This window comes from Haematobia irritans, chromosome 3, assembly GCF_050003625.1.
Source record: "Haematobia irritans isolate KBUSLIRL chromosome 3, ASM5000362v1, whole genome shotgun sequence".
Lineage (NCBI taxonomy): Eukaryota > Metazoa > Arthropoda > Insecta > Diptera > Muscidae > Haematobia > Haematobia irritans.
Window position 1 is genome coordinate 154666774 of NC_134399.1, and position 144179 is coordinate 154810952.

Below are 144179 nucleotides of genomic sequence, written 5' to 3' on the forward strand. Positions count from 1 at the left end.
CAACTATCAACCAATTATGAGAATAAATTCGGGTAGTTCACTAAACCCAAAGTGAACCACACTTGTACCTTCCGAAAAAAGGTTTATGATAATCGGCTTTTGCCGAAATAAATCTTTGTACAAACATCTCTCTTTTCTTTTGCCAATGTCAAATCATCGACTTGAGTGCAGTTGGCACTCTATTTGAGTGCAGTTGCAGTCTATAGGGCTTTGTCCAAATAAATTTGACAAACATTATTTTTTTCGGTTGGTTAAGCTACTCTTGTAGTTTAGTCAACGCAATGGTTTTACGCTGAGATCAAAACAACAAATATGAAATAAAATTTTGACAAAATTTGTATAGAAATAAAAATTTGACAAAATTTTTTATAGAAATAAAATTTTGACAAAATTTTCTACAGAAATGAAATTTTGACGAAATTACATATAGAAATAAAATTTATACAAAATTTTCTACAGAAATAAAATTTTGGCAATATTTTCTACAGAAATAAAATTTTGACAGAATTTTCTATAAAAATAAAATTTTGACAAAATTTTCTGTAGAAATGAAATTTTGATAACATTTTCTATATAAATCAAATTTTGATAAAATTTTCTATTGAAATAACATTTTGACAAAATTTTCTATAGAAATAAAATTTTGACAAAATTTTTCTATTTAAACAAATTTTGACAAAATTTTCTATCGATATACATTTTTGACAAAATTGAGTATAGATATAAAATTTTGATAAAATTTTCTATAGAAATAAAATTTTGATAAAATTTTCTATAGAAATAAATTTTTGACAAAACTTTCCATAGAAATCAAATTTTGACAAAATTTTCTATATAAATCAAATTTTGATAAAATTTTCTATAGAAATAAAATTTTGACAAAATTTTCTATAGAAATAAAATTTTGACAAAATTTTCTATATAAATAAATTTTTTTACAAAATTTTCTATATTAATCAAATGTTGACAAAATTTTCTATCGATATAAATTGTTGACAAAATTTGTTATAGAAATAAAATTTTGATAAAATTTTCAATAGAAATAAAATGTTGACAAAACTTTCTATAGAAATAAAATTTTGACAAAATTTTCTATAGAAATAAAATTTTGACAAAATTTTCTATAGAAATAAAAATTTGCAAAATAAGTTTTTTTTGGTTGCTAGTTTTTTGGTAAAATGATCTTTATATTTTGGTAGATTTTTTTTTGTGGCTCGAGGTGCAACCCTGATCAGGAAACACATCCTGTCTTGAGGAAAAGGAACACACGAGGTGATGAAGAACGCCATCATATATCCCTAAAGACTGAAGAGTACAAAAAAAAAACAAGTATATACGGCCGTAAGTTCGGCCAGGCCGAAGCTTATGTACCCTCCATCATGGATTGCGTAGAAACTTCTTCTAAACACTGACATCCACAATCGAATTACTTAAGTTGCGGTAACGCTTGCCGATGGCAAGGTATCTTAAAACCTCCTAACACCATCTTCTAAATTGGATGAAAAAATTTTCTATAGAAAGAAAATTTTGACAAAAATTTCTACAGAAATAAAATTTTAACAAAATTTTCTATAGAAATAAAATCTTGGTAGATTATTTTTGGCTCGAGTGGCAACCATGATTACGAACCGAATAAAATTTGAACAAAATTTTCTATAGAAATAAAATTTTGACAAAATTTTCTATAGAAATAAAATTTTGACAATGATAAAAATTTTATTATGAACCGAATAATATTTTAACAAAATTTTCTCTAGAAATAAAATTTTGACAAAATTTTCTATAGACATAAAATTTTGGTAGAATATTTTTGGCTCTAGTGGCAACCATGATTATGGACCGATATGGACCAATTTTTGTGTGATGGGACCAATTTTGGTATGGTTGTTAGCGACCATATACTAACACCACGTTCCTAATTTGAACCGGATCGAATGAATTTTGCTCCTCCAAGAGGCTCCGGAGGTCAAATCTGGAGAACGCTTTATATGGGGGCTATATATAATTATGGACCGATATGGACCAATTCTGGCACGGTTGTTAAAGATCATATACTAACACCATGTTCCAAATTACAACCGGATTGGATTAAATTTGCTTCTCTTGGAGACTTCGCAAGCCAAATCTGGGGATCGTTATATGGGGGCTATATATAATTATGAACCGATGTGGACCAATTTTTGCATGGTTGTTAGAGACCATATACCAATATCATGTACCAAATTTCAGGCGGATCGGATGAAATTTGCTTCTCTTTGAGGCTCCGCAACCCAAATCTGGGGATCGGTTTATATGGGCGCTTTATATAATTATGGACCGATGTGGACCAATTTTTGCATGGTTGTTAAAGACCATATACCAATAGCATGTACCAAATTTCAGCCGGATCGGATGCAATTTGCTTCTCTTTGAGGCTTTGCAAGCCAAATCTGGAGATCGGTTTATAAGGGGGCTATATACAATTATGGACCGATGTGGACCACTTTTTGCATGGTTGTTAGAGACCATATACCAACACCATGTATCAAATTTCAGCCGGATCGGATGAAATATGCTTCTCTTAGAGGCTCCACAAGCCAAATCTGGGGATCGGTTTATATGGGGGCTATATATAATTATGGACCGAAATGGACCAATTTTTGCATGGTTGTTAGAGACCATATACCAACATCATGTCCAAATTTCAGCCGGATTGGATGAAATTTGCTTCTCTTTTAGGCTCCGCAAGCCAAATCTGGGGATCGGTTTATATGGGGGCTATATATAATTATGGACCGATGTGGACCAATTTTTGCATGGTTGGTAGAGACCATATACTAACAGCATGTACCAAATTTCAGCCGGATCGGATGAAATTTGCTTCTCTTAGAGCAATCGCAAGCCAAATTTGGGGGTCCGTTTATATGGGGGCTATACGTAAAAGTGGACCGATATGGACCAATTTTTGCATGGTTTTTAGAGACCATATACCAACACCATGTACCAAATTTCAGTCTTATCGGATGAAATTTGCTTCTTTTAGACCAATCGCAAGCCAAATTTGGGGGTCCGTTAATATGGGGGCTATACGTAACAGTGGACCGATATGGACCAATTTTTGCATGGTTGTTAGAGACCATATATCAACACCATATACCAAATTTCAGCCGGATCGGATGAAATATGCTTCTGTTAGAGGCTCTACAAGCCAAATCTGAGGGTCCCTTTATATGGGGGCTATACGTAAAAGTGGACCGAAATGGCCCATTTTCAATACCATCCGACCTACATCGATAGCAACTACTTGTGCCAAGTTTCAAGTCGATAGCTTGTTTCGTTCGGAAGTTAGCGTGATTTCAACAGACGGACGGACGGACGGACGGACGGACGGACGGACATGCTTAGATCGACTCAGAATTTCACCACGACCCAGAATATATATACTTTATGGGGTCTTGGAGCAATATTTCGATGTGTTACAAACGGAATGACAAAGTTAATATACCCCCATCCTATGATGGAGGGTATAAAAATTACCAAATATTACCGCTTCCCCCTTTTTTTGGTATAATTTGGCTTCAATCAAATTCACCCCATACATATAATGGTCATTTATTCGTTTCATTCTTTCGTTCTTGCCAATCAAAGCGGAATTTTGTTTGTTTTCTGACCATTTTAAATTAACTCACAATGGTGACTGCATCTTCTGTGACATGTGTTCCGATTAGTTATGCTACTACGACGACTACTACTACAACTGACCCTTTTTGTCTTGTGCCCCTCTTTGGGGTCATCAGCCGATTCCCACTAATTGTTGGTGCGACCATGGTAATTTTATTGCTGGCCAGATAATATGGTTGATTCTGTTGGAGCTATGTGGTTGGTTGGTTTTTGTTTTTGACCCCGTGTGTATGCTCTATGCTGCTGTCCAGTGATGTTGATAAGTAGCAAAACATGAGGTCATTTGTAATTATAGCAAAGTTGCAAGTTAATTGCAATTGTGTGCAAATGACGGTCGTAAGATTAATTAAATTCATCCATGTATCAAACACAAATGCACACATAGAAACACACACACAGCATACACAAAGCTCCCTTCACCATTGCAGGCTGGCAGGCAGACATACATTAACACACACATTTTCCTCTCATATGACACAGAATTTTGGTCATCCAAGCGTTGTTAGATAAACAAAATGAATGCATGTTTCTCAATAAATTGGTGGTAGTGGTGGTGGTTGTTGCTGATGACCAAAACGATTCCAATGCAACATCCTTTATGGGCAACAAACCAGTAGACACACAGTCGAACAAACAAACTCCCATAAAATGCGAATAGAGTTCACAAAATTGAGTACACCAAGAAGGATGAAATTCAAAAATTTCTACAAATCATGATGTTGCCATATTTATGCGTTAATGTTTCTTATTAATGTGAATTAAAAGATAAACAAAGAAGCATAAAGGCACAGCTACCATTTTCTGGTACTGAAAGATGATTATTTAAGGGGGAAATCTTTTTTTAGGCCTTTACGAGTATAATGGATAATGAATGCACCAAATTAGGCCTACAGACAGTCATCTTAGTTCTAAGCTTCCATATTACATTCGCAAATAAATATCACCACGTATTCAATGGAAAATTAATTGAAAAAAAAAAAAAAATAATAATAAAATTGGGCGATACATATATATGGGAACTATATCTTAATTTGATCCGATTTCTTCCAAATTCAATAGCGTTTGTCCCTGTGCCCAAAAAACACTCTGTACCAAATTTCATCAAAATCGGTTTATAACTGCGACCGGAATCCAGCGAACAAAAAATACATGGACAGACGGACGGATGGACGGACACCAAGGGCTAGATCGACTCAGGCGGTGATTCTGAGTCGATCGGTATATATAAAAATCAATATTTATGGAAGGCACATTTGTTTACAGATCAAAATTATTATACCCTGACCACCATGTGGTATAGGGTACAAAAAATGGACTTAAATCGTAAACACTTTCGTGCTATTATTTTTACCACTTTCGATGTAGAGTAATTCAACAACAATGCATCAATGAATTAGATACATTTTGGCGATGAAGTTCCAGAAATTAAATCTGGGGATTGGTTTATATGGGATATATATCGAAACAGGGACCAATATAATGCAAATTGATGACTTGTTCATTTCCAATTTAAAACATATCGGATGAAAATTTCCGTTTCCGGACCCAAAAGAAAACAAATCGGGATATAGGACTCCCTACATACAATCATATATTGATATAAACAACATTTGGCACAAATCCTTATGGTCCTAAGATATTTTTAGATTTCCTGTTTCAGGTCGGTTGATATATGGATTATACCCGTCTTGATTTTTGAATCGGACCTGCTTGTAGATGAAAAACGAGTCTGTACAAAATTTCAATATGATAGTTTCTTTATTGAAGGCTGTTAAGATTTTGTTAAAATTTCATTTCTATAGAAAATTGTACCTCCTAATTTGAGAGTCAATCAACAAGAGTTTGTGATCAAATTATCGAAGATCGTTTTCCGATTATACACGTAAATATTAAAGATCTTTTGTAAAAAAAAAAAAACTTAAATCATAAAAGTGTTTTTATTATGTTATTTTTATACAAAACTGAGTTCATTATGCTTTTTTTGATGCAATGCATAGTTATGTAAGTTAATTTTCTGTTCTTTATATGAAATTAATACTTTTATTTTTAAGCAAAAAATTAGTTTGTTTTAATATTTTTGCATTAGAGATTTTTTGACGATTTTTAAAATAGAAGTGACGATTATGACGATTTTTTCGGAAAAGGAGACGAATTTTCTTGAAATTTTATTGGCAGCCTTGCCTATAACTCGCTCTTTTATATTTTTAGTGGGAAATTTATTTTATTTTTGTTTCAAATACGTTGAAAACAGATTAAGAATTAATAAAATGATTCAAATTATTTAAATTTTGCCGGAAAACGGCTAAATCCTTTCTAGAAAAATTGCGAATTTTTGAAAATATTTGATGAAAACAATCCAGACAAGCGTTATAATGCATTAAAAAGTCATAAAAAATTATAAAAATTATTTATTTGTCAAAATATCACAAAAATTCTTCATTCGCATCCAAAACACTGAATTCGCCTCTCACCTTAAGAAGTGATGCAAATTCATTGCAGCGGCTGTTGAAATGGTGGACACCCGTCCTATGACAAGCTCATGTAAAATTCATCGTCAATTTGGCATCACTTCGGATCGAAAAAGAACATTTTCACTACTTTTTTGGTGACGCTTTTTTGCTGGGATATTAAAACATACCCCATAGTATAGACACGAAATTTTCTTTATAGATTGGGAAATGGTCTAAAAGTTCAACGATTTGTCTTCAACGTCCATTTTGACATTCTCAAATATCCTTACAAGCTTGGAGAATGAGTGGCACAAAAAAAATTATGACTTCCTTTAGTCAAGATGGAATAGAGCATCACTGCATATCAAACAAAAATATGTTAAGATTTTCCAGACCTTCGGTGCGTATTGATAATTAAATTTTTTCACCATCTGCAAAATTTATACGCATCAGGGTCCTATTAAATACCCAGCAAAAAATATTTCAGCAGTTAAATTAAGTTGCGCCTACAATAAAGTAGGCAGTGCCTCCACACTGCATGTATCGGGGGCAATAACGTAAACGAGTAATGAAACAAGTTTATGATCATTCGTTTACGTTATTGCAACCAATTCATGCAGTATAGATTCGCGAAATGTAGTGCTGTTTTCTTTCATACCAATAACAATATTGCTCAGAAGAGCAATTATATCAGCGCTATGTTGAACCTGCTATAAATCGGGACATCGCCCACAAAAATCAGCGCTTATTCGGTCGTTTTGTAAGCAGTTGTTACTGCCTCTCTCCCTTAGAATCATGCTGAAATAGTGCTAATTGTATTGGGTTGTTTTAGAGAAGATATGAATTACGAATGACACACATGTTGAGGTTTTAAAAAACCCAGTACGACATTTTTGAAGTTTTGGTCATCTGTATCATTTTGGATCACCCAGATAAATTGGCAGTCAGAATCATGCTCGAGAAGGTAATTGATGGTGAATGACCGACAAGTGAAATGCAATCCTTTCGGGGACACGAAATCAATGTAACTCCATCTAAACTTCAATGACCTGAAATGTCTACACAGAAAAAATTAAAATACATTATGGGAAAAATTAACTATCTCGTACGAAAATTGAACTAAGTTGTATTCCAAATTTTGATATTCTTTAAATAGACGAACATTTTCAGACATTTTTGGATATTTAATTACCGAAATACAGTAAAACTTCTTAAACTTTGACACTCTGAAAACCGGACACCTCTCAAACGTGGACAGTTGTTGGACGTTTGCTATATTAACACATTAAAATTAACCTCTCATAATTGAACACTTCCCAAATGTGGACAAAACTTAGGCGACCGTGAGGGTCCACTTTCAGAGGTTTCACTGTACATCTGTTGCTCACTCTTACTATTTTTAAGAAGTGTACGAAAAACTTCTTCTGTTTTAGTAAGAATTGAACTAATTTGTATGTTATTGAAATTTTACTACCATTTAGTTCAGACATACTTAGACTAAATGAAAAATCGTTGGGTTGGGAAAAATTTCTTACAACATTTTAAAAACAAGTATATACGGCCGTACGTTCGGCCAGGCCGAATCTTATGTACCCTCCACCATGGATTGCGTGGAAACTTCTACGAAAGACTGTCATCCACAATCGAATTACTTGGGTTGTGGTAATACTTTCCGATGGCAAGGTACGAGTATCATACAACTTCTTAACATCGTCTTCGGTTTATCTGAGGGCTATATATAAATATAGACTGATATGGACTAAATTAGGCATGTTTGTTAACGTCCATATAATAGCACAATGATGAAGTTTACTCCTCAAGAAGTTCCCAAACCAAATCTGGGGATCGGTTTATATGTAGAGGTGTGCATGTGAGTAATATTTTACTCACGCTCACGCACACTCACGACGGAAAAATCTTACTCACGCACACTCACGCACGATATTGTTTGGTAGGACTCACGCTCACGCACACTCACGAAAAGAAAATTTGTACTCACGCATACTCACGCACGAAAATGTCGTGACTCACGAAAAATACCGTGACTCACGAAAAATATCGTGACTCATGAGCAATTTTTTTAGCAATTTACCTTAGTGACGTGTCTGAAAACATGAGCATTATTAAAATCGAGAGCATTATTACACTCTTAACATCCCAGGTGTTAAGACTCACGCGTGAGTCACGAATATTTTCGTGAGTCACGACAATTTCGTGTCACGTGCACACCTCTATTTATATGGGGGTTATATATGATTATGGACCGATATGGACCAATTTTAGCATGTTTGCTAAAGACCATATACTAACACCACGTACCAAATTTCAACCGGTTCGGATGAATTTTGCTCCTCCAAGAGCTCCGGAGGTCAAATCTGGGGATGGGTTTATATGGGGGCTATATATAATTATGAACCGATATGAACCAATTTTTACATGGTTCTTGGAGACCATATACCAACACCACGTATCATATTTCAACCGGATTAGATGAAATTCTCTTCTCTAAGAGGCTCCGCAAGTCACATCTGGGGGTCGGTTTATATTGCGGATTGTTAGAGACTATATACTAACACCATGCACAAAATTTCAGCCGGATCGGATGAAATTTGCTTCTCCTAGGGGCTCCCCAAGCCAAATCTGGGGATCGGTTTATATGGGGGCTATATATAATTATGGACCGATATGGACAAATTTTTGCATGGTTGTTAACGGCCATATACCAGCACAATGTACCAAATTTCAACTTAATCGGATGAAGTTTGCTCCTCAAGAGGTTCCCAAACCAAATCTGGAGATCGGTTTATATGGGGCTATATATAATTAAGAACCGATATGAACCAATTTGTGCATGGTTGTTGGAAACCATATATCAACACCACGTACCATATTTCAGCCGGATCGGATGAAATTTTCTTCTCTAAGAGGTTTCGCAAGCCAAATCTGGAGTCGGTTTATATGGGGGCTATATATAAATAGGACCGATGTGGAGCAATTTTTGCATTGTTGTTAGCGACCATTTACTAACACCGTGTACCAAATTTCAGCCGGAGCGGGTGAAATTTGCATCTCTTAGAGGCTCCGCAAGCCAATTCTGGGGATCGGTTTATATTTGGGCTATATATAATTATAGACCGATATGGACCAATTTTTGCATGATTGTTAACGGCCATATACTAGCATAGTGCACCAAATCTCAACTTAATCGGATGAAGTTTGCTTCTCTTAGAGCCTCTGCTAACCAACTCTGGAGATCGGTTTATATGGGGCCTATATATGATTACGGACCGATGTGGACCAATTTTTGCATGATTATTAGAGACCATATACTAACACCACGTACCAAATTTCAGCTGGAGCGGATGAAATTTGCTTTTCTTAGAGGCTCCGCAAGCCAATTCTGGGGATCGGTTTACATGGGGGCTATACGTAAAAGTGGACCGATATGGCCCATTTGCAATACCAAGATTCAAGTCGATAGCTTGTTTCATTTGGAAGTTAGCGTGATTTCAACAGACGGACGGATGAACGGACATGCTTAGATCGACTCAGAATTTCCCCACGACCTAGAATAATTCCAGCAAAAAGTACTTCAGCAGTTAAATTTAGTTGCGCTTTTTGGTATACAATAAAGTAGGCAGTGCATCCACACTGCATGAATCGGTGGCAATAACGTAAACGAGTAATGAAACTCGTTTATGATCATTCGTTTACGTTATTGTAACCAATTCATGCAGTATAGATACATGAAAGGTAGTGCTGTTTTCCTTCACGCCAACAATACTATACTCAAGATTATATATCACTTCTGAGTAACATTTCGATTAAAATGAGCAATTATATCAGCGCTATGTAGAAGCTGCTCCAAATCGGGACATCGCCCACAAAAATCAGCGCTGATTCGGTTGGTTTGTAAGAAGTTGGTACTGCCTCTCTCCCTTACAATCCTGCTGAAATAGTGCTCCATTTTTTACTGGAATACTTTATGGGGTCTTAGAGCAATATTTCGATGTGTTACAAACGGAATGACAAAGTTAAAATACCCCCCATCCTATGGCAGAGGGTATAATAAACTAAAACAAAATAAATTTTTTACAATAAATATTAGTTCATTTTAGCATCAGTCTTCAAAACGAATTTTTTCTGTGTATGTGAGTCTAAAACAACCGTTTTGCCAAAAAGCCTATAGATTATTTGCCTGGTATCCTTTCGCTAGTGGAGATATAAAAAGGCCTTGCAGAGCATTTGCTACCTTATTGTCATCCAGCTTAATTACAAGAACACATAGCTATGCATGATAATTAACTAACCACAAATACCCACAGAATACCAAAGAATACCTCGTTTCATGCTCTCTGAGCATGAATAAACTAAGGAATTTTTCAATTTCTCGCAAAATATGATTCTTTTGTGGAATTTCGGTTTCATCATCACCATCATCATTGTTATGATTATCACTGTTATGATTGTCATTTGCAGGGATATTGTGAAAATGTGGCATGTTATCATCATTAGGTTTGAGTTTGGTTGCAAACTCAGCAATCAACCGTGGATGCCCGATGCATTCTATGCGCGAGTGGGATACATGATACACAAGCTTTGGCATTTAGTTGAAGTGATTTATTGTTATAAAATTGCTATTATATTAGAAATTAATTATGTCATAATTAAGTGCTGAATTTCACACTATCTGTGGATAGCGTAACAGAGACATATTTTAATTGTTATACTCAATTAGTTGAGTAATTAATTAAGTCTGATGTTTGTATTTTTTTGTGTTTAGTTTTTAAATTGTTGTCAATTTTTAACGTTATGAGTTTTGAGAATCTGTCAATAACAATTATATTTTATTGCAATTCATGGAAAAAAGCTAGCGCTGTTTCAAATTTCTTACACTAAAGAGTTTGTTATTGATTCCGAGCCAAAGAAGTGGATAATCGTTTAGGGCTAGTGTTGCTATTTGCCAACTTACAGCTCGCAAAGTTTAAAATTTCTGTGATTATATCGATGTCTTCATTCCAAAGTACGCTAAGTCTAAACAGTCAAAATCCCATTATGTTAAGAAAGCGTGTCCTTGGCTCGTAATAAATAAAAAATCCTTGAATAAAGGTGCACTGAAAAAAAGCATGCGCGGTTCCAAAGATTTTGTCTTTACTTTAACAATTTTGGTATTGATTCCGAGCCAACGAAGCGTAGAATACAAGTAAGGATACTTTTAAGACATAATTCTCTTTTAAATTTAGGTTTTGTGTACTTGCTTCCAGAAAGCAAATTTTGATTTTTTGATTTTTCAGAATTTTTTTTCTTCATATGCTATCAAAGTCCTTTAAAAACGAGTTAACGACAACTTTATTTTCCAAATTCAGGATCGACTTCCAGTAGAAATTAAGCTATAATTCAAGTAAAAAACACCTTTAAAATAAAGTGTTGAAAAACATGTCCTATTTATACCCTGCTCCACACTGTGGAACTGGGTATTATAAGTTAGTACATATGTTTGCAACACCCAGAAGGAGACGAGATAGACACATGGTGTCTTTGGCAAAAATACTCAGGGTGGGCTCCTGAGTCGATATAGCCATGTCCGTCTGTCCGTGAACACATTTTTGTAATCAAAGTCTAGGTCGCAGTTTTAGTCCAATCGACTTCAAATTTGGCACAAGTATGTGTTTTGGCTCAGAATAGAACCCTATTGATTTTGGAAGAAATCGGTTCAGATTTGGATATAGCTCCCATTAGAGGTGTGCACGTGACACGAAATTGTCGTGACTCACGAAAATGTTCGTGATTCGTGCGTGAGTCACGCTCATGACAACAGCGTGAGTGTGTGTGATTAACAAACCAAAATGTCGTGCGTGAGCGTGAGTCACGAAAATAATATCTTCGTGAGCGTGCGTGAGTAACGAATTACACTCACGAAAATATTCCTGCTCACATACAAGTTAGTGCATATGTTTGCAACACCCAGAAGGAGACGAGATAGACACATGGTGTCTTTGGCAATAATGCTCAGGGTGGGTCCCTGAGTCCGTCCGTCCGTCTGTCTGTGAACACATTTTTGTGATCAAAGTCTAGGTCGCAATTTAAGTCCAATCGCCTTCAAATTTGGTACATGTTCCTAGTTTGGGTCAGAATAGAACCCTATTGATTTTGGAAGAAATCGGGTCAGATTTAGATATAGCTCCCATATATATATTTCGCGCGATATGGACTTATATGGCCCCAGAAGCCAGAGTTTTACCCCAATTTGCTTAACATTTTGCACAAGAAGTACAATTAGTACTATAATCAAGTGTGCCACATTTTATTGAAATCGGTTTAGATTAAGATATAGCTCTCATATATATAGTTCGCCCGATTTACACTCATATGACCACAGTGGCCATTATTTTACTCCGATTTAATTGAAATTTTGCACAGGGAGTAGAATTAGCATTGTAGCTATGCGTGCCAAATTTGGTTGAAATCGGTTCAGATTTAGATATAGCGTTGTCTTTGGCAATAATGCTCAGGGTGGGTCCCTGAGTCGATATAACCATGTCCGTCTGTCCGTCCGTCTGTCTGTGAACACATTTTTGTGATCAAAGTCTAGGTCGAAATTTAAGTCCAATCGCTTTCAAATTTGGCACATGTTCCTAATTTGGGTCAGAATGGAACCCTATTGATTTTGGAAGAAATCGGTTCAGATTTAGATATAGCTCCCATATATATCTTTCGCCCGATATGCATTAATATGGACCCAGCAGCCAGAGTTTTATCCCGATTAGCTTGAAATTTTACACAAGGAGTACAATTGGTAGTATAGTCATGTGTGCCAAATTTGATTGAAATCGGTTCAGATTTAGATATAGCTTCCATATATATTTTTCGCCCGATATGCACTAATATGGACCCAGCCGCCAGAGTTTTATCCCGATTAGCTTGAAATTTTGCACAAGGAGTACAATTAGTAATACAGTCATGTGTGCCAAATTTGATTGATTTCGGTTCAGATTTAGATATAGATCCCATATATATGTTTTTCTGATTTCGAAAAAAATGATCAAAATATCCACATTTTCCTTGTTAAATCGCCACTGCTTAGTCGAAAAGTTGTAAAAATGACTCTAATTTTCCTAAACTTCTAATACATATATATCGAGCGATAAATCATAAATAAACTTTTGCGAAGTTTCCTTAAAATTGCTTCAAATTTAAATGTTTCCCATATTTTTTTTTTACTAAAATTGTGTTCCACCCTAGTGCATTAACCAACTTAAATTTTGAGTCTATAGTTTTGTAAAAGTCTATCAAATTCTGTCCAGATCGAGTGATATTTAAATGTATGTATTTGGGACAAACCTTTCTATATAGCCTCCAACACATTTGACGGATGTGATATGGTATCGAAAATTTAGATCTACAAGGTGGTGCAGGGTATAATACAGTTGGCCTCGCCCGACTTTATACTTTCATTACTTGTTTTTTAGCGAGTTTTTGCTTTGTAGTCAAGTTGCAAAAGGGAGCCACCGTGGTGCAATGGTTAGCATGCCCGCCTTGCATACACAAGGTCGTGGGTTTGATTCCTGCTTCGACCGAACACCAAAAAGTTTTTCAGCGGTGGAATATCCCACCTTAGTAATCCTGGTGACATTTCTGAGGGTTTCAAAATGTTCATTTGTATTTTAAGGACATGAAATCTTTGGCCTCACGACAATATTTTTTTCTGTGTGGGATCCAACTTAACTTTTATATGAGTATGGGACAAATTTAAATGTAATATTTTTTATGAATGGAAATACACGCCCATAGAATTTTAGCATAAATGTCGTTAAGAAAAATGTACATTACCAATTTTTGCAATACAATACTCTATTCTTAATTATTTAAATTATTTATACTATTTTTTATATGTATACATTTAATGCTAATCATTCTTAAATTTAAATACTCTTGCTAATTTTTTTTTAATATTTTCTTACCAAATATAGACTCTTCTTAGACATTGTGGTTTTGTTTCTATACTTATACTTATATAAATTAATTGTATTATTTGTAGTGGAAGCTCCTGTTACACGCTGTTTATTATTATTCTTATTTTGCAAACTTATTTGAATCATCTTCTCCTTTGGTTTTTTTGGTTTGTATCCTTTGATTGCTGCTTTCCTGTGGGTTCGTATATGTAAAAAACACGCACACACACATCCGTTTTCTTTACAACTTTTAATGTTGTTTCCAACTTGTAGCTGTAAATAAAAAAGAAATAAGAATAAAATTATAAATAAAGATAAACGGTCGTAAGTTCGACCAGGCCGAATCTTATTTATCCTCCACCATGGATTGCGTAGAATCTTCTACTAAAGGCTGTAATCCACAATTAAATTACATGGGTTGTCGTAACACTTGCCGATGGCAAGGTACCTTTAGGTTTCTTGAAAATAAGTTAGTTCATATGGTTTATACGTTAGACAAAAACAAGTATATACGGACTTAAGTTCGGCCGTGTCGAATCTTAAATACCCCCCACCATGAATAAAGATTCCTTTAAAAACTATTCGTCGTGGCGGGTTACTTGATAATATACAGAATTTCAGCGGGGTTTGGTCAAAGATATTTTCCCAAGCAGATCAGTTGAACCAGTACACTTTCCGAACATAAATTTAATGTTTCTTCCTATGAAGACTAGATCAGATACTGGATTTATAAGAAACATTTTGAGTTTTAAAGGAATCATAAATATCTCAAAAAAAAACCAAGTATATACGGCCGTAAGTTCGGCCAGGCCGAAGCTTATGTACCCTCCACTATGGATTGTGTAGAAACTTCTACTGAAGACTGTCATCCACAATCGAATTACTTGGGTTGCGGTAACACTTGCCGATTGCAAGGTATCTTAAAACTTCCTAACACCGTAATATATACCTCATAGTCCATACGTGGTTTATAAAAAAGGCCGATTAAATACGTATATATTTAAGTTTAAAGTTTCTATAGAAATAAAATTTTGACAAAATAAAATTTTGACAACATTTTATATAGAAGTAAAATTTGGGAAAAATTGTCTATAGAAATAAAATTTGGAAAAAAAATACTGTAGAAAAAAATTGTGACAAAATTTTCTTTAGAAATAAAATTTTGACAAAATGTTCTATAGAAATAAAATGTTGACAAAATTTTCTATAGAAATAAAATTTTGACAAAATTTTTTATAGAAATAAAACATTGACAAAATTTTCTATAGAAATAAAATTTTGACTATGTTTTCTAGATTATTTCTGGCTCGAGTGGCAACCATAATTATGAACCCATATGGACCAATTTTTGTGTGATTGGGGATCGACTATATATAACTATGGACCGATATGGACCAATTTTGGCATGGTTATTAGCGGCCTTATACTAACACCACGTTGCAAACTTCAACCGGATCGGATGAATTTTGCTCCTCCAAGAGGCTCCGGAGATCAAATCTGGGAGCGGTTTATATGGGGGCTATATATAATTATGGACCGATATGGACCAATACTTGCGTGTTTGTCAGATACCCCAATCTAACACCATGTGCCAAATTTCAACCGGATCGGATGAATTTTGCTCCTCCAAGAGGCTCCGGACGACAAATCTGGGGATCGATTTATATGGGGGCTATATATAATTAAGGACCGATATGGACCAATTCTAACATGGTTGTTAGAGACAATATACTAACACCACGTACCAAATTTCAATCAGATCGGATGACTTTTGCTCCTCTCAGAGCCTCCGGAGGTCAATTCTGGGGATCGGTTTATATGGGGGCTATATATAATTATGGGCCGATGCAATTTTTGCATGGTCATTAGAGAACATATACCAACACCATGTAGCAAATTTCAGCCGGATCGGATGAAATTTGGTTCTTTTAGAGGCTCCGGAGCTCAAATCTGGGGATCGCTTTATATGGGGGCTATTTGTATTTATGGACCGATATGGACCAATTTTTGCATGGTTGTTAGAGACCATATACTAACACCATGTACCAAATTTCAGCCGGATTGGATGAAATTTGCTTCTCTTAGAGCAATCGCAAACCAAATTTGGGGGTCCGTTTATATGGGGGCTATACGTAAAAGTGGACCGATATGGCCCATTTGCAATATCATCTGACCTACATCAATAACAACTACTTGTGCCAAGTTTTAAGTCGATGTTTCATTCGGAAGTTAGCGTGATTTCAACAGACGGACGGACATGCTCAGATCGACTCAGAATTTCACCACGACCCAGAATATACTTTATGGGGTCTTAGAGCAATATTTCGATTTGTTATAAACGGAATGACAAAGTTAATATACCCCCATCCTATGGTGGATGGTATAAAAAAAACAATGATGAAATACCGCCTTGATTTGGATTCTAAAATCTGTAAATTTTTACCGCCATTCTTTTATATTTCAAATTCATTTCAAACTGAATACGAGAAGTAAAATCTGAAAATTTTACTTTCATTCTAAAGTTATTTTCCTGATCTGTGCACCTGCTATACCATCAAGAAGTGAGATCGGTTTATATGGAGGCCTTACCAAATGGATCGATAAAAAGTAAATTTGATACAGGTTTTTGTGGGTGTAAATACAAGTATATTAAATTTTAGGAAAATTTGATAAATACTACGGTGTCTAGAAACCTAAGGAGTAAACTCGGGAGAAGCCCAAGAAGTAACATCGGGAGATCGGTATATATGGCGCCTATACCAAAACATGGACCAATAATAACTCGTTTCGGCACACCTTTTTCTGGTCCTAAAACACCTCTATATTTTCAATTTCATACAAATTGGGTAAAAACTACTGTCCAAGACCTGAAATCGGGAGGTCGGTTTATATGGGGACTATATCAAACTTGGACCCAACGAATCTGTGCAAAATTTCATGACGACAGCGCTATTATTGAAGGCGGTAGCTTCATTACAACAGGCAGACAGACAGACGGACATGGTTATGTCGGCTTAGAATTTCTCCCTGATCAATAATATATATACTTTATATAGACGGAAATCGATATTTCAATGTGTTAAAAACTGAATGACGCAGATCAAATCTCACCAGCTGTGAATTTTTTTTAAATATTTTTCTAAAAAAAATTTTTATTATACTTTTTTCATTAAAAATCAACAAAAAATTTAAAATTCTCGCAATTTGCAAAACCTTCTCAAAAGAACTCCTTGGATGTTAAAAAAATCAACTGACACATTTTCAAATCCCCGGAAGTGAAATGTTTAATTTTATTTTCACTGTTTTTTTTTTTACTTTTTGGTGATTTTCTATTCCATTTTGCGACATTTAATTGTCCAAAATTTACATTTTTACTTTAAATGGGTAAAAAGCGCATTTTCTAAAATTGATCCAAAATAACTTCATCGGATGTGGAAACATTTATGGGGGATCCCGGGATGTTCGTAAAAAGAAATGTGTATGAAATGACTTTCATAGATTCATTGCTATGGGTATTTAAGATTCGACCCGGCTGAACTTAAGACTGTTTGCCCTTGCTTCTAAAATTAAATTCTAAGGTATTTGGTTCCCATTTAACATTCTTAAATTATTTTTTAATTTTACCTTTATAATAAACTTCTCTATACATGGTGGGACAGGCTGCTTTTCCATTGGCTTTGGTCGTTTTGAAATCTATATTCGTGCGTATAGGTCGGTGCAATAAAGGTTGAGGCGGTCTATAGTTATTGCCCAAAGGAGCCTTCGGGTGATCTGGACTGCCTTGCATAAGGCGTCGTAAAGCGTGTAACTGTAATGGAAAACAAATGTTTTTGTTATTAACAATAAGACATATACAAATTATTTATAGATAAAATAGATTTTTTTTAATCACTACTAAACGAGTCGAATAGCAAAGATAACAAAAGTAAAGACAGAAACACATTAAAAACGGATTATCTTTTTCCCAACGCACAATGAACCTCGCAACTTTCGCTTCATGAATAAAGAGAAGTTGATGTATATTTTACAACAATAACTTTGAAGTTTTTTTAAACCCTTCGCCATAAGACGCGGGGTACATTAACTTTGTCATTCCATTTGTAACACATCGACTTCATAAAGTATATAAAATAAGCTGTCGACTTGAATCTTGACACAAGCAGTTGTTATTGATGTAGGTCGAATGGTATTGCAAATGGGCCATATCGGACCCCTTTTACGTATAGCCCCCATGTAAACCGATCCTTAGATATGGCTTGCGAAGCCTCTTAGAGAAGCAAATTTCATCCGATCCGGTGAAATTTGGTACATGGTGTTGGTATATGGACTCTAACAACCAAGCAAAAATTGGTCCACATCGGTCCATAATTATATATAGCCCCCATATAAACCGATCCCCAGATTTGGCTTGCGGAGTTTCTTAGAGAAGCAAATTTCATCCGATCCGGCTGAAATTTAGTACATGGTGTTAGTATATGGTCTCTAACAACCATGCAAAAATTGGTCCACATCGGTCCATAATTATATATTGCCCCCATATAAACCGATCCCCCGATTTGGCTTGCGAGGCCTCTAAGAGAAGCAGATTTCATCCGATCCGGCTGAAATTTGGTACAGAGTGTTAGTATATGGTCTCTAACAACCATGCAAAAATTGGTCCACATCGGTCTATAATTATATATAGCCCCCATATAAACCGATCCCCAGATTTGATTTGCGGAGTTTCTTAGTGAAGCAAATTTCATCCGATCCGGCTGAAATTTAGTACATGGTGTTAGTATATGGTCTCTAACAACCATGCAAAAATTGGTCCACATCGGTCCATAATTATATATTGTCCCCATATAAACCGATCCCCCGATTTGGCTTGCGAGGCTTCTAAGAGAAGCAAATTTCATCCGATCCGGCTGAAATTTGGTACATGGTGGTGGTATATGGTCTCTAACAATCATGCAAAAATTGGTCCACATCGGTCCATAATTATATATAGCCCCCATATAAACCGATCCCCAGGATTTGGCTTACGGACCCTCAAAGGAAAGCAAATTTTATCCGATCGGCTGAAATTGGGTACATGGTGTTGGTATATGGTCTCTAATAACCATACAAAAATTGGTCCTCATCGGTCCATAATAATATAGCCCCCATATAAACCGATCTCCAGGATTTGGCTTGCGGAGCCCCAAAGGGAAGCACATTTTATCCGATCCGGCTGAAATTGGGTACATGGTGTTGGTATATTGTCCATATCGGTCTATGGTTATATGTAGCCGATCCCCAATCACACAAAAATTGGTTCCTATCGGTTCATAAAAATTTTATTTCTATAGAAAAATTTGTCAAAATTTTATTTCTATGGAAAATTTTGTAAAAATTTTATTTCTATAGAAAATTTTGGTAAAATGTTATTTCTATAGGAAATTTTTTAATATTTCATTTCTATAGAAAATTTGTCAAAACTTTATATCTATAGAAAATTTTGTCAAAATTTTATTTCTATAGAAAATGTGTCAAAATTTAATTTCTAGAAAATTTTGTCAAACTGAATTATATACGTATTTAATCGGTCTTTTTTAATTTAATATATACCACTATGGACTTACTTACAATTAAGAAGACGATGTTAAGATGTTTTAAGATACCTTGCCAAGCTTTACCGCAACCCAAGTAATTCGGTTGTTGACGGCAGTGTTTAGAAGAAGTTTCTACGCAATCCATGGTGGAGGGTACATAAGCTTCGGCCTTGCCGAATTTACGGTCGTATATACTTTTTTTGTCTAATATCTACCACTTATGGACTATTTTACAATTTAGAAGCCGTTTGCTCGTTCGCGTTCGTGTTGGTCTCACGTTAATATTTTTTCAGTGTATTAATAGACAATTTTGTAATTCAATGTCTTCTAGGTTTCTTAATTTAATTTATATCATTACCTTAGGCAATAACGCCTCTACAGACATTAATAGTAAAGATAATGTAAAGGTTAGGGCTCAATCAAAATATTTAATACCTCCAAATTTAACCATTATGTAAATAAAAACGTTAATTACTGTGGCATATGAGTAGTTAAACCTTAATTCCAACATAGTTGCATTCCACAAAGGTAATATACAAATTTTCCTAGGTGTGTTGCGTATCCTGGATACCGCTAGCAAACACTTCATTGCACTTGGAATTCGCCAAACTGTGCATTTGCCAAAATACCAACGTTAACATCAACAAGCCACAAAAACCATCATCAAATTCCCCGTAAAGTTTACTAAGCTCACTTAATGAGTTCAATGATATCTCACTGCCACTGTCATCATCATTTCATGCTAAGAGAATGCCACAAGACGACCTCCACGGAAAATAAAATGCATATCTACTGCTGCACTTGAGCAGACTCGTCGTCAGGCCCAAGAGTTTTTAATTTCAGATCCTTGGTTTCACAAGTGTCTAGTACTTGTAACTCTTTTTCACTCACTCTCATTCTCACTTCCTCAAACACACAGATACAACTCAGTTTTCTATAGCAACACTTTTCAAAACAAAATAAAAGGTGATGAAATGAATATCTATATGAAGCATAAGTGTATAGGTAAGGTTGTTTATATATTTTGGTATGTACTAAGGACCAAAACATTGACTTATTAGATGTTCTACTCAATATATCGGAAAGTTAACTTTAATATTTACAGTCATAGAAAAGCTTGCCTACGAAAGTGCACTTTCTTGAAAGATGTACATATGCCTCTTATACCCACCTACAAAGAATGGTAATGTTTCTTTTTGAAATAAATCGAAATTTCGATTTCCGACTATAGAAAGTACATAGGGGAATTTTTAAGACGATGTAACAATGTCCATCTGCCTGCCTGTTGTAAGCACGCTACAGCCTTCAATAATGCCGCTATCGTACAAAAATTTGGTACACATTGGTTGTTTGTTCGAGAATGGGTGATATCGGTCCAGGTTTTGATATATGTTAGCCGCCGATTTGGCATCTTGGGCTTCTACATGCAGAGAAAACAACTAAAAATGTGTAACGAAAATGTTGTTCTTTTGTTACAGTTTTTTGAATATCTTCGAAAATTTCAAACTTTTATCAAAAACAAAAAAACAAGTATATACAGCACTAAGTTCGGCCGGGCCGAATCTTAAATACCCACCACTATGAACCAAATATTAGGGTTTCCTTTGAAATTTCAGGAGGGCTTGAGGACACTTCCCGAAGATAAATTTAAAGATTTCACCTATGAGGACTATATCAAATTCTGGATTTATAAGAACCATTTTTGTTTGAGTTTTAGAGGAGTCATTAACATCTCTTGTAAGTGTGCAAGAAAATTATAAAATAACGCCTTGATTTGAAATCTTAAATCTGTAGAAGTAAAATCAGGAAATTTTACATTGAGTTTCAAGCAATTTTCATAATCAATGCGCCTTCTACACCCTCAAGAAGTGAAGTCGTTATATATGGAGGCATTACCAAATGGACCGATAAAAACTTAATCCGATACACGTTTTTGTAAACCTACACACAAAGAAAATTTCATTAAAATTGGGCCAACGATTTTTTTTCATTGATATAACGAAAAATTTTCATTAATAGAATGAAATAAATCGTTAATAGTACGAAACGTTACGTTAATTAACGGAAAATTCGTTATAATAACGAAAAATTTCATTGTATTAACGAACTTGTTTCATTGGCTCACTTTTAATGAAATATTTCGTTAATATAACGAAACTTTTTCTATCAATGTAAAATACCAGAATATTTACAATTTCAGGCAAATCAGATAAAAAACTACGGTTTCTAGAAACCCAAGGAGTTAAATCGGGAGATCGTCCTTATGGGGACTATACTAAAATATGGAACGATATTCACCGTTTTCGGCACACCTCTTTATGACCCGAAAATACCCTTAGATTTCCAATTTCAGGCAAATAGGATAAAAACTTCGGATTCTAGAAGCCCAAGAAGTAAAATCGGGAAATCGGTCTATAAGGGTGCTATACCAAAATATGGACTGATACTCACCATTTTCGGCACACCTCTTTATGGTCCTAAAATACCTCTAGATATCCAATTTCAGACAAATTGGATAAAAACTAAGGTTTCTATAAGCCAAAGACCCCATATCGGGAGGTCGTTTTGGGGACCATACCAAAACATAGACCGATACTCACAATTTTTGGCACACGTATTTGTGGTCCTACAATACCTCTAGATTTCCAATTTCAGGTAAATTGAGTAAAAACTGCGGTTTCTATAAGCCCAAGAAGTAAAATCGGGAGATCGGTCTATGTGAGGGCTATACCAAAACATGGACCGATACTCACAATTTTTAACACACGTATTTTTGGTCCTACAATACCTCTAGATTTTCAATTTCAGGTAAATTGAATAAAAACTGCGGTTTCTATAAGCCCAAGAAGTAAAATCGGGAGATCGGTCTATATGGGTGCTATACCAAAACATGGACCGATACTCACCATTTTCGGCACACCCCTTTATGGTCATAAAATACCTCTAGATTTCAAATTTCAGGCAATTTGGATAAAAACTTCGATTTCTATAAGCCCAAGACCCCAAATCTGGAGGTCTGTTTCTATGGGGACTATATCAAAATCTGGACCGATATAGCCCATCTTCGAACTTGACCTGCCTGCAGACAAAAGACGAGTTTGTGCAAAATTTCAGTACGATTTCTTCATTATTGAAGACTGTAGCGTGATTACAACAGACAGACAGACAGACGGACAGACGGACATCGTTATATCGTCTTAGAATTTCTCCCTGATCAAGAATATATATACTTTATATAGTCGGAAATCGATATTTCGATGTGTTACAAACGGAATGACAAACTTATTATACCCCCGTCACCATTCTATGGTGGTGGGTATAAAAATATTTTGGTTACAAAATTTTTATTTCTACAATAAAAGAAATATTTTTTGTTCCAAAAGCAAAGACCATTTCCCTTGTATCAGCACAGTTATTTTCTGACTTCTAATCTTTAATAAGACACATTTTGAAGCTTTATAGTAAAATTTTAATATAATAGTATGTAATGGCGAACATCTTTTCGAGATCTTGCCAACATTTTTGGAATATATGTAAAATTATATTATTTCCATTTTCACAAGTTGTATATTTAAGAAAGTTGCCATATAAGGGATTGTTTCTGTTACATGAAGTTTCTTTACATCGGCTCGTGGGCGCGAAGCGATTAGTCAAAAAATTAAAAAAAATGGGTTAGTTTTTACATAATGGAAAAGAATCAACGTTTACCACAGAAAAAAATATACACTTTTCTTCCAAACACACTTCCTTTCAGCGAGAAGCAAATGAGAAACGATATTTGTTTGTCTAAAATTTCGTTTGGAAGGAAAGAATTATTTTTTGCGTATACACAACGCAATTTGCCAGAAATTGGAAATCGAAAGGTAACAGGTTGGCTGATAAGTCCCCGGTCTGACACATAGATGGCGTCGCTAGTATTAAATGCATATTATTTTTATATAGTACCAACCTTCAAATGATTCGTGTCAAAATTTGACGTCTGTAAGTCAATTAATTTGTGAGATAGAGCGTCTTTTGTGAAGCCCCAGGGAAATCAACAATAATTGATTGGTATGCAAAATTCAAGCGTGGTGAAATGAGCACGGAGGACGGTGAACGCAGTGGACGCCCGAAAGAGGTGGTTACCGACGAAAACATCAAAAAATCCACAAAATGATTTTGAATGACCGTAAAATGAAGTTGATCGAGATAGCAGAGGCCCTAGAGATATCAAAGGAACGTGTTGGTCATATCATTCATCAATATTTGGATATGCGGAAGCTCTATGCAAAATGGGTGCTGCGCGAGCTCACATTTGACCAACGTGTTGATGATTCTGAGCGGTGTTTGCAGCTGTTAACTCGTAATACACACGAGTCGATATGTCCGTCGATATGTGAAAATGGATGAAACATGGCTCCATCACAACACTCCTGAGTCCAATCGACAGTCGGCTGAGTGGACAGCGACCGGTGAACCGTCTCCGAAGCGTGGAAAGACTCAAAAGTCCGCTGGCAAAGTAATGGCCTCTGTTTTTTGGGATGTGCATTGAATAATTTTTATCGATTATCTTGAGAAGGGAAAAACCGTCAACAGTGACTATTATATGGCGTTATTGGAGTGTGTGAAGGTCGAAATCGCGGCAAACCCCATATGAAGAAGAAAAATGTGTTGTTCCACCAAGACAACGCACCGTGCCACAAGTCATTGAGAACTATGGCAAAAATTCATGAATTGGGCTTCGAATTGCTCCCCCACCCACCGTATTCTCCAGATCTGGCCCCCAGCGACTTTTTCTTGATCTCAGCCCTCAAAATGATGCTCGCAGGGGAAAAAATTTGGCTGCAATGAAGAGGTGATCGCCGAAACTGAGGCCTATTTTGAGGCAAAACCGAAGGAGTACTACAAAAATGGTATCAAAAAATTGGAAGGTCGTTATAATCGTTGTATCGCTCTTGAAGGGAACTATGTTGAATAATAACAAGTATGTACGGCCGTAAGTTCGGCCAGGCCGAAGCTTATGTACCCTCCACCATGGATTGCGTAGGAACTTCTTCTAAACACTGCCATCAACAATCAAATAAAATTTTAACAAAATTTTCTATAGAAATAATTTGTTGACTAAATTTTCTATGGAAATAAAATTTTGACAAGATTTTCTATAGAAATAATATTTTAACAAAAATTTTCTATAAAAATAAAATTTTGACAACATTTTCTATAGAAGTAAAATTTGGAGAAAAAAAATCTATAGAAATAAAATTTGGAAAAAATTTTCTATAGAAATAAAATTTGGAAAAAATTTTCTATAGAAATAAAATTTGGAAAAAATTTCCTATAGAAATAAAATTTTGACTAAATTTTCTATAGAAATAAAATTCTGACAAGATTTTCTATAGAAATAAAATTTTAACAAAAATTTTCTATAGAAATAAAATTTTAACAAACTTTTCTATAGAAATAAAAGTTTGATGGATTATTTTGGGCTCGAGTGGCAACCATGATTATGAACCGATATCATATGCTGACACCACGTACCAAATTTCAACCGGATCGGACGAAATTTGCTTCTCTTAGAGGCTCCGCAAGCCAAATCTGGGGATCGATTTATATGGGGGCTATATATAATTATGGACCAATATGGACCAATTCCTGCATGGTTGTTGGATACCATATGCTAACACCACGTACCAAATTTCAAACGGATCGGATGAATTTTGGTCCTCTAAGAGGCTCCGGAGGTCAAATCTGGGGATCGGCTTATATGGGGGCTATATATAATTATATATCGATATGGACCAATTTTGGCAATGTTGTTAGAGACAATATACTAACACCGCGTACCAAATTTCAATCGGATCGGATGACTTTTGCTCCTCTAAGAGGCTCCGGAGGTCAAATCTGGGGATCGGTTTATATGGGGGCTATATATAATTATGGGCCGATGTGGACCAATTTTTGCATGGTCATTAGAGAACATATACCAACACCATGTACCAAATTTCAGCGGGATCGGATGAAATTTGCTTCTCTTAAAAGCTCCGCAAGCCAAATCGGGGGATCGGTTTATATGGAGGCTATATATAATTATGGACCGATATGGACCAATTTTTGCATGGTTGTTAGAGACCATATACTTACACCATGTGCCAAATTTCACTCGGATCGGATGAAATTTGCTTCTCTTAGAGCAATCGCAAGCCAAATTTGGGGGTCCGTTTATATGGGGGCTATACGTAAAAGTGGACCGATATGGCCCATTTGCAATACCATCCGACCTACATCAATAACAACTACTTGTGCCAAGTTTCAAGTCGATAGCTTGTTTCGTTCGGAAGTTAGCGTGATTTCAACAGACGGACGGACGGACGGACGGACAGACATGCTCAGATCGACTCAGAATTTCACCACGACCCAGAATATATATACTTTATGTGGTCTTAGAGCAATATTTCGATGTGTTACAAACGGAATGACAAAGTTAATATACCCCCATCCTATGGTGGAGGGTATAAAAACGAATTTTGACAAAAAAATGTGTTTTTCTTTGTTAGACCGGGGACTTATCAGCCAACCTGTTATGCATCGGTCCGTGTTTTGGTGTAGCCTCCATATACACCAAACTTTCGATTCGACACACCACAATTATTATCCTGTTTGCTTATAATGCAAATCTGGAAGTATTTTAGGTTCGTACATATTTTTGCCGAATATGGTGTGTATATAACTGTTTTGGGATATATTCCGTTTTGATTCTTCCGCATCTAGACCAGTGGCAGCCCGATGTATCAGGCTCACTTAGACTCTTCAGCCCATTGTGATACCACAGTGGTGAACTTCTCTCTTATCACTGAGTGCGGCCCGATTCTATGTTAAACTCAATGACAAGAGACCTCCTTTTTATAGCCGAGTCCAAACGGCGTTCCACATTGCAGTGAAACAATTTAGAGAAGCTTTGAAACACTCAGAAATGCATTAATGAGGTGGGATAATTGACCGTTGAAAAATTTGTATTGTTTGGTCGAAACTGGGTTCGAAGCCACGACCTTGTGTATGCAAGGCGGGCATGCTAACCATTGCACCACGGTGGCTCCCTGTTACCGCAGTTTGTAGAATTCTACTACAAATAGTAGAAGTTGTACTTTTGAGTAGCATGATATAATTTTTGACGTTACGGCTATTTTCATGTAGCTCCGTTAGACTTTAACTGCCAGTTAACAGAAAGAAAAATGGAAATATTTTTTCTCCGGTTAACTTTAATTGAAAAATTTTCAGCAGTTGAGATTTTAACTGGCATATGGAATATATACGCAAGATGACAGATATGTAGATATCATGGTTTAAAAGTTCGTTAGCTAACGTAGCACTAACGGAGCTTCATGAAAATTGGGGTAAAAGTTACTTTAATTTTATATACAAATAAAATTTTAAATTTCATTAAAATTTTATTTCTATATAAATATAAATAAAATTCTATAGAAATAAAATTTAAAATCAATATATTTAAAAATTTCGATTTACGTGTTCTCGTTTTTATTGAAATAGTAACTTTCCTTTGTTCGTGCAAGCGTTTTGTTTTTTTTTACTAACCACAAAAATTTGATCAAATACTTCAAGATAAGGGCGTTTTCGTTTCGCAAAAAATATGTTGCCTTGGTGTTACACAACATTTTCCCTCATTGCATTTTCGCCCAAATTATAGTGCCATTCCAAAGTTTTTGTTAATTCATAATAATGTGAGGGATGCAGGATCCAAAATCTATGACAGTATCCTTCATATTTAGCAATAAATTTCGAGAATGATGCACCTTTTTTCCCAATCGAAATCGCCATAAGATTATTGTTTTAAGTTTGTTAAATTTTTGGTAAAATTTTTTATTCAATGTCCTGAAATTGGAAACCTAGAGATATTTTAAATCCATAGGGGATATGTCTATCACAATGGACTGAATAGTCTAAGTGAGTCCTGAAACTTAATCGGGCTGCCACTTTAACCTATAGGGGATATGTCAAATTTGATATAGACCTTATATTCCCAATCAACAAAGAGACATTTAAATCATTCTTTACAAACTGATACGATGGTTGCATTTTATATTTGCAAGTTCACAAGATAAATTTCGTGATGATCGTCCAAAATCAGTTGTTGTTCCGGGAATCATTGAGTCTGTGCGCCAACTGATATTGCCAAATCGTCATGTGACTAGTTCAACAAATTTGTTCGCGTCAAACTCTCAAAAAAGGTTTGTGGCGATTGGTCGAAAGAAACGCTCCAAAAATACGATCGTGGTGTTTGCAAAGACGTTTACAACAAAGGTGTTGAATCCTGGATTTACGCGTACCAGCCCGAAAGTAAATAACAGTCGACCTTATGGTTGTTTCAAGATGAGCCAAATGCAACAATCACAATCATGCCATTAGAACAACGTAGAACAGTTGATTCTGAGTAGTACGCAACCGCCGAAGACGAAGCACTCTCACACATGAGCTCAAACAAATGTATTTTTGAATACTCAATCCATCGATGTGATGGGTCATGCGCCCAATAGTCCTGACTTGGCACCGAATGAATGAAGTAGATTGTGCGTTCAGAATGCATATTTTAAAGACACCTAGCTTCGTCTGAATTCGGCGCCATTTATTATTGTTCATGGCTTTTTATACCCTAAACCACATAGTGGTCAGGGTATAATAAGTTTGATCGGCCAAAAAATGTGCCTACCAGAAATATTGATTTTAGACCCCATAAAATATATACCGATCGACTCACAATAACCTCCTGAGTCGATCTAGCGCTTGGTGTCCGTCCGTCCGTCCGCCTGTCCATGTATTTGTTGTTCACAGGATTCCGGTCGCAATTATTAACCGATTTTGATGAAATTTGGTACAGGCAGGTTTTTGGGCACAGGGACGAACGCTATTGAATTTGGAAGAAATCGGATCAAATTTAGATATAGCTCCCATATATATGTATCGCCCGATTTCGACAAATGGGGTCACGTTGCGCGTTTTTTCAAACGGATCGTCACCATATTTAGCAAAAGATAATCTTTTCTATCGCCCTTCAAGTCTGCAAAATTTCATCCAAATCGGTTCAGATTTAGATATAGCTCTCATATATATGTATCGCCCGATTTTCCCAAATTTGGCCACAAAACCTTTATTTATCAACCGATCTTACTCAAAGTTAGCTAAATATAATCTTCTATAGCACTAACTATATGTGCAAAAAATCATCGAAATCGGTTCAAATTTAGCTATAGCTCCCATATATATGTACCGCCCGATTTTTCTAAATTTGGCCATAAAACCCTTATTTATCAACCGATCTTACCCAAATTTGGCTAAATGTAGTCTTCTATAGCACTAACTATATGTGCAAAATATCATCGAAATCGGTTCAGATTTAGATATAGCTCCCATATATATGTATAGCCCGATTTTCCCAAATTTGGCCATAGAACCCTTATTTGTTAACCGATATTACTAAAAGTTGGCTAGATCCAGTCCTCTATAGTACTAACCATATGTGCAAAAGTTCATCGAAATCGGTTCAAATTTAGATATAGCTCCCATATATGTATCGCTCGATTTTGAAAAATTCGCCCTTATAACCTTATGTTTGACCATACAGGCCTCATTTCGTAACTGATCTTACTCAAATCTTGCACAAGGTAACCTTTTGTGGTATCAATCAAACCCGCAAAATATTATGCAAATTGGTTTAGATTTAGATATAGCTTCCATATAAATACATCGCTCGATTTTCCCAAATTTGGCCATAGTACCCTTATTTATAAATTAATGTTACTCAAATTTCAAATTTTGATGTACTAGCCGATCGTACTTATACGTACTTGTAGCTCTTACATAAGAATATTGCTCGATTTTTACAAATTTTACTAATTTAACGATTTTCTCTTTTTTAATAATGGGCTCAATATTAGTGGCATATTAACTCCGTAGGCGCAATATCAACACAGCCAGTGTTGCTAGAAGTAGGGGAAATTCCCTATATGTAGGGTTTTTCTAATATTTAGCGTCTTGTAGGGCCACAATCTAGGACATTTTCACTCAACATAATTTGTAATAATTTTTACATTTTGGTGGCTCTAGAGGAGGAAATTAGAAGCCGGCAAGGCTTGATCTTTAGCAATATGTGGTAAACTTTATTTCTGTAGAGTATTTTGTCAACATTTTATTTCTATAGAACATTTTGTCAAAATTGTACTTCTATAGAATTTTTTTTTCAAAATATTATTCCTATAAAAAATTTTCTCAAAATTTTATTTCTGTGGATTTTTTTCTCAAAATTTTATTTTTGTGAAATTTTTTCTCAAAATTTTATTTCTATAGAAAAATTTCTCACAAAAATGTTTCCAAAATTTTATTTTTATAGAGATTTAACAAAAAAGATTACTAATTTGGGTAGAATTCTGCCAACTGTGGCAACCGTGGTGGTAATACAAATTTATATTCTAAGTTATATACGTTGAATGTATGGGAAAGTAGGGAACTTTTTTGTCCTTGTAGGGTAAACCGAACATTTTCCGTGGCAACATTGACTATGAGCTATAGTCAGATTGACACAAATCACCCATAGACATGTACCCCTTAATTTTCTTAAATATGCAACTGCGGTTTATCTCCCAGACCTATATGTTACCCCACAAATGCTTATGATTACTAATTCTGTAATGGTGGTTTAGGGTATGATATAGTCGGCCCCGCCCGACTTTCTACTTTACTTACTTGTTTGGAATGACAATTATACACATATGATATGATTTATTTTCAAAATCCAAATTATTGATATTTCACGGCAAATTACTTAATACAATAAATATGGTAAACTCGAATCAAATGTGTTTACACCAAATGTAAACCATAATAACCACGGAAAGAATTTCAGTTTCATAGGCTATAACAAAATTCCATTGTCACACACCTGAGTTTACACCACATGTAAGTTAGTGAGCATTGTCAGCAAGTCTTAGTCGATGCAAGTGTGGCAACACCAGAACTGGCAATTAAAGCTTAACTCCGTTGTAAGCAGGAAGTTAAATTATAACGATGGCGTCATGATACTGTCTACATGGCTGGTACCTTCAACCACTAACCCCAAAACAACACATCCATCCAACGACGAAGATAAAAGCGAAACAGGAAAACCTCCAAAATGAAATGCTATCAGGAAAAGTCCTACCATTGACTATTTGCCTTCGCCGTTGTCGTCCTCGCGGTTTGACAGTTGAGTTGGTTGCCAGCTATGGGGCCGAAACTTAAACAAACGCCTTCGTTTTAAATTTATCCATGTAGGGATTTGCATTTAGCCAACCGGAAATAAGACCGGCAATTGCTTCCTGCCCTTATAAACTGATACAAAAATGATTGCAAGGAAACGGCTGGGCCATGATATTGTAAAGTTGTAGCAGTGTATGTTCGAATACGACTAAACTCTTGAATCTAGGTGCAGAGCATCTCGAGAAATTGTTTATATGACAAAGGTTTTTGCATTTCTATGACAGTGAAATGAAAATAATTTTTTTGATCAATATTTCAGAGAAATCCAGAAGCATTCATTGAAGCAAGACACTACACACAAATGACAATTCACATTTGAGTTATTTTTAAAATGGGTGCAAGTAAAAAAAATATTAGCATTTTCGTTCCAAATGAACATTTAGACCAACGATCTCCGTTGGAAAATTTACTTTCTAGTTCTATTTTGTTGCGAAAAATATATAATGTTTTTCTAATGTAAAGTTGTTTCCTTGTCCAAAAGTCGATAAATCTTTTAATGATGTATTTTTGCCTTTATAGTTGAATGGTTCGACTTAAAACTGGGTATCTGTACATCAAAGAACATTTTATTTGACTATGGTGTAAGGTCAACTTGGCTTTAATAATATGAAACATTTTTCAAAATTAATGAAATTGACCTTAAAAGTGGTCCGATAGGGCCTATTTACAATGCCATCCAACCTACATCAATAGCAACTTGATGCAAGTTTCAAGTCGATAGTTTGTTTGCGTGATTTAAACCGAAGGACAGACGGACATTGCTAGATGGACCCAGAATTTCACCATAACGCTTTCTTGTGATGATCTACACGTTGGTATTTTGCACAGCCAACCAAGGCCGTATTCAGGGGGGGGATGAGGGGATCAAACCCCCCCCGAAATGAATGAATATTTTTATATAAATAAATATATATTTTTAGCTGCATAGAAAAATTTTATCGAAGATGTTGAAGAAAAGCTGGAGGTTTTATTTTGAAAAACGCTTACCTATAAAACTTGCACAAATCATAGAATACTGGTTGAAAAGCCCGTCAAACGACGGTCGAAAAAAAAAAAACAAATTGTTTTTGTTCTCGCACCACAAATTTCATTTTTGGAAAATGTCTTTCTGCTTTTTATTGGTGTTTGTTGTTCTTTTTGTGAACATGACTCGCTTTGTTTGGCCATAGCAACAACAACGAAACAGCCAAACACACATGTGTAAATGAAATGGCGCAAAACCTGCGAAAAGAACCCGCCTAATTCAGCGATGGAAGCACTTGGAGAGTGCAATAAAGAGATATTTCCAAACGTGCATATTCTTTTAAAAATTTTGGTCACTTTGCCACTTACTCAGGGATGGAAAATACAATTTTTAAGAAAGTACAAAAAAGGTATTTTTTGAGCGGAAAGGTACTTTTTACTAAATTTCAACAAAAATTTCACTGGAAAATTATTGTCAAGAGACTAAATTTTAAATAAAATAAAATTTTGACAAAATTTTCTATATAAATAAAATTTTGCAAAAATTTTCTATAGAAATAAAATTTTGCAAAAAAAATCTGTAGAAAAAAAAATGTTGCAAAATTTTTTCTATAGAAATAAAATTTTGCAAAAATTTCCTATAGAAATAAAATTTGTACAAAATTTTCAATTGAAATAAAATTTGTACAAAATTTTCAATTGAAATAAAATTTTGACAAAATTTCTATAAAAATAAAATTTTGCAAAAATTCTATATAGAAATAAAATTTTGACAACATTTTCTACGGAAATAAAAAATTGATAATATAGAATCGCATTCTTTTTTCGACTAAAATATTCTTGAAGTTCAATAAAATCCTGTTTTTGACTATGTCTTTTACAAAATCGAGATTTTCTTCCCACATGAACATGTCTGTTTTGCCATATTTGTAAAAGACTATTAGCAAATAAGGTTGATAAAGACTTTCTCAAAATATTAAAATATTTTGTCAAAGCTATTGTACCATAAATCTGATATCGACTCAAAAATGTCTACACAAAAGGTACTAAATTATTCGCGGGGGTACTACGGTACTGACCGGGGTGAAAAAGTATTGAAAAAAGTACTATAGTACTGCATTTTCCATCCCTACGTACTCATCCGAACTTTCATTTTCAACAATGAAGAGATTAAAGACGTATCTTAGAAATTCGGCTAGCGAGAGTAGACTCAATGGATTGGCATTAATGTCGGTTCATCGTCGAATAAATGTGTGACTGAAGAAGTAATTGATTTATTTGCTGCCCAAAAAGCCCGTCGGCTCAATTTAATATTATAAAAATATTGTATACATACCTATGCATAAATAAAATTTTCTACACATGAGATTATATGAATATTTTTCTTAAGTTGACCCCCCCGAATTAAAATCCTGGCTACGGCCTTGCAGCCAACCTTACTCTTTAAAATGTCACAGGATCAAAAATCCAACGGATTGAGATCCGAAGATTTAAGTGGCTATTGAGCTGTAGAAATTAAGCGAGTCCTGTTAGAATATTCATAGTTGTAGGCCAAAGTGTTTGCCTGCCCAGGATATCGACTGTCTCTAAGACATTTTTCGGATAATATTCGGCATTTATTTTGACCGCCCCTGTCGATGAGTACGAGAGAAACTGCCATCCGGTGGCCCACACCATTACCATCGGCGTCGGTTGAGTTCCGGTGGGCTATCGAAGGTGTATATTTTCAGCTGACCTCTTTGGCAAGTAAATCCGATCATTTTGTTTGTTCACAAACTGCTCAATTTGGAATGGCTTCTCATCGGAGAAAACCAAAGTTGGCAACTGACCACTTTCGTGCAATCAAATCCATTCCTTGGCTCTTTCCAGTCTAACTTTTTTGTGCATCGGTGAGGTCCTGAACGTTTTGGAACTTCGGAGGATGGGAAAAAAAGAGCTGGGAATAGCTCATTTTTAATATCTGCTGCATTGTTTTGGGCACTTTTTGGACGCGATTCGATACTGCCACTGTCACGGCTACTTTTTTCACAGCGCTCATGTAGCATTTTGGTCGCAAAAATATTCTTTTCTCATCAAACATAACATGCTTTCCGAAATCAGATACATAATTTCCGAGAAAAAACACAGTTTCTACAAACATGCAACTTTTTTTCCGTAAAAAAGTAACATTTTGGTCTTGGAACATGGTTGGGCAGAGAAATAATATGCTCTGCGTGTACACACAAAAAAGTAATACATTTATTTTATGAATAGTGTTCTTAAAAATTTTCCAAACACTGAATTCATAAATTGTATGAAAACGGTTCATAATTTAAAAAATACTGGTTTTGAATGAGTACGGAAGAATACATAATTTTAATGAAATTTTTATACCCTAAACCACATAGTGGTCAGGGTATAATAAGTTTTATCGGCCAAAAAATGTGCCTACCAGAAATATTGATTTTAGACCCCATAAAATATATACCAATCGACTCAGAATCACCTCCTGAGTCGATCTAGCGCTTGGTGTCCGTCCGTCCGTCTGTCCATGTATTTGTTGTTCACAGGATTCCGGTCGCAATTATTAACCGATTTTGATGAAATTTGGTACAGGGAGTTTTTTGGGCACAAGGACGAATGCTATTGAATTTGGAAGAAATCGGATCAAATTTAGATATAGCTCCAATATATATGTATCGCCCGATTTCGACAAATGGGGTCACGTTGCGCTTTTTTTCAAACGGATCGTCACCAAATTTGGCAAAAGGTAATCTTTTCCATCGCCCTTCAAGTCTGCAAAATTTCATCCAAATCGGTTCAGATTTAGCTATAGCTCCCATATATATGTACCGCCCGATTTTTCTAAATTTGGCCATAAAACCCTTATTTATCAGCCGATCTTACTCAAATTTGGCTAAATGTAGTCTTCTATAGCACTAACTATATGTGCAAAAAATCATCGAAATCGGTTCAGATTTAGCTATAGCTCCCATATATATATATGTACCGCCCGTTTTTCTAAATTTGGCCATAAAACCCTTATTTATCAACCGATCTTACTCAAATTTGGCTAAATGTAGTCTTCTATAGCGCTAACTATATGTGCAAAAAATCATCGAAATCGGTTCAGATTTAGATATAGCTCCCATATATATGTATAGCCCGATTTTTCCAAATTTGGCCATAGAACCCTTATTTATTAACCGATTTTACTAAAAGTTGGCTAGATCCAGTCCTCTATAGTACTAATTATATGTGCAAAATGTCATCGAAATCGGTTCAGATGTAGATATAGCTTCCATATATGTATCACCCGATTTTGAAAAATTCGCCCCTAATAACCTTATGTTTGACCATACAGGCCTCATTTCTTATAACTGATCTTACTCAAATCTTGCACAAGGTAACCTTTTGTGGTATTAATCAAACCAGCAAAATATTATGCAAATTGGTTCAGATTTAGATAAAGCTTCTATATATATTCATCGCTCGATTTTCCGAAATTTGGCCATAGTATCTTATTTACTAACCAATGTTACTCAAATTTCAAATTTTTATGTACTAGCCGATCGAACTTGTAGCTCTTACATAAGAATATTGCTCGATTTTTACAAATTTGTATTTATTGCCCACACTAATTTAACGATTTTCTCTTTTTTAATAATGGGCTCAATATTAGTGGCATACCAAGTTCAGCAATGTGGTATCACAATGGACTGAATAGTCTAAGTGAGCCTGATACATCGGGCTGCCACCTAACCTAACCTAACCTAACCTGGTGGCATACTAACTCCGTAGGTGCAATATCAACACAGCCAGTGTTGCTAGAAGTAAAGGAAATTCCCTATATGTTGGGTTTTTCTAATATTTGGCGTCTTGTAGGGACGTAGGGCCACAATGTAGGATATTTTCACTCAACACAATTTGTAAGGCAAGGCTTGATCTTTAACAATGTGTGGTAAACTTTATTCCTGTAGAAAATTTTGTCAACATTTTATTTCTATAGAACATTTTGTTAAAATTGTTTTTCTATAGAAATTTTTTTCAAAATATTATTTCTATAAAAAATTTTCTCAAAATTTTATTTCTGTGGAATTTTGTCTCAAAATTTTATTTCTGTGGAATTTTGTCTCAAAATTTTATTTCTATAGAATTTATTGTCAAAATTTTATTTCTATTGAAACTTTTTCCAAAATTTTATTTTTATAAAGATTTAACAAAAAAGATTACTAATTTGGGTAGAATTCTACCAACTGTGGCAACCGTGGTCGTAATACAAATTTATATTCTAAGTTATATACGTTGTACTTAGAACCATTTTTGTTTTGTAAATTTTTTTAAATTTAACGAAAAATATAGTAGGGAAAATTGTTTGGGAATGTATAGGAAAGTAGGGAACTTTTTTGTCCTTGTAGGGTAAACCGAACATTTTCCGTGGCAACATTGACTATGAGCTATAGTCAGATTGACACAAAGCACCCATAGACATGTACCCCTTAATTTTCTTAAATATGCAACTGCGGTTTATCTCCCAGACCTATATGTTACCCCACAAATGCTTATGATTACTAATTCTGTAATGGTGGTTTAGGGTATGATATAGTCGGCCCCGCCCGACTTTCTACTTTACTTACTTGTTTATATTATAAATGAATATGTTACATACTTTTCGATACTGAAAAAATATGTACTTTTACATAATAGACATTAAACGTCATACATCAAATGTAACTTTTCCTTTTTATACCTTCCACCAGAGGATGGGGGTATATTAACTTTGTCATTCCGTTTGTAACACATCGAAATATTGCTCTAAGACCCCATAAAGTATATATATTCTGGGTCGTGGAAATTCAGAGTCGATCTGAGCATGTCCGTCCGTCTGTTTAAATCACGCTAACTTCCGAACGAAAAAAGCTATCGACTTGAAACTTGGCACAAGTAGTTGTTATTGATGTAGGTCGGATAGTATTGTAAATGGGCCATATCGGTCCACTTTTACGTATAGCCCCCATATAAACGGACCCCCAAATTTGGCTTGCAGACCCTCTAAGAGAAGCAAATTTCATCCGATCCGGCTGAAATTTGGCACATGGTGTTAGTATATGGTCTCTAACAATCGAGCAAAAATTGGTCCACATCGGTTCATAATAATATATATCCCCCATATAAACCGATCCCCCGATTTGGCTTGCGGAGCCTGAAAGAGAAGCAAATTTCATCCGATCAGGCTGAAATTTTGTACATGGTGTTAGTATATGGTCTCTAATGACCATGCAAAAATTGGTCCACATCGGTGCATAAGTATATATAGCCCCCATATAAACCGATCACCAGATTTGACCTCCGGAGCCTCTTGGAAGACCAAAATTCATCTGATTCAGTTGATATTTGGTACGTGGTGTAAATATATGGCCTCAAACACCCATGCAAAAATTGGTCGAAATCGGTCAATAATTACATATATCGCCCCCATATACACCGATCCCCAGATTTGACCTCCGGAGCCCCTTGGAAGAGCCTAATTCGGCCGATTCGGTTGAAATTTGGTACGTGATGTTAGTATATGGTATCCAACAACCATGCAGGAATTGGTTCATATCAGTCCATAATTATATATATCCCCCATATAAACCGATCCCCAGATTTGACCTCCTGTGGCTTTTGGAGAAGCAAAAGTCATCCGATCTGGTTGAAAATTGGTACGTGGTGGTAGCATATGATATTTAACAACCATGCCTAAAAGTGGTCCATATCAGTCCCCATCCCGAGATTTGGTTTTGGAGCCTCTTGGAGGAGCAAATTTCATCCGAGTCAGTTGAAATTTGGTACATTGTGCTAGTATATGGCCGTTAACAACCATGCCTAACTAGGTCCATATCGGTCTATAGTTATATATAGCCCTCAGATAAATCGATCCCCAATCACACAAAAATTGGTCCATATCAAGTTCATAATTGTATAAGCGACCCCCATATTTCAATTCTGGCTCTCGTGCAAAAGTACATATCTATTCGTAATTATTTGTAGACTTACCTACACATACCTTTTTTGTCTAATATATACCACGTATGGACTAACTCAAAATTTAGAAAACGATTTAAGATACCACAACCCAAGTAATTCGATTGTGGATGACAGTCTTTCGTAGAAGTTTCTACGGTATCCATGGTGGAGGGTACATAAGATTCGGTCTGGCCGAACTTACGGCCATATATACTTGTTTTCTGTTGCTTTTCATTTGCCCTAATTGCATAAATAATAGGCCCATTTATTGAAAAAATCCGTTAAAGCCCAGCAAGCAAGAAAACATAATTTTATATTATTTTAATTTAATTATAAAAACGAGCAATTGAAGCGTGGTTAAAGTTGCTTTATTTCATCAACCTTTCCAGTAATAAATAATCTTCCGATCACGACGGCGAATCAAACTGGACTCAACAAACTAAACACAGTAAAGACACGCGTTAACTTAAAAAACGCTATGTTTGTCTGTTTTGTCACGTAATGTAGGCTTCTATTGTTTGTATGATAACATATGCTTGTATTGTATACCTATGAGAGTAACACTATATTGTGGCTCTCTCACGCTAAGAGAAAACCAGTATTTTGGATATATTATGTAAAGTTTCATGAATTGTATGAAAGAGTCCATGCCCATTATTAAAAAGAGAATAATTTATAATAACAAATAATTACGCAAAAATATATTACGTAAATGTACATCTATTTTATGAAAAAGTCCATAAATTATAAAATATTTACAAATTCATATTTTATTTTTTTGTGTGTAATGATGATGTAATGGTTTGAGAAACGAAGAAAACTTATTCAAATTGAACTACTGGAGGGTTGTAACGATAAGCACTTTATCATGCTTGAATTCTATCCCTAATAACTTTACCTCTGAATTTGGGATTGGGATTCAATTACAAAAACCGAAACCAGATAGTGAAAATATTTGTTTTTTAGGTTAACCGCGAAACCCAATTTTTGTTCATCGGCTTACCGGTTTTATGTATTTCAATGAAATTTCTATCTACTTTTACCATATGTTTCTTTCGAAGTCGAACTTTCGATATTGAAGACAAGACAAAACTGACTACTTACAACCACGGTTGCCAAAGATGGTAGAATTCTACCAAAAATGGTAGATTTTTTACTGTTTCGTAGATTGGTAGAATTCTTGAAATTTTTGCAGATTTTGCAAAATATTCCTCTCCAAATAAGAGGTAGTTCAATTTTGTACAGAAATAAAATAAAATTTCTGTAGAAATAAAATTTTGAAAAAATAAATGAACTTCTAAAATAAATTAATAAAGCATTTCTTTCGAAGAAACATTTTTTTCATACCAACTACAAAAAGGATCAAAATCTTCAAATATTTTTTTATACCCTCCACCATAGGATGGGGGTATATTAACTTTGTCATTCCGTTTGTAACACATAGAAATATTGCTCTAAGACCCCACAAAGTATATATATTCTGGGTCGTGGTGAAATTCTGAGTCGATCTGAGCATGTCTGTCTGTCCGTCCGTCCGTCTGTTGAAATCACGCTAACTTCCGAACGAAACATGCTATCGACTTGAAAGTTATCACAAGTAGTTGTTATTGATGTAGGTCGGACGGTATTGCAAATGGGACCACTTTTACGTATAGGCCCCATATAAACCGACGCTCAGATTTGGCTTGCGGAGCCTCTTGGAGGAGCAAAATTCATCCGATCCGGTTGACATTTGGTACATGGTGTTAGAATATGGTCTCTAACACAACAATGCCAGAATTGTTCCATATCGGTCCATAATTATATATAGCCCTTATATAAACCGATCGCCAGATTTGGCCTCCGGAGCCTCTTGAAGGAGCAAAATTCATCCGATCCGGTTGAAACTTAGTACGTGGTGTTAGTATATGGTCTCTAACAACCATGCAAAAATTGGTCCATATCGGTTCATAATTATATATAGCCCACATATAAACCGACTCCCGGATTTTACCAACGGAGCCTCTTGAAGGGGCAAAATGCATCCGATCCTATTGAAATTTGGAGTATTTCGCTTGTGTATGGCCGATAACAACCATGCCAAACTTATTCCGTATCGATCTTTATTATATATAGCCCCCAGTCACAGAAAAATCATGATTGCCACTGGAGCCAAAAATAATCTACCCAAATTTTATTGCCATAGAAAATTTTGTCAAAATTTTATTGCCATAGAAAATTTTGTCAAAATTTTATTATCATACAAAATTTTGTCAAAACTTTATTTCTATAGAAAATTTTGTCAACATTGTATGTCTTCAGGAAATTTTGTCAAAATATAATTTCTATACAAAATTTTGTCAAAAGGAAATTTTGTCAATATTTTTTGTATAGAAAATTTATGAAGCATTTCATAGTTGGAGAGGTTTATTTTGCAAAATCTTCCAAAACATCAAGAATTCTACCAATCTATCAAACAGTAAAAAATCCGCCATTTTTGTTAGACTCGTGTTCATATTTACATATATATATATATATATATATATATCCTCCATATAAACCGACCCCATATTTCAATTCTGTTTCTATAATTACCGCAAAAAAGTTCATATCGGTTCGATATTATTTCTTCCCTATATATACCGGTCAAGAACTGAATATATACGTATTTAATCGACCTTTCTTTAATTTACTATATATCCCGCATGGACTAACTTACAATTTAGAAGATGATGTTAAGAAGTTTTAAGATGACTTGTCATCGGCCGCAACTCAAGTCTTTAGTAGAAGTTTCTACACAATCCATGGTGGAGGGTATATAATATTCGGCCTGGCCGTACTTACGGCCGTATATACTTCTTTTGTTCAATGTATACCCCGTATGGACTAAGAAGTTGTAAGATACCTTGGCAAGTGTTACCGCAACCCAAGTAATTCGATTGTGGATGACATTCTTTAGTACAAGTTTCCATGCAATCCATGGTGGAGGGTACATAAGATTCGGCCTGGCCGAACTTACGGCCATATAACTTGTTGTTTTTTTTTTTTTTTTAATTTGGTAGATTTTTGGTAAAATGTTCTTCACATTTTTGTATAATTAATTTTTGGCACGAGTGACGGTTGTCATCACTTTTCCTCTAAGTGGCACAAAATAATCTTAGCAAATCTCTTTTTTCGACGATTTTACATTATTCGATAAAATTGAAGAGATGTATTGTGCCTTTCACCCAAAGACAAATTATTTTGGAAAGAAATTTTAATCAAACGAAATTCCACTTTGTTGTAACCGACCTTTCAAAAAACCGGTTATGTGGACACCCTATTCCACATGCAATACTTCAATTCTAATGGTATTTTTTAATCAAAATCGATACTAGTGAAGAGAAAGTGAATACAAAACTTCACATTTTGTTGCAACTTCTCCACTGTACTGTGAGTATGCTTCCTTGCGTTTCTTCCTCATTTAAAATGAAAGAAGCTTTCTTTTCTTTTTTTTTAATGCAGGTTTATGAAAGCCTGTGTAATTGTGCGTAATTTGGGATATTTGTGGCACTATATGTGTTAACGTATATGTGGTTGTTTTTGTATATACAGAGTACACAGTACGTGGTACATTTAACGATGCTTGCTTCAAAAGCCATTAACATTAATTGTGACAATGACACCTGCATCATGTCGAGATATTGAACTTTACAGCACTACAATAATATGCAGATGCATTTTCTGGTATTTAATATGTACAACATTTTCTTATTAAATGAGATAGTACTATAGATGTTGAAGTGATAAGAGCTGTACTGGAGGTCTTTGAAGGAAATGAACATGGTTAAGATGGAGAATTTATCACATAATATTTAAAATGTTGATCAGTTTGTTTTTTATTTATTTATTTATTTTTATTTTGGAACAGATTCTACTTTGTCGTTTTAAAACCCCCCTACAGACCACTATATATATAGCTTTATTAATATATCGCAAAACGATAATGAAAATTCGAAAATTAAGTCTGTATCCAACTTCAATTTTATTGTTTCTAGATTGAAAGCTAAAAAATGACTTATTTTTAAAGAAACCGCATCATTCGTGGCAATCAATACTAAAATCCTTAATAGAAGGTAAAAATCTTTGGATCCAAGTAAACTTTTTTCGTGAGTGTAGAAGAAACATAAATGAATTCTACACACATTAGAAGAGATTCAGTCAATTTTTATGGCGGGTCTATATTTGATCTTCGATTTAACCACAATATATTCCGTATGAACAAAAAACATTTTTATTAAGTTTTTTGACGATGCTTTCATACCATGAACCAGCCAGAAAGAGACGAAATGAACACATGGTGTCTCAGAGCCGACCACCGAGTCGATCTAGCCATGTGCATCTGTCCGTCCGTCCGCCTGTCTGTGAACACATTTTTGTGATCAAAGTCTAGATCGTAGTTTTAGTCCAATCAACCTCAAATATGACACAATTAGCCCCTATATATGTTATACGTTTTTTCGATGGAGGTAAATATGGGTAGAATACAAATATGTTACCTCCGAGATGTAAGGAGGTTTTAAACTAATTGACTTGATATTTCATACAGAGATTAGAACGAACATTCTCTTAAGTAGAATGAATATAAAGAATACCCATATTTTACATACAACTTCAATATACATGTACCCATATCCTATACATGGCAATTGCATACTTTCCACTGATAAAATTTTGACAAAATTTTCTGTAGAAATAAAATTTTGACAAAATTTTCTATAGAAATGAAATTTTGACAAAAATTTTTATAGAAATAAAATCTAGGCCGAATTTCCTTTAGAAATACCATTTTGACAACATTTTTAAAAGAAAACAAGTATATACGGCCGTAAATTCGGCCAGTCCGAAGCTTTTGTACACTCCACCATGGATTGCGTAGGAACTTCTATTGAAGACTGTCATCCACAATCGAATTACTTGGGTTGCGATAACACTTGCCGATGGCAAGGTATCTTAAAACTTCCTAACACCGTCTTCTAAATTGCAAGGTAGTCCATACGTGGTATATATTAAACTAAAAAAGGTCGATTAAATACATATATAATTAAGTTTGAAAAAATTTTCTAAAGAAATAAATTTTTGACAAAAGTTTGTATAGAAATAAAATTTTGACAAAACTTTCTATAGAAATAAAATTTTGACAAAATGTTCTATAGAAATAAAATTTTGACAAAATTATCTATAGAAATAAAATTTTGACAAAAATAAAATTTTGACAAAATTTTCTATAGAAATAAAATGTTGACAAAATTTTCTATAGAAATAAAATTTTGACAAAATTTTCTATAGAAATAAAATGTTGACAAATTTTTCTATAGAAATAATATTTTGACAAAATTTTCTATAGAAATAAAATTTTGACAAAATTTTCTATAGAAATAAAATTTTGACAAAATTTTCTATAGAAATAAAATTTTGACAAAATTTTCTATAGAAATAAACTTTTGACAAAAATTTTTTTTACAAAAAATTTTATAGAATTTACCGAATTTCCTTTAGAAATACTATTTTGACAACATTTTCACAAGAAAACAAGTATATACGGCCAGACCGAAGCTTATGTACACTCCACCATGGATTGCGTAGAAACTTCTACTGAAGACAGTCATCCACAATCGAATTACTTGGATTGCGGTAACACTTGCCGATGGCAAGGTATCCTAAAACTTCCTAACAGCGTCTTCTAAATTGCAAGGTAGTCCATACGTGGTATATATTAAACTAACAAACCACGATTAAATACGTATATAATTAAGTTTGAAAAATTTTCTAAAGAAATAAAATTTTGACAAAAGTTTGTATAGAAATAAAATTTTGACAAAACTTTCTATAGAAATAAAATTTTGACAAAATGTTCTATAGAAATAAATTTTGACAAAATTATCTATAGAAATAAAATTTTGACAAAATTTTCTATAGAAATAAAATTTTGACAAAATTTTCTATAGAAATAAAATTTTGACAAAATTTTCTATAGAAATAAAATTTTGACAACATTTTCTATAGAAATAAAATTTTGACAAAAATTTCTATAGACATAAAATTTTGACAAAATTTTCTATAGAAAAAAAAATTTGACAAAATTATATATAGAAATAAAATTTTGACAAAATTTTCTATAGAAATAAATAAATAAAATTTTGACAAAATTTTATATAGAAATAAAATTTTGACAAAATTTTCTATAGAAATAAAATTTTGACAAATATTTCTATAGACATAAAATGTTGACAAAATTTTCTATAGAAATAAACTTTTGACAAAATTTTCCATAGAAATAAAATTTTGCCAAAATTTTCAATAGATTTAAAATGTTGACAACATTTTCTATAGAAATAAAATTTTGCCAAAATTTTCTATAGCAATAAAATTTTGGTAGATTATTTTTGACTCGAGTGGCAACCATGATTATGAATCGATATAGACCAATTTTTGTGTGATTGGGGATCGGCTATATATAACTATAGACCGATGTGGACTAGTTTTGGCATGGTTGTTAGCGGCCATATACTAACACCACATTCCAAATTTCAACCGGATCGGATGAATTTTGCTCCTCCAAGAGGCTGCGGAGATCAAATCTGGGGAACGGTTTATATGGGGGCTATATATAATTATGGACCGATATAGATTAATTTTAGCATGGTTGTTAGAGACCATATACCAACACCCCGTACCACATTACAACCGAATGGGATGAATTTTTCTCCTTCAAGAGGTTCCGGAAGTCAAATCTGGGTATCGATTTATATGGGGGCTATATATAATTATGGACCGATATGGACCAATTCTTGGGTGTTTGTTAGAGACCATATACTAACACCTCGTACCAAATTTCAACCGGATCGGATGAATTTTGCTCCTCCAAGAGGTTCCGGAGGTCAAATCTGGAGATCGATTTATATGGGGCTATATATAATTATGGACCGATATGGACCAATTCTTGGGTGTTTGTTAGAGACCACATACTAACACCACTTTCTAATTTTCAACCAGATCGGATGAATTTTGCTCCTCCAAGAGGCTCCGGAGGTCAAATCTGGGGATCGGTTTATATGGGAGCTATATATAATTATGGACCGATATTGACCAATTTTTGTATGGTTGTTAGAGACCATATACTTACACAATGTACCAAATTTCACCCAGTTCGGATGAAATATGCTACTCTTAGAGGCTCCTCAAACCAAATCTGGGGGCTATACGTAAAAGCGGACCGATATGGCCCATTTGCAATACCATCCGACCCACATCAATAGCAACTACCTCTATCAAGTTTGAAGTCGATAGCTTGTTTCGTTCGGAAGTTAGCGTGATTTGAACAGACGGCCGGACGGACGGACATGCTTAGATCGACTCAGAATAACATATATATATATATATATATATATATATATATATATATATATATATATATATATATATATATATATATATATATATATATATATATATATATATATATATATATATATATATATATATATATATATATATATATATATATATATATATATATATATATATATATATATATATATATATATATATATATATATATATATATATATATATATATATATATATATATATATATATTATATGGGCTCTTAGAGCAATATTCCGATGTGTTAGAAACGGAATGACAATGTTAATATACCCCCTCATCCTATGGCGGAGGGTATAAACAATTTGCAAAATTTTCTATAGACATAAAATTTTGCAAAAATAATATAGAAATAAAATTTTGCAAAAATTTTCTAAAGAAATTAAATTTTGCAACAATTTTCAATACAGATAAAATTTTTGACAAAATTATCTAAAGAAATAAAATTTTTAGTACATTTCTGTATAAATAAAATGTTGCCAAAATATTCTATGTTATGTATTAAAATGTTCATTGATTCCCTTTAGAAATAAAATTTTGCAAAAATATTCTTTAGAAATAAAATTTTCTATAAAAATAAAATTTTGACAAAATTTTCTATGAAAAAAAAATTTGAAAATATGTTTTTTTTTAAATACAATTACGATTTTTTTCGTGATATTTTGTTTTATTGGCTGTTGTCCTAAGGCTATCCTTATTTTTAAAAGGCCAACTATTTACGTAACGCAATCATTACTTTTACCATTGATACTTAATTTGTCACACTGACAAATGAAGGCGTTTCTATTAACACCCGTGCTTCATGAGCACTTTTATGTAAAACCGCACATGAAAATGTAATTTAAGTAGTCTTCGCACCCGTTAGTCTCCCATATACGTGCCTGATTGAAAGTTGTTGTGGCTTAAATGTGTAAAACTTTCACTACTCAGTTAGTTGACTTCATAAAAAAAGAGAGTTTATTAAAATTGTTTCCGACATAATTAAAATGAGTTGGTGAACAATTAAGGACGACATAAAAAAAGAGGATATGCTTTCGCATTTACATAACATACATGGAAGTATTTTGGCAGAGAGCATATGAAAACTTTCATTGCAATCACGTTCAGATTACTCCAAAGCGTATTACAGTGTGAAGAATTTTTAAGGAAGATGGAAAGATGGAGATGGTCTTGATCAAATCGTTGAATTGAATCATAATTTCTCATAGAAGAAAGTTAAAGAAATTTTTCAGATTTGTTTATTCGAATGAGTACGAAAAGTAAAATCTGAAACAAAATATTAACGTTATATTAAGGATTATGCAACCTAAATTTTAGAATGCGCCATTTACAAAATTTTAAGGACAAATTTCCTTAAAGTAATGAAATTTTAATTAAAATAAACTTTATAATCTTTGCTCCAAAATTTTGTTGATTAAATTTTGAAAATTTGATTCCCTCCGTTAAAGTCATATGCCTTTGAACTAGGGCAAATTTTCTTTAAACTAAAGAAACTCATTTTTAATTTTAAAAAATCATCCTTAAATTAACTGAAATATTGAATCTTTAGATTTAAGATAAATACGTTTGATTTATAGGCTAAGACCTAGTTTGAGGATTTTACATCTTTGGTTGAAAGTTCTTTTTGAATTAAGAAAAAATCTTCGACTTCGGAGTATCTGTTATAATTTGGATTTTTATAACCTCCACCAAAGGATGGAGGGTATATTAACATTGTCATTCCGTTTGTAACATATCGCAATAGTGGTCTAAGACCCCATAAAGTATACACTAAAAAAAAGTTTACTTGGATCCAAAGATTTTGCTCTTTCCTTAAGGTTTTGGTATTGATTCCGAGCCAAAGTTGCGTCTTCTTTAAAATAAAAAAATTTTTTAGCGACCTATCTGGCTGTAAATCTAGGACCAATAAAATTAAAATTATGATACAGATCTCATTTATGAAATTTTCATTCTCTGTTCGCGGTTTATTAATAAAGGTGCTCACGTACAAACAAATGCCATTTGAAAAATCCAAAATATAACGGATACTTCAAGGTAAAAAATGTTTTCTTAATTCCAAAAAAAAAAATTAAACCAAAGACGCTTAATCCTCAAAATAAGTCTTAGCCCATATTTGAAGCGTTTTTATCTTAAATATAAAGTTTCAATATTTCAGTTAATTTAAGGACAATTTCTTCAAATCAAAAATGTGTTTCTTTACTTTAAGGAAAATTAGCCTTAGTTCACAAACATGCGACTTTAACGGAGCGACGCAAATTTATAAAATTTGTGTCCTAAATTAAATGGAAAAATTTTTGAAGAAAACATTATAAACTTTCTTCTAATTAAAATTATTTAAAGAAATTTGTCCTTATTATTTTGTAAATTTGGCATCATAAAATTTAAGTTGCGTAATCTCGTAATATCACGTAAATATTTTTTCAGTGTACATATTCTGGATCATGGTGAAATTCTGAGTCGATCTATCGATGTCCGTCCGTCCGTCCGTCTGTGGATAAATTCCGGCCGAAACAAGCTATCGATTTGAAACTTAATTCCGGCCGAAACAAGCTATCGATTTGAAACTTAGCACAAGTAGTTGTTATTGACGTAGGTCAAATGGGTCATATCGGACCACTTTTACGTATAGCCCCCATATAAACCGATCACCAGATTTGGCTTTCGGAGTCTCTTAGAGAAGCAAATTTCATCCGATCCGATCGAAATTCGGTACGTGCTGTAAGTATATGATATCTAATAATCATGGTTAGGTTAGGTGGCCGCCCGACGTATCAGGCTCACTTAGACTATTCAGTCTCACAATGGACTGAATAGTCTAAGTGAGCCTGATACATCGGGCGGCCACATTGGTGAACTTCTCTCTTATCACTGAGTGCTAGGGTAGGTCAGGTGGCAGCCCGATGTAACAGGCTCACTTACACTCACTGAGTGCTGCCCGATTCCATGTTAAGCTCAATGACAAGGGACCTCCTTTTTATAGCCGAGTCCGAACGGCGTTCCACATTGCAGTGAAACCACTTAGAGAAGCTTTGAAACCCCCAGAAATGTCACCAGCATTACTGAGGTGGGAATCTAATAACCATGCGCAAATTGATCCATATCGGCCCATTATTTTATATAGCCCCCATATAAACTGATCCCTAGATTTGTCTTGCGAATCCTCTTGGAGGAGAAAATTTCATCTGATTCGGCTGAAATTTGGTACGTTGTGTTGTATATGGTCGCTAACAACCATATCAAAATTGGTCTATGTCAGTCCATAGTTGTGCATAGCTCCCAGATAAACCGATTCCCAGATTTTACTTCTTCCTGGATAAGCAAATTTCATTTGATCATGATAAAATTTGTTACTAAAACAAAAATTGGACTATATTGGCTCATAATTGTATATAGCACCCATATAAACCGACCCCCCATATTTTACTTCTGCCTCTCCTTTTACGGTGCAAAAATTCATATCGGTTAATATTAATCTTTATAGACTCCCGTAGGTATACAGGTGAAGAACCCCCAACCTACTTTTTATATCCTGTGTCACACTGTGAAACTGGGTATTATAAGTTAGTGCATATGTTTGACACACTCAGAAGGAGACGAGATAGACACATGGGGTCTTTGGCAATATTGCTCAGGATCGGTCCCTGAGTCGATATAGCCATGTCCGTCCGTTCGTCTGTCTGTGAACACATTTTTGAATTAAAAGTCAAGGTCGCAGTTTCAGTCCAATCGACTTCAAATATGGCACAAGTTTCTGTTTTAGGTCAGAACAGAACCCTATTTTGGAAGAAATCAGATCGGATTTAGATATAGCTCCCATATATCCTTCGCCTGATATTTACGTATATGGCCCCAGAAGCCTGAATTTTACCCCAAGTTACTTGAAATTTTGTACAAGTAGTACACTTAGTAGTGTTGTCAAGTGTTGTACAATTTGATTGAAATCGGTTCAGATTTAAATATAGCTCCGATATATATCTTTTGTCCGATATGGATTTATATGGCCCAGAAGGCAGAATTTTACAGAGATTTGCTTAAAATTTTGCACGAGGAGTATCGTCAAGTGTGATATATTTGATTGAAATCGGTTCGGATTTGGATATAGCTCCCATATACTATACATATACCGACTATATTTTCTATCTATATATATAAAATTCAAATTATGTTTGTTTATTTGTTTGTTTGTTTGTTTATTTGTATGTTCCGGGTTGGCGCGAAAACGGCTGAACCTATTTACTTGAAACTTTCAGAGATCGTGGGGGGCAGTCATGTGCTGAAAATAGGGTACCTCATTTTTTGACATATGGTCGCGGAGAGGAACCTCCCCTTTGTCCGACTTTTTGAAAATTAGACCAAAGTTGACCGATTTGCTTGAAATTTTCATTGAATGTTGGGGTTGGCATCTAGGCAAAGATCCGCTACTTTATATTTCGATATTTGGTGGCGGAGGGGGACCTCCCCTTTGTTCGACTTTTTTTAAAGTACAGTGAAAAAACTAAAATTCTCTAAATTATCTGAGATTTACAGAGAACATATGGTGAGGTTATGGAATTAATATGGTGTACCTGATGATTTCATATGTGGACGGGGAGGGGGACCTCCCCCTTGCCCTACTTTTTGAAACTTGGAATAAAATTGTGCGATTTGCTTGAAATTTTCATTGAATGGGTTGGCATTTAGACAAAATTCCGCTACATTATTTTTCGATATTTGGTCGGGGAGGAGGACCACCCATTTGCCCGACTTTTTTGTTAAAGTACAGTGAAAACAAAACTAAACTCCCCCGACTGAAATTTTACGGAAAAAATGGGTGAGGTTATGAAATTTATATCAGGTTCTTAATTTTTTAATATTTGGTCGGGGAAAAATAAAAGGGCATAGGGAGACATCCGCTTCTCTTAAGTATGTTACATACAGAGAAACCATTAAACTTTACCAAATTTACAGAGGACTGGGGAGAGGTTACGATATTAATAGTTGATACCTGATTTTGTGATATTTGGACGGCTTATAATTTGCCTTTAGGCTTATAATTTGCTTGACATTTTCTGGGACTTTTACAAAAGATACGCTACATCACTTTTCGATATTTGGTCGGGGAGGAGATCCTCCTCTAAAACTGCAAAAAAAAAACAAAGATTCTTAAGTTTTCTTGAAATTTACAAAAGCAGTGGGGGAAGGTTATGAACGAAGAGGCACCTTTCTTGCCCCACACTTGAAGGAAAGTTTCACGAATTTTCAGGGAAGGTTAGGGGTGCTATTCACTACGATGTTTGTCGATATTGTATCGGGGAAAGTGAAGTCCCTTTAAAACAATAGAGCAAAATTTAAACATCTCCGATCTACTTGAAATTTACAGGGACGTGGCAGGAGGTGATTAAATTTATACATAATTTTTAAATTACTATATGATTTTTCGATATCTTGTTGGGGAAGGGGAAAATTGAAATAAACTTTGTCGATTTACTTCGATAGAATTTATAGGGACCATTGAGTAGTTGTGAAATTAATATAGGGTACGTGATAGTCCGATATCAGGTGGGAGTGGAGCGAAGGTGGTTTCCCTTTTGTCCGTTTTTTTTTTCTTAAATTGAAAGTAGAGGGTTGTCCGTAAATGGGAACTCGGTACATAATTTTATTATTTTTGCACAAGCTTCTGCCAGACTTCTTTTTAGTAAAGAACTTAAATTTACATGAAATTGGGAGCCAACATAGAGGATGCATGCATTTTCCAACATTTCAGCAAATGTTAATGTGGTAAAATTTTTTATTACTTTTGCTTTTTCCGATTTATTGGATGGGAAACAGTAATTCTTTGTATGTTATTATAATATGGTGCTTAATATTCAGATATGTTGAGGAGAAGGATACCTTTCCTTGACAAACCACTTAAATTTCACAAGAAATATAGAAGATTGTCCAACTACTTGAATACAGAACATTATTAAAAAAATTTGGAGGAAAGGATACACCCTTTCCCCGACATTTTTTAAGACGAACCGTTTTACATATGCAAGTAGTCCGATTTTACGAAAAAGTAAGTAGTCCGATTTGTTTGAAAGAATTCAAATCTTTTCGAATTTGTTTTCAGCACGAAGGATATGGTTGACTAAGTTCACGCAAAATGTTCCTACTAATACGCTTCGGAAGGCGCAGCGAAGCGGGCCGGGTTACGCTAGTAAAGTATATATTGATCAGGGAAAAATTCTAAGACGATAAAACCATGTCCGTCTGTCTGTCTGGCTGCTTGCTCTAATCACGCTACAGTCTTCAATAATGAAGCAATCGTGCTGAAACTTCGCACAAACACGTCTTTTGTCTGCAGGCAGGTCGAGTTCGAAGATGTGCTATATCAGTCCAGGTTCCCATATAAACCGACATCCCGATTTCGGGTCTTGGGCTTATAGAAACCGTAGTTTTTATCCAATTTGCCTGAAATTGAAAATCTGGAGGTACTTGAGGACCATCAAAAGGTGTGCCGAAAATGGGCCGTACCGTTCCATGTTTTGGTATAGCCCCCATATAGACCGATCTCCCGATTTTACATCTTGGGTTTGTAATCCGTAGTTTATATTGGAAATTTATAGGTATTTTGGGACCATAAAGAGGTGTGCCACAAATGGTGAATATCGGTCCAGGTTTTGGTATAGCCCCCATATAGACCGATATCCCGATTTAACTCCTTGGGTTTCCAGAAAACGTAGTTTTTATCCGATTTGCCTGAAATTGTAAATATTCTGGTATTTTAGGCTCACAAAAACGTGTATCGGATTAAGTTTTTATCGGTCCATTTGGTAATGCCTCCATATAGACCGACTTCACTTCTTGAGGGTATAGAGGGCGCACTGATCATGAAAATTGCTTGAAACTCAATGTAAAATTTCCAGATTTTACTTCTCGGGTGAAAATCTACAAATTTAAGATTTCAAATCAAGACGTTATTTTATAATTTTCTTGTACACTTACAAGAGATGTTAATATTCCTCTAAAACTCAAACAAAAATGGTTCTTATAAATCCAGAATTTGATATAGTCCTCATAGGTGAAATCTTTAAATTTATCTTCGGGAAGTGTCCTCAAGTCCTCAAGCCCTCCTGAAATTTCAAAGGAAACCCTAATATTTGGTTCATGGTGGTGGGTATTTAAGATACGGCCCGGCCGAACTTACGAACTTGTATATACTTGTTTACTAACATTTTGTTCCACCCCAGAACATTAGCAGACTTAAATTTCATGTCTATATATTCTGTAGAACTCTAACAAAGTTTGTCCAGATTGAGCCAGATATAAATGTATGTATATGGGAACAAAATCCTTTATATACATCATCCAGCACATTTGACGGATTTTATCTGGTATCGAAAATGTGGATCTAAAAAGTGGTACAGGGTATAATATAGTCGGCCGCCCCCGACTTTAGACTTTCCTTACCTGTTTTTGTCTAATATATACCCCGTATGGACTAATTTACAATGCAGAAGACGGTGTTAAGAAGTTTTAAGATATCTTGCCATTGGCAAGTATTACCACAACCCAAGTAATTCGATTGTGGATCACAGTCTTTAGTACAAGTTTCTACGCAATCTATGGTGGAGGGTACATAAGATTCCTGGCCGAACTTACGGCCGAAAATACTTGTTAAAATAGCATTTGTTTGTACATGAATAGCTTTTTTAATTTACCGCGAAAAGAGAATGACAATTCGATACATGAGATCTATATCCCAATTTTAATTTTATTGATCCTAGGTTTAAAGCCACATAGGTCATTATAAAATGTCTTTATTTTAAAGAAACCTCATCTTTGGCTTGGAATCAATACCAAATCCTTAAGGTAAGGTCAAAATCTTTGGAAGCAACCAAACTCTTCCAATATTTGAATTTGTTCGGACGATGAGTGGTATTAACAGATAAAGGTCGGTACTATGTTCGGTTTCCGCAGCGAAATCCCATACAAAACCAAAAATGCGAAAAACTACCGAAATATTGTTTCATTTGTGGTACTTTGTTTTTTTTTCGAGTTGAAAAACTGACGTAAAGCGCGCAGTCCCTAATTAGCTCGTGTTAAATCCTTCCATATGTTGAGATTAGTTAGTTTCAAAACATGGCGCCATTTGCAATGTGAATTAAGAAATAATTTATTTATTCAAATGATTTGTGTGAAATTACAATACAAATGTGGTTCGCATTGTTATTTAAAAATGCAATAAGATCGATTGACAAAATAAAAATAACTTGGAGTGGTGTTTTCGTAATAAAGCCACCATCTAGCGGCTCCCTAATACATGATAGAATAGAAATAATGTACATAACATGAAATTTATAGAAAAGTGTTAACAAAATAAAGTTCTATTTAGTGAATTTAATTTTACAATCGTTTCTTTTTACTGGGTATAGGGATAATAAACACAAATGCTGGCCGTGCATCGTAATTATAAAGAAGGCAGTGCGATTGATGTTGCAGTACTATGGTAGCTACGAATGGAATCACAGGAATAAATTGTTATGTTCCAAAAATAATATGCAAAAATTAATTATGCATATATCTTGCATTTTATCGATTCAAAACCCTGGTTGAATTTTATAACGTGACTGAAATAGTTATAAAATTATACATTGGGAGAGTATAACAAGAAACATTCTTCAGTAAACCAGCCACTTTGCATCTCAATGTATTAATTTCAGTCAACGAAGTGTTCCTGGTATAGAACACTAACATCCCTTTGTGACGAATTATCTTGCGAAATATAAGTCGGGAACAGTGACTTTTGCTTAGGAACTACCCTTGAACGTGAGTTATAGGCTTATGTTGATTGAACAAAAAGTTTCACTTTGACTATAGCTATTGTATGGTGTACGTGTTTTAACTGGTCACCCTATGATGTTGTTCCCCCCGAGGTAACAACATTGGTAAATGAAATGGCGTTATTATCCTTTGTGGTGACCACTGGATTTGAAATTGGTAGTGAGGCGGCAACAGCATGGGCATAAGTACACTCTTGTCCGCTGGTATTGCAATGCGATTGTGTAGATATTGTGGACACCAACGAATTAAGTTTGTTGATGAATGAGTCCATTGCTGCGCATGATGTAAAATTTAGCAAAACACCGGAATTATATGTTTGTTAGATGGGCGTTACAAATTGACGGTATCCATTTGGAAAAGCAGAAGAAGACGACAATGTACCACATGTCGTTAAAGCTGTTGCCGAATGTGGTAAGACACCAGGAGTAGAGCGGCTGGCGTTTTATTCTTAACAATTATTAGTGTCCAGTGCTGTATGAGGTTTGGTTGCAAAACAATTTAAAAACTGGTAGAAAAAACTTTTCAAAACAATTATAATGAATGCGTGTGTGTAAACAATCTAATCAGCTGCTGCGTATACATATGTAATAATTTTATGACGTTTGGCGATGTTGTCAATTAAATTTCGGAGAAATAAACGCGAAAATTTTCCAAAATGGCTGTTTTCTTCCTTCGAAATCTATTGTCAACACTCTCATTTTTCAACGCGAAAGAATGATTTAGGGACTTTTTTTCGTGCCAATAAACATAGTACCTACCTTAACTAAAAACGAAAGGGTTAAGTTTATTTTGCACTGCGCTTTCCGACATATGGTAAGGTCTTATCACAAGGTCGCAAAACAGGGGGCAGATGTGCATCATACTGGGTTTCTTAAAAAATAGCCACTAATTAATAAAGGGTGATACGGTCAAAATTTGGTCAAGGGAAAACGCGTGTAAATCGGTGAAATCGTTTATTTAAAAAATCAAATTAAACTTCTTTTTCAAGTTCAATTAGCATAAAATTCAGGAAAAATATTCAGTTAGGCTTTCGCTTTTCCAAATCCGAATTGCCGGGCCTCACGCTTGACACCTGCCATCAGATTTTGTACAGCCACCTTGTCCACCTTCTTCGCCGCAGAAAGCCAGTTTGCCTTGAACTGATGCTCGTCCTTAGCAGTTTTTTTGGTCTTCTTTAGGTTCCGCTTGACAATAGCCCAGTATTTCTCAATTGGGCGGAGCTCTGGCGTGTTGGGAGGGTTCTTGTCCTTGGGAACCACCTGCACGTTGTTGGCGGCGTACCACTCCATGGCCTTTTTATCGTAATGGCAATATGCCAAATCCGGCCAAAACAGTACGGAACAACCGTGTTTCTTCAGGAAAGGCAGCAGACGTTTATTCAAACACTCTTTCACGTAAATTTCTTGGTTGACAATCCCGGAAGCTCTGAAAATGCTGCTTTTCAAGCCACAGGTACAGATGGCTTGCCAAACCAGATATTTCTTTGCGAACTTTGACAGTTTTATGTGCTTGAAAATATCTGCTACCTTTCCCCTTCCTTTTGCCGTATAAAACTCCTGTCCCGGAAGCTGCTTGTAGTCGGCTTTGACGTAGGTTTCGTCGTCCATTACCACGCAGTCAAACTTCGTCAGCATCGTCGTGTACAGCCTCCGGGATCGCGCTTTGGCCGTCGTATTTTGTTTATCATCGCGATTTGGAGTCACTACCTTCTTGTAAGTCGATAGTCCGGCTCGATGCACGGTTGTAGACGATACACCCAGATTATTTGGGCATCTCGGAGAGAGAGGTTAGGGTTTCGCTTGAAACTACCGGCAACTCTCTTTGTCGTCTCAGCGGCTTCCGGTTTTCGATTTCCCCCCGATCCAGACTTCCTGGCTATCGACAAACGTTCCCCAAACACTTTAATTACATTTGTAACGGTTGATTTGGCAACTTTTAGCGATTTTGCCAGCTTTGCGTGCGAGTAGCTCGGATTTTCGCGATGCGCGAGCAAAATTTTGATACGCTGCTCTTCTTGCTTGGACGGCATTTTGACAACTGAAGAGTGAATTCCAAAATCAAAATAGGAGCAACATTCTACACACACACCTTCAAAATGAGGGGTGTTCAGGATTTTTAAATGCAAAATTTAAAGAAATACGTCATGTTTATATTGACCAAATTTTGACCGTATCACCCTTTACCGCTCCGGAGGAACAAATTACATTAACTGCTTATCTCGCATAAAGTTTGTGCATCACCTGGCCACCTATACCTTCAAGCCCTGGAACTATTTCAATATCAATCACAAAGCACTTTTAAGTAGATTAAGTGTTGTTGACTATTTCCGCCAATTTTTACGAGAAGGTTCTTTCTCGATAGGAGGAACTATTAATTTTTCTAAATTTTGTTTTTCATCTCATGATTTTCTATCAGACTATCAAATGGGTTTGGGTTGTTTGTGTACCCAGTTCAACCGCACAGACGACAGTGACTGTTACTCCCAGACACTGAGAAATTTATTGCTTAAATACGTGTTTACCGCCATGGACCAGACATAAGCGTTGTGGCAATGACAGTGTGAAGTGTGATATCGAAAATCTCTCTTCGCCTTCAGTAAACAGTGAATATGGTGTTTATTTAAAGACTCCGTAAGCACTTGAAACTTCTCGCGGCAGCAATGATGGCAAAAATAATCGTATTTGGAAGTATATTAAGCATAAAATTGTTTCAACATTACTTTGAAATTCTTTCAACGTGTTTCCAAATTGGTCGTTGTCCTTAGCGATGTGCTATAGTTAGCAAAAATAGGATATCCACTGAATTTCGTGTTACGGAAACGGATACGGATGGGAGGAAGTAGCTACAGTTTAATGGCGAGACTTGGGTGTAGTTTTAACTTCATAAATTGATTTTATAATCGATGCGACATGGATGGCTCTAATCGATTAAGGGACAATTTATCGCAGTAATGAAACTTCAAATGATGGCTCGCATAGGAGGACATAGATACACTCAACGAGTGCAAGTGTATCCATACCCTATGAGTATGGTATTTGCATGTGAGGTTAGAGTTCATTGGAGTAGAAGTTGATGATAAATTAGTGAGAATCCCGTTTATAAAAGACAATATCCCAGTTCATGTTGCTTATCATACACAGAGAAACCTCCTTTGTTAAAGTAAAATTAACTTATGTTTATTGCCAATTAATTATTTTAATTAAATTTATTTATAAATTTTTTTAAAACAATTTCTCCATACCAATAAAATTTTTTTTATTCCAAATATTTTTCAAAAATTTTATGAAGTAAATATGGGTATAAATTTCATAAATACAATATTAATTAAAGAAGAAAAAGAAATTTGTAGTACACTTTTCAAAAAGAGTACGAATGAACTACCGTGTGATTAACATCAGTTTAAATCCCGTTTTGACTTTTGTGCTTCTACACATTGGAATTGGAGACTTAAAGGCAGTTTAGAGTTCCTGTGTCGAACGTGCATTCCATTTGAAGTTTTCTATAGAAATACAATTTTGACAAAATTTTCTATAGAAATACAATTTTGACAAAATTTTCTATAGAAATACAATTTTGACAAAATTTTCTATAGAAATAAAATTTTGACAAAATTTTCTATAGAAATAAAATTTTGACAAAATTTTCTATAGAAATAAAAATTTTACAAAATCTTCTACAGATATACAACTTTGACAAATTTTCTATGGAAATAAGATTTTGAAAAAATTGTCTACATAAATAAATTTTGACAAAATTTTAAATAGAAATAAACATTTGACACCTTTGTCATTGAGCTTAACATGGAATCGGGCAGCACTCAGTGATAAGAGAGAAGTTCACCAATGTGGTATCACAATGGACTGAATAGTCTAAGTGAGCCTGATACATCGGGCTGCCACCTAACCTAACCTAACTTAACATTTTACACAATTTTTATAGAAATAAAATGTTTACAAAATCTTCTAAAGAAATACATTTTTGAGAAAAAATTCTATAGAAATAAAATTTCGAAAAAAATCTATAGAAATAAAATTTTGGGAAAGTTTTCCACAGAAATAAAATTTTGACAAAATTTTATATAAAAACAAAATTTTGACATAATTTTTAAAAGGAATAAAATTTTGACAAAATGTTCTATAGAAATTAAATTTTTACAAAATTTTCTAAAGAAATACAATTTTGACAAAATACTCTATAGAAATAAAATTTTGACAAAATTTTCTATAGAGATAAAATTTTGACAATATTTTTTATAGAAATAAATATTTTTTTATAGAAGTAAATATTCTAAAGAAATAAAATTTAACAAAACTCTCTATAGAAATACAATTTTGACAAAATTTTCTATAGATATAAAATTGTCTATAGATATAAAAAATACACTAATAGAAACAAGTATATACGGCCGTAAGTTCGGCCAGGCCGAATCTTATGTACCCTCCACCATGGATTGCGTAGAAACTTCTAAGAAAGACTGTCATCCACAATCGAAATACTTGGGTTGTGGTATCTTAAAATTTCTTAACATCGTTTTCTAAATTGTGAGTTAGTCCATACGTGGTATATATTAGACAAAAAAGGTATGTATAGGTAAGTCTACAAATAATTACGAATCGATATGGACTTTTTGCACGGTACGTAGAGAGCCAGAATTGAATATGGGGATCGCTTATTTGGGGGCTATATACAATTATGAACTTGATATGGACCAATTTTTGTGTGATTGGAAATCGATTTATCTGAGGGATATATATAACTATAGATCGATATGGACCTAGTTAGACATGGTTTTTAACGGCCACTAGCACAATGTACCAAATTTCAACTCACTCGGATGAAATTTGCTCCTCCAAGAGGCTCCAAAACGAAATCTCGGGATCGGTTTATATATATGATTATGGACTGATATGGACCACTTTTGGCATGGTTGTTAAATATCGTATACGATCACCACGTACCAAATTTCAACTGAATCGGATTAATTTTGCTCATCCATGAGGCTCCGGAGTTCAAATCTGGGGATCAGTTTATATGGGGGCTATTTATAATTATGGACCGATATGGACCATTTCCTGCATGGTTGTTAGAGACCATATACTTACACCATGTACCAAATTTCAGATGGATCGGATGAAATTTGCTTCTCTTAGATGCTCCGCAAGCCAAATCGGGGGGTCGGTTTATATGGGGGCTATATATAATTATGGGCTGATAGGAACCAATTCCTGCATATACTAACATCACGTACCAAATTTCAGCCAAATGGGAAGAATTTTGCTCTTCCAAGGGGCTCTGGAGGTCAAATCTGGGGATCGGTTTATATGGGGCCTATATATAATTATGGACCGATTTGGACCAAATTTTGCATGGGAGTTTGAGGTCATATATTAACACCACGTACCAAATTTCAACTGAATCAGATGAATTTTGGTCTTCCAAGAGGCTCCGGAGTTCAAATCTGGTGATCGGTTTATATGGGGGCTATATGTATAATTATGGACCGATGTGGACCAATTTTTGCATGGTTGTTAGAGACCATATACTAACACCATGTACCAAATTTCAGCCGGATCGGATGAAATTTGCTCCTCTTAGGGGACTCGCAAGCCAAATTTGGGGGTCCGTTTATATGGGGGCTATACGTAAAAGTGGACCGATATGTCCCATTTGCAATACCATCCGACCTACATCAATAACAACTACTTGTGCCAAGTTTCAAGTCGATAGCTTGTTTCGTTCGGAAGTTAGCGTGATTTCAACAGACGGACGGACGGACGGACGGACGGACGGACATGCTCAGATCGACTCAGAATTTCACCACGACCCAGAATATATATACTTTATGGGGTCTTAGAGCAATATTTCGATGTGTTACAAACGGAATGACAAAGTTAATATACCCCCCATCCTATGGTGGAGGGTATAAAAATTGCGTTTCACAATCGTAAACGGACGTTGTCAAAATGAAACAGAAACGTTCACAAAAAATCAAAACGGAATGTTCACGATTTTGTCCACGGGCGTTCACGATTTCATGAACGGCATTCGTTTTTCTTTGGCCATGAAAAGTCTTAAAATACTCGTTAGACGTTGTTATGGCAACTCCGCCGTTGGTGCAATGTGATAAGGCGACTGTTAACGCGTATCGTGCAGGCAACACAGGTTCGAGTCACGGTAGAGGAAATCTTTTTTTAATTTTGCTTATAAATTCGTAACCATTACGTTTTCAGATCATGAACGCTGGTTGTTGTTTTGACAACGTATGGTGTCATTTTTACATTGTCAGATTGACCTCATCTGTTCTCAGTTTGACAACACATGTGTGTTGATTCACTTTCATGAACGGATCGTTTCGAAATGACCACGTCGGTCATGATTTTTTCTATGGGTGTAGAAATAGAATTTTGAGCAAATTGTCTATATAAATAAAATTTTGACAAAATTTTCTATATAAATGACAAAATTTTGTATAGAAACAGAACTTTGACAAAATTTTCTATAGAAATACAATTTTGGAAATTTTTTCTATAGAAATAAAATTATGACTCAATTTCCTATAGAATGAAATTTTGACAAAATTTTCTATAGAAATACAATTTTGACAAAATGTTTTATAGAAATAAATATTTTTATTTACAGAAGTAAGTATTCTAAAAAAATAAAATTTGACAAAACTCTCTATAGAAATAAAATTTTGACAAAATTTTCTATAGAAATAAAATTTTGACAAAAACTTCTAAATCTAAAAATAATCTATGGAAATAAAATTTTCTAAAATTTTCTAAATACAATTTTAAGCAAATTGTCTATATAAATAAAATCGTGGCAAAATTTTTATATACAAATAACATAATTTTGTATAGAAGTAGAATTTTGACAAAATTTTTTATAGAAATACAATTTTGAGAAATTTTTCTATAGAAATCAAATTTTGACAAAATTTTCTATAGTAATGAAATTTTGACAAAATTTTCTATAGAAATGAAATTTTGACAAAATTTTCTATAGAATTGAAATTTTGTTGTTGTTTTTTGATTTCAGCTTAAAACCATGCATTGAATAAACTACAAGTGTAGCTTAACCAACAGAGGAAAAGAATAAAATTTTCTATAGAAATAAAATGTTGACACAATTTTCTATTGAAATCAAATTTTGGCATAATTTTCTATAGAAATCAAATTTTGACAGCATTTTTTTATAGAAATGAAATTTTGACAAAATTTTCTATAATAGATATAAAATTTTGATTAAATTTTCTATAGAAATAAAATTTTGACAACATTCTCTGTAAAAATAAAATTTTTGCAAAATTTTTTGTAGAAATAAAATTTTGACAAAATTGTCTATAGAATTTTTGAAAAATTTTTCTATAGAAATAAAATTTTGATAAAATTTTCTTAGAAGTACAATTTTGACAAAACTTTCTATAGAAATAAATTTTTGACAAAATGGGCCTTATCGGACCACTTTTCGGTATAGCCCCCATATAAATCGATGCCATATGTGACTTTCAGGACATTTTGGAGAAGCAAATTCGAAATTTGATCCGTTCGAAATGATGTCAATTTGAACCTTCTAACAAACCGGCCGTTCATATGGGTCCATAATTATATATAGACCCCATATAAACCGATCCTAAGATTTCATTTAATCTAAAATTTTTACGTAATATTAGTATATACTCTCTAGTTATGGTGCAAAACTTCGTCGATAGTCTATATCTATACAGTCGGGTCAAGAACTAACGCGGCTTATATAGATGAGTAATGTACCTTTTTAACACAGACTCAATAGAACTGTCGGCCTTGTGTACCTTTTAGCAATAAAAATAAGTTAAATTTTAATTAGAATTAATTATTAGAAATTAAGTTAGAGTTTTTTTCTGTATTGATCCTGGACGCCATCTTACGATTTATTTCGTAGTTTGCCATTGCTAAACGATATTTATTATTAATGCAAACTCAGTACTAATAAAGCTCTGGTTATACTGCGAGTAGCAAGATATTGACTACTGGTAATGCTAAAGGAATCACATATGGTTACTCAGTTTGTGCTGTGTAATTCATCGTTTAATTCAATATTAAACGAACGCCTTCAATTTTGCCTTGAATTCCACTAACAATACTCATCCCAGCGTTAGCTCTACAAACCCTTTTGATTAATTGCCATCGTTGATTCTGGCTAACGTTAATCAATTAATTAATAAACCAAGAAAAAGCCACAAAATTAATCATATTATGTCAAACAAAAGGAAAACAAAAAACAAAAATCATCAATGTCAATCCCATAAGCCATAGGATGACAGAGGCAATCCCATTTTTCGTCTGCCATTTGGTTGTGCTTATTTGAGTATAGTCCCTCAATCACTGCTCTCTGTCTCTCTCTCTCTCTCTTCCCATCACTTTCCCAAGCTTACAGTAAGCATTTATAATCGCATGGATGGTAAAAAGTCAAACGCACCCAGTTTTAAGAAAGGCAATATCCCAATTCACATGGTGAAGGGATCTAAGGTGAGGAATATGTCTGGGCTAAAATGAACTTTCCGGTGAAGAAAGCTATCATCCAGCTGTATTGAAAGAATTTCGTGTTAGTGAACAAAGCATTGGCATAATAGTGAAAAAGAAAATCAAGCGGGCAAATAAACACGCAAAAAGTCCTCGTCTATGTGTGTGTGTATGTGTGTGTGCACATTCAAGGGAAACAAACAAACCAAAAGGACAAAGGACGAACAAATAAACAACGAAAAGCAAGCAAGTCACACAATGAATCACTGAACTTACAATATCTCTCATTCACTTACAAACACAAACACACACCCACACGTCACATACATATATGCTATCGTAGTGGACACTGAGAAGCATTTAAACACCTTGCTAGGGTTAAGGATAACTGCTAAAGGTTAGCAAATAAAAATATTCGAGTCGACAGACTTAACACATACACACACTTACATATTACCATAGTCCGAAGATATTTAATAAACAATTCCATATGGGTCATTCGAAACAAGAAATTTAAAGGCTTTGACCACCATTTTATATTTTAGGATTGAACTTATTGTACTCCAAATTTTGAGATTTCCACAAAGCGTTAGTAAAACCAGGAAAATTTAATGCCCTGGTATTCTTTTTAACTGCAATTAATGAAATCATACTCCCTCATAGAACAAAAAATTAACTAAAAGTAGAGAAAAAATCATTGGCACCAAATCATCACCATTTTAATCAGACAATAGTTCCTTCTTAATATTTTTGCGAATCGAAAGTACGAAAATTTTCTTTTGATTTAGTTCATATTGAACTTATGTGTACGGTCATTGAACACATAATTATGGTAGAAAAAGGAAAATTCATTGACCTGTGGAAAATTTCGCATAAAATCGTAGGCTTAAACTACAAACAAATAATATATATTTTTTTATACCCACCACCATAGAATGGTGATGGGGATGAAATAAGTTTGTCATTCCGTTTGTAACACATGGGAATATCGATTTCCAATTATATAAAGTACTAGCGTAACCCGCCCGCTTCGCTGCGCCTTCCGAAGCGTATTTGTAGGAACATTTTGCGTTAACTTAGTCAACCATATCCATCGTGCTGAAAACAAGTTCGAAAACATTTGAATTCTTTCAAACAAATCGGACTACTTGCTTTTTCGTTTATAGGTACAAATACGGCGGATATGCATATGTAAAACGGTTCGTTTTACGGTTCGGGGAGAGCGTGTACCCTTTCCTCCGAATTTTTTAAATAATGTTCTGTATTCAAGTAGTTGGACAATCTTCTATATTTCTTTTGAATAAGAAGAAGAAAATAAGTGTGGTTTATCAATGAAAGGTATACTTCTCCTCAACATATCTGAAAATTAATTATAATTATATTATAATAACATGCAAAGAATTACTGTTTCCCATCCAATAAATCGGAAAAAGCAAAAGTAGTAAAAAATTTTACCACATTAACATTTGCTAAAATGTTGGAAAATAATGTACCCTCTACGTTGCTACCAATTTCATGTAAATTTAAGTTCTTTACTAAAAAGAAGTCTGGCAGAAGCCTGTGCAAAAATCATAAAATTGTGTACCGAGATCCCATTTACGGACAACCCTCTACTTTCAATTTAAGAAAAAAAGGGAACCCTCTCCCCACCTTCGCTCCACTCCGACATGATATCGGACTATCACGTACTCTATATTCATTTCATAACTACTCAATGGTCCCTATAAATTCTATCGAAGTAAATCGACAAAGTTTATTTCAATTTTCCCCTTCCCCAGTCAGATATCGAGAAATCATATATAAATTTAATCCCTCCTCCCACATTCCCTGTAAATTTCAAGTAGATCGGAGATCTTTAAATTTTGCTCTATTGTTTAAAAGGGACGTCACTTTTCCCGATACAATATCGACTAACACCGTAGTGAGTAGCACCCCTAACCTTCCCTGAAAATTCTTGAAACTTTCCTTCAAGTGTGGGGAAGGTTGCCTCTTCGTTCATAACCTTCCCCACTGCCTTTGTAAATTTCAAGGAAACTTCAGAATTTTTTTTTTTTTTTTTTTGCTGTTATAGAGGAGGACCTCCTCTCCGACCAAATATCGAAAAGTGATGTAGCGTATCTTTTGTAAACGTCCTAGAAAATGTCAAGTTAATTATAAGCCTAAAGGGGCGGCCTTTCTTCCATCCAAATATCACAAAATCAGGTATCAACTATTAGTATCATAACCTCTCCCCAGTCCTCTGTAAATTTCAAGTAACTCGGCAAAGTTAAATTGTTTCTCTGTATGTTCGTAAGAGAAGCGGATGTCTCCCTATGCCCTTTTATTTTTATTAAAAAATCAGGAACCTGATATAAATTTCATAACCTCACCCATTTTTCCGTAAAATTTCAGTCGGTGGAGTTTAGTTTTGTTTTCACTGTACTTTAAAAAAAAGTCGGGCAAAGGGGTGGTCCCCCTCACCGACCAAATATCGAAAAGTAATATAGAGGATTTCTTGTCTAGATGCTAACCCCAACATTCAATGAAAATGTCAAGCAAATCGCAATAATTTTGTTCCAAGGTTCAAAAAGTAGGGAAAGGGGGAGGTCCCCCTCCCCGTCGACATATGAAATAATCAGGTACCCCATATTAATTCCATAACCTCACAGCATGTTCTCTGTATATCTCAGATAATTTAGAGAATTTTAGTTTTTTTTTTTCACTGTACTTAAAAAAAAAGTCGAACAAAGGGGAGGTCCCCCTCCACCACCAATATCGAAATATAAAGTGGCGGATCTTTGTCTAGATGCCAACCCCAACCTTCAATGAAAATTTCAAGCAAATCGGTCAACTTTGGTCCAATTTTCAAAAAGTCCGACAAAGGGGAGGTCCCCCTCCGCGACCAGGTGTCACAAAACGAGGTACCCTATTTTCACCACATGAACTCCCAGTACGATCTCTGAAAGTTTCAAGTAAATCCGTTCAGCCGTTTCGGAGCCAACTCGGAACATACAAACAAACAAACAAACAAATAAACGTAGATTGACTTTTATATAAAGGGTGATTCTTTTGAGGTTAGGATTTTCATGCATTAGTATTTGACAGATCACGTGGGATTTCAGACATGGTGTCAAAGAGAAAGATGCTCAGTATGCTTTGACATTTCATCATGAATAGACTTACGATCTGCCACAACGTCGAATTTTCAGTGAATGGGCCCTAGTTGGCAGAAAATCCGCTTTATTATCGACAAATTTTGTTCAGCGATGAGGCTCATTTCTGGTTGAATGGCTACGTAAATAAGCAAAATTGCCGCATTTGGAGTGAAGAGCAACCAGAAGCCGTTCAAGAACTGCCCATGCATCCCGAAAAATGCACTGTTTGGTGTGGTTTGTACGCTGGTGGAATCATTGGACCGTATTTTTTCAAAGATGCTGTTGGACGCAACGTTACGGTGAATGGCGATCGCTATCGTTCGATGCTAACAAACTTTTTGTTGCCAAAAATGGAAGAACTGAACTTGGTTGACATGTGGTTTCAACAAGATGGCGCTACATGCCACACAGCTCGCGATTCTATGGCCATTTTGAGGGAAAACTTCGGAGAACAATTCATCTCAAGAAATGGACCGGTAAGTTGGCCACCAAGATCATGCGATTTGACGCCTTTAGACTATTTTTTGTGGGGCTACGTCAAGTCTAAAGTCTACAGAAATAAGCCAGCAACTATTCCAGCTTTGGAAGACAACATTTCCGAAGAAATTCGGGCTATTCCGGCCGAAATGCTCGAAAAAGTTGCCCAAAATTGGACTTTCCGAATGGACCACCTAAGACGCAGCCGCGGTCAACATTTAAATGAAATTATCTTCAAAAAGTAAATGTCATGGACCAATCTAACGTTTCAAATAAAGAACCGATGAGATTTTGCAAATTTTATGCGTTTTTTTTTTAAAAAAAGTTATCAAGCTCTGAACAAATCACCCTTTATATAGATAGATAGATATATAGATATATTCTTGATCAGGGAAAATTTCTAAGACGATATAACCATGTCTGTCTGTCTGTTGTAATCACGCTACAGCTTTCAATAATGGATATATAGTCCTGTTATTTGGCACAGATTCGTTTTTTGTTTGCAGCCAGGTCAAGTTCGAAGATGGGCTTAACCGACCCCCTGATTTGGGGTTTTGGGCTTCTATAAACCGTTTTTTCTATCCGATTTGCCTGAAATTGGATTTCTAGAGGTATTTGAGGACCACAAGTAGGTGTGCCGAAAATGGTGCCATAGGTCCTTGTTTTGGTATAGCCCCCATATAGACCGATCTCCCGATTTTACTTCTTGGGCTTCTAGAAACCTTATTATCAATCCGATTTACCTGAAATTTGAAATTTAGAGGTATTTTAGTACCACAAAGAGGTGTATCGCAAATGGGGCGTATCAGCCAATGTTTTGCTATAGCCCCCATATGGATTGATTGTGTTTTCAATCTGATTTGTCTGAAATTTGAAATCTATAGGTATTTTAGGACCGCAAATGGGTGTGGCAAAAATGGGGCGTATCTTTTGATATATCCCCCATATAGACCGATTACTTCTTGTGCTTCTAGAAAACGTATTTTCAAGATTTGCCTGAAATTTTAAATCTAGCGGTATTTTCAAACCACACGAGTTGGTGTCTATCGGTCCAGGTTTTGGTATAGCCCCCATATAGACCGATATCCCGATTTTTCTTCTTAGGCTTCTAGAAACCTTATTATCAATCCGATTTACCTGAAATTTGAAATTTAGAGGTATTTTAGCACCAAAAATAGGTGTATCGAAAATGGGGCGTATCGGGCAGTGTTTTACTATAGCCCTCATATAGACCGATCTCCCGAATTTACTTCTTGGGCTTTTAGAAACAATCGTGTTTTTCCAATTTGCCTGAAATTAAAATTCTAGAGATTTTTTATGGCTATAAATAGGTGTTCCGAATATATTGTGTATCGGTAGAGATTTTGACATATCCCCCTTACAAAACCGTCCACCGATTTGCGGTCCAGATTATATAGGGTTTTCAGAACAACAATTAGGTGTGCTGAATTTGGTGTGTATCGGTGTGTGTTTTCGGCACAGCACCCATATAGACTGATCTCCCGATTTAACTCCTTGGGCTTATATTAACCGTAGTTGTTATCAAATTTGCCTCCATATAGACCAATGTCACTTGAGGGTATAGAAGGCGCACTGATCAAGAAAATTGCATGAAACTGAAAGCAAAATTTCCAGGCCTCATTTGGAAAAAATACAGCCTGATGATGCCGCCAGCCCATAAACCGCACCAAACAGTCATTCTTTGTGGGTGCATTGGTTTTTCGACAATCACTCTTGGATTCTCATTCGACCAAATGCGTCAATTCTGTTTATTGACGAATCCACTGAGGTGAAAATGTGCCTCATCACTGAAGATGATTTTCTTCGAAAATTGATCATTCCATTCTGCCCATTCACGACGTCCATGGTTCAAATTGAGTAAGTCTGAAATAGAGAAATGTCAAATAAAATTCGGAAAAAACTTGGCGTTTATGTGTGGTTCACATTCAACATCGGCCCTTACACTTTAACCATCCATTATTTGATTCATGGTAGTCGGTATTTAAGATTCGACCCGGCCGAATTTACTGCTGTATATCCTTGTTTTGTAATAAAACTAAGTTTAAATTACACCCAGAAAAAAATGAACCCACAATGAAAACAAGTATATACGGCCGAAAAATTCGGCCAGGCCGAATCGTATGTACCCTCCAGATTGCATAGAAACTTGTACTAAAGACTGCCATCCACAATCGAATTTACGGTAACACTTGTCGATGGCAAAGTATCTTAAAACTTCTTAACATCGTCTTCTCAATTGTAAGTTAGTCCATGCGGGGAATATTTTAAACAAAAAAGGCCAATTAAACACGTATATAATTCAGTGTGACAAAATTTTCCATAGAAATAAAATTTTGACAAAATTTTCTGTAGAAATAAAATGTTGACAACATTTTCGATAGAAATAAAATCGTGACAAAATTTTGTAGAGTAATAAAATATTGACAAAATTTTCTATAGAAATAAAATTTTGGTAGATTATTTTTGGGGATCGGCTATATATAACTATAGACCGATATAAACCAATTTTGGCATGGCTATTAGCGGCCATATACTAGCGCAATGTACCAAATTTCACCACGTACCAAATTTCAACCGGATCGGATGAATTTTGCTCCTCCAAGAGCTCCGGAGTTCAAATCTGGGGATCGGTTTAAATGGGTGTTATATATAATTAAGACCGGTATGGACACATTTTTGCATCGTTGTTAGAGACCATATGCTAACACCACGTACCAAATTTCAGCCGGATCGGATGAAATTTGTTCTCTTAGATGCTCCGCAAGCCAAATGAGGGATCGGTTTATATGGGGGCTATATATAATTATGGACCGATGTTTTTGCATAATTATTAGAGACAATATACTTACACCATGTACCAAATTTCAACCGAATCGGACGAATTTTGCTTCTCAAAGAGGCTCCGCAAGTCACATCTGGAGATCGGTTTATATGGGGGCTATATATAATTGTGGACCGATATGGACCAATTTTTGCATGGTTGTTAGGGACCATATAGTTACACCACGTACCAAATTTTAGCCGGATCGGTTAGGGGCTATATATAATTATGGACCGATTTGGACCAATTTTTGCATAATTGTTGGAGACCATATACTAACACCACGTACCAAATTTCAGCCGGATTGGATGAATTTTGCTTCTCAGAGAGGCCCCGCAAGTCAAATCTGGGGATCGGTTTATATGGTAGCTATATATAATTATGGACCGATGTGGACCAATTTTTGCATAGTTGTTAGGGACCATATACTTACACCACGTACCAAATTTCAGGCGGATCGGTTGAAATTTACTTCTCTTAGAGGCTCCGCAAGTCAAATCTGAGCGTCGGTTTATATGGGGGCTATACGTAAAAGTGGTCCGATATGGCGCATTTGCCTACATCATCACCTACATCAATAACAGCTACTTGTGCCAAGTTTTAAGTAAATAGCTTGTTTCGCTCGGAAGTTGGCGTGATTTCAAAAGACGGACGGACGGACACGCTTAGATCGACTCAGAATATCACCACGACCCAGAATATATATATTTTTTTATGGGGTCTTAGAGCAATATTTCGGTGTGTTGCAAACGGAATGACAAAGTTATTCCGTCCTATGGTGGAGGGTATAAAAATGTAGGTTTATATTAGAAAATGTTAATTAAAATATTTTAATAATTGAACCATGATACAAAACAGTTAATAATTTTTGTCAAATTGAGGATAATTCATTAAAAATTTATTCAGTTTTTCAATAAAATTTCATATTTTTGAAGGAATTAAAAATTGTTAACATGTCTTTAGTGCTATATGAAATTTTCGACAGAGACAATTTAAGTAAAATAAATATAAAAAAAATTTTAGTTAAATTGTCTCTGTCGAAAATTTCATATAGCACTAAAGACATGTTAACAATTTTTAATTCCTTCAAAAATATGAAATTTTATTGAAAAATTTAATAAATTTTTTAATGAATTTTCCTCAATCTGACAAAAATTATTAACTGTTTTGTATCATGGTTCAATTCCTAAAATATTTTAATTAACATTTTCTAATATAAACCTACATTTTTATACCCTCCACCATAATACTGAATAACTTTGTCATTCCGTTTGCAACACACCGAAATATTGCTCTAAGACCCCGTATATATATTCTGGGTCGTGGTGAGCAAAAAAAAAATCGTTTGAGCAAAATTTACCTACTTTAAGAAAATATAAACTATTTTCATATTTAATACAATTGTGTACCTTATTTATATAAAACTTTTTTTCTCACACACAAAAAAAAATTCTGATTCAATCACGAAATTAATTGATCCAATTAATTTTTTAATTGAAATGTCTTCAATCACGAAAATGATAGTATCAATCACAGTTTTAATTGGGCATAGAAAAATTCTTGATTAAAAAATTAATTGATGTCATTAGCAATTTTCAATTAATTTTTTAATTGATTCAATTAAAAATTTAATTGATTTTGAATGCAAACCCCAATTAATTTTTTATTTAAAAAGGCAACTATTTTCAATTACTTTCTGAATTGGCTTAGAGTTTTTATTTGGATTAAGAAATGTTCATCACTTTTTTAACTGACTTAGTCTTCCGAATTTCATTAAAAATTAATTGTATCAATTAATTTTTTAATTAAAAATTTTAAAATTTTCAATCATTGACTTAATTAACTTAATGTTTCTATCTTGATTAAAAAGTTAATTGTATCAATTAATTTATTAATTGAAAAAACATTCAACTTCAATTAACTTTATAATTGGAAATATTTTGGTGATATTTTTTCTGTGCATATTTAGTTTACATTATTAAAATAAGCAAAAAATAATTAAAATAAGAAAAGTGTTCCTCATATTTGGCAAAATTAAACAAAAGTAAACTAATTTTTATGGACTCAAATAAAGTGAAATCGCAGTAGCTTTAGTTTATCCACTGATTTTTCCCTGTGTATATTGAAGCTATATCTAAATCTGAAGCGATTTCAACCAAATTTGCCGTGCATAGAAGAATCTTAATTCTACTCCCTATGAAAAATTGCACATAAATCGGAGTAAAATTTTGGTTTCTGTTGTCATATGAGTGTAAATCGGGCGAATGATATAAATGGGAGCAATATCTAAATCTGAGCCGATTTCAATCAAATATTTCACACTTTACGACGCTATTAATTGTAAAATTTAAAGCAAATTAAGATAACAGACACAATAATTTTTTTTTTTTTTTTAATTTGTTAAAGAAATTGTTTTGTAGTTTGAAGGAACAAATTGAAGTTCAAAATTGCAAGAATGTCTCCAATGCCACTCGAATTTCAAGATGGGCGTATTTGTAGTAAAATTTACAAATTTAAAGAAACAATGACCTATTTCCCTCTCCAAGACTCCGATTCCACAGCCCTGGTAAACACTCCAGTGACACCCAAGTACTCCATTTGTTAATATTTATCGAGAGCAACTGACAGCATTTCAAACGTCAAAGTATGCAATAAAAACTTTTCATGGAATGCTTCATATTAAATAATATTCCACGACAATGGCACTAAACAATGAATAATGCACAACAATAAGCACCTGAAAGCCAAAGCCAAGCAAGCCATGGACCGACCATCCATCCTTAGAGCTCTAACCCAATGGCGACAAGAAAGAGAAAAAACAAACACAAAAAATATAACATGTCAACAATCTAGGATATATTTTTGCTCATATTGCAAATAAGTAAATGAAGGTGGTATTTGTGTCACTGACGGGTTTTAAGGAGTTCTTCATCTTGGTGTAATTTTACTCTTTGTTAGATTATGGTACCTAGCCTTTTATTGTCGTTGCTCCTTTAACTAACTTGAGTCTGGGTATAATTTTAAAATATTGCTTTAGACAATCCCTTGAGATTTAATTTTATTAACAAAAAAATAAACACACTAAGCATTGGCTTATTTATTGCCTTGTCCCAAAGAGGACATCAAACTTTATGCTTTTCGAATTCAGACAGGGCAATAAAACGATAAATTCTAATACAAAGGCTTTTGAATGGAATGCATCAGAAGATTTATTTTTTTTTTCAAAAAAAGTTTAATTTTAAGGGTACTATAATTTTGCAAAAATTTCAAAATAAACTAAAAAATAATGACATAATAAATAAATGTCCCCATATTGATTGCGCAAAAGTGAATGTGTTTTATCAGGCGATACATATTTATTGAAGATATATTCATATCCCAGCAAAAAAAAGCGTCGCCAAAAAAGTAGTGAAAATGTTCTTTTTGGATCCGGAAGTAGTGCAAACATGGGCTTGTCCACGGGAGCCACCGTGGTGCAATGGTTAGCATGCCCGCCTTGGATACACAAGGTCGTGGGTTCGATTCCTGCTTCGACAGAACACCAAAAAGTTTTTCAGCGGTGGATTATCACACCTCACTAATGCTGGTGACATTTCTGAGGGTTTCAAAGCTTCTCTAAGTGGTTTTACTGCAATGTGGAGCGCTGTTCGACTCGGCTATAAAAAGGAAGACCCTTGTCATTGAGCTTAACATGGAATTGGGCAGCGCTCAGTGATAAGAGAGAAGTTCGCCAATGTAGTATCACAATGGACTGAATATTCTTAGTGAGCCTGATACATCGGGCTGCTATCTAACCCAACCTAATATGGGTTCGTCATAGGACGGATGTTCACCATTTCAACAGCCGTTGCACTGAATTTGCATCTCTTCTTACTCTGTGATTCTTATTAAGTGTTTCGGATGTGAATTAAAAAATGTTGTCATATTTTGCCAAATAAATAATTTTTATAATTTTTTTTCTGATTTTTAATGCATTCTAACGATTCGGACGTTTGAATTAAAAATTTTTGAATTTTTGAAGACTGTCATCCACAATCGAATTACTTGGGTTGCGGTAACTTTTGCCGATGACAAGGTATCTTGAAACTTCCTAGTACCGTAATATATACCACGTAGTCCATACGTGGTATAATTAAACTTAAAATTTTCTATAGAAAAAAAATTTTGAAAAAGTAAAATTCTGACAACATTTTCTATAGAAGTAAAGTTTGGACAAAATTTTCTATAGAAATACGATTTCAACAAAATTTTCTATAGAAATAACATTTTGAAAATTTTCTATAGAAATAAAATTTTTACAAAATTTTCAAAAAATTTAAAAATTTGACAATATTCTCTATAGAATTAAACTTTTGACAACATTTTCTACAGAAATAAAATTTTGCCAAAACCTTCAATAGAAATAAAATTTGACAAAATTTTCTATAGGAATAAAATTTCGACAAAATTTTCTATAGGAACCAAATTTCGACAAAATTTTCTATAGAAATAAAATTTTGACAAAATATTCTATAGAAATAAAATTTTGCTAGAATATTTTTGTTCGAGTGGCAAGCATGATTATGAACCGATGTGGACCAATTTTTGTGTGATTGGGGATCGGCTATATATAACTATAGACCGATATGGACCAATTTTGGCATGGTTATTAGCGGCCATATATTAACACCACGTTGCAAATTTCAACCGGATCGGATGAATTTTGCTCGTCCAAGTGGCTCCGGAGTTCAAATCTGGGGATCGGTTTATATATGGGCTATATATAATTATGGACTGATATGGACCAATTTTTGAATGGTTGTTAAAGACCATATACCAAAACCATGTACCAAATTTCAGCCGTATCGGATGAAATTTGCTTCTCTTTGAGGCCCCGCCAGCCAAATCTGGGGATCGGTTTATATGGGGGCTATATATAATTATGGACCGATGTGGACCAATTTTTGAATGGTTCTTAGAGACCATATACTAATACCATGTAGGTTAGGTTAGGTTAAAGTGGCAGCCCGATTAAGATTCAGGCTCACTTAGACTATTCAGTCCATTGTGATACCACATTAACTAAAAGTACCTATTACATATGTGCACTTCTAGTTTTAACCGCTGAACCTTCTTGATTATTTTTCTTTGTTGAACCAACCAGATTGTTCCAAAAATATTAGCAGACTGCTTAAGTTAACGTTTTCCAGATCCGCCAGTAATCTGAAGCTATATGCTCCTAGAAGTTGCTTGCGCTTTACACAAAATGCAGGACACTCACACAAGAGGTGTTTAATTGATTCTTTTTCCTCCGCATCATGACAGCTCATACAATAGTCATTATACTTCGCGCCAATAGTTTTTGCAAAATCGCCTATCAGGCAGCGACCCGTTATAGCAGATATCAGGAGTGATATCTGACGTCTCGAGAACATTAGCATATCTAGTGTGCGGTTTAAGTTGAAATGGGGCCATATTTGCTTGGTGTCGTTACAACCCTTGCAATTCTCCCATCGAACATTTGCCATCCTAACAGCCTTCTCACGCAGCATGAGCTTGCAGGTAGCTAGGGGCATACCAACAAATTCCAGTTCCCCTGGAATATGTAAGGTAGTCCCTAGCCTTGCCAACTCATCCGCTTCGCAGTTCCCCGGTATGTTCCTATGGCCAGGCACCCATATTAGGTGAATATTGTACTGCTCAGCCATCTCATTGAGAGATTTGCGGCAGTCGATGGCCGTTTTCGAGTTGAGGAACACAGAGTCCAAGGATTTTATTGCAGGTTGACTGTCTGAGTATATATTAATGCCAATATTTGTTGGAACATTACTTCTCAGCCAATTCGCCACCTCTCTTATTGCTAATATTTCAGCCTGAAAAACACTACAGTGATTAGGTAATCTTTTCGCTATTCGAATTTCCAGATCTTTAGAATATACTCCGAACCCCACTTGTCCATTCAATTTGGAGCCATCAGTATAGAAATCTATATATCTTTTATTCCCCGGGGTCTGTGTACACCACGCCTCACTGTTGGGAATTAGAGTTTCAAACTTTTTGTCGAAAAGTGGTTTTGCCAGGGTATAATCCACTACGTTAGGCACATCTGGCATTATTTTGAGGACCGAACTATGACCGTACATTTTTTCCGACCACAGCGATAGCTCGCGCAACCGCACAGCCGTTGTTGCAGCTGACTGTTTGGCCAAAATGTCTAAAGGCAATAGATGTAGCATGACATTAAGGGAGAACCTAACCTAACCTAATACCATGTACCAAATTTCAGCCGTATCGGATGAAACTTGCTTCTCTTTGAGGCTCCGAAAGCCAAACCTGGGGATCGGTTTATATGGGGGCTATATATAATTATGTGAACCGATGCATGGTTGTTAGAGACCATATACTAACACCATGTACCAAATTTCAGCCGGATCGGATGAAATTTGCTTCTCTTAGAGCAAGCCCAATTTGGTTGTCCGTTTATATGGGGGCTATACGTAAAAGTGGACCGATATGGACCAATTTTTGCATGGTTGTTAGAGACTATTTACTAACACCATGTACTCTCTTGCTTCTCTTTGAGGCTCCGCAAGCCAAATTTGGGGGCCCGTTTATATGGGGGCTATACGTAAAAGTGGACCGGTATGGACCAATTTTTGCATGGTTGTTAGAGACCATATACTAACACCATGTAGCAAATTTCAGCCGGATCGGATGAAATTTGCTTCTCTTAGAGGCTTAGCAAGCCAAATTTGGGGGTCCGTTTGTATGGGGGCTATACGTAAAAGTTGATCGATATGGTCCATTTGCAATACCATCCGACCTACATCAATAACAACTACTTGTGCCAAGTTTCAAGTCGATAGCTTGTTTCGTTCGGAAGTTAGCGTGATTTCAACAGACGGACGGACGGACGGACATGCTCAGATCGACTCAGAATTTCACCACGACCCAGAATATATATACTTTATGGGGTCTTAGAGCAATATTTCGATGTGTTACAAACGGAATGACAAAGTTAATATACCCCATTCCTATGGTGGAGGGTATAAAAATTAAACTTACCCATTAAAAATAAGAAACAAACGAGTTATAAATTATTAAATTAAAAGAACTTCTTGTGTAGTTAAAATAAAGAACATCTTTGGGAGTACATCCTTTGAAAGTGCTTTTAAAGTTGTGCGTTTACTAAATTTTTAAATTTTTTCCACTTAGTAGTGGCCCCTATTGACCACATCACTTGCCAAATTATGTGGTCAATAGTTGGTTTGGAGACAATATTTGGCCTTATCAGGTGACATGTACACAAATCGGAGCCTTATCTAAATCTCAATCATTCTGTGGAATGTAACATTACAATTTATAGGAAATAACTACAACTCATCACAGAATTTTGTATAAAATGAAGGTATTTTGGCTTTTTTTCCTAAACCGTAAGAACATAAATATGTAGGATTTAACCAAATTCTGAACCGATTTGGAGCAAATTCGAAACATTTAAGTCTATTAGGGAGCTATATCGAAATCGATTTGAAGCAAATTTGGCACACATTGCAAAAATTTTAATTCTACTCTCATTGACCCCTTGTACTCGTACAGTGAACAAAATGTTGGTGTGAGAACGAGAAATTTGCCTAGCATAGAAGACGCATTTCTCTGATGGAAAGTTTTTTTCCTTGTCCAATTGTCGATAAACTTCGACTTAAAAATGGGTATCATAACATAAAAGAAAAAATTTTTTGAAGTCAACTCGGGTTTAATAATTCTGAAAAATTTTTCAGAATTAAAAAGATAGAAACCATTAAATTCCCTGACTACTAAAACACAAAAAAGCGTTAGAAAATAGGAGTGTTTTCAAGTCATTTCAATAAGGATTTGTTTGTTTTTTTTCATATTGTGTCAATATTTTTCCACTATATATTTCGTTAAATTTAACTTACCTGTTGCTTTGTTATATAAATGGGTTTATTTTGGACAACCCACGTCACAGTTTCATGACAGGCAGGTGCTGTTGTTGAACCATCATAGGTCATATAATGATCGGTGTCTGGTAATAGTCCTCGTATCGAAAGGCGTTTAACAAATGCTTCATCTCCTCCGTAACGTATGCGATCTAATTGATCCGTCAGCATTCTTAATTCGGGATTCGATAAATCACCCAACTGAAAATAGAAGAATAATTAATAATTAAATGTATTCTCTGGAGAAAACTAAAGCGATACAAGAAACTAATATGTATGTTAAAATAATTTGTTTATTAAGCAATTCGCCTAGCAATAAGTATTTGTGCCTTTAAATCGTGTGATTTGTTTTTCTTAATATTCAAGATTATTTTCTTTGACATGGAAAATAGTTATTTGATAAAATAACCTAAACAGAGTTACAAAATTTTATATTTAGAGTTGGATGATTCTGATGTTTTCAATGCGTCTTCAAGTAGATCGAATTCGTAGATGAGCTGTATGGGTCTACTTTCTGGTAGAGTCTCCATAAATCAAATGTCCCAATAGATAATGGGGAGCAAAACCGAGTGCATGTTTACCCTCACAAGTCGTATGCTTTATTTTCTTACTAAAAAAGACTTTTAGTTCAATTCCTACAAAAATTTGTTCCATTTATACTTTATTTGTGGTGGCCATTTGAGCATTTGAAAAATTTTCAATGACAACCATTTCTTTACTATTTTGTTAGTATGCTTGGATTTGCTGTCTTGTTGGAAAACAACTTGCTCCTCAAGGTAGGCGCAAACCACCACAAATTTGATTACAAAATATCAAGGTAGTCTCCTTTTTTTTAATGATTTTTTATCATCAACCAGCAGAAAAGTTTGCCATCGCCATACTATGAGACTTCCTCTTCCATGTTTGACGGTTTGCTTAACGTGGTGTTTTAAAGACTTTGTCCTTACCAGGTCATTACCAGCAATACTCTGAGGTATTTACCAGTAATGTTCTTTTGCATCGGATAGAAAGCGTTTTCGTTTCATCTGAACATATAGCCAAAGAGCCAAATTTTAATTTTGTTGGAAGTAAACCTTTTAAATTTCATAGGAACACAAGAGTAAATTTTACAAAGAACAAGTACACGCAAAGAAAAAAAAAACGTTTGGAAAACGTGTACCGAAAACGTTTTTCTTTTGTTAGAGTTTGTTGAATTGCTTCGAAAAGTATACACTTTTATCACCAAAAAAATCGTTTGTTACAAAATTTTTATTTTTTCAATAAGAAAAGTTATTTTTGTACCAACAACACAGTCCGTTTCGTTTATATCAAACACTGTTCTTTTCTGACTTTAGGTTTTTAATAAGACACATTTTACAGTTCATAGTAAAAATTTAATATAGTAGAATGTAATGTTGAACATTTTTTCGGAATCTTCCGACCATATCTGGAATATATGTAAAAAAAAAACTTTGGTCGAAGCAGGGATCGAACCCACGACCCTTGGCATGCAAGTCAGACGTCGCAATCACTGCTCCACGGTGCCCAACCAAATGTATTTTTCTGTTAAATAAACTTTGTTCAATCGGCTCGTGGGCGCCGCAAGCTATGCTATATAAATATAACTTATATGGGTAATTGTCTATTGATGACAATAACGGCTACATAGCTCAGTGGTTAGTGTGTTGGCTTACAAATTGCATGGTCCGCGGTTCGATTCTACGTCCAGGCGAAAGGTAAAAAAAAATTAAAATTTATAAAATCGTATAATTTCTTCTACATTGTTTGTATTACAGAAAAAGGTGCTAAGAACTAAAAAACATCGTGGAAGTGAGAAAGATGTGGGGGAAAATGCAATTAGCCAGAAAAAATTTTTTTTGAGTTTTTGAGTCTTTATGAAATTGTTTTTACATCCTGGAAAAGAATAAAAGTTTATCACAAAAAGTATATTCTTTTCTTCCAAATACACATCCTTTCAACAAAAAGCAAATGAGAAACGAACTTTGTTTGTCTAAAATTTCGTTTGGGAGGAAAGAATTATTTTTTTGCGTGTATATACAGCAATAGGTTCGGCCGGGTCGAATCTTAAATACCCACCACCATGAATCAAATATAATAGTTTCTTGATAATATATAGAATTTTATGGAGTTTGATGACAAATGTTCTCCCAAGCAAATCAGTTCAACCAGATTCTACCTATGAAGACTAGATCAGATTCTGGATTTATGAGAACCAATTTTGTTTGAGTTTTAGAGAAATCATAAACATGTCGTGTATATGATGAAATAACGCCTTGATTTGAAATCTTAAATCTGTAGATTCCGACATTATTCAAATGAATACGATGAGTAAAATCTGGATATTTTACTATCAATTTCAGGAAATTTTCATGATCAGTGCGCCTGTTATACCCTGAAATAAGTGTTTTCTTTTCTGAGGAACGAAATTTTAGACAAGCAAAGTTTTCTTTTGACACAAATTTTAGAGAAAATCGTTGAATCGCTTATCAAAAATTCGTACTTTATACAAAAGAGGAATTTCGTTTGTCTAAATTCCGGATGAAAATATTTTTTTTGGGTGTGCCCTCAAGAAATTAAATCGGTCTATATCGATGCCTTACCAAACGGACCGGTAAAAATAAATGCGATACAGATTTTTGAGGGTCTAAAATTCCAGTATATTTAAATTTTTGTGCAAGTCGGATAAAAACTATAGTTTCTATAAGCCCAAGGAGTTAAATCTGGACATCGGTCTATGTGGAGGCTATACTAAAACATGGGTCGACACACACCATATTCGGCTGACTTATTTATGGTCATTCACATTACACTTCCAAAATGCACTTAAACTAGATTCCAAATGCCATTTGTCATATAAAAAAGGGGCTTTAAATCCTTAACATTTTCGAGATTTGGTTGCCTGAATAAGTGGCTATTTTGCAAGCTTTGGTGTATCTACGAATAAGTGATTACATATTAGATGATTATATGCTTTAAAAACACTACTTATTTCATTGCCGAAAGTATGCCTGGGGAGAAGTACTTTCCTCCTAGGACATGCGTATATAAATGTAATCCGCAGCGATGCCAATTAATAAGTGGTTATTCATTTTTAAACAGGCTTACCTACAAGATTACCGGGTAATGAGAGTTTTTGCTGGGCCGGTCTAACAAAGAAAAACACATTTTTTTTTGTCAAAATTCTTCAAGGGCGATACAACGATTATAACGACCATCCATTTTTTTGATACAATTTTGGTAGTACTCCTTCGGTTTTGCCTCAAAATAGGCCTCAGTTTCGGCGATCACCTCTTCATTGCAGCCAAATTTTTTCCCTGTGAGCATACTTTTGAGGTCTGAGAACAAGAAAAAGTCGCAGGGGGCCAGATCTGGAGAATACGGTGGGTGGGGAAGCAATTCGAAGCCCAATTCATGAATTTTTGCCATCGTTCTCAATGACTTGTGGCACGGTGCGTTGTCTTGGTGAAATAACACTTTTTTCTTCTTCATATGGGGCCGTTTTGCCGCGATTTCGACCTTCAAACGCTCCAATAACGCCATATAATAGTCACTGTTGAGGGTTTTTCCCTTCTCAAGATAATCAATAAAAATTATTCCATGCGCATCCCAAAAAAACAGAAGCCATTACTTTGCCAGCGGACTTTTGAGTCGTTCCACGTTTCGGAGACGGTTCACCGGTCGCTGTCCCTTCAGCTGACTGTCGATTGGACTCAGGAGTGTAGTGATGGAGCCATGTTTCATCCATTGTCACATATCGACGGAAAAACTCGGGTGTATTACGAGTTAACAACTGCAAACACCGCTCAGAATCATCAACACGTTGTTGTTTTTGGTCAAATGTGAGCTCGCGCTGAACCCATTTTGCACAGAGCTTCCGCATATCCAAATATTGATGAATGATATGACCAACACGTTCCTTTGATATCTTTAAGGCCTCTGCTATATCGATCAACTTCATTTTACCGTCATTCAAAATCATTTTGTGGAATTTTTTGATGTTTTTGTCGGTAACTACCTCTTTCGGGCGTCCACTGCGTTCACCGTTCTCCGTGCTCATTTTCACCATGCATGAATTCTGCATACCAATCAATTATTGTTGATTTCCCTGGGGCAGCGTCCGAAAACTCATTATCAAGCCAAGTTGTTGCTTCCACCGTATTTTTTCCCTTCAGAAAACAGTATTTTATCAAAACACGAAATTCCTTTTTTTCCATTTTTTTCACAATAACAAAAGTTGCTTCACAAAAGACGCTCTATCTCACAAACTAATTAACTTACAGACGTCAAATTTTGACACGAATCATTTGAAGGTTGGTACTATATAAAAATTATATGCATTTAATACTAGCGACGCCATCTATGTGTCAGACCGGGGACTTATCAGCCAATCTGTTATGGACCGATAGGGATACATTTTTTTAAGGTTGTCAGCTGCTCCAGGAGGCTCAAGAAGTCAAATCTGAGGATCGATTTATGTGGAAGCTATACCTACCTAAGTTATAAAAGTGGTCAGATATGGCTCATTTGCATTATTATCTGACCTTCGTCAATAATAACTACTCGTGCTAAGTTTCATAGCTTCTTGTTGGTGTGATTTAAACCGGCAGTTTGGTCTTTTATTTAACCATGAATTGTCTCCCCCTTTCTGGAGGGTATTAAAATATTTTTTATTCACTTTATATATATATATCACCCTTATAAATTTTAACTTCCGATTTCTCTTCTGCAATTTGGGTTACAACTGTTTGCACTATCTGTGACCATGTCATAGTATATAATACCATAGCTTATCTTGCTCTTACCTGTAATAGTATTGATACTCCAACAATGCCTTGAGCTCGATTTAATGCATCCGAAAAATTGTTGTATAATTGTGAATTATAACCAAATATTTGTATCTGCAATGAAAATTAAGAAGACAAAATTAAATCAAAAGAAATAAACATGAATATGCCTACTGTAGCTCTAGAGTATAAAAGAAACGAAAACTGAAAAGACTATCGTTATTGTGCTTTCGCCCATAAAATTCAATGTAATTTTAATGAAATAATCTTTTACAGGTTTTCAATACATTCTCCATTATGCTGTAGATACCGATACTTTTTTTGCCTGAAATTCGGGTAAGTTCGAAGCTACAATCGCATTTATTTACTATAAAAGAGATTTTAATTTAAAATGTTGAAAAATACATATGTGCATGGATGAGTTCAAGTTATCCCACAATTTACATGCCTGTGAATACAAAGAGATTTTTGCAAATTTATTGTGTTCAGGTTGTGCTAGTATGAAAATATTCGGAATAAAAAGTGTATCTCTTTCAAAGTTTAAGCACATTAAACGTTCGACTTTTCCAATTTTCAAAAATATATTAACGCCCGGTTTCTGTATACCGAACGAAAATACATTCGAAACAAAAGCAGTCACTCGAATTCGAATCAGTTTGGGTTTTCTATTTTTATACCCACCACCATAGAATGGTGACGGGGGTATAATAAGTTTTGTCATTCCGTTTGTAACACATCGAAATATCGATTTCCGACTATACAAAGTATATATATATATATATATATATATATATATATATATATATATATATATATATATATATATATATATATATATATATATATATATATATATATATATATATATATATATATATATATATATATATATATATATATATATATATATATATATATCAGGAGAAATTCTAAGACGATATAACGATGTCCGTCTGTCTGTTGTAATCACGCTACAGTCTTCAATAGTGAAGCAATCGTGCTGAAATTTTGCACAGACTCGTATTTTGTCTGCAGGCAGGTCAAGTTCGATGATGGGCTATATCGGTCCAGGTTTTGATATAGTCCCCATATAAACCGACCTCCCGATTTGGGGAGAAATCGTAGTTTTTATCCTATTTGCCTGAAATTTGAAATCTAGAGGTATTCTATGACCATAAAGAGGTGTGCCAAAAATGGTGAGTATCGGTCCATGTTTTGGTATAGCCCCCATATAGACCGATCTCCTGATTTTACTTCTTGGGCTTATAGAAACCGCAGTTTTTATTCAATTTACCTGAAATTGAAAATCTAGAGGTATTGTAGGACCACAAATACGTGTGCCAAAAATTGTGAGTATCGGTCCATGTTTTGGTATGGTCCACATATAAAACGACCTCCCGATTTGGGGTCTTGGGTTTATAGAAACCGTAGTTTTTATCCAATTTGTTTGAAATTGGAAATCTTGGGGTATTTTAGGACCATAAAGAGGTGTGCCGAAAATGGTGAGTATCGGTCCATATTTTGGTATAGGCCCCATATAGACCGATTTCCCGATTTTACTTCTTGGGCTTCTAGAATCCGAAGTTTTTATCCTATTTGCCTGAAATTGGAAATCTAGAGGTATTTTCGGGTCATAAAGAGGTGTGGCGAAAACGGTGAGTATTGGTCCATATTTTAGTATAGCCCCCATAAGAACAATCTCCCGATTTAACTCCTTGGGTTTCTAGAAACCGTAGTTTTTATCTGATTTGCCTGAAATTGTAAATATTCTTGTAATCCGTGTATCGGATTAAGTTTTTATCGGTCCATTTGGTAATGCCTCCATATAGAGTGACTTCACTTCTTGAGGGTGTAGAAGGCGCACTGATCATGAAAATTGCTTGAAACTCAATGTAAAATTTCCAGATTTTACTTCTACCGATTTAAGATTTCAAATCAAGACGTTATTTTATAATTTTCTTGCACACTTACAAGAGATGTTAATGATTCCTCTAAAACTTAAACAAAAATGGTTCTTATAAATCCAGAATCTGATATAGTCCTCATAGGTGAAATCTTTAAATTTATCTTCGGGAAATGTCCTCAAGTCCTCAAGCCTCCTGAAATTTCAAAGGAAACCCTAATATTTGGTTCGTGGTGGTGGGTATTTAAGATTCGGCCCGGCGAACTTAGTGCTGTATATACTTGTTGAAAGTTCTTTTGTTTCTTATGTTTGTCAAAAATGAAAAATTCATTAAATGTTAACAAAGTTTTTACTTTTTTCTTGAAACATATTGTATACGTTCGTTTGCTACTCGAAAACAAAATATAAAGTGATTTGCCTTTCGAAATATAGGAACCAAAATCAATTTCCGTCGTTTGGAGAACGAAAGAAACCTTTCGTTCGATATAAAGGAACATTAGTTCGAAGATTTAAAACTTAAATGATAATTGCCTCTTGAAATTGCATTCTCTTATTTAGTTCGAATCTCTGCAAAAATCAATAGTGCAAATAAATGTTGTCTTTATTTCGGTGTATGAATCTCAATGCAATCTTGTATGAAATAATTCATTTGCCAAGCAGAATATGTGTAAAAGATTTTACAACAATTTAACATATATTTTTCACACTTCAAGTGAGTTTAAATCTTTTGGAAAGAAAAAAAGAACTTAAAGCTCCCCTTAAGTATGTGCGAGTGTGTAATTGTAAATGCATTTTGTGGTAAACCATGTACTTCAGGTTTTATTCGATTTTATTGTGAAACATTCAATTCATAAACTTCGGCTTCATGCAGGAAACGGATATCAACAAATTTGGGGGGAAACAATGAAATGAATTGCAATTTTTCAACAGTAATGTAAAAGAGAAACATGACACAAGTAATTCTCTGGCCTCTGGCATTGTGAAAAATAAAAACAAAAATTTGTTTGTTTTTCCCGAAGAGAATGAGAGCCAGGAAATGGGTGGCACCATTCCTGTGATACTCCATGTGTGTGTGTTTGGGAATTGGACGCAGTGTTGTCAGATTGGGGGTTTTTTCCCAACCTCGTGGTTGGGGATTTTCTCTAAATTTGGGGATTTGGGATTTGGCTGGGGATAACGTCGTGATTTGGGGATTTTCTGGGGATATTTCCACCCTTCAATCGCATAGTATTAAATTTTTTATAGAAAAGTGTAAAATTGAAGTAAAATAAGGATTATGGGCTAAACCGATTTCCTATCTACCATCGCAATTTCAAATGTATATAACAAATTTGAAAAAAGCCCCATTTCCATTATTACTTGTGGTTATATATCTATCCGGTCTTAAACAATTCTTATCATGAACGTTTTCTTGTAGTTTCATTTCGCTTTCATTTCATTTGTTCCTGCGGTCGATCATCAGAAAATAACAATTTAAAATGGAAATCTCCTAATTTTAATCAAAAAACATGCCCCCATGCTCTGGTTCACGAATTTGCAAAACGAAAAATTTTCATTAACTTTTATTTTCCGACGTACAAAGAGCTCTTATGGATAGGAATAAGGGAGTTCAAGTTCGCCAATGTGGTATCACAATGGACTGAATAGTCTAAGTGAGCCTCATACATCGGGCTGCCACCTAACCTAACCTAACCTATGGATAGGGAAATTCATTGGGATTTTTTTTTTTTGGCAAAAGATGAAATGGCTCAGAATACAAAATTTTGCATTTTGCGAGTTCGCAAACCAGAACAGTTGACAACCTGACAGACTTGCTGAAGTCCTTACCTAGCAAAAAATTCGATAATGTGAGCTTGTTTTTCTTTTTAATAGAATTAAATTGGCATACATACAATAATTATGGAAGCCACCGTAGTGCACTGGTTAGCATGCCCGCCTTGCATACACAAGGTCGTGGGTTCGATTCCTGCTTCGACCGAACACCAAAAAGTTTTTCAGCGGTGGATTATCCCACCTCAGTAATGCTGGTGACATTTCTGAGGGTTTCAAAGCTTCTCTAAGTGGTTTCGCTGCAATTTGGAACGCCGCTCGGACTCGGCTATAAAAAGGAGGTCCCTTGTCATTGAGCTTAACATGGAATCGGGCAGCACTTAGTGATAAGAGAGAAGTTCACCAATGTGGTATCACAATGGACTGAATAGTCTAAGTGAGCCTGATACATCGGGCTACCACCTAACCTAACCTAACAATAATTATATTAATTTTCCTTTGGGGATTTTCATGGGGAAATATCTCATTTGGGGATTTTTTTGGGGATATAATTTCAAAAATTTGGGGATCTCTCTCGAAAAAATCTGGCAACCGTGATTGGACGATGGCATCGCAATGCTGTAGCGGCCGTATTTATTTGCTATCATATGTACTTTATACTATGTGCATTTTTAGTAATTATAATGAACGTTTTGTATTAAAATTATTTACCTAACTTATATTTCTGCCCTCGAAGGTTTAAATTTTACTGAGAGAAAATATGTTTCATTTATTCCAATATTCATTTTCAAATTGTTTCACTGGATACTAGACGATATTGAAGATGTAACTCGTCCCTTTAAAAACCATTGCACTTAGATTTAAGTTGTCAGTCATTGTTCACAGAAGAACCTGAACAAATAAAGACTTTAAACCGAACCTTACAGCCTTTTCTTTTTGGGAAAACTATAAACTAAAAAATATCCATATAAAAAAACAATATAAACACCAAGACACTATCTGACCCTCGGGACTACAGTGGCTGGTGTATAATCTGAGGACGAGTACTGATTTTCTTACTCGTACCAGATTAATAAAATATTATTCATTTAAAATACAGCTTATTACATTGGCGCCCAACAAAATTTAAATCGGATATTTTGTGCAATATTGTATAAAATTGCTGCAAAATATCATATGCTTTTCGAGCTATTTTGAAGACAACAAATTGAATGCCGACACAAACACCGTTTCGTTTACTGGATCATCACCAAAATTGGTTGTTTTGTTGCTTCCCTACGTCTTCAAACTCACGTGACATTGTTGATATATTTGTTTAGTCTGGCAAATGTCTAGACAGCACGTGTTGTTGTTGCTACATGAGAATTACATCTCTTCTCTCCTTCCCATCAGTGGTGTTGTTGCTTTGTTGTGATCGTCGCATCATTGTGGCCCAGCAAACGACTGTTCCATTATCACTATTCGTATGCTTATGTTGTATGGGAGTTTGGTTGCTCTCGTTAAACATTGTCTCTGCTATTGGTTTCGTTTGTGCTATCCATCTCTCTTTAAATTGGATTTCTAAGCATTTCTCTTACTATCAATTTATTGGAGTATTGTGATATTCTCACACAGACGTTGATAGTCCCACCATCAGATACTTTGTAATAGAGTTGCCTTATACACGAAAACAAAGTAAATAACCGCTAAAAGATAAAATGCCTAGAACAACTATGAATTCTCTTACGGCGGGTTTAATGAATTCTGAAAACCAGAATATGATGAGTTCCAGCAATAACAATTCAGGTTCTTCGATAGATAATGACCAAAATGAAAATAGGAATGTGACACAAAATACCAAGATCCAGCCTCCTACTGGTGAAGATAACAGGAGGGTTGGATCACCCAACATGTCATTCCAAAACAAGCCCCAATTATCAACTATTGGACGTTCGAATACGTTTGAAAGTGAAAATACTAGTACGGCTTCTACTGCACCGAATGCTAATGACTCCTACCAAAGTAATGCAAGTGGTGATTCGATCAACTTAAACATTACCGAACAGCTAGTTTCGGCATTATTAGGAAATGTGCAAATGAGACCCCAAGTTAGTTCAACATTTAGTACTTGCAGTGCACGTTTTAACGGCTCAAGTGACAAGGATAATGTTGAGGACTTTATTGCAACAATTTTAGTTTACAAGGAATCTACACATATTTCAGACCGTCTAGCCCTTATTAGTATGCCTCTTTTATTGGAAGGTTATGCATCATCGTGGTGGCAAGGAGTCAAAGATGAGGCTAATACATTTGACGATGCAATCAATTTACTAAGAAGCGCATTCGCCCCAATTAAATCGGATTGGAGGATATATTCAGAAATTTTTAAAGACAAGCAACGGCCATCTGAAAGCACAGACAGTTTTATTTGCCGGAAAAGACGATTATTTGCATTGTTGAAGGACAAAGTTTCCGAGCATGCCATGATTGATATGATTTATCACCAAATTGTTGTATATGTTCGAGAGAAGGTACCTCGTGAGACTATAAGAACTTTTCAAGATCTTCTCAGTAGTGCTCGGGAAATAGAGTTGTTTATAAATGAGAATACGGATGAACATATTGCTAAACCTCAACCTTCAAGAGAGAAAAGTAGTGCTCGTTGCTCATACTGCCGGAAAAAGAATCATACAGCAGATGTATGTTATAAACGCATTGAGGTGGAAAAGAGGGGGAAAAATAAGGATGAAGTAAAACTCAATTGTTATGGTTGCGGAGCTGCAGGATTTTATAGATCAAATTGCCCAAAATGTAACCATAAAGGAGTAATGGAAAGTCCTAAAGAACTTAACTTTAATAGTATCCAAACCACAATTGTCGGTAGAAATGTTCCAAAAGTTAATATAAACGTAAACGGATCAGATCAAGAGGCTTACCTTGACACAGCTGCAAGGACAAGCGTAGCTGGATACGAACTTTTTAGGCTATTGAAAAAGAAAGAGGTTCCATTTCAACAAGTTTATGCTGAGGTGACATTGGCTGATGGCACGTCGCGAAAAGAAATGGTTTTATCGACCATAGCCTGCATTTTAATAGGCAAGCGGTTTAAACGAATTCGCTTTGTTTGCTTGCCCAAAGCGAGAAACAACCGAACCCTTATTGGTATTGATTTTTTGGAACAATGTGGCATTGTAATGAATTTAGCGCAAAGGACATGGCATTTTATTGACGAGCCGTCCAAAATATTTGAATTTAAATGTACCCCACCTAAAACTATTGAGACTGATAGCAACATAGAAAGTGTTACGCCAACAAATGAAAAACAGAAAGAAAAAATTCAAGATTTTCTGTCTTGGTTTGTAGCAAAGGGTGAAAATGATTCAGAGAATTGCAATATCATAGGTGAATCGAATACTAGCGACTATTGTCCAGAAACAATTACCAACATATTTTTAGATGCTTTGCCGCAAGATTTTGAAATGCCAAAAGAAACCGATTTATTTCCGCCAATGAAGAAAATAAGAAAAGCGGATACGTTAGAAGCAATGCAGTCGTTAAATCTTCATGCTATCGATTTTGAACTGCGTGAAAACGAAGCTCAACAACTGACTTCAAAGCAGAAAGATATTTTACGAAAAGTAATAAATCAGCATAATGACATATTTGAAAATATTTCAGCTCCAATAACCGATATAGAGCACCAAATTAATACCGGGAATCATCCGCCAATAGCCAGTCCACCGTATAGAATTTCACCAGCTATGAAAATTAAACTTAAAAATGAACTGGATAAAATGCTGCAGGATGGCATTATTGAGGAAAAGGAATCTCCATGGGCATTTCCGGTGGTCTTGATACCAAAACAAAACAATGAAATTCGTGTTTGCGTTGATTATCGAAAATTAAATGCCATTACTGTCACCGACACATATCCATTACCACGTATTGATGATTTGCTTCATGCAGCAAAAGCAACACCATATATGTCCACATTGGACTTAAAATCAGGATACTGGCAAATAAAACTGGCAGATGAAGATAAACTTAAAACTGCATTCACAACTCCATTTGGAATATTTGTGTTTAATCGAATGCCATTCGGGCTTAAAAATGCACCTGCAACTTTTCAAAGAATCATCGATAAGTTTCGATCGGGCCTGCCGAACATTCTTATATTAGCTTATCTTGATGATATTATTGTTTGCTCTCCAGATTTTAACTCCCATTTGGAAGACTTAAACGCAATCTTTTTAAGGCTAAAGAAATTTGGATTTCATTTGAATCAGAATAAATGTTTTTTCTGTAAGCGAGAGGTGAAGTATCTTGGACATATATTGACCACCAATGGTATAAAAGTTGACCCAGAAAAATCGTCAGCGATTCTTGATCGTCCTGTACCGAAAAATTTAAAGCAACTTATGTCTTTTCTCCAAACTTGCTCCTGGTTTCGACGCTTCATTCCTGATTTTTCCAATGTAGCTAGGCCTCTTTCAAATCTTACCAAAAAGAAATCTGTTTGGAAGTGGGGTAAAGAAGAGGATCTAGCGTTTAATAAGCTAAAACAATTATTGAGTTCACCGCCAATATTACAACAAGTTCAGGAATCAGCACCATTTTTATTGAGAACCGATGCGAGCAATTATGCGCTGGGGGCTGTACTACTTCAGGGGGAGAAGGATAAAGAGCATCCCATAGAGTACGCCAGTCGACTACTCATCCCGGCCGAGCGAAACTACTCAACAACAGAGCGTGAGGCTTTAGCAGTAGTTTGGGCCATACAAAAATTCAGGGGCTATATAGAAGGTTCTGAAATAATTGTTGTTACAGATCATCAACCCCTAAAGTGGCTGTTCGCATTGAAGTCTCCCACAGGAAGATTGGCACGATGGTCTTTACTTTTACAGAGCTATAATCTTCGCTTTGAATATACACCGGGAAAACAAAACGTGGTTGCAGACACCTTATCTCGGCCACCATGCGAAAGTGACCAATGTTGTATTTCTTGTGAATGTAACGCAATAGAAATTGATTTTCCAAGACAAGGTTCGGAAGGATACCGAAAATCACAGCTTGAAGATCCTGAGCTTAAGAAAATCATCGAATCCTTTGAAAACAATGACGAAAACGTTTACCGGCATACAAGTCGTGGCTACATCATGATAGATGGAATCTTATATCGTTACTGTTCCGAGGAAGACTCGGAAAACGGACAGCTTGTTGTACCCAAAAGTTTGAGGGAAGATATCATGAACCAGTATCATAAAAATGCATTGGCAGGACATTATGGAATTGATAAAACCATTGCTCGAATAACCCCTCTTTTCTACTGGTCCGGTATTCGAACCGACATAACTAATTATGTGAAGGCGTGTGACGAGTGTAAAAAATATAAAGCTTCCAACATGAAACCCGCTGGGCTCTTGCAAACTGTTAGCAGTAAACAACGTTTCGAAATTGTAGCAGTCGATTTATTTGGACCTTTACCACGAACCGATAATGGATACCAATGGATCCTTATAGTTGAAGACATTTGTAGCAGATGGGTGGAATTATTTGCCCTTAAGGAAGCATCGGCAGAAAGTTGTGCCTTGACTTTGTTGAACGAAGTAATTTTACGATATGGCGTCCCGCGTAGAATTCATACCGACAACGGGTCCCAATTTATATCGGCATTAATGCAGAAGCTGACATTTTGTTTGGGGATTCAACAGACTTTTACTCCAGTGTATCACCCTGAAGCGAACCCCGTAGAAAGGAAAAATAGGGATTTGAAGACCCAGTTAGCGATATGTGTTGGAAGGGAACACATAAAATGGAACTTAATGTTACCAGCAATACGGTTCGCTATGAACACTGCTAAGTGCGACAGTACCAACCAAACAGCAGCATACCTCACATTTGGAAGAGAGTTACGAACTCCTACTGAAGTCCATTATGATTTCAAAGCGATAGTTAAGAGTGAAAACTTCATTCCACAGATCACACCCCATTTATTGAGGTTAGCAGATACCTTAGATATTGCTAATGAATCTCAAGAGAAAATGCAGGACAAGAACAAACAATTGGTAGACAAAAACCGCAGATACCAAAGGGATATAAAAATTGGCGATAAAGTATTAGTATCCACGCATATATTGAGCAACGCAAGCCAAAATGTAACATCAAAGTTTACTCCACGACGAGATGGTCCATATATCATTATTAGCAAGAAAGGATCAGGATGTTACACCATAGCCACACTGGACGATCCAAACACACCAATAGCAACACACCACGTCTCAGCACTTACCCCTTACGAAGGCAAGGCAACTACTCCTATGTATCCTATGCGGAAGAGAGGCCGTCCAAAAGCAACAAGAAACGCGCACTCACATCCACAACACAACCAAAACGATTTTGATGTTACCACGACACAAGGAAGCCGCCAAAGTTTAACCACAGTCGCACCACATCCTACCAACCAACCTAATGTATGTCCTACTACATCCAAAAACCAAAATAACATTCACACAGCAGGGAAAAGGAGGTCGGCCCGCTTGAAGAAGAAGACTAGCAATAATTGAAGTCCTGGTCGCATTATCGAGGCGATATAATGCACCAGAGGGGGAGATTGTAGCGGCCGTATTTATTTGCTATCATATGTACTTTATACTATGTGCATTTTTAGTAATTATAATGAACGTTTTGTATTAAAATTATTTACCTAACTTATATTTCTGCCCTCGAAGGTTTAAATTTTACTGAGAGAAAATATGTTTCATTTATTCCAATATTCATTTTCAAATTGTTTCACTGGATACTAGACGATATTGAAGATGTAACTCGTCCCTTTAAAAACCATTGCACTTAGATTTAAGTTGTCAGTCATTGTTCACAGAAGAACCTGAACAAATAAAGACTTTAAACCGAACCTTACAGCCTTTTCTTTTTGGGAAAACTATAAACTAAAAAATATCCATATAAAAAAACAATATAAACACCAAGACACTATCTGACCCTCGGGACTACAGTGGCTGGTGTATAATCTGAGGACGAGTACTGATTTTCTTACTCGTACCAGATTAATAAAATATTATTCATTTAAAATACAGCTTATTACAATGCATATTTATATTTATATTGTATTCATATGCAGTTTTTGTTTTACTTTTTCTCTTGTTTCTATCAATATATATTTATGACGTGTATTTGTTTTTTCATGCATAACTTTAAAGTGGATTATATTTTGGAAGAATTGCATGTAGGGGCTGCACGTGGGTGCGTATGAACGAAAAATAATCATACAACCCCAAGTACCAATATGAAATTTACAAGCAGTGTTGCCAATATTGGGCTTACTCTTTAGTGGTTGGTGGTGACATTTTTGAGTTGAGGACTGGGTGATTTGATGGGACATTTTCGAAATGTAAGGGACTTTCGAAATATTTTCGATATAAAAAATCATTTTTAGATTATTTCTGAAAAGGCGGGGAATTAAATAAAATAATTTATCAATGAGGGGGGAAAGCAACTAAAAACGCAATAAAATTTTGGTTTTTAAAGAATAAATTAAAATTCAATTTATTAACGGGGATGTAAGTGTCAAAGAGAGAGAGTAAGTGTCAGAATGTTTCGATAAGTCATTTGTCATTTTTCAGATCTCGTTGTAATTCAGAGATGTATTTTACAATTAATTATACTTAAAACTAACAAGGTGTCAACCTGAACAATTTCCGATTAAAAAGATGACTAAAGTTGAATATGTTACCAATTAAAACTTAATTCATTAATTTATATTAATCAAAATATATAATAAAAACAGTTAAGAAATGAGTGACAAATTTTACTTTTTTAATTGAAATAATAATTATCTCAAATAAAATTTTATTTCAATGAAAATATTTCATTTAAAAAATAAAATTGAACATTTTGTTCGGAAATAATTAGTTTTTGGAAATATACATTGGATAATTGCAATTTGACTTAAATGAACAGAATTATAATTGGAAAACTTATAAGAAAATATAAAATCTTATAAACTTACAAGAAAAATATGTCACCTAAAGCTAAGATAATTATAACCCAGCAAAAAAAAAAACGTCGCCAAAAAAGTAATGAAAATGTCCTTTTTGGATCCGGAAGTGGTGCAAAATTGACGCAGAAGCGATGAATTTTACATGGGCTTGTCATAGGACGGAAGTCCTCCATTTCAACTGCCGGTGCACTGAATTTGCATCACTTCTTTAGGTGTGATCCGAATTCAATGTTTTGGGTGTAAATTAAAAAATTCTGTGATATTTTGTCAAATAAATAATTTTTATAAATTTTTATAATTGTTAATGGATTCTAACGCTTGTCTGAAACGTTTGAACTCAAATATTTTCAAAAATTCACAATTTCTTCAGATTGAAATTAGCATTTTTTTCGACAAAATTTAATTGATTTGTACCATTTTATAAATGTTTTTAAACAATTTGAAACAAAAAAAGTTAAAATTACCCATTAAAAATATGAAAAAAGCGTGTTATAAAAAATTGAATGAAAAGAACTTCCTGTGTAGTTAAAATAAAGAACATCATTGGAAGAACATCTTCTGGAAGTGCTTTTAAAGTTGTGCCTTTTGAAGAACTTCCAAATTTTTATGCTGGGAAATAAATACACAATACTACAATAAATAATTTATTTCAGATATAAAATCTAGTAAGGAATGTCTTAACTTCTATATAAAATTTTGTCTATTTTTTTTTTCTGTAAAAAATTTTGTCCAAATTTTGTTCCCATAGAAAATTTCGCCAAAAATCTAATTCTATAGAAAATTTGGTCATAAATTAATAATAATTTTTATTCTTATAGAAAAAATATTTTTGTTTGAATTTTTTCAAAATTTTATTTCTATAGAAATTTTATTTCTATAGAATTCTTATTTTATAAATTTTGTTTCTGCAGACAATTTTATAAAAATTTTATTCCTACAGAAAATTTTGTCAAAATCTTTTTTCTATAGAAAATTTTGTCCAAATTTTATTTCTAAAAATTTTTGTCAAAATTTTATTTTTACAGAAAATTTTGTCCAAATTTTATTTCTATAGGAAATTTTGTCAGAATTTAATTTTTATGGAAAATTTTGTCAAAATTTTATTCCTGTAGATTTTCTTTTTTTTTTTTTCATTTTATACCTATAGAAAATTTCGTCAAAATTTTATTCCTACAGAAAATTTTATCAAAATTTTATTTCTATTAAAAAAATATTTTTTTTTTTCAAATGTTGTTCAAATTATATTTCTATGGATAATTTTTTCAAAATTTTATTTTATAGAAAATTTATTTCCGCAGAAAATTTTATCAAATTTTATTCCTACATAAAATTTTGTCAAAATCTTTTCTATGGAAAATTTTGTCCAAATTTTATTTCTAAAAATTTTTGTCAAAATTTTATTCCTATAGAAAATTTTGTCCAAATTTTATTTCTATAGGAAATTTTGGCAAAATTTCATTTTTATGGAAAATTTTATCAAAATGTTATTTCTATAGATTTTTTTCATTTTATACCTATAGACAATTTCGTCAAAATTTTATTCCTACAGAAAATGTTATCAATATTTTATTCCTATTAAAAAAGTATATTTTTTAAATATTGTTCAAATTTTATTTCTATGGATAATTTTGTCAACATTTTATTTTATAGAAAATTTTGCCAAAATTTTATTTCCATAGAAAATTTTGTCAAAAATTTATTTCTATAGAAATTTTTTTCAAAATTTTATTTCTACAGAAAATTTGCGAATTCTAGCAATCTACCAGGTATGTGGTCAGATGTGAGTTGTGAGACAGATGTGGGTTCTGAGACAATATTTGCTACTTGATGTTAGTTTATGGCAACCAGACAAAATGTTTTCCACATCGGTTCATGCTTACAAATATCAAAATTTTATTTATATAAAAAAATTTTGTCAAAATCTTATTTCTATGGAAAATTTTGTCCAAATTTTATTTCTATAGGAAATTTTCTCAAAATTTTATTTCTATAGGAAATTTTCTCAAAATTTTATTTCTATAGGAAATTTTCTCAAAATTTTATTTCTATAGAATTCTTATTTTGTAAGTTTTATTTCTGTAGAAAATTTTACCAAAATTTTATTTATATAAAAAATTTTTGTCAAAATTTTATTCATACAGAAAATTTTGTCAAAATCTTTTTTCTATGGAAAATATTGTCCAAATTTTATTTCTAAAAATTTTTGTCTAAATATTATTCCTATAGAAAATTTTATCCAAATTTTATTTCTATATGAAATTTTGTCAAAATTTTATTTTTTATAGAAAATTTTGTAAAAATTTTATTTGTATAAAAAATTGTGTCAACATTTTATACTTATACTTATAGTTTTTTTTTTTTAATTTTATACCTATAGACAATATCGTCAAAATTTTATTCCTAAAGAAAATTTTATCAAAATTTTATCCCTATAGAAAATTTTATCAATATTTTATTCCTATTAAATATATATATATATATATATATATATATATATATATATATATATATATATATATATATATATATATATATATATATATATATATATATATATATATATATATATATATATATATATATATATATATATATATATATATATATATATATATATATATATATATATATATATATATATATATATATATATATATATATATATATTAATTTTGACAAAATTTTATTGCTATGGAAAATTGTGTCAAAAATTTATTTCTATAGAAAATTTTGTTAAAATTTTATTTCTATAGAAAATTTTGTCAACATTTTATTTCTATAGAAAATTTTGTCAAAATTTTATTTCTATAGAAAATGTTGTCAAAGTTTTATTTCTATAGAAAATTTGCGAATTCTAGCAATCTACCACGTAGGTGGTCAGATGTGAGTTGTGAGTTAGATGTGGGTTCTGAGACAATATTTGCTACTTGATGTTAGTTTATGGCAACCAAACAAAATTTTTTCCACATCCGTTCATACTTACAAATATCAAAATTTTATTTATATAAAAAATATTGTCAAAATCTTATTTCTATGGAAAATTTTGTCCAAATTTTATTTCTATAGGAAATTTGGTAAAAATTTTATTTCTATAAAATACTTATTTTGTAAGCTTTATTTCTGTAGAAAATGTTATCAAAATTTTATTTATATAAAAAAATTTTGTCAAAATTTTATTCCTATAGAAAATTTTGTCCAAATTTTATTTCTATAGGAAATTTTGTCAAAATTTTATTTTTATAGAAAATTTTGTAAAAAAATTATTTGTATAAAAAATTGAGTAAAAATGTTCTACCTATAGTTTTTTTTTTTTTAATTTTATACCTATAGACAATATCGTCAAAATTTTATTCCTATTAAAATATATATATATATATATATATTTTTTTTTTAAATTTTGACAAAATTTTATTCCTATTAAAAAAAATATATTTTTTTTTAAAAATTTTGACAAAATTTTATTTCTATGGAAAATTGTGTCAAAAATTTATTTCTATAGAAAATTTTGTCAAAATTTTATTTCTAGGGAAAATTTTGTCAACATTTTATTTCTATAGAAAATTTTGTAAAAATTTTATTCCTATAGAAAATTTTAACAAAATTTTATTCTTATTAAAAAATATATATTTTTTTAAAAAAATTTGACAAAATTTTATTTCTATGGAAAATTGTGTCAAAAATTTATTTCTATAGAAAATTTTGTCCAAATTTTATTTCTATAGGAAATTTTGTCAAAATTTTATTTTTATGGAAAATTTTGTCCAAATGTTATTCCTATAGATGTTTTTTATTTTATACCTATAGACAATTTCGTTAAAATTTTATTCCTATTAATTTTTTTTTAATTTTGTCCAAATTTTATTTCTATGGATAATTTTGTCAAAATTCAAAATTTTATTTTATAGAAAATTTTGTCGAAATTTTATTTCTATAGCAAATTTTTTCAAAATTTTATTTCTATAGATTTTTTTTTTGTCAAAATTTTATTTCTATAGAAAATTTTGTCAAAATTTTATTTCTATAGAAAATTTTGTCAAAGTTTTATTTCTGTAGAAAATTTGCGAATTCTAGCAAGCTACCAGGTAGGTGGTCAGATGTGAGTTGTGAGAGAGATGTGGGTTCTGAGACAAGATTTGGTACTTGATGTTAGTTTATGGCAACCAAACAAAAAATTTTCCACATCGGTTCATACTTACAAATATCGAAATTTTATTTATATATATATATATATTTTTTAAATCTTATTTCTATGGAAAATGTTGTCCAAATTTTATTTCTAAAAGTTTTTGTCAAAATTTTATTCCTATAGAGAATTTTTGTCAAAATTTTATTTCTATAGGAAATTTTCTCGAAATTTTATTTCTATAGAAAATTTGGACAAAATATTATTTGTAAAAAAAATTGTGTCAAAATCTTATTTCTATGGAAAATTTTGTCCAAATTTTATTTCTAAAAGTTTTTGTCAAAATTTTATTCCTATAGAGAATTTTTGTCAAATTTTTATTTCTATAGGAAATTTTCTCAAAATTTTATTTCTATAGAAAATTTGGTCACAATTTTATTTGTATAAAAAATTGTGTCAAAATTTTATTCCTATAAATTTTTTTTATTATTTTCTTTTTTTATTTTATCAAAATTTTATTCCTATTAAAAAAAAATATTTTTTTGAAAAATTTTGTTCAAATTCAATTTTTTTATGGAAAATTTTGTCAAAATTTTATAGTAGGTGGTCAGATGTGAGTTTTGAGACAGATGTGGAATCTGAGACAATATTTGGTACTTGATGTTAGTGTATGGCAACCAAACGAACATTTTTCCACATCGGTTCATACTTACAAATATCCCCCATATAAACCGATTTCCGGAGCTTCCTGAAGGTGCAAATTTTTATTCGATCCCATTTAAATTTGGTTCTCTTTTTGCCATGCGAATGCGAAGTTCAACCAAATTGGAGCAGATTCAATTAAACAGTTAATTTGTTTCATAAATTTTGTGATTGCATCAGACAACAATTTTGTCGATATACGTTAGAAGCGCTAGCATAATTTTTGTTTTAAATTTTCGAAAAAAATGAATCGGGAATATAGACATTGGGAGCGCAAATTAGTAATGACGGGATTAATAACAAATGTCGTAGTTCGGGATATAATTTCAGTATTTTTTATGCGTAATACAACAATATTGAAATTATATTCATGTCATAAATTCATTTCATAACTTTAAATTTCAGTATGATTTTTTTTTTTTTTTGTATTGCATCGTTACTGATAATGAAAAGTAGATGCCTTAATATCGACGGCGAATATCGTGGGACCCATTGGGTATGGTTTACTATGAGTCAGTCAGCACTCAGTGATAAGGGAGAAGTTCAACAATGTGGTATCACAATGGACTGAATAGTCTAGTTGAGCCTGATACATCGGGCTGCCACCTAACCTAACCTAACCATCATTTTATGGTCAATTAATCGAAGCCGCTATTCGTGTTATTGTGACTAAATTTTGCACTAAATTTACATATATGGACATTAAATCACCAACACGCTTACATACATGCAAACTGAAGAAAATATCGCGGTGTACCGGTCTGTATTAATTATGACCATCAACCATCGCCGTTCCCAGAAATTGGGAACTCAACATTATGGAAAAATTTGCAGAAGGTTTTAGGTTTTAAGCCTTTCCAAATACATCTGGTTGAAGAAATGAGCCCGAACAAAATACCGCAGAATTTTTGGTGAATGGGCTCTCAGAAAGTTGGCCGAAGATCCAGTTTTTTATCTAAAAATTGTGATCAAGCTCATTTTTGGCTCAATTGAAATGAAATGATACAGTATCGTTTCCTTAAACTTATTGGTAGCTTGAGTTGGTTTATTGCTTAAATGAGGCTTAAAATGTCACCGCCGAACCTCATATGATATGGCACAATTTAATTATTAGTACAGGATATAGACCACCCTACATTTATTGCCAAAATACCAAAATATTTTCCCCATATATCTAATATTAGGTATTAAAGGAGTTCTCATGGACATTAATTTACAGCAACAATATTAATTGGAATAAAATAAATGAAAATTTTCTATTGCAAACCACATAGAGTGCAAAGCCAAGGATGATTTCTAGTGTATTGTGTAAAGTAAGCAATTACTAAATTCTTAGAGAAAAATCATGGAGTTGTTTAGCTTCATTCTATCTACAATGCCACAAAATTCTACCGTAAACTAAGAAATTTATTGGCAGTTAATTTTGCTTCGAATCCTATTGCATGCTTCCACACAGAGGCTACATATGTTTTATTGGAACAAATTCTTTCATTTGTAGCTGAGTCTGTCCTATCGTTATTTTATCTATGGATGCGGATGTTCAGTAAGTTGGTATGAGATATTTGTATTCGTATGCTTTTGTTAGAGTATTAGTAGATGGTATTAGTTTTAGAACCATCGACAACAACGATGACGACGACAACGACGACGATGTTCTGAGAACAAATTGCATGTGGGAATATTACAGTTGTAGTCCAAGTAAAAACTTACAAAAGCTTTAACAAACTTCTCCAACAAATATGTTAACATATTAAGATAGGAATGCATTAGATTGGGTCCAGATTGTACAATTTGCAATAGAAATATGCTTAAATTGTGGGATGACTCTCGTACCAGGTTTTTTAACGAACCCTTAATGGTCATTTATTGCAGAGTCCATCAGTCGTTTTGAAATAACAATCCAAGCTCTTTCCAATAATCTATGACTACAGTGTTCAGTGTTTTTATTTTCAGGTTATTTGGTTCAATCTAAACAAGTATACACGGCCGTAAGTTCGGCCAGGCCGAATCTTATGTACCCTCCACCATGGATTGCGTAGAAACTTCTACGAAAGACTGTCATCCACACATTTCAACTCACTCGGATGAAATTAGCTCCTCCAAGAGGCTCCAAAACCTAATCTCGGGATCGGTTTATATGGGGGCTTTAAGTGATTAAGGACTGATATGGACCACTTTTGGCATGGTTGTTAAATATCATATACTACCACCACTTACCAAATTTCAACCAGATCGGATGAATGTTGCTTCTCCAGAAGGCATCGGAGGTCAAATCTGGCGATCGGTTTATATGGGAGCTATATATAATTATGGAGTGATAGGAACCAATTCCTGCATGATTGTTGGATACCATATACTAACATCACGCACCAAATTTCAACCGAATGGGAAGAATTTTGCTCTTCCAAGGTGCTCCGGAGGTCAAATCTGGGGATCGGTTTTATTGGGCCTATATATAATTATGGACCGATATCTGCATTTTTGCATGGTTGTTTGAGGCCATATATTAACACCATGTACCAAATTTCAGCCGGATCGGATGAAATTTGTCTTTCTTAGAGGCTCCGCAAGCCAAATCGGGGGATCGGTTTATATGGGGGCTATATATAATTATGGACCGATGAGAACCAATTTTTGCATGGTTGTTAGAGACCATATACTAACACCATGTACCAAATTTCAGACGGATCTTATGAAATTTGCTTCTCTTAGAGGCCTCGCAAGCCAAATTTGGGGGTCCGTTTATATGGGGGCTAACGTAAAAATGGACCGATATGGCCCATTGGCAATACCATTCGACCTACATCAATAACAACTACTTGTGCCAAGTTTCAAGTCGATAGCTTGTTTCGTTCGGAAGTTAGCGTGATTTCAACAGACGGACGGACGGACGGACATGCTCAGATCGACTCAGAATTTCACCACGACCCAGAATATATATACTTTATGGGGTCTTAGATCAATATTTCGATGTGTTACAAACGGAATGACAAAGTTAATATACCCCCCATCCTATGGTGGAGGGTATAAAAATGGATACCAAATTTTTAAGGCCCAAACCAGAGATCATCATAGTACTTGGGTTTCCAGAAAAAGAAAACCCAACAGGATAAATTTTAATTTCGATCGAAAACCACATCGACTACTTCAACACCTCGCTTATATAGGGTATGTAATAAGAACTAATTAATTATGCTTTTCGACCTTCGAAGATTCTACTTTAATTTTGGATTCCGTGACTTTACAAAAAAAGTCGCAACATTTTAGTCTAAAGTCGACTCCACAAAAACATCGACATCCCATTCTACTGTAATTAATCAAAACGTTAACTTTCGGTCGCCGTATTTTCCAAAATATAAAGAACTATTAACTTCGAAAATTTGAAGTCGATTTTTGGTAATTGTCAAATACGACTAATCGATTTTTGATATTTGTACACATCGATTCACATATCAACAGTGATGAATTTTATCTTCTATTATTGAGGGGTGCCTATGGATAAAAAAATGTCCAAAATCGATTTTTCGGCGAATTGACCAGTTCCCAAAAATTATTATTGCGTTTTAAGAAGGTTTTATTGATTTGAATAATTTTTTTGCATACTTAAGTTAAATTAATTAAAAAGTGGGAAAATTATACACATTTACATAAATAGTTCAGAATTCCTATTTTTCAGAACTCCAAAACTAAGAAATCGATTTTTCGGCGAATTGACCAGTTCCCAAAAATTATTATTGCGATTTAAGAAGGTTTCATTGATTTGAATAATTTTTTTGCATACTTAAGTTAAATTAATTAAAAAGTGGGAAAATTATACACATTTACATAAATAGTTCAGAATTTCTATTTTTCAGAACTCCAACACTAAGAAATTGTCTTTAACAAGTGAACAAAGAATTAACATGTATATACCTGGCCAGGCCGAATCTTATGTACCCTCCACCATGGACCGCGTAGAAAATTCTACTAATTGTGATAACAACCATATATTAACGCCACGAACCAAATTTCAACTGGATCGGATAACATTTGCTCCTTCAAGAAGCTCCAAAAGCCAAATCTGGGGACTGGTTTATATGGAGTCTATATATGATATTTATGGACCGATATGGAACAATTTTTGCATATTTGTTAGAGACCCTGTACTAACACCACGAACCAAATCTCAACCGGATGGGATGGAATTTACTCCTCCTAAAGGCTCTGGAAATAAAATCAGGGAATCCGTTTATATGGGCCGATATATATTATTATGGACCAATTTTGGCATGAATGTTAGATGCCATATACTAAAACCACGAAAGAAATTTACACCGGACCGGATGATATTTGCTTCTCTAAGAGACTCCGCATGCCAAATCTGGCGGTCCGTCTATATGGGAGCTATACGTTAAAGTGGTCCGATATGGCCCATTTGCAATATCATCCGACCTACATCAATAGCAACTACTCCCAAACATATTTTGCTTCAAGCATATAAATTTTTGGGTATTGCCCAAACATTTATATGTTTGATTTCTTCCAATATATAATATGTTTGGAAGCATATTGGTCTAAACAATATAATATGTTTGGGTAGTCTAAGTTCCAAACATTATGTATTTTTCCATCCAAATTCAATAATGTTGTCTTCCAAAAAACTATATGTTATTATGTGAACATATAATATGTTTGGAGGCATTTTGGACCCAAAAATATTATATGCTGAGAAGAACTTTCTCCCTAAGAATATTGTGCTCAAAAATTTTTTTCTTCCTAATTGTATATTGCCTCCCATTTTTTTCACTTCCACCTCTTTCTGTAATACAAACATTGTAGGAGAAATTATTAAATTTTATATTTTTTTTTTTAATTTTACCTTCTGCCGGACGGGGATTCGAATAGCGGACCACACTAACCACTGGCCTACGTAGCTATTATGGTCATCAAGAGATAATTATCGTTATAAGTTATATTTATATAGCATAGCTTGCGGCGCCCACGAGCCGATGCAAACATAACATTGTTTAACAACATAACATTGTCAAACATACATTTGTTGGCAGCGTGGAGCAGTGGTTGGTCGTCCGCCTTGCGTGACAGGGGTCCTGGGTTCGATCCCTGCTTCGACTAACACCATTTTTTTTTTTAATATATTTTTTAACATATATTCCAGATTCGTTCGGAAGTTCCCGAAAAGGTGTTCAGCATTACATACTATTGTATTAAATTTTTACTACGAAATTGTAAAGTGTGTTTTATAAAAGACTTAAAGTCAGAAAAGAAAAATGCTTGATATAAACGAAATGGACTGTGTTCAAATCAAATATTTTTATACCCTCCATCATAGGATGGGGGTATATTAACTCAGTCATTCCGTTTGTAACACATCGAAATATTGCTCTAAGACCCCATAAAGTATATATATTCTGGGTCGTGGTGAAATTCTGAGTCGATCTAAGCATGTCCGTCCGTCCGTCCGTCCGTCTGTTGAAATCACGCTAACTTCCGAACGAAACAAGCTATCGACTTGAAACTTGGCACAAGTAGTTGTTATCGATGTAGGTCAGACGGTATTGAAAATGGGCCATATCGGTCCACTTTTACGTATAGCCCCTATATAAAGGGACCCTCAGATTTGGCTTGTGGAGCCTCTAACAGAAGCATATTTCATCCGATCCGGCTGAAATTTGCTACATAGTGTTGGTATATGGTCTCTAACAACCACGCAAAAATTGGTCCACATCGGTCCATAACTATATATAGCCCCCATATAAACCGATCCCCAGATTTGGCTTGCGGAGCCTAAAACAGAAGCAAATTTCATCCGATCCGGCTGAAATTTCGTACACGGTGTTGGTATATGGTCTCTAACAACTATGCAAAAATTGGTCCACATCGGTCCATAATTATATATAGCCCCCATATAAACCGATCCCCAGATTTGGCTTGCGGAGCCTAAAAAAGAAGAAAATTTCATCCGATCCGGCTGAAAGTTGGTACATGGTGTTGGTATATGGTCTCTAACAACCATGCAAAAATTGGTCCACATCGGTCCATAATTATATATAGCCCCCATATAAACCGATCCCCAGATTTGGCTTGCGGAGCCTCAAAGAGAAGCAAATTTCATCCGATCCGGCTGAAATTTGGTACATGATGTTGGTCCACATCGGTCCATAATTATATATAGCCCCCATATAAACCGATCCCCAGATTTGGCTTGCGAAGTCTCCAAGAGAAGCAAATTTCATCCAAGCCGGTTGTAATTTGGAACATGGTGTTAGTATATGATCTTTAACAACCGTGCCAGAATTGGTCCATATCGGCCCATAATTATATATAGCCCCCATATAAACCGATCCCCAGATTTGGCTTGCGAAGTCTCCAAGAGAAGCAAATTTCATCCAAGCCGGTTGTAATTTGGAACATGGTGTTAGTATATGATCTTTAACAACCGTGCCAGAATTGGTCCATATCGGCCCATAATTATATATAGCCCCCATATAAACCGATCCCCAGATTTGGCTTGCGAAGTCTCCAAGAGAAGCAAATTTCATCCAAGCCGGTTGTAATTTGGAACATGGTGTTAGTATATGATCTTTAACAACCGTGCCAGAATTGGTCCATATCGGCCCATAATTATATATAGCCCCCATTTAAAACGTTCTCCAGATTTGACCTCCGGAGCCTCTTGGAGGAGCAAAATTCATCCGATCCGGTTCAAATTAGGAACGTGGTGTTAGTATATGGTCGCTAACAACCATACCAAAATGGTCCAATCACACAAAAATTGGTCCATATTGGTTCATAATCATGGTTGCCACAAGAGCCAAAAATAATCTACAAAAATTTTATTTCTATAGAAAATTTTGTCAAAATTTTGTTTTGTTAAAATTTTATTTCTAGAGAAAATTTTGTTAAAATTTTATTCGGTTCATAATAAAATTTTCATCATTTTCAAAATTTTATTTCTATAGAAAATTTTGTTCCAATTTTATTCAGATCATAATCATGGTTGCCACTCGAGCCACAAATAATCTACCAAGATTTTGTGTCTATAGAAAATTTTGTCAAAAGTTTATTTCTATAGAAAATTTTGTTAAAATTTTATTTCTTTAGAAATTTTTGTCAAAATTTTCTTTCTATAGAATATTTTGTCAAGATTTTTATTTCTATAGAAAATTTTGTGAAAATTTTATTTCTATAGAAAATTTTGTTAAAATTTTATTTCTGTAGAAAATTTTGTCAAAATTTTATGTCTACTTTGTCAAACTGAATTATATACGTATTGGATCGATCTTTTTTGATTTAATATATACCACATATGGACTTACATGCAATTTAAAAGATGGTGTTAGGAGGTTTTAAGATACCTTGCCATCGGCAAGCGTTACCGCAACTTAAGTAATTCGATTGTGGATGGCAGTGTTTAGAAGAAGTTTCTACGCAATCCATGATGGAGGGTACATAAGCTTCGGCCTGGCCGAACTTACGGCCGTATATACTTGTTTTTTTATTGCAAAAATAAAAATTGTGTAACAAATAAAGGTTTTTGTATACAAGTTTAAAAATTTCGAAGAAATTCAAAAACTCTTACAAAAGAAGCACGTAAATTCGAGTATATAAAAATATTTTTCCATCGAATCCTAAGGTTAACGATAACCATTCAAAAGCATGCTAGCATGTAACACCATTAATTTAGAAATACAAATAAATATGAATTTTTATTAACGAATAATTTTGTACTTAATTTAATTCTTAGGGCCGGTATAAATTGGTATTATCGCGTTAAAATGGCCATGTTTACCCTTAATAATTTCTTTTAAAGAAAATAAACTTATTCAATTGTTGCTTTCCCCATCATGTTATAATACAATTTACCGGAAAAAATGTAATGTTATTCTGGTTTTGCAGCTAAAATGAGAAATAATTTTAGCGGCAAAACTCGAACTCAATGCCCGCTTGTATTTTCGAGAAAATCCGTCAACTCCTCTTGGACTACTCATTAATAAAGACGAACTAATCTTTGTTTTTATAGATCTTACTGTTTAATTTTTCACTGTTTCACCCTGTTTTCATTTTACTTTCACAACTCTAAAAAGAGTGCACTGAAAAAATATTGTCGTGAGGCCAAAGAGTTCATGTCCTTAAAACAAGTATATACGGCCGTAAGTTCGTCCAGGCCGAAGCTTATGTACCCTCCATCATGGATTGCGTAGAAACTTCTTCTAAACACTGCCATCCGCAATCGAATTACTTAAGTTGTGGTAACGCTTGCCGATGGCAAGGTATCTTAAAACCTCCTAACACCATCTTCTAAATTGTATGTAAGTCCATACGTGGTATATATTAAATCAAAAAAGATCGATCCAATACGTATATAATTCAGTTTGACAAAGTAGACATTAAATTTTGATAAAATTTTCTACAGAAATAAAATTTTAACAAAATTTTCTACAGAAATAAAATTTTAACAAAATTTTCTATAGAAATAAAATTTTCACAAAATTTTCTATAGAAAGAAAATTTTGACAAAAATTTCTACGGAAATAAAATTTTAACAAAATTTTCTATAGAAATAAACTTTTGACAAAATTTTCTATAGAAATAAAATCTTGGTAGATTATTTTTGGCTCGAGTGGCAACCAAAATTTTCTAAAGAAATAAAATTTTGACAAAATTTTCTATAGAAATAAAATTTTGACAATGATGAAAATTTTATTATGAACCGAATAAAAATTTAACAAAATTTTATCTAGAAATAAAATTTTGACAAAATTTTCTATAGAAATAAAATTTTGATAGATTATTTTTGGCTCTAGTGGCAACCATGATTATGAACCGATATGGACCAATTTTTGTGTGATTGGACCAATTTTGGTATGGTTGCTAGAGACCATATACTAACACCACGTTCCTAATTTGAACCGGATCGGATGAATTTTGCTCCTCCAAGAGGCTCCGGAGGTCAAATCTGGAGAACGTTTTATATGGGGGCTATATATAATTATGGACCGATGTGGACCAATTTTTGCATGGTTGTTAGAGACCATATACCAACATCATGTACCAAATTTCAGCCGGATCGGATGAAATTTGCTTCTCTTAGAGGCTCCACAAGCCAAATCTGGGGATCGGTTTATATGGGGGTTATACATAACTATGAACCGATGTGGACCAATTTTTGCATGGTTGTTAGATACCATATACCAACACCATGTACCAAATTTCAGCCGGATCGGATGAAATTTGCTTCTCTTTGTGGCTCCGCAACCCAAATCTGGGGATCGGTTTATATGGGCGCTATATATAATTATAGACCGATGTGGACCAATTTTTGCACGGTTGTTAGAGATCATATACCAAAACCATGTACCAAATTTCAGCCGGATCGGATGGAATTTGCTTCTCTTTGAGGCTTCGCAAACCAAATCTGGAGATTGGTTTATATGGGGTCTATATATAATTATGGACCGATGTGGACCAATTTTTGCACGGTTGTTAAAGGCCATATACCAACACCATGTACCAAATTTCAGCCGGATCGGATGAAATTTGCTTCTCTTTTAGGCTCCGCAAGCCAAATCTGGAGATCGGTTTATATGGGGGCTATATATAAATATAGACCGATGTGGACCAATTTTTGCATGGTTGTTAGAGACCATATACCAACACCATATACCAAATTTCAGCCGGATCGGATAAAATATGCTTCTGTTAGAAGCTCCACAAACCAAATCTGAGGGTCCCTTTATATGGGGGCTATACGTAAAAGTGGACCGATATGGCCCATTTTCAATACCATCCGACCTACATCGATAACAACTACTTGTGCCAAGTTTCAAGTCGATAGCTTGTTTCGTTCGGAAGTTAGCGTGATTTCAACAGACGGACGGACGGACGGACGGACATGCTTAGATCGACTCAGAATTTCACCAAGACCCAGAATACATATACTTTATGGGGTCTTAGATCAATATTTCGATGTGTTACAAACGGAATGACAAAGTTAATATACCCCCATCCTATGATGGAGGGTATAATAAGAATACAACTTTTGCTTAGCTTAGAAGACGAATTTCTCTAATATAAAGTTTTTTCCATGTTCAAAGGTCGATACTTTTAATGAAGTCGTGTTGTCGTTATAATTAAGTGATTTGACTTAAAAATGGGTATCATAACATGAAAGAACAAATTTTTGGACTAAGGTCAACTTGACTTTAATAATTCAGAAAAATTCTTTAAAATTAATGAAACTGTCTTTAAATTTGTTGCATTTTTGCATCTTGACTACAAGGCAAAAATCATTAAAAAATAGGATATGTTTTTCAATATTTTATTTTAAAGACATTTTTTACTTGAAACATAGCATAATTTCTACTGGAAGTCTTGTTTTTAACGGACATTTTATACCATATGAAAAAAAAAGCTGAAAAAGCGAAAAATTGAAATGTTCTTCGTAGAGTCAAGTACACAAAACCCAATTTAAAAGATAATTGTGTCTTAAAAGCATCCTTACTTGTATTCTCCGCTTTTTGGGTTCGGAATCAATACAAAAATTGTTAAAGTGGAGACACAATCTTTGGAACCGGACATGCTTTTTGTTCAGTGTATAGTGCCCTTTCGTTAGTTTTTATGAATATCCCTTTAATTACCTTTGTTTGAATATTTTGACTTACTCGTCCTACGTTCCGATTTGTTTTGACGAAACAAAAAAATTGTGCCCGTAATGCGAAAATGGTAAACAAAACTCAAATATATTTTATCTTGGTTCCGAATGAATTTTTCTCTCCGAATACACATTTTAATATTTTACTTAAGCATATACAATTTTTGGCGAAGTCTTATATCACAACATATATATGTTTATTCATAATATGTAAATTTATACTTGTTTATATTCTCACATAGTATTTTTTCTATATTTAATGAAATTTTCTTTGTGTATATATATTTTTAATGCGCCAATTGGTTACTTTCATTATTTTACTTCCAGCATACACTTTGTCTCTCTTTGTAAACACATATATGTTTATGGGCTATTTCTAAATTAATATATGTTTGAATCCAAGCATATTATATTTACAAACATTTTATGTCCCAAACATAATATGTTCTAACATATTAACATATATGTCCCAAACATATTATGCTAGTTTATGAACATTATATGTTTGCACTCAAAAATATTGTGTTTAAAAATTTGTTTAATATATTTTTTGTTTAATATATATCCCGTATGGACCAACAATTGAGAAGACGGTGTTAAGAAGTTTTAATATACCTTGCCATCGGCAAGTGTTACCGCAACCCAAGTAATTCGATTGTGGATGACAGTCTTTAGCACAAGTTTCTATGCAATGGTGGATGACCTGGCCGAACTTACGGCCGTATATACTTGTTAAATATTGAATCGTAACGACTGTGCAGTCGATTATTGTCCCATATGAAAAATGTAAAATGTTCAAAACAAGTCGAAAAATTGACTTTTGATATTTTTGGAAATCGACTTTTGCTAATCTTTATCTATTCTAATCGACTTTTCAATCCATCGTGCATTTTCTATTTTATAATTGCTGATTGTCCAGTCATAAAAATTTTGAATTTATAGAGCTTAGATTTAAAGCTAGATAGTTACCTAAAATATGACTTTATTTTAAAGTAGCAGCATCTTATGTGCGTGAAGATAAATTGTAAATTTAACTAGCCGAGACACAAACCTGGTAGGTTTTGCCTGCGTACCTAATGGGTTAACTACAATTTGGAGAGATAAAATGTTTAATAAAATTTATCACTTTCCACTATACCTGCGCAATATATTCTGATACCAAAAAATGTAGAGCAGGTATTGCACAGTGGGCGCATTTAAGTTTTATTTCAAATTGTGGCGACTAAATTTTGAAAAAAAAAATAACAAAAACCGACATTTCTGGGATGCTTGCGACAATAAAAACCACTTGCGTTTGTAGTACTCGTCAAGAGCTTTCATTTAATACAAAAAAATGTAGAGCATGTTTTGCACAGTGGGCGCAGTTAAACTTTATTTCAAGTTGGACAAACTAACTTTTAAAATATAGGAGCAAAACTAACATTTATGGGATGCTTTCGAAAATAAAAACAACTGGTGTTTATAGTACTCTTCAAGATCTTTCGTTTAATACCAAAATATATTGCGCAAGCATAGTGGAAAGTGCTGAATTTTATTAAATATTTTATCTACCCAAATTGTAATTAGCCCATTAGGTGTGCAGGCAAAAACTACCTGGTTTGTGTCTCGGCTAGTTAAATTTACAATTTATCTTCACGCACATCGGCATCTTTGTTTTGTTATCAATACCAGAATTTTTAAGGAATGACCAAACTCTTTGAAGTTAAGTAAACTTTATAGCCATTCTCTGTTGTGGATTATAACATGAATTGTTGATTTGCATGTTGATATTTATTTATTTCGCTTTTCAATAAATTTCAAAAATAAAGTATTGACCCCATCTAATGTACTGCCATGAGAATTTCATGGTTCAATTCTCAGTGTGCTTGTGAACATGTTGTAGTAATAAATGTAGCCAATAATGCGTATACTTTGTCTACATCAACACACAAGCTCCCAATGACACACGCTCACACGCATTCGCACATATGCAACCATCGAATACAGGACTACATGTACACGGTACACATACTCCCCTTTGGCCAAGACAAACTTTCTATGGAGTACCATTAATTGACACGTTACATATCCATGTGTGAAAATAGTTGGTCTCAAAGTGATCTAGACTTGACCCCCTATGTTAGCATTGAATCCCATAAACTGAAGTGATGTGTTGAAACGATTGCCTCTATACAGAGATTTACATCCAAATTGCCACCATATCACAATTACCATTTACACACAGTCCCATAGTCCAAAAAGCCATCTAAATATGTTTACTGGGTTACTCGAACTAATTGAGAGTGATATGTACATTGGAAAGACCACACACACACACACATATTTACAATTGCCTGGGCATTTCGTCAGACTGACTAAATGGACAAATAAATGTCTCTGTGTGTTTAGAGAAGAGAAACATATGCACAGCCAAATGAATTCTATTCTATAAATTATGTTGCTTCCAATTATATCCTTTTAGGAAGGTAGGCAAGGATGTAAGATGAACTGGCAAAACAAAAAATACACACACTCACATACACAAGTAATTGATGTAATCAAATCAATTGGGTATGGTTAAAAGGCAATTACATATATTACAACAAAGAAAATATTTATATCAATGTTTCCTTCCTGTCCAGGCATTAAGTTCTGAGAATTGAACTGGAAGAAGTGACAAATCACTCGTATATGTTATGCAAAAAATAAATATGTGTGATGAATTTGCAACAAGTCTCTTGACATACAATAAAAAAAATGTATCTAACATTTCGTTTACATTCAAATGACAAGATAATTTACAATGAAATTCGTAAACCACAAACGAAAAATGTTCAAATTGTCTGTTATACACAACTAAGAAAAAAAATGAAGCTAATATGCTCTCCTTCCACCACACACTTGGCTCCAAAGATTTTAACCTTCCATTAAGGATTTTTGTATTAATTCCCAGCCAAAGATGTGGTTTCTTGGAAATAAAAAAAAAATTAAGGGCTTAATGTCCTTAATCATGTATGTCCTTAAGGATGTATGTAGTTTTTAGGATCAATAAAATTAAAATTAGTCTACAGATCTCATTTGCGTAATTTCCCTTCTATTAATTATATTCAAGTACAAACAAATGGCAGTTAAAAATTTAAATTATAACAAATACTTAAAAGTACAAAATGTGTTCTTTATTATAAAAAAAAAAAAAAAAAAACTTTAAACCAAAGATACAAAATCTTAGCATATATTTGAAGCGCTTTATATTAATTCAAAAGATTTCATTTAACTAAAAAGTGTTTTTCTTTACTTTAGAGAAAATTTGCCTTAGTTCAAAGACGGAGGAAATCAAATTCCCAAAATTGCTGTCGTAAATTTTTGAAGCAAAGATCATTAAATTTGTTTTGATTAAAATTTCATTACTCTAAAGAAATTTGTCCTTAATATTGTGTAAATATCGCATCCACGCAAATTTTGTTTTCCATTTAAAGTTTTGGTTATGATTTAGAGATACTGTTCAACTGCTATTTAGACGCGATAGCACACAAATAAAAGCGTAAAACAATTGAATGAAAATATTGTTTTTTTTTTTTTGGATTCAGAAATCGGGAACAGAAGCAATACATTTTATATAGTCTTCGCATTAATATTACAGATCGCAACAAGCATTGCCAAAAAGTAAAGAAAATGTTCTTTTGGATCCGAAAGTGGCGCATAATCGATATATATAACATGGGCTTGTCATAGGATGGATGTCCAACATTTAAGCAGCCGTTATATTGAATTTGCCTCACTTCTTAAGGTATGATCTGAAATCAGTGTTTTGGATGTGAATTTAACAATTTTGTGATATTTTGCCAAAAATATAATTTTTTATGATTTCTATGCATTCTAACGCCTGTCTGACAAAATCTTCTATAGAAATAAAATGTTGGCAAAATTTTCTATAGAAATAAAATTTTAGCAAAATTTTTATAGAAATAAAATTTTAGCAAAATTTTTTATAGAAATAAAATTTTGGCAATATTTTCTAACGAAATAACATTTTGGCAATATTTTCTACAGAAATAACACTTTGGAAAAATTTTGTATAGAAATAAAATTTTGACAATATTTTTTAAAGAAATAAACTTTTGACAAAATTTTTTATAGAAATAAAATTTTGACGAAAATTTTTACAGAGATAAAATTTTTAAAATATTTTCTAAAGAAATAAAATTTTGACAAAATTTTCTATAGAAATAAAATTTTAGCAAAATTTTCTACAGAAATAAAATTTTCTATAGAAATAACATATTGGAAAAACTTTCTACAGAAATACATTTTTGAATAAATAGAAATAAAATTATGACAACTTTTTCTATAGAAATAACATGTTGGCAAAATTTTCTATAGAAATAAAATTTTGGCAAAATTTTCTATAGAAATAAAATTTTGGCAAAATTTTCTATAGAAATTAATGGTGGCAATATTTTATAAAGAAATAACATTTTGGTAAAACTTTCTATAGAAATAAAATTTTGGCAAAATTTTCTATGGAAATAAAATTTTGACAAAATTCTCTTTTGACACAATTTTTTATACAAATAGAAATAAAATTTTGACAAAATTTTCTATAGAAATACAATTTTGAGAAAATTTTCTACAGAAATAAAATTTTGATAAAATTTTCTATACAAATAAAGTTTTGACAAAATTTTCTATAGAAATAAAATTTTGGCAAAAATTTATATAGAAATAAAATTGTGACAAAATTTTCTATAGAAATAAAATTGTGGCAAAATTTGCCCGATTCCATGTTAAGCTCAATGACAAGGGACCTCCTTTTTATAGCCGAGTCCGAATGGCGTTCCACATTCCAGTGAAACCACTTCGAGAAGCTTTAAAACCTTCAGAAATTTCACCAGCATTACTGAGCTGGGATAATCTACCGCTGAAAAACTTTTTGGTGTTCGGTCGTAGCAGGAATCGAACCCACGACCTTATGTATGCAAGGCGGGCGTTCTAACCATTGCACCACGGTGGCTCCCAAATTTTCTATAGACATTACATTTTTTCTAAAGAAATAATATTTTGGAAACTTTTTCTATAGAAATAAAACATCTCGTATAAAAATAAAATGTTGGCAATATTTTCTATAGAAATAACATTTTGACAAAATTATCTATAGAAACAAAATTTTGGCAAAATTTTCTATAGAAATAAAATTTTGACAAAATTTTCTATAGAAAAATAATTTTGACAAAATTTTCTATAGAAATTAATTTTTGGCAAAAAGTTTCGATGGAAATAAAATTTTAACAAAATTCTCTGTAAAAATAAAATATTGACAAAATTTTGTAAATAAATAACGTTTGGAAAAATTTTCTATAGAAATAAAATTTTGTATAGAAATAAAATTTTGACAAAATTTTGTATAGAAATAAAATTTTGACAAAATTTTCTATAGAAAAAAAATGTTGACAAAATTTTCTATAGAAATAAAATTTGACAAAATTTTCTAAAGGAATAAACATTTGGCAACATTTTTTTAGAAATAAAATTTTGACAAAAGTTTTCTATAGAAATAAAATTTTGACAAAATTTTGTATAGAAACAAAATTTTTATAGAAATAAAATTGTGGCAACATTTTCTATAGAAATACAATTTTGGAAAATTTTTCTACAGAAATAAAATTTTGACAAAAATTTCTATGGAAAAAAATTTTGGTGTAATTTTCTATAGAAATAACATATTGTCAAAATTTTCTATAGAAATAAAATATTGACAACATTTTCTATAGAAATAAAATTTTGACAAAATTTTCTATAGAAATAACATTTTGGCAAAATTTTCTACAGAAATAAATGGTGGCAATATTTTATAAAGAAACACCATATTGGTAAAACTTTCTATGAAAATACAATTTTGGCAAAAGTTTCTATGGAAATAAAATTTTGGCAAAATTTTCTACGGAAATAAAATTTTTGCAAAATTGTCCATGGAAATAAAATTTTGGCAAAATTTCCTATGGATATAAAATTTTGACAAAATTCTCTTTTACACAATTTTTTATATAAATAAAACTTTGACAAAATTTTCTATAGAAATAAAATTTTGACAAAATTTTCTTCAGAAAAACAGTTTTGACAAAATCTTCTATAGAAATAAAATTTTGACAACATTTTCTATACAAATAAAATTTTCACAAAATTTTCTATAGAAATAAAATTTTAGTGAAATTTTCTATAGACATAACATTTTTTCTAAGGAAATAAAGTTTTGGAAACTTTATCTATAGAAATAAAACATCTCGTATAAAAACAAAATGTTGGCAATATTATTTATAGAAATAAAATTTTCTATAGAAATAACATTTTGACAAAATTATCTGTAGAAACAAAATTTTGGCAAAATTTTCTATACAAATAAGATTGTGGCAAAATTTTTTATAAAAATAACATTTTGGAAAAATTTTCTATAGAAATAAAATTTTGACAAAATTTTCTATAGACATAACCATTTTTCTAAAGAAATTGACATAATTATCTATAGAAATAAAATTTTGGCAAAATTTTCTATAGAAATCTCATTTTGACAAAATTTTCTATAGAAACTAAATTTTGGTAAAAAGTTTCGATGGAAATAAAATTTTGACAAAATTTTCTATGGAAATAAAATTTTGACAAAATTTTCTATGGAAATGAAATGTTGACAAAATTCTCTGTAGAAATAAAATTTTGACAAAATTTTCTAAATAAATAACGTTTGGAAAAATTTTCTATAGAAATAAAATTTTGATAACATTTTCTATAGAAATAAAATTTTGACAAAATTATCTATAGAAACAAAATTTTGACAAAATTTTCTATAGAAATAAAATTGTGGCAAAATTTTCTATAAAAATAACATTTTGGAAAAATTTTCTATAGATATAAAATTTTGACAAAATTTTCGATAGAAATAAAATTTTGACAAAATTTTCGATAGAAATAAAATTTTGACAAAATTTTCTATAGAAATAAAATTTTGACAAAATTTTCTATAGAAATAAAATTTTGACAAAATTTTCTATAGAAATAAAATTTTGACAAAATTTTCTATAGAAATAAAATTTTGACAAAATTTTCTATAGAAATAAAATTTTGACCAACTTTTCTATAGAAATAAAATTTTGACAAAATTTTCTAAAGGAATAAACTTTTGGCAACATTTTTTTAGAAATAAAATTTTGACAAAAGTTTTCTATAGAAATAAAATTTTGACAACATTTTCTATAGAAATAAAATTTTGACAAAATTTTCTATAGAAATAAAATTTTGACAAAATTTTCGATAGAAATAAAATTTTGACAAAATTTTCGATAGAAATAAAATTTTGACAAAATTTTCGATAGAAATAAAATTTTGACAAAATTTTCTATAGAAATAAAATTTTGACAAAATTTTCTATAGAAATAAAATTTTGACAAAATTTTCTATAGAAATAAAATTTTGACAAAATTTTCTATAGAAATAAAATTTTGACAAAATTTTCTATAGAAATAAAATTTTGACAAAATTTTCTATAGAAATAAAATTTTGACAAAATTTTCTATAGAAATAAAATTTTGACCAACTTTTCTATAGAAATAAAATTTTGACAAAATTTTCTAAAGGAATAAACTTTTGGCAACATTTTTTTAGAAATAAAATTTTGACAAAAGTTTTCTATAGAAATAAAATTTTGACAACATTTTCTATAGAAATAACATTTTGGCAAAATTTTTTATAGAAGTAAAATATTTACAAAATTTTTTATAGAAATACAATTTTGGCAACATTTTTTATAGCAATAAAATTTTGACCAAATTTTCTATCGAAATAAAATTTTGTCAAAATTTTCTTAAAAATTAACATTTGGAAAATTTTCTATAGAAATAAAATTTTGACAAAATTTTCTATAGAAATAAAATTTTGAAAAAATTTTCTATAGAAATAAAATTTTGACAAAATTTTCTATAGAAATAAAATTTTGGCAACATTTTTTATAGAAATAAATTTTTGACAAGATTTTCTTAGAAATAAAATTTTGACAAAAATTTCTACAGAAATAATATTTTGACAATATTTTCTAAAAAACATAAAATTTTGGACAGAAATAAATGGTGGCAATATTTTCTAAAGACAAAATTCCGTATGCTTTTCGAATATTTGGAAATTAAACTCAAAGAACAGTGAACCAATCAGGAGAGAAATGTTGGCTTATTTGGAATTTTAGATTATTTTTTGCAATTTTAAGTAAACTGTGTTAAAATTCCCACATACAGAGGAAGTTCTTTAAGCTTTTACTTCGGATCACACCTTAAGAAGTGAGGCAAATTCAGTGCAACGGTGGACATGCGTCCTATGACAAGCCCATGTTAAATTGATAACTTCTGCGCCAATTTTCCACAACTTTTTTCACTACTTTTTTGATGATGGTTTTTATTCTAAATAGATGCATGTTTTGCAACAAATTCAAGAAAATATGTTTGATATAATTATGTTTTTTTTTTCACTTTTTAAGGAAAATTTTGCATTGTCGTGGTGAAGAATCTCCGTCGTCAACGGTTGGTTTTCCTGATTTTTTGGATGACCGATGGCAAACAAATATTTGTGTACCACTATAACTGACAGTTCTGTGTTGTTTTAGTGGTACGACTGCGACCGTCCAGTTTTTCATTTACTTGGAAGTACTTCATGTGCAATCACCTTTGGTTTGCTCGCGAGCAATTTTTTTGATAGCCGAGTCCGAACGGCGTTTCACCTTATGTTCAAACCACTTAGAGAAGCTTTTTTGGACCGTCAAATGTTCGGGCAATATTGAATGTATGCTGGTTCCACTAATGTCACAATCGCACTTGGGGGATAGCATAGATTCGGCAGCAACAACTGATCGAAGTCCTCTTTCAGAGGTGTCACTGTTCAGATACCTAAATAAATATTTGCTTACGCTAGGATTTCCCAGGATTTCGATATAATTTTCATATCAATCCCTGTATACCTCGGTCAAGACAATACATTTATTGAGAATCGCAAATATGGCAAGACAAGCAACTAATGACTCATTATTTCCAAATTGGTTTACTATCAATTAAAATTTCTTTTTAATTTCACATAAATTATCAATTTCGTTTGACTCGAAATTTTCACAATATTCCACAATTGCTATACATATCACTATTTTTCACACAAAATGACTGTGTATATGTGGAAAAAATTTAAAAGATTTATATTGATTCTCAAATGGTTTTTATGGAAGTGATCGGAAAGAAACTTAATAATGCCATTTAAATCACAACAGCTGCCTGCCACAAACTCGGTCAGAAAGTTTTTTCTTCCCATCAAATCAACGCCAACGAAGATAGACATACGGACTGGGAACTATCGACGCAGTCATTTGCCACATAGTGATTTGTCATCTGTGACAATTGCCAAATTGGAAAATGAAACTATGACTAATTCTTTGTTTTAATTGTTTTGTTTTGCCAATTTTCTTATTGCTGGAAGTATAGTTGGATCTGGAATTTTGTTTGTTTTTTGTTTGTCTGTTTTTTTTTTTTATTTTGCTAGGCAATGACCAAAGCCAAAATGCCACAAAAAGACCATAAACGATGATAACAATTCTAAAACAAACCTAACTAAGACAAATAACTAACTAAGACAAATTTGCAACAATTTAACTTTGAAATGACAGAATACTAAGAAAGTGGGTGATTTGAAGATTTCCAAGGGAAAATACTTGGATATTTTAATCATTCTTGATAAAATGAGGGTAATGAGTTGGAATAACTGCTTATTCAAAGCATATTTTCCAGTGCGATGAATGATGAGAAATGTATCCCACAATTTGGTTTCTTTAAAATAAAGACATATTTAGGAAGACATACAGATTTGACTACAACCAATTTTCAACTTTTTTGTGTGATATTAACAAATCTATCAATGCTGAAATTCCAAATTATCATAAACCTTTAAAAGTAAACTAAAAAAGTTTCCCAAGAAAAAAAAAGAAAAAACAAGTAAGTAAAGTCTAAAGTCGGGCGGGACCGACTATATTATACCCTTCACCACTATGTACACCAAAGTACGTGTTACCATCTCAACTTCTCCAAAATTTTTTGGAGTTATTATGAAGGTTTGTATTCCCATATTCAAATATCTATATCTTTACCGATTTAAAGATATGTGGTATATTGTGGGTTATGATATAAAGGGTGATTCTTTTGAGGTTAGGATTTTCATGCATTAGTATTTGACAGATCACGTGGGATTTCAGACATGGTGTCAAAGAGAAAGATGCTCAGTATGCTTTGACATTTCATCATGAATAGACTTACTAACGAGCAACGCTTGCAAATCATTGAATTTTATTACCAAAATCAGTGTTCGGTTCGAAATGTGTTTCGCGCTTTACGTCCGATTTATGGTCTACATAATCGACCAAGTGAGCAAACAATTAATGCGATTGTGACCAAGTTTCGCACTCAGTTTACTTTATTGGACATTAAACCAACCACACGAATGCGTACAGTGCGTACAGAAGAGAATATTGCGTCTGTTTCTGAGAGTGTTGCTGAAGACCGTGAAATGTCGATTCGTCGCCGTTCGCAGCAATTGGGTTTGTGTTATTCGACCACATGCACGCAAAGAAAAAAAACGTTTGGAAAACGTGTACCGAAAACGTTTTTCTTTTGTTAGAGTTTTTTGAATTGCTTCGAAAATTTTAAACTTTTATCACCAACAAAATTCGTTTGTTACAAAATTTTTATTTTTTCAATAAAAAAAGTTATTTTTGAAATAACAACACAGTCCATTTCGTTTATATCAAACACTGTTCTTTTCTGACTTTAGGTCTTTAATAAGACACATTTTACAGTTCAAAATTTAATATAGTACAATGTAATGTTGAACATTTTTTCGGAATCTTCCGAATATATCTGGAATATATGTAAAAAAAAAAAAACAAAAGCAAAAAAAAAACTTTGGCCGAAGCAGGGATCGAACCCATGACCCTTGTCATGAGAGTCGGACGTAGCTACCACTGCTCCACGGTGCCAAACTAAATGTTTGTTTCTGTTAAATAAACTTTGTTTATTCGGTTCGTGGGCGCCGCAAGCTATGCTATATAAATAAAGGGTGATTCTTTTGAGGTTAGGATTTTCATGCATTAGTATTTGACAGATCACGTGGGATTTCAGACATGGTGTCAAAGAGAAAGATGCTCAGTATGCTTTGACATTTCATCATGAATAGCCGAACGATCTGCCACAACGTCGAATTTTCAGTGAATGGGCCCTAGAAAAGTTGGCAGAAAATCCGCTTTTTTATCGACAAATTTTGTTCAGCGATGAGGCTCATTTCTGGTTGAATGGCTACGTAAATAAGCAAAATTGCCGCATTTGGAGTGAAGAGCAACCAGAAGCCGTTCAAGAACTGCCCATGCATCCCGAAAAATGCACTGTTTGGTGTGGTTTGTACGCTGGTGGAATCATTGGACCGTATTTTTGCAAAGATGCTGTTGGACGCAACGTTACGGTGAATGGCGATCGCTATCGTTCGATGCTAACAAACTTTTTGTTGCCAAAAATGGAAGAACTGAACTTGGTTGACATGTGGTTTCAACAAGATGGCGCTACATGCCACACAGCTCGCGATTCTATGGCCATTTTGAGGGAAAACTTCGGAGAACAATTCATCTCAAGAAATGGACCGGTAAGTTGGCCACCAAGATCATGCGATTTGACGCCTTTAGACTATTTTTTGTGGGGCTACGTCAAGTCTAAAGTCTACAGAAATAAGCCAGCAACTATTCCAGCTTTGGAAGACAACATTTCCGAAGAAATTCGGGCTATTCCGGCCGAAATGCTCGAAAAAGTTGCCCAAAATTGGACTTTCCGAATGGACCACCTAAGACGCAGCCGCGGTCAACATTTAAATGAAATTATCTTCAAAAAGTAAATGTCATGGACCAATCTAACGTTTCAAATAAAGAACCGATGAGATTTTGCAAATTTTATGCGTTTTTTTTAAAAAAAAAGTTATCAAGCTCTTAACAAATCACCCTTTATAACTTATATGGATATTTATCTATTGATGACCATAACAGGTACATAGCTCAGTGGTTAGTGTGTTGGCTTACAATGTGCATGGTCCGCGGTTCGATTCTCCGTCCAGGCGAAAGGTAAAAAAAATTTTAAAAATTTATAAAATCGTATAATTTCTTCTACATTGTTGGTATTACAGGAAAAGGTGTTAAGAACTAAAAATCCTCGTGGATGTGAGGGACAATGCAATTAGCAAGAAAATAATGTTTTTTTTTTTTTGAGCTAGTCTTTATGAAATTGTTTTTACATCCTGGAAAAGAATAAACGTTTATCACAAAAAGTATATACTTTTCTTCCAAAGACACTTCCTTACAGCGAAAAGCAAATGAGAAACGAACTTTGTTTGTCTAAAATTTCGTTTGGGAGGAAAGAATTATTTTTTTGCGTGTGGAAGATTTTACGCAAAGATCTTGGTGTAAAACCGTATAAAATACAGCTCGTGCAAGAACTGAAGCCGAACGATCTGCCACAACGTCGAATTTTCAGTGAATGGGCCCTAGAAAAGTTGGCAGAAAATCCGCTTTTTTATCGACAAATTTTGTTCAGCGATGAGGCTCATTTCTGGTTGAATGGCTACGTAAATAAGCAAAATTGCCGCATTTGGAGTGAAGAGCAACCAGAAGCCGTTCAAGAACTGCCCATGCATCCCGAAAAATGCACTGTTTGGTGTGGTTTGTACGCTGGTGGAATCATTGGACCGTATTTTTTCAAAGATGCTGTTGGACGCAACGTTACGGTGAATGGCGATCGCTATCGTTCGATGCTAACAAACTTTTTGTTGCCAAAAATGGAAGAACTGAACTTGGTTGACATGTGGTTTCAACAAGATGGCGCTACATGCCACACAGCTCGCGATTCTATGGCCATTTTGAGGGAAAACTTCGGAGAACAATTCATCTCAAGAAATGGACCGGTAAGTTGGCCACCAAGATCATGCGATTTGACGCCTTTAGACTATTTTTTGTGGGGCTACGTCAAGTCTAAAGTCTACAGAAATAAGCCAGCAACTATTCCAGCTTTGGAAGACAACATTTCCGAAGAAATTCGGGCTATTCCGGCCGAAATGCTCGAAAAAGTTGCACAAAATTGGACTTTCCGAATGGACCACCTAAGACGCAGCCGCGGTCAACATTTAAATGAAATTATCTTCAAAAAGTAAATGTCATGGACCAATCTAACGTTTCAGATAAATAACCGATGAGATTTTGCAAATTTTATGCGTTTTTTTAAAAAAAAAGTTATCAAGCTCTTAACAAATCACCCTTTAGTACAGTGTTAGTTTTATGTTACATCCATAAAACAACCGCTCACAAAATATGTAATTATTTCTATAAATTTGTAAACGTTACTACAAATGCGCCCATCGTGAACTTCATATGGCACTAAAGACATTCTTCTTATTCCAATTTTTTTCCAATTTTTTCCTCCAATTGTTTTCCTGCAAACTACAAAATTTCCTTTAGCAAGTGAAAACAATTTATTAAGTCTAATAAATTTTCTTGAATTTGTCGAAAAATATTTACTTAGTTTTGTGATAGCGGCATGATGTCAGCGCTTCTAATACTGTTTAGTTGAAATTTTCAAAAAAAGAATCTAAATTTTCTAAAATTAACCAAAATTGTACTCTTGGCGGGTTCACTGTTTTTTCAGTGAATGTTTTACACTTCCGATGAAATTCTTTTGGTCCAGCCTTAGATGTCTAAAGTCAATATTAAAATTTTGTACTATGAAATGTCAGAAAAAATAATTGAAAATCTATAAAAAAGTAAAATAATAAAAATAAAATTTAAAATTTTACCCCCGCGGCAATTTGAACCTTTGCCTGTTGACTTTTTCATTTATTAACTTTAAATGGAAAAATATTATGCTATACAAAAATACGCCGAAAATAACAAATTAAACAAGTAAGGAAAGTCTAAAGTCGGGCGGGGTCGACTATATTATACCCTGCACCACATTGTAGATCCATATTTTCGATAGCATATCTAATCCGTCCAATGTGTTGGGTGCTATATATAAAGAGTTATATTCCCATTTACATATATTTAAATCTGACCCGATCTGGACAACATTTGTTAGAGTTCTACAAAATTAATAGACTTCAATTTAAGTCGTCTAATGCCCTGGAGTGGAACAAAATGTTAGTAAAAAGAAATATGGGAAACATTTAAATCTGAAGCAATTTTGCAAAAGTGTATTAATGATTTATCGGTCGATATATTAGACGTATAGGAAAATTGGAGTCATTTGCAAGTTTTCGGCTTAGCAGTAGCGTCAGAATCAGAAAAACATATATATGAGCGCTATATCTAAATCTGAACCGATTTCAACCGAATTTGACAAGCATACTTAGTATTTTAATTCTACTCCCTGTGCAAAATTTCACGTAAATCAGACTACAACTTTGAACTCTGTGGTCATATGACGGAAAATCGGGTGAAAGATATATATGGGAGCTATATCTAAATCTGAACCGATTTCAATAAAATTTAGCACACTTGACTACACTACTAATTGTACTCCTAGTGCAAAATTTCAACCAAATCGGGCTAAAACTCTGGCTTCTGGGACCATATAAGTCTAGATCGGGCGAAAGATGTATATGAAAGCTATATCTCAATCTGAACCGATTTCAATCAAATTTAGCGCACCTGACTATAGTACTTATTGTTCTCCTGGTGCAAAATTTCAAGCAAATAAGGGTAAAACTCTGGCTTCTGGGTCCATAAAAGTGCATATCGGGCGAAAGATATATATGGGAGTTATATCTAAATCTGAACCGATTTCTTCCAAAATCAATATGGTTCTATTCTGACCCAAAACAAGAACTTGTGCCAAATTTGAGAGCGATTGGACTTAAATTGCGACCTAGACTTTGATCACAGAAATGTGTTCACAGACAGACGGACGGACGGAAGGACAGACAGACATGGCTAGATCGACTCTGGGGCCCACCCTGAGCATTATTGCCAAAGACACCATGTGTCTATCTCGTCTCCTTCTGGGAGTTGCAAACATATGCACTAACTTATAATACCCTGTTCCACAGTGTGGCGCAGGATATAAAAAGGATTTTGGTGTTGATTCCGATCCAAAAATGCGATGTGGCTTCTTTAAACTACGGAGATTTTTTTATGGGCCTTCGAAATCAAAATTAGTATACAGATCCCTAAATTTTTGCAAAATTATTATTGCATTTTGATACTGATGGATTGTGAGTTGAAACTTAAAAAAATTGACAACAAATGCAACCATCATTAAACATACGATATTTGAGGTAAAATCAATATTTTTGATTAATTGGCGGCTAAATTTGAGTCGAGATGAGTTCACATATTCGGCGGTGGCGTCGACTGGCAAAAAAGGGTCTCTAAAAAACGGTGACTAAAAACGGCCGTGCGACTTGACGGCTTCATTCATTGCTCAAAAATGTTTCTCTTTACTTTAAAGAAAATGTGCCTATGTTCACTGACATACGACATTAACTGAAAGTCTCAAATTTCAAATAAATTGGTACTAAGTTTAAAAAAAAAAATTCGAAAAAAAAAATATTATAAAATTTCCTTAAATTAAAATGAAATTTGAAACAAATTTGACCCTACATTAAAAAAAAAGTTTACTTGGATCCAAAGATTTTGACCTACCCTTAGGGATTTTGGTATTGATTCCGAGCCAAAGATGCGTCTTCTTTAAAATAAAGAAAATTTTTAACGACCTATTTGGCTTTAAATCTAGGACCAATGAAATTAAAATTTGGATAAAAATCTATTTTATTAAATTTTCATTCCCTTTTCGCGGTTTATTAATAAAGGTACGCACTTACAAACAAATGCCAATTTAAAACTCCAAATTATAGCGGATATTTCAAAGTAAATAATGTTTTCTTAATTCCAAAAAAAAAAAAAAAAAAAAATAAAATAAACCAAAGACGCTAAATCCTCATAATAAGTCTTAACCTATATTTGAAGCGTTTTTATCTTAAATCTAAAGTTTCAATATTTCAGTTATTTTGAGACAATTTCTTTAAATCAAAAATGTGTTTCTTAACTTTAAGGAAAATTAGCCCCAGTGCAAAGACTTGCGACTTTAGCGAAGGGACACACATTTACAAAATTTGTGTCCTAAATGAAAAAAAAAATAAAACAAAAATTATAAACTTTATTTTGAATTAAAATTTCATTATTTTAAAGAAATTTGTTCTTAATATTTTGTAAATTTCGCATCCTAAAATTAAAGTTACGTACTCTTTTATATCACGTAAATATTTGTTTCAGTATGTAAAAAAATTAAAAATTGTTGTGGTATCGGCGTTTATAGAACAGTTTAGTTAAATTTATTTAAAATTAACAAACATTTTCGTTTGAGTGTACAGTCTTAATATAATTAGGCCAGCCTTCACGACCTATGAATATTTACTTGTTATTAGAGTAAAACAAAGGGAGTTTAGACAAGTTTCTTATATAAAACATTTTCTTCGCCATTATCTCTCTGTAGCATGCTGTCATAGACTACTTTTCCCCATTTATTTATCGCATGCTGTTATTTTCATTTCGCCGCCTAACTGTGAACGCACTTCGGATAACCACATCCTCTAAATGTTAAATCTTAGGCAATTTATATGCATAACTTCAAGCCATGAATTCTGTATGCGAGTCTCACTTCCATGATTTATGTTTTTACAAAAAAAAAAAAAAAAAAAAAAGAGAAAGATATCACAATGCATTTGTGATGCACAGGACACACAAGAAAAGATGATGCATTGTCTCTTTGTTGACTTTTCCTTTTGGTTGCTGTCTCTTAGATGGCATCTTGGCTTTGTCACATAAAAATTTGTCAACATTTGTTTCCTTTTTCTACTTTCGAATAGCTGCTGGTAAAATATGTTCTTTTGCATTGTAATAGCGAGTATGAAAACTGGCGGGATAAAGAGCAACTTAATAGAAATTCTAATTTGCCACAGTCATGATGTTGTAGATAATTGCGTTTTGTATGTTGGCTATTTAATAGGTTTTTTAAGCTAAGTATAGTTCGTCCCTTTTCTTAGTTAGAATGGAAACATAGTTGGTGGTACTGGTGCTACACGCACCATATTTGATGTGATCTCCTTTCTGGGTGTATTTACAAACAAGTATATGCGGCCGTAAGGTCGACCAAGCCGAATCTTATGTACCCTCCAACATGGATTGCGTAGAAACTTCTACTATAGACTGTCATCGACAATCTATTTGCTTCCTACGTATGTAATTCAGTTCTTGATCGGTATATATACCCAGCAAAAAAAGCGTCGCCAAAAAAGTAGTAAAAAAGTTCTTTTTGGATCCGGAAGTGGTGCAAAATTGGCGCAGAATCGATTAATTTAACATGGGCTTCCCAGCAAAAAAGGTAAAATTCTTGAGTTTTTGATAGATTTTGCAAAATATTCCTCTCCGATTAGTACAAATTTTCTATAGAAAACAAAATTGACAAAATTTTCGATAGGAATAAAATTTTGACAAAATTTTCTATTGAAATAAAATTTTGACAAAGTTTTCTATAGAAATAAAATTTTGACAAAATTTTCTATAGAAATAAAATTTTAACAAAATTTTCTATAGAAATAAAAATTTGACAAATTCTCTATAGAAGTAAAATTTTGACAAAAATTTTCAATAGAAATAAAATTTTTACAAAATTTTCTATAGAAATAAAATTTTTACAAAATTTTCTATAGAAATAAAATTTTGACAAAATTCTCTACAGAAATAAAATTTTGACAAAAATTTTCTATAGAAATAAAATTTTGACAAAATTTTCTATAGAAATAAAATTTTGACAAAATTTTCTATAGAAATAAAATTTTGACAAAATTTTCTATAGAAATAAAATTTTGACAAAATTCTCTATAGAAATAAAATTTTGACAAAAATTTTCTATGGAAATAAAATTTTTACAAAATTTTCTATACAAATAAAATTTTTACAAATTTTTCTATAGAAATGAATTTTGACAAAATTTTCAATAGAAATAAAATGTAGACAAAAATTTTCTATAGAAATAAAATTTTTACAAAATTTTCTATAGAAATAAAATTTTTACAAAATTTTCTATAGAAATAAAATTTTTACAAAATTCTCTATAGAAATAAAATTTTTACAAAATTTTCTATAGAAATAAAATTTTGACAAAATTTTCTATAGAAATAAAATTTTGACAAAATTTTCTATAGAAATAAAATTTTGACAAAATTTTCTATAGAAATAAAATTTTGACAAAATTCTCTATAGAAATATAATTTTGACAAAATTTTCTATAGGAATAAAATTTTGACAAAATTTTCTATTGAAATAAAATTTTGACAAAGTTTTCTATAGAAATAAAATTTTGACAAAATTTTCTATAGAAGTAAAATTTTGACAAAATTTTCTATAGAAATAAAATTTTGACAAAATTCTCTATAGAAGTAAAATTTTGACAAAAATTTTCTATAGAAATAAAATTTTTACAAAATTTTCTATAGAAATAAAATTTTTACAAAATTTTCTATAGAAATAAAATTTTGACAAAATTCTCTACAGAAATAAAATTTTCACAAAAATTTTCTATAGAAATAAAATTTTGACAAAATTTTCTATAGAAATAAAATTTTGACAAAATTTTCTATAGAAATAAAATTTTGACAAAATTCTCTATAGAAATAAAATTTTGACAAAAATTTTCTATGGAAATAAAATTTTTACAAAATTTTCTATACAAATAAAATTTTTACAAATTTTTCTATAGAAATGAATTTTGACAAAATTTTCAATAGAAATAAAATGTAGACAAAAATTTTCTATAGAAATAAAATTTTTACAAAATTTTCTATAGAAATAAAATTTTTACAAAATTTTCTATAGAAATAAAATTTTTACAAAATTCTCTATAGAAATAAAATTTTTACAAAATTTTCTATAGAAATAAAATTTTGACAAAATTTTCTATAGAAATAAAATTTTGAGAAAATTTTCTATAGAAATAAAATTTTGACAAAATTCTCTATAGAAATAAAATTTTGACAAAATTTTCGATAGGAATAAAATTTTGACAAAGTTTTCTATAGAAATAAAATTTTTAAAAAATTTTCTATAGAAATAAAATTTTGCAAAATACACTCAAAAAAAAAGTTTACTTGGATCCAACGATTTTGATATTGATTCCAAGCTAAAGATGCGGCTTCTTTAAAATAAGGAAATTTTTTTGTGACCTATTTGGCTTTAAATCTAGGATCTATAAAATTAAAACAAGTAAGTAAAGTAGAAAGTCGGGCGGGGCCGACTATATCATACCCTAAACCACCATTACAGAATTAGTAGTCATAAGCATTTGTGGGGTAACATATAGGTCTGGGAGATAAACCGCAGTTGCATATTTAAGAAAATTAAGGGGTACATGTCCATGGGTGCTTTGTGTCAATCTGACTAAAGCTCATAGTCAATGTTGCCACGGAAAATGTTCGGCTTACCCTACAAGGACAAAAAAGTTCCCTACTTTCCCATACATTCCCAAATTTTCTATGGAAATACCCTAAATTTTCTATGGAAATAAAATTTTTACAAAATTTTCTATACAAATAAAATTTTTACAAATTTTTCTATAGAAATGAATTTTGACAAAATTTTCAATAGAAATAAAATGTAGACAAAAATTTTCTATAGAAATAAAATTTTTACAAAATTTTCTATAGAAATAAAATTTTTACAAAATTTTCTATAGAAATAAAATTTTTACAAAATTCTCTATAGAAATAAAATTTTTACAAAATTTTCTATAGAAATAAAATTTTGACAAAATTTTCTATAGAAATAAAATTTTGAGAAAATTTTCTATAGAAATAAAATTTTGACAAAATTCTCTATAGAAATAAAATTTTGACAAAATTTTCGATAGGAATAAAATTTTGACAAAGTTTTCTATAGAAATAAAATTTTTAAAAAATTTTCTATAGAAATAAAATTTTGCAAAATACACTCAAAAAAAAAGTTTACTTGGATCCAACGATTTTGATATTGATTCCAAGCTAAAGATGCGGCTTCTTTAAAATAAGGAAATTTTTTTGTGACCTATTTGGCTTTAAATCTAGGATCTATAAAATTAAAACAAGTAAGTAAAGTAGAAAGTCGGGCGGGGCCGACTATATCATACCCTAAACCACCATTACAGAATTAGTAGTCATAAGCATTTGTGGGGTAACATATAGGTCTGGGAGATAAACCGCAGTTGCATATTTAAGAAAATTAAGGGGTACATGTCCATGGGTGCTTTGTGTCAATCTGACTAAAGCTCATAGTCAATGTTGCCACGGAAAATGTTCGGCTTACCCTACAAGGACAAAAAAGTTCCCTACTTTCCCATACATTCCCAAACAATTTTCCCTACTATATTTTTCGTTAAATTTAAAAAATTTTACAAAACAAAAATGGTTCTAAGTACTTTATTATCTTAAAACATGAATATGCAACGTATGTAACTTAGAATATAAATTTGTATTACCACAACGGTTGCCACAGTTGGTAGAATTCTACCCAAATTCGTAATCTTTTTTGTTAAATCTCTATAAGAATAAAATTTTGGAAAAAGTTTCTATAAACAAATTTTTGTGAAAAATTTTTCTATAGAAATAAAATTTTGACAATAAATTCTATAGAAATAAAATTTTGAGAGCAAATTCCACAGAAATAAAATTTTAAGAAAATTTTTTATAGAAATAATATTTTGAAAAAAAATTTCTATAGAAATACAATTTTGACAAAATGTTTTATAGAAATAAAATGTTAACAAAATTTTCTACAGGAATAAAGTTTACCACACATTGTTAAAGATCAAGCCTTGCCGGCTTCTAATTTCCTCGTCCCTACAAGGCTGTAAATATTAGAAAAACCCTACATATAGGGAATTTCCCCTACTTCTAGCAACACTGGCTGTTTTGATATTGCACCTACGGAGTTAGTATGCCACTAATATTGAGCCCGTTATTAAAAAAGAGAAAATCGTTAAATTAGTGTGGGTAATAAATACAAATTTCGATACAAATAAATTGTATCGAGCAATATTCTTATGTAAGTACGTATAAGTACGATCGACTAGTACATCAAAATTTGAAATTTGAGTAACATTGGTTAATAAATAAGAGTACTATGGCCAAATTTGGGAAAATCGAGCAATGCATATATATGGAAGCTATATCTAAATCTGAACCAATTTGCATAATATTTTGCGGGTATGATTCATACCACAAAAGGTTACCTTGTGCAATATTTGAGTAAGATCAGTTAAGAAATGAGGCCTGTATGGTCAAACATAAGGTTATTAGGGGCGAATTTTTCAAAATCGGGTGATACATATATGGGAGCTATATCTACATCTGAACCGATTTCGATGAAATTTTGCACATATAGTTAGTACTATAGAGGGCTGAATCTAGCCAACTTTTAGTAAGATCGGTTAATAAATAAGGGTTCTATGGCCAAATTTGGGAAAATCGGGCTATACATATATATGGGAGCAATATCTAAATCAGAACCGATTTCGATGATTTTTTGTACATATACTTAGTGCTACACAGAAAAAAATATCACCAAAATATTTCCAATTAAAAAGTTAATTGAAGTTGAATTTTTTTTTCAATTAATAAATTAATTGGTACAATTAACTTTTTAATCAAGATAGAAACATTAAGTTAATTAAGTCAATGATTGAAAATTTTAAAATTTTTAATTAAAAAGTTAAAAGTTACAATAAACTTTTAATCATATTCGGAAGACTAAGTCAGTTAAAAAAGTGATTAACATTTTTTTAAATTTTTAATTAAATTTTTTTTTCAAACAATCAATTGTTAATCCAAATAAAAATTCTAAGCCAATTCAAAAGGTAATTGAAAATAGTTACCTTTTTTTTAATTAATAAATTAATTGAGTTTTACAATCAACATCAATTAAATTTTTAATTGAATCAATTAAAAAATTAATTGAAATTTGGTAATGAAATCAATTAATTTTTTAATCAAGATTTTTTTCTATGCCCAATTAAAACTGTGATTGATACTATCATTTTCGTGATTGAAGACATTTCAATTAAAAAATTAATTGGATCAATTAATTTCGTGATTGAATCAGAAAAAAAATTTTTTGTGTGTATAGAAGACTACATTTAGCCAAATTTGGGTAAGATCGGTTGATAAATAAGGGTTTTATGGCCAAATTTAGAAAAATCGGGCCGTACATATATCTGGGAGCTATAGCTAAATCTTAACCGATTTCGATGATTTTTTGCACATATAGTTAGTGCAATAGAAGATTATATTTAGCCAACTTTGAGTAAGATCGGTTGATAAATAAAGGTTTTGTGGCCAAATTTGGGAAAATCGGGCGATACATATATATGAGAGCTATATCTAAATCTGAACCGATTTGTATGAAATTTTGCAGACTTGAAGGGCGATGGAAAAGATTACCTTTTGCCAAATTTGGTGACGATCCGTTTGAAAAAAAAGCGCAACGTGACCCCATTTGTCGAAATCGGGCGATACATATATACGGGAGCTATATCTAAATTTGATCCGATTTCTTCCAAATTCAATAGCGTTCGTCCTTGTGCCCAAAAACCTCCCTGTACGAAATTTCATCAAAATCGGTTAATAATTGCGACCGGAATCCTGTGAACAACAAATACATCGACAGACGAACGGACGGGCACCAAGCGCTAGATCGACTCAGGAGGTGATTCTGAGTCGATCGGTATATATTTTATGGGGTCTAAAATCAATATTTCTGGTAGGCACATTTTTTGGCCGATCAAACTTATTATACCCTGACCACTATGTGGTTTAGGGTATAAAAATGTTATGTCCCAAATATACTATGTTGTAAGACATTAACATACATGTAGTAAACTCTTTATACTAGTTTATGCACATATTATACTTGCACTTAAAAGGAATGTACTAATAAATTGAGTCTCAAACATATATCTTTTACACCGAAAGATATGCAACACACCTATTTTCATCCTTGTGGTTTGTATACAAATCAATTCAATATTATAAAAAGCTAATGTTAGCTCTTCCATGAATTATCTGTCTAGACTGGCATTTTAATAATTTCCATATAAAAACGATGATCTTTTAATTGTATAATTTGCCTTGTCTTGTCTTGTAATCGTTATTTCTCCGTATTCTAAAACTAATGAGTTCTCGATAAGGATTAAAACAGCTTCGTTGTTATCAAGCATAAAGACATTTGTACAATAAATGACGTTAAACAATTCATTGGTTTTTGTGTATGGCTGGTGATTTCCCCGAATTATTTAGGTAATTAAGTGATATTTTGCCATGCGGAAACCTTCTCTGCTTACATATATCTCTACCACAATAGCAATTAAGACGAAACAGAATCAGAAGATACAAACAAAGACCATTACAAATAATAAGTGAAAAGAGAAAAAAATGAGTTTCCATCCAACATTAATTTGTAACATGATTGAATGTAGTATGCAGAGTAATAAGGCAAATTGAAAACGTTAAATAGAATATTAAATAGCTTGTAGGTCAACGAACACACAATTGAAGCTTAAATCCATAAGGAGCCAAACCAATTTCGAGGAAAACATACTTTGAGCAACAAGCACTTAAACAGATTCAACAAAAATACTCTCTAAGAAATGAGATTAGTTCCAAACTTGTAAAATCACTAATTCCAAAGAGTATATACACAGAGAAGAGATTGGTTGCCAATCGGTTGTAATAATGAAAATTCTAATTATGGAACGAAATATCGAGTGTATCAACAAATATTCTGTTTTTACAACATTGGTTCTATTCTTAAGACTATTTGGGGGCAGTATCAAGAAAATGTTAGTTGTGATAGTAGACAAATGATTGGGTTAACCAAATGCTTCTACTATGAATCATTTTATTGCAAATTGGTTGATACAACCTACCAAGAAAATATTTTGTAACTTTCATTCAGTACTCATCATAACTATACGAGTACGGTTGCACAAACCGAATGTTATGGGAAATATTTTTGATTGTCATTTTTATTATTTGTCAATGAAAAAATATTTTCATTTTTGTCAAGGTAAAAAACTAAAATCTCATCCTGTATAAGTCAAACCAAAAATTTTATATTACTGAAGATTTGATTTGGTATTAGAACGAGGAAATGATCAAGATTTGGTTATTTAAGTAATATTTTAAAGGTAAATTTACATGATCTGAAATTTACTTTCCTCTCCAGACTGGAAAACTGAGTGAAACAACAAAATTAGGGACGTCCATTTAAAATGCACCAAATATTCTTAATGCTTCGTTAATTAATATTTTTTCAGAAGCCTTTTTTATTAAAATTGAAGTTTGAATTCTGGTGCGCTGAACATGGTCGGTATAGGTCCTCTTTTTTATGGATAGTTCCTTGGCCGTGAGCAAAATTTTACGTTCGTATGCGTTGACGACCCGAAAACTCTATAATGTCCACAAATGGATTCTGGGTACACAATTCCACGAGTTAGTTGAAAAAATACGGACCCTGAACTGTTGAAGGTTTTAAAGCAAATTTATTGTGCGAATTAAAGGCACTTAAAGCGGTGCTGATGAAAAATGCTTCAACACGATGCCTTATCTACACAGTCTCACATAAGTTTACATACCCTTGAGGTTTTTACCTTATAACTAAACATGTTTCTTGTTGTTGTTTATAATCCAGACTAAAAACATCTTCTTGGAAATGGACAAATACTTTGTTTTTCAAATTAATTTACAAAATCTAAAGCATATATATGCATATTTTATTATATTTTAATAATTAAAGAAAATATAATTTCTTAAACCGTATGTAAACTTGTGTAAGACTGTGTATATAAAACCCAAGTGCAAAAGGACATGGATGGTAGGTTCGTATTTATATTTACAAACTCCACACTAATTTTTTACGTTTTCTATATGCGAAATGGACTATGGATTCAAAGTTACCAGTGATTCAATCCGCGTTGCCCCTTCATTCTACAATCAATGGTGTAAGCTGCATCTTAAACCATAGTGAATACTTAAATATTCAAAGTAATCGTTTATTTTGATTGATATTAATGTATTGTATTTATATATATAATATTTTTATTTACTCTCTATCAAGTTAAAGAAGGGAGTAACGACCAATTCCAAATGGAGTATTAGTTACATCTCCCATAATTCGATTGGGTCGACCGAATTAGTCAGGTAACACAACTGCCAACAGATAGTTGCTACAACTGCCAAAATGAGGTTGGCAATAAATTCAGTTATCACAACCAATCTGTGTAGGAGTACATCCATTCTCGATTACTTTTAATGTTTAGCTGCTAAAATCAGAAATAAATTGAATTGAAAATAGAACGTTTTACTTCAAGTTTTATCATAACTTGAAGAGGAAATGATGGACATTTTGTTACTATCGGATTTGTAGTAAATTGTACAAAAGAGAGTTAACATAGGACTTGTTAAAGAAAATTAATTAAATTCTCCCAAGCAGATCAGTTCCATCAATACGCTTTACGGTAATAAATTTAAGGATGAAGACTAGATCAGATTCTGGAAGTAGGTTTATATGGGGACCATAGCCGTAGGAAGGTCTCTGGGAGGGCCTTAGACCCCCCCAGACAAATTTTAGCGTCACCAAAAATATAATGAAAATATTCTTTCTGGCAGCGAAGTGGTGCATAGTTGGCGCGGAAACGATGATGGGATTTTCATATGACGGATGTCCACCATTTCAATAGCCGTTGCACTGAATATGCATCACTTCTTAGGATATGATCCGGATTCAGTGTTTTGGATGTGAATTAAAAAATTTTGTGATATTTTGATATATAAAAAAATGTTAATTTTTTCTATGATTTTTAATGCATTCTAACGCTTGACCTAAAATATTAAAAAACAAGTAAGGAAAGTCTAAAGTCGGGCGGGGCCGACTATATTATACCCTGCACCACTTTGTAGATCTAAATTTTCGATACCATATCACATCCGTCAAATGTGTTGGGTGCTATATATAAAGGTTTGTCCCAAATACATACATTTAAATATCACTCGATTTGGACAGAATTTGATAGACTTTACAAAATCTATAGACTCAAAATTTAAGTTGGCTAATGCACTAGGGTGGAACACAATTTTAGTAAAAAACAAGTATATACGGCCGTAAGTTCGGCCAGGCCGAAGCTTATGTACCCTCCATCATGGATTGCGTAGAAACTTCATCTAAACACTGCCATCCACAATCGAATTACTTAAGTTTCGGTAACGCTTGCCGATGGCAAGGTATCTTAAAACCTTCTAAATTGTATGTAAGTCCATACGTGGTATATATTAAATCAAAAAAGATCGATCCAATACGTATATAATTCAGTTTGACAAAGTAGACATAAAATTTTTACAAAATTTTCTACAGAAATAAAATTTTAACAAAATTTTCTATAGAAATAAAATTTTCTATAGAAATAAAAATGTTGACAAAATTTTCTATAGAAAGAAAATTTTGACAAAAATTTATACAGAAATAAAATTTTAACAAAATTTTCTATAGAAATAAACTTTTGACAAAATTTTCTATAGAAATAAAATCTTGGTAGATTATTTTTGGCTCGAGTGGCAACCATGATTATGAACCGAATAAAATTTGAACAAAATTTTCTATAGAAATAAAATTTTGACAAAATTTTCTATAGAAATAAAATTTTGACAATGATGAAAATTTTATTACGAACTGAATAAAATTTTCTCTAGAAATAAAATTTTGACAAAATTGTCTATAGAAATAAAATTTTGACAAAATTTTCTATAGAAATAAAATTTTGGTAGATTATTTTTGGCTCTAGTGGCAACCATGATTATGAACCGATATGGACCAATTTTTGTGTGATTGGACCAATTTTGGTATGGTTGTTAGCGACCATACACTAACACCACGTGCCTAATTTGAACCGGATCGGATGAATTTTGCTCCTCCAAGAGGCTCCGGAGGACAAATCTGAAGAATGTTTTATATGGGGGCTATATATAATTATGAACCGATGTGGACCAACTTTTGCATGGTTGTTAGAGACCATATACCAACATCATGTACCAAATTTCAGCCGGATCGGATGAAATTTGCTTCTCTTTGAGGCTCCGCAAGCCAAATGTGGGGATCGGTTTATATGGGGGCTATATATAATTATGGACCAATGTGGACCAATTTTTGCATGATTGTTATAGACCATATACCAACACCATGTACCAAATTTCAGCCGGATCGGATGAAATTTTCTTCTCTTTGAGGCTAAGCAAGCCAAATCTGGGGATCGGTTTATATGGGCGCCATATATAATTATGGACCGATGTGGACCAATTTTTGCACGGTTGTTAGAGACCATATACCAATACCATGTACCAAATTTCAGCCGGATCGGATGCAAGTTGCTCCTCTTTGAGGCTTCGCAAGCCAAATCTGGAGATCGGTTTATATGGGGTCTATATATAATTATGGAACGATGTGGACCAATTTTTGCATGGTTGTTAGAGACCATATACCAACACTATGTACCAAATTTCAGCCGGATCGGATGAAATATGCTTCTCTTAGAGGCTCCACAAGCCAAATCTGGGGATCGGCTTATATGGGGGCTATATATAATTAAGGACCGATATGGACCAATTTTTGCATGGTCGTTAGAGACCATATACCAACATCATGTACCAAATTTCAGCCGGATCGGATGAAATTTTCTTCTCTTTGAGGCTCCGCAAGCCAAATCTGGGGATCGGTTTATATGGGGGCTATATATAATTATGGACTGATGTGAACCAATTTTTGCATGGTTGTTAGAGACCATATACCAACGCTATGTACCAAATTTCAGCCGGATCGGATGAAATTTTCTTCTCTTTTAGGCTCCGCAAGCCAAATCTGGGGATCGGTTTATATGGGGGCTATATATAATTATGGACCGATGTGAACCAATTTGTGCATGGTTATTAGAGGACATATACCAACACCATATACCAAATTTCAGCCGGATCGGATGAAATATGCTTCTGTTAGAGGCTCCACAAGCCAAATCTGAGGGTCCCTTTATATGGGGGCTATACGTAAAAGTGGACCGATATGGCCCATTTTCAATACCATCCGACCTACATCGATAACAACTACTTGTGCCAAGTTTCAAGTCGATAGCTTGTTTCGTTCGGAAGTTAGCGTGATTTCAACAGACGGACGGACGGACGGACGGACATGCTTAGATCGACTCAGAATTTCACCACGACCCAGAATATATATACTTTATGGGGTCTTAGAGCAATATTTCGATGTGTTACAAACGGAATGACAAAGTTAATATACCCCCATCCTATGATGGAGGGTATAATATGGGAAACATTTAAATCTGAAGCAATTTTAAGGAAACTTCGCAAAAGTTTATTTATGATTTATCGCTCGATATATATGTATTAGATCTATATCTAAATCTGAACCGATTTTAATCAAATTTGGCACACATGACTATACTACTAATTGTACTCTTAGTGCAAAATTTCAACCAAATTCGGCCAAAAATCTGGCTTCTGGGGCCATATAAGTCCATATCGGGCGAAAGATATATATGGGAGCTATATCTAAATCTGAACCGATTTCAATCAAATTTTGCACACTTGACTATACGACTAAGTGTTATATTTGTACAAAATGTCAAGCATATCGGTATAAAACTCTGGCTGCTGGGTCCATATTAGTGCATATCGGGCGAAAGATATATATGGGAGCTATATCTAAATCTGAATCGATTTCAACCAAATTTGACACGCATAGCTACAATGCTAAATCTACTCCCTGTGCAAAATTTCAACCAAACTGGGCCTAAACTCCGGCTTTTAGGACCATATTAGTCCATATCGGGCGAAAGATATATATGGGAGCTATATCTAAATCTGAACCGATTTCTTCCAAAATCAATAGGGTTCTATTCTGACTCAAATTAAAAACATGTGCCAAATTTGAAGGCGATTGGTCTTAAATTGCGACCAAGACTTTGATCACAAAAATGTGTTCAAAGTCAGACGGACGGACGGACGGACAGACAGGCGGACATGGTTATATCGACTCAGGGACCCACCCAAAGCATTATTGCCAAAAACACCATGTGCCTATCTCATCTCCTTCTGGGTGTTACAAACATATGCACTAACTTATAATACCCTGTTCCACAGTCTGGAGCAGGGTATAAAAACTCGTAATTCTTCTAGAATGTATTTATCATTTTTGTCGACAAAATTTATACAATTCGTACCATTTTTTAATGACTTGTAATGATTTTTAATTCATTCTAACTAGGGTTTTCTTTTTCCCGGACTTTTTCCATTCCCGGGAAAGCGTGAATTCCCGGGATATCGGTCAAAGGGATGTGGCATACATTTAGACAGTTGCATAAATTATAAATCTCCTAAAGTTACGGTTATAAGGCGCTGTCTGGACAACTGACAATATATATAATGTTGATCTCTTACATGAGCCATAAATCATACTAAAATACAAAATATTTTGTAATACAAAAAAATTTTACAATGGTTTCTTTCGGTATAGTTTTTTGGAAGAACACTATTAATATAGTGGGATTTTTTGAAACATTAAAAAACTGTTTGGAAATTAAAGATTTCAATATCATGTAATACCTCATTCACATTACACTTCCAAAATCCACTTTCACTAGATTTCAACTGTCATTTGCCTTATAAATAAGGAATTTAAAATCCACTTTTAATAGATTTCGCGCCTAATGTGAATGAGGTATAATTAAAGAAACTATTTTAATAAAGGTTGGAATTTTCATATTTCATAAAAACATCCTTGTAATAATTATGAAATTAATTAAAATGTCTCTTTATTTATTAAGGTTTACTCAGTCTTTTTAACGGGCTCCCATTTGTTAAAAATGGGAGTGTGGGCTAGAACCAACGACTATGTGTATGTCCCATTAGGAAACTACTACTGCTACCGTACCGTAGTCATTCACATTACACTTCCAAAATTCATTTTACCTAAATTTCAACTGTCATGTGTCATATAAAACCCTCTATTATATATAAAATATAGTAAAGAAAATTTCCCGGGAATTTCCGCACTTCATTCCCGGGAAAGCGGGAGCGAAAAAATAGCAAATTCCCGGGAAAACCCCTAAATCTAACACTTGTCTGAAACGTTTGACCTCGAGTATTTTCAAAAATTATCGATTTGTCTAGAATGGATTTTTGTGCAAAATTTTATATAAATTTTTATATCAAAACCTGGACCGGTATAGGCCATCTACAAACTTAACCTGCCTACAAACAAACACCGTATCTATGCAAAATTTCAGAACGATAGCGCCATTATTGAAAGCTGTCCTGATCAAAAATATATATTTTATGTAAGGTCGCAGTTCGGTCCTCAAAATAGTGCCAGATGAGCCACTGTGATGAAACAAACTTTTCGACAAAAAGTTTAAAACTCTAATTCCCAACAGTGAGGCGTGGTGCACACAGGCCTCGGGGAATAAACGATATATAGATTTCTACACTGGCGGCTTCAAATTGGATGGACAAGTGGGCTCGGAGTATATTCTAAAGATCTGGAACTTCGAATAGCGAACATATTACCTAATCACTGTAGTGTTTTTCAGGCTGAAATATTAGAGAGGTGGCGAATTGACTGAGAAGTAATGTTCCAACAAATGTGGGCATTAATATATACTCAGACAGCCAACCTGCAAAAAAAATCCTTGGACTCTGTGTTTCTTAATTCGAAAACGGCCAACGACTGCCGCAAATCTCTCAACGAGATGTCTGAGCAGCACAATATTCACCTAATGTGGGTTTATTCGTATTTATTTGCCCTTTAAGAAAATACTTTATAACAAAAAGGAATTTCGTTTGTCTAAAATTTCAAGGTCCCTTGTCACTGAGCTAAACATGGAATCGGTCAGCACTCAATGATAAGAGATAAGTTCACCACTGTGGTATTACAATGGACTGAATTGTTAGGTTGAAATAATGGGCTGCTAAACCTTCATTCATTGCTATAAGAGATCATCCCATTTTTGCTCTAAAAATTTTTCATGGGCTATATGGATGTTTATTTATATAACACCCCTTACTTACATAACGCCGAGCCTCTGTCATCTACTACCAACCCATTGCAGTCAATCCTAGTGTGCGATATTAAACATGAGCATCTCGTACTATGGCCCCATGTTTGAATGTGGTGCAAAATTTGCTCATTTTGTTATCCCTTTTAAGTGGGTAATGGAAACATTAGCAACAGACATGACATTCCTATTCTCCATTGGAATGAAAATGACAAGAGCTTTGTTTGTTTGGCCACAAACCCAGTCAGTGAAACGTGAATATACCATGCGGAAGAAAACTAAAGAAGAGAAATCAAACGAAAATTATTCAGCATCCATGTATAGTTTTTCTGCTGCCAGGCGGTTTAGTTGGCAGGCAGCCCATGGTTACTATATTTTGTTTGGCTTGCAGAGAATACAGTGTATACGGCAATATTGTTCCTTTTATTCTTTTTAAAGTGTTGTAGTTTTCATATGGTGGAAAATATTCGAATATTATACAAATTCACAATTAATGAGGAAGTCAGCTAATATGGAGCAATAGTCACTGGGAAGCTCTTGCACACGGAGCAGCGTTACCGTTGCGACTTTTTAGAAGTGGCATAAAAAGTGTCACTTGCAATAAAAAATGATCCTTCAATTTAAAAAAGTGACATAGTTTTTAGAAAAAAACACAATAGGAATTAAATTAAATTTATCAGGGAGTTGTTACACCAACATTTCTTTTTAAACGCATTCAAGTATCCTCTATAAATTTCGTATCGGAGTATCCTCTATACAATTTCATATGGGAACATAAACCATTATATATATAGAACTCAACAAATTTTAAGCGTTTGGAATCGTATCGAAACGTATATAGAATATAATGTGATGCAGGGTATATTATAATCGGCCCCGCCCGCTCAGTATAGACTACTATATTGGTACGATTGCGACACGTTCAGTTTTTCACGATATATTTGGTGGGACTCAAACTCATGCACACATGCAGAGAAGGAATATGATCACCTCAAACATGTTTCAAGAGCAAAATGTTATTTTTGTATGGTGACCATATAACATGTTTGTCACTAAAATGTTATTTTCTCGTCAAATAAAGGGTGATTCTTTTGAGGTTAGGATTTTCATGCATTAGTATTTGACAGATCACGTGGGATTTCAGACATGGTGTCAAAGAGAAAGATGATCAGTATGCTTTGACATTTCATCATGAATAGACTTACTAACGAGTCACAACGTCGAATTTTCAGTGAATGGGCCCTAGAAAAGTTGGCAGAAAATCCGCTTTTTTATCGACAAATTTTGTTCAGCGATGAGGCTCATTTCTGGTTGAATGGCTACGTAAATAAGCAAAATTGCCGCATTTGGAGTGAAGAGCAACCAGAAGCCGTTCAAGAACTGCCCATGCATCCCGAAAAATGCACTGTTTGGTGTGGTTTGTACGCTGGTGGAATCATTGGACCGTATTTTTTCAAAGATGCTGTTGGACGCAACGTTACGGTGAATGGCGATCGCTATCGATCTATGCTAACAAACTTATTGTTGCCAAAAATGGAAGAACTGAACTTGGTTGACATGTGGTTTCAACAAGATGGCGCTACATGCCACACAGCTCGCGATTCTATGGCCATTTTGAGGGAAAACTTCGGAGAACAATTCATCTCAAGAAATGGACCGGTAAGTTGGCCACCAAGATCATGCGATTTGACGCCTTTAGACTATTTTTTGTGGGGCTACGTCAAGTCTAAAGTCTACAGAAATAAGCCAGCAACTATTCCAGCTTTGGAAGACAACATTTCCGAAGAAATTCGGGCTATTCCGGCCGAAATGCTCGAAAAAGTTGCCCAAAATTGGACTTTCCGAATGGACCACCTAAGACGCAGCCGCGGTCAACATTTAAATGAAATTATCTTCAAAAAGTAAATGTCATGGACCAATCTAACGTTTCAAATAAAGAACCGATGAGATTTTGCAAATTTTATGCGTTTTTTTTAAAAAAAAGTTATCAAGCTTTTAACAAATCACCCTTTATAACCTGCTTGCCGAAATCAGATACATGATTTCCGAGAAAATAACATGGTGGCGAAAACCATGTTACATGGTCACCACCCAAAAATAACATTTTGCTCTTAAAACATGTTTGAGGTGATCATATTCCTTCTCTGCGTGCACGAAAACAAAATCCGTACTCACGCAATCGCACGCACAAAAAAAAAACTAAAAAATTAAAGATTCGCACTCACGATCGGAAATGTCGTGACTCATGAATAACTGTGTGTCCTAACGGAAAACAGAAACATGATGTAAATCGAGAGTGTTATTAAACACTCAAAATATCGGGTCTCACTAAAATTGTAAGCGAATTCAACTCATAAGCGTTATTATATTCGTAAGCAGGGATATTTTCGTCAGCGTATTTTTTTTTCAAAATTCGTTACTCAGGCACCCACACGAATATATTATTTTCGTGACTCGCGCTCACGCACGACATTTAGTTCGTTTATCACTCTCTTACACACCCACATCGTTGCCATCAGCTTGAATCACGACAACACAATCACAAATCTCTACACGAGCCTTTATTGGAGCGCCTGACAAATTGTGTGGGTTCCAACCACGGTTGCCATTCGTGCCTAAACTAATTGTAAGTTAAATTTACCAAAAATCTACCAACTTCAAAAATGAAGTGTTTGATCAAAGTTTACATTCTATAGAAAGTTTCTTCAAAATTTTATTTCTATAGAAAATTATGTCAAAATATTATTTATATAGAAAATTCTTTAAAATTTTGATTTCTAAATAAATTTGTTTCAAACTAATATATCTATTGAAAATTTTGTCAACATTTTATTTCTATAGCAAATATTGTCAAAGTTTTATTTCTTTAGAAAATTTTGTCACTATCTTATTTCTATAGAAACTTTTGTCAACATTTTATTTTGTATAGAAAATTCTTTCAAAATTATATTTCTATAGAAAATTTAGTCAATATCTTATTTCTATAGAAACTTTTGTCAAAATTTTATTTCTAAAGAAAATTCTTTCAAAATCATATTTTTATGGAAAATGTTGTCAAAATTTTATTTCTATAGAAAATTTTGTCAAAATTTTATTTCTTTAGAAACTATGTCAACATATTATTTCTATAGAAAATTTTGTCAAAAATTTTATTTCTATAGAAAAATATGTCAACATATTATTTCTATAGAAAATTTTGTCAACATTTTATTTCTATAGAAAATTCTTTCAAAATTATATTTCTATAGAAAATTTAGTCAACATTTTATTTCTATAGACAATTTTATTTCTATAGAAAATTTTGTCATTTTATTTCTATAGAAACTTTTATCAAAAATTTTATTTCTATAGAAAATTCTTTCAAAATTATATTTCTATAGAACATTTTGTCAAAATTTTTTTTTTATAGAAAAATATGTCAACATATTATTTCTATAGAAAATTTTTTCAAAAATTTTATTTCTATAGAAAAATATGTCAACATATTATTTCTATAGAAAATTTTGTCAACATTTTATTTCTATAGAAAATTCTTTCAAAATTATATTTCTACAGAAAATTTAGTCAACATTTTATTTCTATAGACAATTTTATTTCTATAGAAAATTTTGTCAACATTTTATTTCTATAGAAACTTTTGTCAAAAATTTTATTTCTATAGAAAATTCTTTCAAAATTATATTTCTATAGAACATTTTGTCAAATTTTTTTTTCTATAGAAAATTCTTTCAAAATTTTTTTCGAAATATATCTATCGAAAATTGTGTCAAAATTTTATTTCTTTAGAAAATTTTGATAAAATTTTATTTCTAAAGAAAATTTTGATAAAATTTTATTTCTAAAGAAAAGTTTACCAAAGTTTTATTTTTATAGAAAATGTTATCAAAATTTTATTTCTATAGAAAATTTTTCCAAAGTTTTATTTCTATAGAAAATTTTGTCAAACTTTTATTTCTATAGAAAATTTTGTTTCTTTAGAAAATTATGTCAACATCTTATTTCTATAGAAAATTTTGTCAATATTTTATTTCCATAGAAACTTTTGTCAAAATTTTATTTCTATAGA

General features: G+C 33.2%; 1 protein-coding gene and 1 long non-coding RNA gene across 2 annotated transcripts; one reads left to right on the top strand and one right to left on the bottom strand.

Moving 5' to 3' along the window:
• Nucleotides 1–4190: 4190 nt before the first annotated feature.
• CARPB (Carbonic anhydrase-related protein B) lies at nt 4191–86940 on the bottom strand. The gene is made up of 6 exons (XM_075301869.1): nt 86803–86940; nt 81779–81874; nt 76956–77177; nt 17687–17870; nt 10451–10676; nt 4191–4254 (listed from the first exon to the last, which is right to left on the bottom strand). The coding sequence occupies exons 1-6, from the start codon at nt 86938–86940 to the stop codon at nt 4191–4193; spliced, it is 930 nt and encodes a 309-aa protein (XP_075157984.1).
• Nucleotides 86941–133074: 46134 nt separating this feature from the next.
• LOC142230573 (uncharacterized) lies at nt 133075–134273 on the top strand. The gene is made up of 3 exons (XR_012720737.1): nt 133075–133186; nt 133316–133872; nt 133952–134273. It is a non-coding gene; the product is annotated as an uncharacterized LOC142230573 (long non-coding RNA).
• The last annotated feature ends 9906 nt before the right edge of the window (nt 134274–144179 follow it).

What these genes read in the sequence shown, in the direction of transcription:
- CARPB (XM_075301869.1), bottom strand. Translation starts at nt 86,940, where the DNA reads ATGTTTAACGAGAGCAACCAAACTCCCATACAACATAAGCATACGAAT. An exon ending in TTTATATAACAAAGCAACAG is followed by an intron (nt 17,871 to 76,955) that starts GTAAGTTAAATT and finishes TTTCCATTACAG; the next exon opens with TTACACGCTTTACGACGCCT. An exon ending in TAGAGAAGTTTATTATAAAG is followed by an intron (nt 10,677 to 17,686) that starts GTAAAATTAAAA and finishes ACTCGCGCATAG; the next exon opens with AATGCATCGGGCATCCACGG.